This window comes from Stegostoma tigrinum, chromosome 8 (genome assembly GCF_030684315.1).
Source record: "Stegostoma tigrinum isolate sSteTig4 chromosome 8, sSteTig4.hap1, whole genome shotgun sequence".
Lineage (NCBI taxonomy): Eukaryota > Metazoa > Chordata > Chondrichthyes > Orectolobiformes > Stegostomatidae > Stegostoma > Stegostoma tigrinum.
In genome coordinates this window covers 81,026,763-81,170,941 of record NC_081361.1, presented here as the reverse complement: position 1 = coordinate 81,170,941, position 144,179 = coordinate 81,026,763, and the positions used below count along the sequence as shown (strand labels likewise).

The window sequence follows — 144,179 nt, the reverse complement described above, 5'->3', positions numbered from 1 at the left end:
CTGGGTAAGTTTGAACGGTTTTCTTTAAAGCAGAGAAGGCTGAAACAGGGGAACACAGCAGGCCAGGCAGCAGAGGAGCAGAAAAACGGACGCTATGGGTCAGGACCCTCCTTTTGAAAAAGGGTCCTGACCCAAAACGTCAGCCTTCCTGCTCCTCTGATGCTGCTGGCCTGCCGTATTCCTTGAGCTCCACACTGCGTTATCTCTTACTCCAGAAGGTGCAGTTCTTACTAATTCGAAGATTGAAATGGAACTTGATTGAGGTGTATAAGATTGAAAGGGGCTTGGGCAGGAGGACAGAAAGCCGATGTTCTCCCTAGCTGAAGGGTCATTTTGAAGGAGACATAATCCTAAAGTGAAAGGCAGGTAGATTAAAGGGGATTTGATAAAACCAAATTTACCAAAGACGGAGGTGCCTGCAGGGGTAGTTTAGTTGAGAAACCGCAACTTTTAACAAGAACTCAGTAAAGCAGTGGGAATGTCACAGCATTCAAGCCTATGGGCAAACTGCTGGAAAGTGGGACTTGTGTAGATTTCAAGTAATTTTTCTTGGTACAGACTCAAGGGGCCAAAGAGCCTCTTCTGTACCATGTGATTCCATGAGTCATTTGTATTATTCCACAGCATATCAAGAAACAGTGGAGACACTGGATACTACAAAAGCTATGGGCCCTGATAACATCCTGACAGTAGTACTGAAAAGTTGCGCTCCAGTAGTAGTGGTATGTCTAGCAAAACTGCTCCAATACAAATACAACACTGAAATCTTGGCTACAAGAAGGCAAAGTGACCACATTAAACTTATCCACAAAGCGGCAGGGTATACCATCCTACTAGTCTAGTCTCAAATCAGCAAAGTACTTGCTGATAGCGCTGAGAGGAGAATTCTTTTTTTCACAATCTATTCAGTGATGCTCAATTAAGGTTCCACAAGGGCCAAATCGCATAAAAAGATGGCCAAAGAACAGAATTCAAGAAATGAGGCGTCAAGGCAAAATTTGAATGAGTAGAGCTTCAAGGAACCTTGACAAAATTTAAATCAATAGCTAACTGCGGAGAAATCCTCTAGCTGGAGTCATACCTAGTACTAAGAAACACGGTTGAGATTGTTGGAGGCCAATCATCTCAGCTCTAGGTCATCTCTCCAGGAATTCCTCAGGGTAATGTCACAGCTCCAATCAACTTCAGCTGCTCCGTCAGATGATCTTTGATAATAACTGCAATGTTCAGCACAATGTACAACCCTTGACTGCTAAAGTAGTCTGTGTTTGCATGCGTCAAGGCCTGATCAACACCCAAGCTTGTAATAAGAGGTGGCAAGTGATATTTGCACTAATTGCCCAGTGATACCATCTCTGACAAGGCAGAATGTGACCATCTTCGCTTGACGTTAAAAAGTCATTACCTGGGAAGTTATTAACCAGAAATTGAACTTAAACCAGCCATCTAAATACTTTGGCTGCAGGAGCAGGTCGGTGATTGGGCATTCTACAATGAATAATTCACTCCCTTACTCCCCAAAACTACTATCTACAAGGCGCAAGTCAGAATATTTGCCACTTGCCTGTAGGAGTGCAGCTCCAACAACACTTAAGATTTTCAGTACTATCCAGGAGAAAAAGCATGCACCCTCGTAACCACCTTAGACATGTAAGGCCACACCACTAGAAGTACTGTGTACCATCCACAAGATACATTCCAGGATCTGGCCGAATCTTCCCAAATCTGTGATCCCTAACGCATATAATGACAAGGGCAGATGATGCTTGGAAGCAAGCTCTCCTTTAAGTTACATACCAGCGTGACTTAAAATAAAACTCTTTCAATGTCATTGGGTTAAAACCCTACAACGCCCTCCCCAACTGCACCGTGCGTGTGACTACACCACATGGAGTGCAGCAGCTGAAGGCAGTAACTCACCACCACATTAAGATTAATTAAGAACGTAGGCAATAAATGCTGGCTTTTCTCGCAAATCGTACATTTCATGCAGAAAAAAAATCAACCGACCATTTGATAAATAAATTTTGGCTTTATGAATGGGCATCCATCTGTCAAAAATTCATTTTAAAAAATTTCTCATTAGGCATACAATGCAGAAAGAAGCCATTTGGCTAAAACATGTCTGCACCATAACCGTACTTACTCAACTGTACTTTTTTATAATTCAGATCAGAATGAACAGCTAGACTGTCACTAGTGCAGCTGCAAATCCGAAGACAATATTAGTTTCAGATTACAAAAGAGTTGCAGCAGGAGAGAGATCCACTGAGTTTTTTCCAGGGGGTAACTTCTTCAGGGAAGGCATCCTTAGAAGAGGCTTTACAGTGGAGTTAAAATTTGTTTCTGAGGTAGTAGGAACTGAGAATGCTGGAAAATCTGAGATAACAAATTTTCTGAAGAAGGCTATAGGCCCGAAACATCAGCTTTCCTGCTCGGCCTTCGCAACAAACAACTGCACCTCCCAGTCGCAAACCATTTCCACTCCCCCTCCCATTCTCTAGATGACATGTCCATCATGGGCCTCCTGCACTGCCACAATGATGCCACCCGAAGGTTGCAGGAACAGCAACTCATATTCCGCCTGGGAACCCTGCAGCCATATGGTATCAATGTGGACTTCACCAGTTTCAAAATCTCCCCTTCCCCTACTGCATCCCTAAACCAGCCCAGTTCGTCCCCTCCCCCCACTGCACCACACAACCAGCCCAGCTCATCCCCCCCACCCACTGCATCCCAGAACCAGTCCAACCTGTCTCTGCCTCCCTAACCGGTTCTTCCTCTCACCCATCCCTTCCTCCCACCCCAAGCCGCACCCCCAGCTACCTACTAACCTCATCCCACCTCCTTGACCTGTCCGTCTTCCCTGGACTGACCTATCCCCTCCCTACCTCCCCACCTATACCCTCTCCACCTATCTTCTTTACTCTCCATCTTCGGTCCGCCTCCCCCTCTCTCTCTATTTATTCCAGTTCCCTCTCCCCATCCCCCTCTCTGATGAAGGGTCTAGGCCCGAAACGTCAGCTTTTGTGCTCCTGAGATGCTACTTGGCCTGCTGTGTTCATCCAGCCTCACATTTTATTATTTTATTAATTGTGTACCAAAATACAGTGAAAAGCTTTGTTTACAAGCGGTTCAAGCCGATCACAGCCAGCAAAGGACGTACAGATCAAAAAGATTTAGAGGCACACAGGTTATATCACAGATTACATTATTTGACATTAGAGTCCATTTAACAGTCTGGTGACAGTTGGAAAGAAGCTGTTCCTGAACCTGCTTGTGCATGTCTTTAAGCTTTTGTATCTTCTGCCTGACAGATGAGGTTGTAGGAGATCATTACTGGGGCACGATGGGTCTTTGATGATGTTGGCCACTTTTCTGCGGCATCAAGCTGTATAAATAGAGTCCATAGATGGAAGGTTGGCATCCGTGATGTTCTGGCTGTGCACATTACCTTCTGTAATTTCTTGTACTCCTGGGCACAGCAGTTGCCACATCAGGCCATCATTCACCTGGACAGTAAGCTTTCAGTGGTGCATCTGTAGAAGTTCGTGAGGTTCCTTATGGACATGACAAATTTCCTGAGCCACCTGAGGAAGAAGCGGGTTTGTTGTGCCTTCTTGACTGTTGCAATTATGTGGGAAGTGCAGGGCTGGTTGTCGGTTATCAAGCTCTGAGGAACTTGGTGCTCTTCACTCTCTCAATCTCGGTTCCATTTATGTAGATGGAGGTGTGTTCTCCTCCTTTCTTTCTGACGTTGATGCTCAGTTCTTTAGTTTTGCCAACATTGAGAGACAGATTGTTTTCATTGTACCACATCACCAAGCCTTCTATCTCCCTTCTGTAATGTGATTCATCGTTTTGTTGTCGCCAAGGGGTAAGTAGAAGCTGGGGCTAAAGAAGATGAAGTCCAGGATGCAGCACCACGAGAATTTTCCATCTGTTTTGTTTTCTATGGGAAATTGAGAAGCAGTTGCAGGTCTAAGAGGACAACAATTACAATGTAGAATGCAGTAGAGTCGCAAATCATGGAATAAGATCTTATTGTCACCCGATGAACTGTTCCTTCATGAAAGAAGGAAAAGGGAAAACAGCAAAAACTGGATGCCTTGTTTAAGCCAGCTCCCAAAAACAGTCAGAAGACAATGAACCGCAGCCATCCACTTCTGTATTAACTATTTTTCACCCTAACCCTGCAAACACAACTGTGCCTGAGGATGATGGTGATGATGATGATGATGATGATGATGACACCCCTCAGCCCCTGCGTTAACAAGAGAGCAACCTCAAAACCATCTCCCCCATCAAATCATCTTGACATTTTTAAAAGATAAGGAGTTAAATTTACTTTTTTAAAATTATTAGATATGAATTAAACATTTGTTAAAATTGTACTGCTCTCTGTGTTAGGCTTTAGAGTGAGTTTTGAGGGATTTTGTGTGTAATTTTTGGTGGTCTGCCCCTAACCCCACTTTTCCCAAAGGCCCTGTTATTTCTACAGCATGAATTTCTACAATGCAATGTTGTACAGGAATGCAACCATTATATTATAGCAAGTGAAAGTGCTGAAATGCATTAAAATACATTATCCATGGCTGAAGTGTTGTTTTGCATTCAACAGTTTTGAGACTCAGAATTTAATGTAACAATTGAATATTATGCTTAAACTTTACCTTGATTTACAACCAGACCACTTAAAAATACATGAACAAAGAACTGACTTATTTGTTTGACAGTCCAGCCATCTGTTGAGCTCTGGAAGCAGTAGAGTGGTTGGCCATCTGTTGCAACATTTGAAAATTTTAAATGTATTCAGCCCGAGAGATTTTGTTGATACAACCCTGTAATGTAATATCATTATGAATACTTGGCTGAGTTCCAAATGTCCAAATGGCAGGGGGTGTATGGAAGTGACATGGGAAGATATCAAAGTGCCTATGAAGGGTTATGGAGTGATGTGGGGGTTATGAAGTTGATGAAGTTGATTCCGGGGATGGCATGGCTGACTGAGCTTGTGTTCGCCGGAATTTAGAAAAAAGAGGGGAGATTTCATAGAAACATATAAAATCCATTTTTGGACTGAACAGGCTAGATGTGGGAAGAATGTTGCCAATACTTGGGGACTCCAGAACAAGTGTCATAGTCTAGGATTAAAGGATGAGCCATTTAGGAGTGAGATGAGGAAGAATTTCTTCACTCAGAGAGAATTCATTCTCACAGGATGCTGTTGGGGCATGTTTATTCAAGAGGAAACTGGATGTGGCCCTTGCAACTAAAAGGATCAAAGTGTATGGAGAGAAAGCAAGAATGAGATACTGGAATGCTGAGCCTTAATCGTATCGAGTGGTGTTATAGGTTCAAAAGGTCGAATGGCTACTCCTGCACCTATTTTCAATGTTTCTATGTTTCTAGATGAATATGAGGTGAGCATGGTGGGTGAGTTCTGTTTAATGGGGATGAGAAGTGAGTGTTAAAATGTGTGAAAAGTGGACCAATATCCCAGTGAACAAGGCAAACCTTCTAACCTGTACTTTTGACATCTGCCTGTCTCTAAACCCCACCAAGCCTGCTTTGGGAAGTATTGGTCTCAACTTTAGTCCATCCTCAGAAGCCAGCTGAAAATATAACATTAATGACTGCTGCTACTCAGGGGATGGAAATAGAATACTGGGGTATGATTCAGTTTGTGAATCCCATCGCAAATTGGAAAAACCCAGTCCAATTAGAATCAATCCCATTTTATTATGTGTTCAGTTTCTACAGAACAATAGTCAAAACACTTCGATAACAAGGTGTAGAGTTGGATGAACACAGCAGGCCAAGCAGCATTAAGATCTCAGTCAAAACACTTTTTTATGATTAGGAATTGGGAGGTTTTTCTTTGGAATTGCAACACTCAGGATGTAAATCCTGCTATTTAATCAACTGTATAGATTTTCAGGGTATGTCATGTGGGGATGTGTTCACACCAAATCATTTGGTTTGACAAAGATTGTCTTTGACATTTGAAAAGTATAAAATGGATTTTTGGGCTTAGTAAAAACTGTGGTAGCTGAAATCCACTTCAATCAAGCTTTCCAAATAAATGCAATCACTGCAGCACTGCAATAATTCCTTTAGTTTCCTTGTATTCTGTAGCACACACAGAGATTAGAGATGATGCTATTTCAAACCTTATTGAGTTCAATGTATTACAATGTGACTTTATGTATTGGATAGCATTTTTCAAACAGGAAGATATACCCTTGATTGGAAAATTTTACCTTCTGGGTCTCTAATTAAAATTAGTCTTAGATTGTTTTGTTTGAAATAAGACGAAAGGAATTAGGAGCAGGAGTAATCCATACATTCCCTCAAACCTGTTCTACCATTGAATAAGGTCATGGTAGATTGGATTTTGGTCTCAACTCTCCTATCTGTTCCCAGAACACTGACTCACCTACGTTTCAAGAATTTGAGTAGTGTTATTGATGTCACAGCTCTTCAGATAGAGAATTCTAAAGAGTGACATCCCTTTGAGAAAATAAATTCTTCAAATCTATTGTGATGTGACTTCACAAATTACCAGGAGATTTGAATATAGCTTGTGATCATTTATTCAAACGTACACAGGGAGTGCGGGTCTGAGGTTGCCTAAGACCACACGATGAAAGGCACAAGTGTTCACTCATTACAAATAACTTTAGTCATGTACATGTACCATCACTCAATTGTACAACTTACAATCTCATGCTAAACAGATATCCCTGTAAGTTAGGAACTAAAGGTCTACTGTCGCGAAATCATCCGAAGTTATCACTGAGCTTTCTGTGCTTAAATGCTGTTCTGACATTATTAACCGTGCTGCACTTCAGTCAACCATTTTCTGTACAGGAATGAGGCCATTGGCTGTCCTTCACCATTAGAACACATCACCTGAGTTATCATTCGATGTACCAAAGCTAAACACAATACGTAGGTCTGAACCAATTGTTACTCAAGCAGGCCAGTGCTGGAGATGATTAGACTGACGGGTACCAGTTTATGGCACACATTGTCATTTTGCTTTTGGCTCATTAGTCTAGGGGTATGATTCCTGCTTTGGGATGTATAACATAATTTGAGACGAATGAACCCTCACCTTCAGTTATTTGTTTTGTCCTTAGAGGACTGTTGTGGTGCAGTGATATTGTCCTTGCCTGTGGACCAGAAGGTACAGCTTTAAGTCCAACCTGCCCCAGAGGCATGTATTTCTGAACAGATTGATTCAAAATGCTTCAGGAGTGTTTGCCTAGTGTAGTGGTAGTCACATTCATCTTGCATCAAAGTATTCCCTGGTTTGAAAGTAGGCAGCAGCACTGCTAATACTCTTGTAGTGCAGTAGTAGTGTTCCTACCTTTGGGCCAAAGGGTCTGGGCTCAAGGCCCAACAATACTGAAGCTATCTCATAACACACTTGAACAGGTTAAGTAAAAATAACTATACATTATCGTTGAAATTTTATCATCCTGTACCAACATTAGTTCATTTTCTGGGCTTGGGTTTCATGCCAGACTAAATGGGTAATTTATTTTGGCCTGTGGCTCTTTGTTCCCTGTGTATAGGTTGGCAGTAATTGCAGTAACATTCCAAAATTTGCTGACCCTGTCATTCAACTACTTTGGCTTCAGTCCATTGTGGGGGTTGATGTTGAAATGCTTCTGCCCAGTTATAGATGAGTGTGGTGGAAGTGTAGAGAAATTGCATACAATCATTTGTCAATGTCACTGTTGCTTCCCTGCCCAAGGAGAAACCAAATGTTACTATGGTACACTTTGTAAACTTTAAGCATAAGATGGTGAGTTCCTTTCTCAATCCTTCTCTTTCAACTTGTACAATGTTAAAGAAACCATTGCACATCATGCGCAGCAGGGTGGTCCACAATGAGGTTAAGCTCCAGGGAGAGAGCTATTCCATTGTAAATTTGCCATTCCTAAGAGTCAAAGTGAGGCTGTTAGTATCACCATGATGCATGCCAATTCCATGGTTAACATGGTTCAATTGTTTCTGTGACATATTATTCTGGAACACATTAGTCATTTAATTAATTATGAGAAGCGCTTCCAGCATCCCTTCCCTTTCTTGCTAACATATATGCCAGTATTATAAGTCATTATTTCCTCATAAGGTCCTATCCACTAAGTTTTGGGGTTTAACCTTGCCTTATCATTACCTTATCTTCTGCGTTGGGTAACTCAGCCTGCTCCATTCCTGCCTCTACTTTCAAGTCCTGTGTCATTTACTGATCCCTACCTTATGTCTCAGTTCATCCACCTGCTTGCAAAGCTCTCTCACAACCCATTTACCTCTCTCTTTCTCTCGTGGTCCTACTTTCTCACTAACAAAGTTCCTGGCAATATGAACGCATTTCTTGATGTTAACTCATATGGACTTAATCTGGTTACTCTATTAGGTGTTTCCCTGAGCCCTATTAGGATACTCAGTAACAGATCAGCTCATCCCTACCCTGTCTCTTAAATAACTTTAGCTAATTCATTTTTACCATAGAATCCCTACACTGTGGAAACAGGTCCTTCAGTCTAGCAAATCCACACCGACCCTCAGAACATCCCACCCAGACCCATCCCTGTATAACCCTCCTAATCTATACATCCCTGGACTGTGGGAGGAACTCAGAGCACCTGGAAGACGCCCACACAGACACTGGACGAATGTACAAACTCCACACAGACAGTCACCTGAGGGTGGAATTGAACCTGGGTTCCTGGCACTGTGAAGCAACATTGCTAACCACTGAGCCACCATGCCACCCCTGAAGGACACTAGTGAACCAAATGGGTTTTGTCCCAACAATGGGCGAAGGATTCATGGTCATCATTAAATTCTTAATTCCAAATATTTATTCTACCATTTGCCATGGGGGCATTCGAACCCAGATCCCCAGGACATTACCTAGGTCAGTAGATTAACAGCCCAGTGATAATACCACTAAGCTCTGTAATGTTCTCTTCATTCATTCATTCATTCATTCATTCATACATACGTCTCTATAGGTGTTGGGGGATATGAAACTTTTATTTCCAGTAATTCACGAGCTTTCTTAATCACTCATCCTGTAAAGTGCAGCATCTGATCTTTGCATCCATATTCCCTTTCACTTTTAGATTTCTTTCTTTTACAATTTGTTTTCTTCACTGTTACGATCACTGGGATTCATTTTTCGTCACATGATGGTACTGTGGCAGTGGAGTTGAGAGGGTACCCTCACATGACAAGGCGGGTCTTTCTCATATTTAGTTATTTCTTCAATTAAACCTTCCCAATCAATTTCCTCCTTGTCAGTGGAAGGGGACAGTCCTGCCACTGATGGTTTTGTTACTTAGATGGTTGGATGCTGGCATTTACTCACCTGTGCAGTTGTAAATGTAAAATGGTAATCATCGCTGCCCGCTTTGGTTCTTTTTTTTGTGACCTAGTGATTCTTGGGGAGCTCTTTGGGTTTCACCTGTTTTTCAGCATTTTCTTAATGACCTTGCTGTGGTACTTCAATGTGATGGTGATTGCAGAAAGTAACACCCCATCTTAACCTTCAACTCTTGCCACTCATTCCCCCCACTGTGTGGCAGTGACATCCAACTAGGACAAGCAATGAATGCGATGGGTGGCTCCTACTACTCAGGCAGCTTAGAGCTTAATGTTTACCTCCCTTGCTGCATTCCTTACTGCAAACCCAAGAGATCTTGAGATAGCAATCAGGAAAAAATATGATTTTGCTCCAAGAGTTCAAGTGATCTCCTTGGAATCGCTGAATTGTTATGGCACAGAAGGAGGCATTTCAACTCTTGAGTGGACAATATCTTTCTTTATAAGGACACTTCGAGTGCAGGGACAGACCCCCAGCTGACCTATGAGTGTCTCAGGACTGTTCGCTTACTGCACATTTACTTTGTACCTACCTGAATGCTCACAGCATCACTGCCTTGCCTTCCTGTTCAGAGCTTTGTCTTTTGAGCCCCACTATAAAGGCTCACGTTATTGTCAGCATGACATTATTGCCAGATATATAGCCATTTATCATTATCAGTTTTCTGATGTGTCAGGTTTCTAGACTAGTTAAAATAAATTAATTCTAATGAGTTGTCCTTTTTATTTAAATTGCAGAAGGGCTTCTCATCTCTTGCCGGTGACATACTTAGCCTGCTATCTGAAGGGGGAGAACTTAAATCACTAAAGTTGATCTTTGACAGCAATAATCTGATTTTCTTGCACCCAACCTGATTAAATTCACCCATGCACCATTCTTGGGCACTGGAAAATCTTCAGGCCATCAGAATTATTAAGGATGTCAACAATTGGAAGAATATTGTTGGAGATGAAAGATGTGATCTACATAGTGTAAAACAGAGTTATTTCCTTAAAACACAAGATTAAGGAAAGATTCAGTAGGGATGTTTAAAATCATCAAGGTCTTACTGGAGTACGAAAGAGAAACTTCTTCCTGTGGTAGCAAGGTTGGTAACTAAAGGGCAGAGGTTTAAGATAGTTGGAAAACAAATTAGGGATGACCTGAGGTGTAAAAATGCAATGACTTGTTATGCGCTGGCATGCATTACCAGGTAAGTAATAACTCTAAAAAAGGACAACTACTTGCAGGAGGGAAAAAAATAGAATGCTAAGGGGAAAGATCAAGCCACTATTTAGATATTTCTTTAAACAACCAGAGCAGCAAAGAATGGTGAAGATCTTTTATTTTATTTGTTATCATTCCATCCATTTATGATTATGCCTTAGAAGATTTGAATAAAAATGACTTTGCCTATTGTGGTTGGTTGGCTCGCTGAGCTGGTTCGTTACTTTTCTGCAGACATTTCATTATCCTGCTGGGTAACATCATCAGTACAGCCTCTGATGAAACACCATTGTGTTTTCCCGCCTGTTACTTTAACTCTGGTGTCTATTGAGCTTGATTACCTCACTTCCGGCCTTCCTTCGCAGTGGAGTGTATATGGGTTTGAGATCTATGTGTTTATTGATGCCTTTGTTTGTGGAGTACCATGCTTCTAGGAATTTCTGTGCTTGTCTCTGCTTTGCTTGTCCCTGGATCTTGATGTTACCCCAGTTGATCTGGTGGTTCTCCTTATCCATATGAGGTAATCCAGCTCAATGGACACCAGAGTTTAAGTAACAGGCAGGGAAATACAATGGCACTTCATCAGAGGCTGCACTAATGATTTAACCTATCAGGATAATGAAACGTCTGTGGAAAAACAATGAGCCAGCTTGGCGAGCCAACCAACCACAACATCCATAACCCAACCTCCAAGTCTACTCTAAAACCTTAGTGGCTTTACTTCTGTAAAGTTAAGCCCAAGCTTTCCAAAACTGCCATTAATGTAAAATTTTCTTTTAGCTTAGAGTTTGTATCTGGTATATAGCATAGACACTATAGGCTACACTCCTGACAATAATCATGAGATGGAAATTCCATGCATTTATTATGTATGCATAAATATTTATCTGATAAATCTGGATTTCAATAATCCTTAGTCAGCATAAATAAGGAAGGACGAAGCCTAGACCTGAAATGGCATCTCAATGGAATACTTTCTTTGTGAGCAGTGAAGGCAGATCATAGTAAGCGAGGACATACAGAGCTTCGATAGAATCAGTCATGTAGGTTATACTGCACATGTGCATGAGGCAAAATCGACATTATTTGAAGTTAGAGAGTCCATTCATCAGTCTAATAATGGCAGGAAGGAAGCTGCTCTTGAACCTGTTGGTGCAATTGTTCAAGTTTCTGCTTGAAGGAAGAAGTTGTAGGAGAGCATTACCAGGGAGGGATGGTTCGTTGATGATGTTGGCCGCTTTTCCATGGCAATGGGAAGTGTAAATGGAGTCCATGGGTAGGAATTGGCATCTGTGATGAACTGAACTGTGCACACCACTTTCTGTAGTTACTTATGGTCCTGGCCGGCGCAGTTGCCATACTAGGCCATTATGCACCTGGACGGTGTATTTTCAGTGGTGCGTCTGTAGAAGTTGGTGAGGGTCCTTATGGACACGCCAAATTTCCTGAGCCACCTGAGGAAGAAGAGGCATTGTTGTGCCTTCATGACCATCGCATGACAGGTTGTCAGTTATCATCACTCCGAGGAATTTGATGCTTTCAACCTAAGCAGACTCTGGTTTGTTGATGTAGGTGGAAGCATCTTCTCCTTCTTTCTTTCTGAAATCAATGATCATTCTTTAGTTTTGCCTATATTGAGAGAGAGAGGTTGTTATCATTGCACCAAGCCCTCTGCCTCTTTTCTGTTTTCTGGCTCATCGTTGTTTGATATCCATCCAACCATGGTGGTGTCAGCAGCAAACTTGTAGTTGGTGTTCAGTCAGAATTTAGCAACACAGTTGTGGCTGTACAGGGAGTACAGTAAGGGGCTGAGAATACACCCTTTTGGGGGGAGGCGTTCGTGAGGGGGTGGGGTGTCCAGTGTTCAGTGTTATTGTGGAAGGAATATGTTTGTTTATTTTCATTGACTGCAGTCTTTGGGTCAGAAGCTGAGGATCCAGTTGCAGAGGGCTGAGTGGAGACCAAGGTCTCAGAATTTTGAGAGAGATAGTAGGAACTGCCTATGCTGGAGAATCTGAGATAACACGATGTAGAGCTGGATGAACACAGCAGGCCAAGCAGCATCAGAGGAGCAGGAAAGTTGATGTTTCAGGTCAAGACCCTTCTTCAGAAATGGGGGAAGGGAGGGGGATTCTGAAATAAACAGGGAGAGAGGGGGAGGTGGATAGAAGATGGATAAAGGAGAAGATAGAATGGGAAGAGACAGACAGGTCAAAGAGTCGGGGTTAGAGCCAATGAAGTTGAATGTAGGTGGGGGGGTTAGGGAGGGGATAGGTCGGTCCAGGGAGAACAGACAGGTCAAGGAGGGGGGAGGAGGTTAGTGGGTAAGACATGCGGTTGGGGCTTGAAGTGGGAGGAATAGTTAGGGAGGCGGGAACTAGCTGGGCTGGTTTTGGGATGCAGTAGGGAGAGGGGAGATATTGAAGCTTGTGAAATCCACATTGATACCCTTGGGCTGCAATGTTCCCAAGCGAAATATGAGATGCTGCTCCTGCATCTTTTGGGTGGCATCATCATGGCAATCATCTTCCGACATTTCCGCCATCTGCAATCTGACCCCACTAACCAAAGATATTTTTCCCTCCGCACTCTTATGCACTTCCTGGACGGGCCATTCTCTCCGTGACTCCCTTGTCCACTCCACACTCCCCTCCAGCCCCACCACCTCTGGCACTTTTCCCTGCAACCGAAGCAAGTGCTTCACCAGCCACTATGCCCCCACCATCACCTCCATCTCAGGCCCTAAGAAGACCTTCCACATCAAACAGATGCTCACCTGAACGTCTATTAACGTGTTATACTGTATCCGCTGTACCCGTTGTGGCCTCCTCTATGTTGGGGAAACCAAGCGAAGGCTTGGGGACCATTTTGCGAAACACCTACGTTCAGTTCGCAACAAACAACTTTAGGGGCGGCACAGTGGCTCAGTGGTTAGCACTGCAGCCTCACAGCACCAGGGACCCGGGTTCGATTCCCGCCTCGGACGACTGTCTGTGTGGAGTTTGCACATTTTCCCCGTTTCTGCGTGGGTTTCCTCCGGGTGCTCCGGTTTCTTCCCACAGTCCAAAGATGGGCAGGCTAGGTGGATTGGCCCCGCTAAATTGCCCATAGTGTTCAGGGGTGTGTGGGTTATAGGTCTGGGTGGGATGTTTCAAGAGGTGGTGTGGACTTGTTGGGCTAAAGGGCCTGTTTCCACACTGTAGGGAATCTAATCTTCACCACTCAGTCGCGAACCATTTCAACTCCTCCCCCAACTCCTCAGACGACATGTCCATCCTGGGCCTCCTGCAGTGCCACAATGACGCCACCTGAAAGATGCTCTTTAATGATGCACTTTGGATCGTACCAACCTCTTTCATTGTAATGCTGCCACAAGGTCACTATGTGTGCAGGAGCAGTCACCCAACCCTCTGATCGGTTCAGACTGTATCTCAGGGATCTTCACTTGCTCTTTAAGCTCACTCACTTTGTCCCTACCTGGATGTTAACAGAATCCCTGACTTCCCTTCCCTTCCCTTGAGCCCCTATAGCTCAAGCACAAAGCAAGGCAGATTTCATGCTCATCAGGTGTCATTAGCCAAGGAGTGGACAGTTTTTGATGCTGGGGTACATCAACCTCTCTGATGCATCATGTACCAGCTGTGTACACAGCAAACACACTGTGTGTGCTGTAGCCAAAAGCTTATGCCTCAAAGTATAAAGGAAGTAGTTCTCAGTCAAGTTAGGTGAAAAAGCTGTCTGGCAGGTGTGTCAAGGATTGGCTCCACTGTCAATGCAAGTTCTTAGGTTTGGTCTGTCAGTCACTTGCAGCAGTCAGGGTAAGGATCCTTTCAGTGTTGGGGTGGGGACCCAAATTGTCAGGCACGTCAGCAGCCTCTTGTCTCTTTCTGTGGGCTGTTTTCTCCTGTAATAAATGGGATGGAATTAGTGAGATGTAAGTACTGTTGTTGCATGTTGGTGAAAGGTACTGAGGCAATCTGATTGAGTGACTCGGAGGCTCAGCAACAATGAAGAGTCTAGGCCCGAAACGTCAGCTTTTGTGCTCCTGAGATGCTGCTTGGCTGCTGTGTTCATCCAGCTTCACACTTTATTATCTTGGATTCTCCAGCATCTGCAGTTCCCATTATCTCTTATGAAATGATTGGCCCTCTGTAAATGAAGATATAGCAATTAAACTATATGGAACTAAATCTGCAGAAGTTAGCAATTGGAATATTACAAAGGCTTTTTTTGAACGGCTGATGCAATTAGCATTTTTGCTCCTCTGTTAAATAATTGAAATTATTCAATACAAGCAGTGCTGAAACCGTATCGGATCCATGGGAAGTCTGTGGAGATACTTAATTGCTTCATTGCTAAAATTATTAGCAGAGCACAGCAGGAATTCAGATTCATAATAATTCAGTCTGTTTCCTTTTATTGCAGTGGAGCACTCCTTTAACCTGAGGGTGACAATGACACCTCACTTTGTTCTTGAATACAGAACAAATGATGATCTAAGTAGCAATAACAATTTAAAGTAGCAAGTGATATCGATACAGTATGAGCCGACGTGGAAGTAACTCTTGAGAAAGACAGTTGATTTTGAGTCAATTAGGATCTTTAAAGCAGATTTGTCAGATCAACTGTGAGAGGAATGAATAAAAGATTTTTTTGAATAGCTGCTTATCTAGAATTCATTGTCTGACTGCTTCTTGGAAATTTTGGGTACAAAATTCAGCTGCTTTATATCTATATTTTCAATACTGTAGGCATTGTTTTGGGTGCAAAATAGCATCCCCATTGGTAGTGCACACCTGGGTTGAATTTAGTCAGGCAGCAAGGGTCTCAACCATAGGCCAGAGACTTGTGGTGCCCATCTCCCAAACACATTTTAGACCAACCTGCCAGACATTTGCAGACACATGAATGCCTCAGATCCTGGCTGCTGTCATATTGCCTTAACTCTGCATCAGTCCCTGGCACCATCAGCCAATACATCAAATCAGAGAATGCTATCTACTGACCATCTGGCTCAAGGCTTCAATGCACAATCTAACATGTGCCAAGCATAGGTAGTGTAAGAGACAAGTTTCCACACAAAATGCCATCAACAATTATGTGCAGTGTGGATAAACCCTGCCATGCACACCTGCTGTTCAAAAAGAAAACTTTTATTCATGTCTCTTACAGTTGATCTGACAAATCTGCTTTAAGGCTCCTAATTGGCCCAAAATTAACTATTTTCCTCAAGAGTTATTATCAGGTCTGCTCATACAGCATGTGTCAGGATACATTATACTCAACTGTGCTTCAGCATCATGGGGGCACAGCATCTAACACATAATGTAAAGAAAGGAATGCTCTTATATAGTATTTTCATGACTGCAAAGTATCTTACAGCCAGTGAAGTATTTTTGAAGTATAGTCACTATTGTAATGTAGGAAGCTAGATCAGTGGTGATCAGCAGAGGAGGTGGAGGAAGGAGAGAGGGGAGACAACAATGGCAGAATCAGAAGTTACCTGACACTAGGTTGTTGTCCAACAGGTTTATTTGAAATTATAAGCTTTCGGAGCATAGACCCTTAATCAGGTGACTTCACCTGGTGAACGGGCTATGCTCCAAAAGCTTGAGGCTACAAATAAACCTGATGGTCTGTAATCTGATGTTGTGTGACTCCTGACTTTGCCTACCTCAGTCCAACACCAGTACCTCCACATAAACAGTGGTAGAGGAGGAGGAAGAGGGAGAGCATGAGTAGGGGTGAATGCAACCAACACATCTTTCCACTCAAGCTGTGTGGGATTGTCTCACCCTACTGTGTATACAATGAGCACAGCAATCTGTTAGGGGACCAAGACTGATAGCTGAATTTCTGTGAAGATGGGCATTCCCCTTTCAACTCTAGTAACCACAGCTATGATGCTTGGCTTCAGTCTGAGTGAGGTTCCAGTGCCAGGACATTGAAATCTACTACCACCAATCTGCAGGCTGTTATGCCTAAACACATGCTTTGGTTTCCAGTACAAATCTAGAGCCCAGATGAGCCAGAGAATAGGAACACTCAATGTACAAAGTTCTTAGCTCTGGTTCCACTTTCAGAAAACATTTAAGGGGAGAGTTCAATTTCTAATGTCAATTCCTGACAGTAGATTGCAACACAGACTGCTCCCTGCTTGGTCCAGTTGGCATTTTCCTAACTATCATTGATGATAGCCATAGAGGTCACAGTGTGGGGCATCAAATTCTAGAACCAGAGATCAATGCTATGAACAATGTTGGCGTGCCAATCACTGATCACCATGCGTAAACCCTTGGAGCAGCTGTGCACGTGCGTAGCCGAGAAGGAATGTTGCACCCCAACATGGCATGTTAAAACTTAGCATTCTACCAACCTGAATCTTCCCCAATGGCACCCTATCCTCTATGCACTTGTCACCCTATCCCATTTGACATCTACTTATCCAACCATATGGCACCTTGTCTTTCCAGTATCCTAATCTCACACTTACCTTACATACTTACCACTTGATAGGAGCTGTTGAAGTGACTGTGATTCTAGATGTTTACATTTCAGAATGTGGCAGCTGACTGCTTTGAAAAAGGGAATGTAGTCTGCTCTCCCCTGACAGTTTGCAGAATGAGAAAACTGTCAGAACATATGGACAGTTCTGCATTTCTAATGGTGCCCTGATTGGAATCTCTTTACAGAAATGTAGAACTTTCTCATTTCATAAAAAAGGGAAGGGTGGAGTGGCAAACAGCATGAAATTGTCACTTCCAGGAAAATCCAGCCTTACCCCTTTGACCAAGCGTATTATTATTTGAGCTAAGATGGCTTGGTGTCATAATTTTTTTTATAATGTTCCTGAGAAGCAAAGCGGGATGTTTTATTATAATAAAAGGTCTACATAAATGCAAGTTGTTGTAGCTGTGCTGCCACAAGCAATGCTATCCATTGACTTCTCCCCCACCTCTCACTTCATTTGTAAAGAGTGCACACCTACAAGCTTCAGACGCCAAAGTACTTAAATCAATTTACAATATGAAACTGGTTACTTGTTTAGAATTTTTTTAATGCTTAGCATACTTCAATGCAAAACAGTCTTATAAATTTCTTCTTGAAACATTAAACTTTCTATAAAAGAGCTCATATTGTACAGATTAGTCAGTAAATTATTATTTTTAAAGAGGAGTTACAGGATAACAAATGAAGCAAGCTTCCATCCATTCTACAATCTCCATAATGCTTGGTAAATCACATTGGCATACCAGACTCTGAAAATGTTGCTTGAAATTACAGATTTAACTTTACCAAAAAATTATAATTTCCCAAGTAATAATTAGGACTCATTGAAATAAATTTTATGAATAAGGTGACTGACATTTCCAACCTTACATTTTGGTAAAAAATAGTGTTATGCAGATCTGTTACTGAAAAATCTCAGAAACCCAAAAGACAATTGTTGAACTTTAAATTGAAAGTTTCCTTGGAGATGAATATGGATACACTCTGTGTTAAATAATTTGTGCTTTATGTTCTTCATCTGCTAATCTACTTTGCAAACTTTTGCCTTTTAGATCATGCACAGGTCAAATCTGGAGAGATATGCTTGGCTCATTATTAAACTGAATGGAATAGCAGGGAATTATTGCAAAATATTTTAAATCCTTGTCTGAAATTTACAGAGAAAAGAATTGATTTGCAGACAATTAAAAATAAAATTTTCAAATAAATAAACAATTAAAATAATGTTGAAAATTCCCAATACTCATCCCAGTAACATGCCAGAAAAGCACAATGAAGGGTTCAGTGCCATGTCAGTTACTAATCCCATGAACAGCAAGTAATCAAAAGTCACATGTGCAGAACCCATGGATAGCTGATTCAGATGATCTGTGGCATCCCTTGTTTTCATAATATGAAAAGCTGTTTGTGAGCATATGCAGAAATCATTTCTTACTGATTGCTCAACCTACCATATCACCATTGAATGATTCACGTCATTAACTGCACCATAAGGAAAGAATTAATCAGCAGATTTAGAAATTGTAGAAATGCTGGAGATGGGGTTCCCAGGACCATCAAGAGAACAGATGGTACAGGTGATGGGAGGCTGCACTCAGGGAAAATGATAAACTGTAACTATAACTTCTACTTCTGTCGTCCTATCTAGCCTCATGGAACTTTTACTTATTACCTGGAACGAAGCCACGTCTACAGAGAATGGGTGATGTGCCCCTTACTGGCATTTCTTTATTATGTTCTTCTCGACAACAAAGGTCCAGGTCATCCAAATACATTTACATCTGAATTATCCTCTTAAGCATCCAACATCCTTGGTCACATGGAACTGGGACCTCAGTGAAGAAAGTTCTAAAAAGTCCGACTGAATCATACTTCTGTACATCATGTAAATAGTTAGTTTATTAATGTAGTGTTACAAAAATGCAATGTCCAGTCTTCGTCTGTTTGAAGGTCCCAGAATCTGCTCATGATATCTATAACCAGTAACTGCAATGTTGCAGAAACTATGAGCCATTTACAAGTAATTATAGTTTGTGCCAGTGCTGGGAACATGAAAAGACTTTAGCTTGGTGGAGCACTTAAGATAAACACTGGTTGCTGTAATCATACCATTGCAGGAATGTTGTCAGAGCCCAAAGCCTTTGCTATATCCAATGCTTTTTGATATCATGTGACATGTGCAGATGTGCGCTTTTAAGAGAGATTTGTTCTGTTCTGCTTCTTTTGAAAAGGACTGTTTTAAACCTGGTGCTGAGGTGTCCTCTCCATTGAAAACAATGTAAGCAGCTTTGGGATTTTTTCATTAGACAAAAGAAGCATGAAGGGTGGAGTTAGGTTCACATAAACCAAAGGTCTTAGCTTTTGTTTTCACTGACTGAAGTTGGAGTTTTGGAGTTGAAAGCCGCTCGATACAGGTTCCTCTCTGCTGCCGTAAAAAGCTTGAGTTCTCTCTCTACTGCTCGATTCATCCTGTCGGTGTTGTTTCTCCTGGACTGGAGAAGATAACAAGAGACAGAAATCTGTTTTACTGAATTTGCCTTTGCCAAGGGTGTGTTTTGGGATGCTGCTATGTTAGAACATTTGATGAGAAGTAAGTAAATGCTTAGTCCTTAAAGCGGTGATGGTAGATAGGAAATAGCAAACAATCAAGGAACATATGGAGGAACTGCAACAATTGTTTATTCCTGTCAGTTGCAAAAGCAAAATGGGTAAGAGGGCCAATCCATGGCTTACGAAGGAAATTAGAGACAGTGTCCGATCCAAGGAAGAAGTATACAGATTGGACAAGAAAAATAATATGTCTGAAGATTAGGAGCACTTTAGAATTCAGCAAAAGAAGAACCAAGGGATTGATTAAGAAAGGTAAAATATGGGACAAAAGTAAGCTTGCAGAGAACATAAAGAGTGATATTAAGAGTTTCTATAGGTTCATGAAGAGAAAGAGATTAGTGAAGATAAATGTAGGTCCCCCATAAATGGAAACTGGGGAATGTACAATAGGGGACAAGGAAATGGCTGAGCAACTGAATACATACTTTGGTCCTATCTTCACAAGAGAGGATACACATCAGATACTAGAAATGTTGGAGAATACAAGATTTAGTGAGAAAGAAGAATTGAAAGACAGCAATATCAGTAGAGAAATAGTGCTGGGAAAATTGATGGGATTGAAGGCAAATAAATCCCCAGGCCTAATGACCTATATCCTAGAGTACATCAGGAAATGGCTTTAGAAATAGTAGATAAATTGGTGGTCATCTTCTAGGATTCTATAGACTCTAGAACAGTCCCCGCAGATTGGAGGGTAGCTAACATTTCTCTAATATTCCAAAAGAGAATTAGAGAAAAAACAGGGAATAGATTCGTAAGCCTAACATTGATAGTGGGGAAAATTCTCAAACCTATTTTCAAGGAACTTATAGCAGAGCATTTAGAAAGCATTCGCAGAATCAGACAGAGTCAGCTTGGATTTATGAAGGGGGATTCATGCTTGACAAATCTGTTGGATTCTATGAAGTTGTAACTCATAGAGTTGATAAGGGGGAGCAAGTTGATGTGGTATATTTGGACTTTCAGAAAATGTTTGACAATGTCCTGCATAAGAGATTATTGTCCAAGTTTAAAGTGTATGGGATTGGGGGAAGTGTATAGAGATGGAAAGAAAACTGGTTGGCAAAGAAGAAACAAAGAATAAGAATTACTGTGTCCTTTTCAAATTGGCAGGCAATAACTAGTATGGTGCCACAGTGATTGGTGCGGAGATATTAGCTATTCACAGTACATATTAGTGATTTAGATGAGGAAACAAAATGTAATATCTCAAAGTTTGCAAATGATAACAAGTTGAGTGGGAGGATGAACTGTGACGAGGATGATTTAGCATGATCTGGACAGATTGGGTGAATGGGAAAATCAATGGCTGGTGCAATATAATTTGGATAAATGTGAGGTTATTTACTTTGGAAACAAAAACAAGAAGGCAGATTATTACTGGAATGGCTGTAAATTGGGAGAGGGAAGTGTGCAGCTGGACCTGGGTGTCCTTGTGCACCAGTCGCTGAAGGTAGCATGAGGTGCAGCAGGCAGTAAAGAAGACAAATGATATGTTGGCCTTCTTTGTAAGAGATTTTGAGTACAGGAGCAGGGATGTGTTGTTGCAGTTATACAGGACCTCGGTGAGGCCCCATCCAGAATATTGTGTGCAGTTTTGTTCTCTTTTTCTAAGGAAGGATGCTCTTACTCTCGAAGGATTGCAGTGAAGGTTTACCAGGCTGATTCTGGGGATGGTGGGACTGACGTATGAGGAGACATTAACTTGGTTAGGATTGTTTATGCTCGAGTTCAGGCAAAATGAGGGGATATATCATAGAGAATTATAAAATACCAACAGGACGAGACAGGGTAACTGCAGGGAGGAAGTTCCCATTGGTGCTGTGTCCAGAACCCGGGTCACGACGTGAGGATTTGAGGTAGACAATTTAGGATGGAGATGAGGAGACATTTCTTCACCCAAAGAGTGGCAAACTTGTGGCAGTCATTACCACAGGAAGTAGTTGATGCCAAAATATTGAATGTATTCAAGAGGTGGCTAGATATAGCACCTAGGGTAAATGTGATCAAAGGTTACGGAGAGAAAGCAGGATTAGGCTATTGAGTTGAACGATTACAGAATCAGGATGAATAGCGGAGAAGGCTTGAAGGGCTGAATGGCCTCCTCCTGTTCCTATCTTGTATGTTTCTATATATTTTGATAGATATAATTTTTTACAATTCTTCTGTTTTTCTTTCTATTTTATCTGATGTATAAGAACAAAGTGTGTTTTTCTAAAAGCCTAGTAGTTTGATCAATGAAATCACATGAAGAACACAGAGTGTTACACTTGCCTTTACATAAAATTTAGGGTCCAGGCTATCTCCTTGATATGTTTTGGTCTGGTCCAAAACAGGAGTAAATCAAATTTGCTGCATCATAGAATCCCTGCAGTATGGAACCAGGCCATTTGGCCTATCGAGTCCACACAACCCTTCCCAAAAGCATCCCACACAAACCCACCCCATCCCTGTAACTCTGCATTTTCCATTTCCGATTGACACAGCCTGCATACTTTGGGCAATTTAGCATGGCCATTCCACCTAACCTGCACATCTTTGGACTGTGGCAGGAAACTGAAGTACCCAGAGGAACTCAACACAGACACGGTGAGAATGTGCAAGCTCCATTCAGACAATCACCTGATGTTGGAATCAAATCCTGGTCACTGGCACTGTAAGGCAGCAATGATAACCATTGAGCAAGTGTTCCACTGTAGACTGGTATCTTTCCTGCTGGGACCACTTGAGGAGGCTGAGATGGATTGTCAACTTGATGCTTGAGCCTTATCTTTTGCACATACATGTTGGACTCTTCCATCATTGAGGATGGGGATAATTTTTACAGCCTCCTCTTCCAGTGACTTGGTAAATTATCTACAAGCATTCATGATTGGATGTTGCAGAATTGCAGAGCTTAGATCTGATCCATTTGTTATGATAACTTAGCTCTGTCTGTCACTTGCTGCTAATGCTGTTTGGTATGCAAGAAGTCCTGTCTGGTAGCTTCATCAGGTTGATATCTCATTTTTAGGTATATGTGGTGCTGCTCCTGGCACTCCCTCCTGAACTCTCCATTGATCCATGGTTGATTGCAATGTTTTGAGTGGGGAATATGCCAGGCCATGCAGATTGTGTTGGAGTATAATTTTGCCACTGTGTTGGCCCATAGCATCTCATGGATGCTTAGTCTTGAATTACTAGGTCTGTTTTAAATCTGTTTTAGCACAGTAATCGTGCTACAAAAAACAATGGAGGTCATTCTCATTGTGAAGGCCGGCCTTTGTCTTCACAAGAATTGTAGTCACTCTTGCTAATACTGTTATTAACAGCTACATTTTCAGCCTGTTGATTGGTAAGGATAAGGTATGTTTTTCCCGCTTGTTGGTTCTCCATTAACCTGCCGCAAACCCAGTCCAGCAGATACGTCCTTTGGAGCCTGACGAGCTCCATCAGTAGTGCCACTGCTGAGCTACTCTTGATCGTGGATATTAAAATACCTCACCCAAAGTAATTTTGCACCATTGCCAACCTCTGTGCTTCCTCTGAGTGTTGTTCAACAGGGAGCGGTACCGATTCACCAGCTGAAGGAAGATGGCATGTAGTAATCATCAGGAGATTTCTTTACCCATGTTTACCCTGAAAACGTGGACTTTCAAGGGGTCCAGAGTCAGTGTTGAAGACTCCCAGGGGAACTCCTGTGTGTAAATCACTGTTATGCTACCTTTGCTAGGTCCATTTTACTGGTGGGATAGGACATATTGAGGGATGGTGATGGTGGTATTTTGGGGCATTGTCTGTAAGGTATGATTCTGTAAGTATGATTATATCAGGCTATTGCTTGGCTACTCTGTGCAACAGCTCTCACAGTTTTGGCACTAACCCACAGATACAGGATTGACAGGGCTTTTTCTACCATCTGCTTTTCAGTGCCTAGGTTGATGGAAAGACGTCCATCCAGATTCATTTCGTTGTTAAGACTACATAATGATTGATGCAACTGAGTATCTTGCCAGGCCATTTCAGAGAGCACTTGAGAGTCAACTATATTGCTGTGGATCTGGAATCACATGTAGGCCAGACAATATGAGGATGGTGGATTTCCTTCCCTGAAGGATATTACTTAACTAAATGGGTTTTTCCAACAATCTATTATGGTTTCATGGTCATTGGTAGATCTTAATTCCAGATGTGCTTTTGAAGGGTCACCAACTCGTCATTATCTTTGTCATCAAAAGGATTACAATCAAGTCATTTTTGAAGTTTCTTTGGCACTTTTAAGTATTACATCTCTGTAGTTCCATGTAGAAGTATATACTCCTGCAGCTATCTTGACTCTGCAGCAGGCCTTTCTAAACAAAAACATATTTAAGGGCTTCGATGCATCATTGTAACATTAGATAGGGAGAAATTAGTCTCACTCATAAAAGGATTGAGAGATAGAATGGACAGATTTAATGTGATTTCTAAACATAGCAAATGTGATGTGTAAAAAAGCTTTTCCATAGTTTGAGTGTTTCAAGTCAAAAATACACTTCTTAAAATTGTACTGGTAGCAGAGTCAATTGAAGATTTCGAAACGGCATTGTATGATTATTTGAATCGAAACAATTGGCAAGGGTATAGGAAAAAGGCAGGAGGAACTGTCTGTGTCCCATCTGTTGTAAGAAGCTGTTCTAAAGTGAGGTTCTCACTCTGTCAATGTATAGGACCTCCAAGGAGGAGATAATGGAATGCATTTATCCTGTCTATCCACCCCAGACAGCCAAGAACATTTTTGGTCCTTTATTCATTCACAGGATAAGGGTGTTGCAGGCTAGGCAACATTTATTGCCCATTTGTAATTGCCCAGAGGGCAATAAGAATCAACGACATTGCTGCAGGTCTGGAGTCACATGTAGTGCAGATAAGGATGGCAGTTTCCTTCCCCTAAAGGACATTGCTTGCACCAGGTGGGTTTTCCCAATAATGGAATCGTGGTCATTGCTAAATCCTTAAATCCAGATACCTATTGAATTAAACTTCCACCATCCGTCATGGTGATATTCAAACCTCGGTCTACAGGACATTATCCAGGTCACTTGATTAACAGTCCAGCAATAATACTACTAGACCATCACCTCCTCAGTGCTGAAGATTGTTATCTTCAGTCAAAAAGACTTGTTCTCAGAGTAAAATGAATATGGTTTCAAGGTAGATGATCAGCCATGGTCTAGAAAGTTGGAGCAGGCTTAACAGCCTCCTTCTGCTCTTATGTTCCTCTGAAATACCTGACCGGCCGAATGAAGTTGTGGGGGTTCAGGTGTAGTATGTGGGGTTAATAGCTTTTTACAAAACTGGTTCTAGTCAAGTACTGCTCAACCGTGACTCTCCGAATTGTTAAGAAATGTCCATAATAATGAAAATAGTTTACAAATATGGGATTACAAGGTGTGGAGCTGGATGAACACAGCAGGCCAGGCAGCATGAGAGGAGCAGGAAGGCTGACGCTTCCGGTCTGGGCCCTCCTTCCTTACGACACTGTAGATTTTGTGCAGATTTCATCCATCGAAAGTTCCCAGAAACTGCTCGTGCAATTTATACACTCAACAGTCTTCTGAAACAAAAGATATTCTCCAAATCAATCTAAAGATTGATTGTATGTCAACTGGCTTGTATGTCAACTATAATGCTTCAAATTAATTTTAAAGAGGCTTTTGGTAGCATCGACAGCCAATGTTGGGAACTTCGGTTCTCAGCAGGGCTCACCAGATCAAAAACGTTAACACTGATTTTACTTCACAGATGCTGCCAGACCCGTTGAGCTTTTCCAGCAACTTCTTTTTTTGGTCCCAATTTACAGCAGCCACAGTTCTTTCGGTTTTATAAGGTATATGTTGGATACTTGTTACTTGCTATGAATTGTAAATTAAAGTGCAATGTATAACTTTTTTGGATGCAGATTTTTTTTCATGATTGAGGTAACATATAATCAGAACATTTAAAAAAAAGACAACGTGCAATGTAAGACAAAACCTGATCTCCAAAAGGTCCCGACCCAAAATGTCAAACTTTGCTGCTCCTCTGATGCTGCTTGGCCTGCTGTGTTCATCCAGCTCTACACCGTGTTACCTCCCCCAAAAGTTCAATTTGTTTTCCCACAGTACACACCTGAAGAACTGGAATTGTCAAAGTGCATAAAGAGAACAGGAAATCGAAGAACATTAAGAGGAGCTGTCATTGAGGAACAGAGTGATGAACATATACAACATAACAACACCATTATCCCCACATCACAACTAAGTACAATGCCTAAGCGCATCAGCATTTGGAGACTGGCTCAGTTGACTGAATAGCTGGTTTATCACTCAGTGTGGATTCAATTCTTACATCTAAAGGTTTCCCATTGCCTGAGAGGTGGTAACCCTTCAGTGAGCAATCTGCCCTATGGAGCTTTACTTTTACATTACTACATTTAGTAGCACCTGAATTCCTATCTGCAGATATTTGCCCCTTCACCCTCTACTTAACGGCTATAAAATTATATTTCCTTCTTGTGAGCTAGGACTCATAAATTACAAAACTCCATTTTATTTCCTAATAGAAAGTGTATTTCCTCTCCCAAAGAGAACTCAACAGTGAATAATGCCATCAACAAGAAAGTGTTTGTATCATTAATGCTAAAGTTTCCATATTGTTTCCAGTAGCCTTATGGTCCAATTTCATACATGTTAATGCTGCCCAGCAAACTGCCATGAGCAATTTGTCCCTGTAAATAATTTAATAACTAAATTAGAGCGAACACTACTCTCACTAGGTAAAGTGTGTGCATATCTGAGTGATGATGGACGGGACTTCTCATTGTGCAGGGATAAGATTCCCACAGGAATGAAGTGTGTGTGTGCATTAAATAAAACTTTCTGGGCCACACTGTCTATAACCTTAGAATTCAGGCGGTTGAAAAACAGTCCGCGATATATTTGCAGGTATTTTCCAAGATATTCAAAAGAGTCAGTGCCCGGCTGTGCTAAAGGCATTCCCGAAGCATTGTGATTTACACACACACACCCATTAATGCCTTGTTTTTATATGGGGTGATGTAGGTAATTACGTCAACACGCTTTCTGAGGAAGCAATGTAAACGTTTCGGTTGGTAAATTGCTTGTTGCAAAAGTTCCTCCACACACTAAGGGAGGTGAGTTTGATTTTAGTTCAACGCATTGCGTCTTCAACGTGTGGCATTTTCCAAGGTCTAACAGCTACCTTCCATTGGTACGTGTATCCAGCATACTGGGACAACCTAAAGACACGCTGGTTCGGTCGAGATACTGGACAAAAGGAAACGTTTTGAACACGAGACATAGCGGCCAGGGTGGCCCATATGCGATGTATATGCGATTATCTTCCGCACGACTTCGTGTAGGTGGTTCGTTTAAGACAAACAGACCATTGTCTTCAACCAATCATATAGTTAGTTCCTTGCTCTAAGGACTGCTAAGAGTAGTGTTTGCTGAAAGTAGGTCAGATCTCCGCCCAAATCTAACATTGTGAGTGAACGAGCTTCGAGTTAAAATTTGGAGTACGTTTCGTTTTTATGTAATTTGCCCGAACCACAAACATTGCCAAACTTGATTGGACAATGTTGACATGAGAGGACTTGAGTGTTCTTCTTGGCGCAGTGGTAGCGTCCTTATCTCTCGGGTTTAAGTCCCACTTGCTCCAGAGGTGTGTCATAAAATAAAACACGAAACAATAAAAAGAAACCTTTTGAAGAAGGGTCACTGGTCTCGAAACGTCGACTGAGCAATTTATGTTTTGTGTGTAATAACATATCTGGACTGATGGATTGATTACAAGATGTCTATAAATGACTTTTTTGGGGCGCAATGGTAATATCCCTAACTCAGAGTCAGGCGACCTGAGTTCAAGCTCATCTGTCAAAATATATCTGAACATATCAGATCAGATGAATCGCTAAATAATGCATTCAAAGTTAATACCTATACTTTTCAGCAACTTATCTGAGCCCGATGGGACTTGTGCACGGACCCTGTAGCCCAGCGGAGCAGTGCCTCTGCGCCACACGAATAAATATATGAGCAATGTTTACCGATGGTCAACGTTGAATGTTTTCAATGGAATGACATTGGTGCTGATACAATTCAATAAAAAAAACGAAAGAACTGCCGATGCTGTCAATCAGGAATAAAAACAAAGTTGCTGGAAAAGCTCAGCCGGTCTGGCAGCATCTGTGAAGGAAAAGGAAAGCTGAGTTAACGTTTCGGGTCCGGTGACCCTCCCTCAGAACTGCTTCCTCAGAACTCAGAATTACTGGCACAATTCAGTTGCTCCTGTTTTACCTGGAGACTTTGTGTGTTGGGGGCGGGGGGGTGCGGTGACAGAGGAAAATAAAAGAATAGAAAAAGGTATTGGAATAGCCAAATGGTAAAGAAACTCCTGTGAGGCCCCATCTAGGCAACTTTCACTTCAGAATGGATGGCTAGCACAGCTACTGTACCTGCACTGCGCCCCTGAATAAAACACCATGTTGACGCCAAGATCGGAAGCTGTGCAACGGAACTATTTCAGGCGACTGCTGTGTTTTCTTTTAAATCTCACGTTTTGTTTTATTTTGTCTATCGGCCAGACTATTGAGGGCACACTGTTACGTGAGGCTGTCTCTTGGGCTCACAAAGGTAGCTGCCGATTGTTGTTCGCTCTGGTCACGTTGTTGTGAAGCTTTCTTACCGCACCCCTCTACCTTTTACGGACGGGAAAGGCGCCACATAAAGGCAAGTCGTGGTAGTTGACACAGCCAGCGGGGCGACACGGTCCTGTAGCACTGCCTGGTGTCAGCCTGTGCTTTTAAAACCAGTCACAGCGGTGATGCCGGCGCGGTTCGGAACCGTTTGGTGACGCGCCGTTCCCTGTGTGCTAACTTCTGGGATTTAATATGTGCGGTTCCATAATTGGAGCGTATTAACGCTGCAGGAGGGGCAAAGAAAGCACACACACACACACACACACACAGAGTCAGCGACAGGCAACGAAACGGGACGAGACATGGGAAGCTGGCAATGTGCGGGCGAGCTTCTTTGACTGTGGTCCTGCACAGCCTGATTTAGGGCAGTGTCTTTGCGGCGAGACTTCTGCAGGAGTAGCCGGGAATGGAAGGCAGTCAGGCCGCCTGAGGTTCTCCAGAACAGGACCTGGGCGATTGTGCCAAGCGTGTGTGTGTGTGTGATATATATATATATGTGTGTGTGTGTGTGTGCACTGGGAAAGGGCTGAAGATCCGACATGTCTTCGAAGGAGAGGCAGAAAGGGAGACTAACGAAAGACAGCGTGACTCTGCTGCCCTGTTTTTACTTCGTGGAGGTAAGTGAACGCCCAGGTAAGACCTTCCACTGCTGGAACTTCCAAATAGCGGCATTGCCAGTCCGTGTCAATCCAGTCAGGGATGCATGTTCTCCAATTGTACCCCCTTCAAATGGGCAAAGCCAAGTGCATTTCTAAACATTAAATCGTGTATGGGAATCACGTTCACAGCAACGGAGTGTGAAGTGTATTCCGCCAGCAGGCTGAAGCGGTTCATTGGGGGCGAGAAAAGGGACCCATGGTACAATATTTGCAGCTTTCTCCTTCCAATTGTCACCACAAACGTTACAATTGTCGGACTGGTGTTTGACAGTTGTGAAAAAGAAATGCGCGGTCACGACAGATTATCGTTTGCACACTCGAAGGCTGATTTGTGAACGCTGCAACGTGACACAGTGTTTTGTCCCTTTTTCTAATACCGCTCCTGGATAGGAATTTTTCTTTAAATTAAAAGCTCACCACTGAATGTCATGCTGCAATGTAGAATTAAACATGCCCCCCTTCAAAATCAATCTAGAGATAAGACAGCAAATCTCTGGGAATGATTGTGAACGTGAGACAGCTTAATACAAATTGCTTTTATTTCATGTTGTGCATAACAGAATGGGCCAGGATTAGCCGCCTTCCGCAGTATGTGATAAACCCATCACGGCCAGAAATAGGCGGGAGAGTAATGTTGGTCCATTAAAAGTCCAGCAATTTACACATAAAGTCAGATTACCACACATTGCTGGGTGCCTTGCCCTGACCCTCCATGAGGTTGTGCTTCGTGCAAATGCTGTATTTACGCCGTCAGTGCCTTGAAGCGCTGACAGTTCATGTGGTTAAGAACCGTGATGATGTATCTGATGGTCTTGCCGTTCCACGCAAACTTTGAGGCTCAAAAAGGAACAATGTTGGAACCTGATCCCTGCCGGAAGTAAATTGTTCCCAAATTTCTGTAAAATTGGACATTTAAATACGTTTTTCTCACTTTTAATTTGAAAAATGTTTTTATTGATCATTTCCTTTCTTTCCCCATCCTGACTTTGACTTTAGTCAATTTGACCTAATACACTGGATTTCCTCCTCTGTTGCATGGTCAGTTAAATTCTTCATAGTCGAGGAAATCAGCCTAATGGTCAAGCTGTCCCAGATGTCCCATTGACATCTCTGTATCGTCTCCATTTACCATTTGCAACATTTGGAGGCAACAAAGCAGTCCAATTTGAAGGCTGAAGGAAAATCCAGTTCTCAGCAGACATCCTGAGGTGTGCCCCTCAAACCCATTTCTTCGCTATCTTTGTAAAATGTGCCATGAATGTGCATCAATATTCCCAGTGTGGTGAGTAACAAGGGTACCATATGTTCAACAGGTGCATTTGTATCTTCCGTTCTTCATGTGCCTTAATTTTTGATATCTTCCCATCACAGATGAATAACTGGCAGGGATAGTACAAACAAATTGATGGTCTCATTGGGATACTTTTGTGAAAGAGCAGAAATAGCCATGTCTCCGATTATGTTAATTCTTAATAATACAATTTGCTGAACATTGGAGATATTCCAATGAAGATTTGCTGTGTGGGATTACCTCAGCTTTAATATTTGGTATCCTGGTATTCCACTTCCAATTATAAAAAGTGAAATTGCTATAGTCCTACTAAACCATACAGTAATTCTGTCATTGGAGAAAAGACAACTGGTGGTGGTTTAATCTGAGGGGAGAGGTTAGGAAAGAGAGTCCTTCATGGTAATCTCATCTAGTGTGGGAACTGAACCTATGCTGTTGACATTGCAACCAACCAGCTGAGTTAATCAATAAATTATGCAATGCAGTATGAACTAATCCATTTCGTTGCTTTTAGACATAAATTCCATCCAGCTCTTCCAATCATGTTATTCAGTTCCTTTCAATTTTCAGCTCACAACTTACATTACGTGTAGTGATGTCACAAAAAATTCAGCTTTGCGTCAGTGCCAAATTTGAGACCCATTTGAAGGGTCAAATGCATTGTACTTTTTCTAGATTTGACAGACTAAGAAATGCAAATTGGACAGTCCACAAAGAAGAGGAAATTTGCCTTGAACTTCTGGGAAAGCTGACACCCTGTACAGTGGATAGCACCTGGTACACGTTAGGACTTTACCTGCTAGTGATGGAAGTGAAATTCCATGGCGGTTCTCACAACCCAATGAGTTATTTTATTTTTCTGAAACTGGACAATGTTAACATCCTTCAGAAAATAATTATCTGGGATAAAACGACCATCAGCAGTTCATCATGGCATCACCCCATTAGGTCTTTTTAGACACTTTAAAGGCTGAGGAGTTGTCAGACCAGGCTGCTAGGTGCTTGACGTTGGGCTTCTGATGTTGTATGTGCATTGAATAAGTAGACTGTTCTCCCATCACTGCACCCATAGAATCTGATACTCATCTTTTGACTGAATGGAAGACTCCATCACTTGAGGTGGTAGAAGTCTCACGGCATCAGTTTAATACCACATAGAATATAAATTCAATGTTGTGTCAATTCACTTTATAGTGTTCAAGGACTCCAATAAACCCTTTCCCCACACACGCAGCCTCCTCCACATAGTTATGTTACATGAGTTCAGGTGTTCCTCTCCCTTTTCATAAATAGATACTTGCAAGACTGTTAAGAGTGAGCTATGCCCATATTTTATGGATAAACAGGCCCATAGCTCTCTCCTGACAAGTCTACTATATTTTCTGCCAAACAGTAGCACCAAATTATAATAACGACACTGTGCATTAAACATAATAAAACATACCAAGGCACTTCAAGGCAGATTCATAAAGTGAAGTATGACACTGAGCCACATAAGAAGGCATGAACAAGACATAAACAAAATCTTAGTCACAGAGGAAGGTTTTAGAGAGTCTGTTTAATGCAGGAAAGCAGGGTAGAGTACAGAGATGGGTAAAGAATATTACAGAACATGGGGGTTTGGCGGCTGAAGGCATGGTAATGAATGATAATGTGGCAGGTAAAGGAGGCCAAAATTAGAGGAGCACTGATATTGTTTGGGGCTGTGAAGATGGAATAGATTATGGAATTAGGGGGAGAAAGGTTGTGGAAGGATTTGAAATCAAGGAGGTGGGTTATCAAGCACAGGGCTGATGGGGAAATATGTTAGTGGCCGGTTAAAAAGTAGTAAGCAGAGTTTTAGTTGACCTCAAGTTTTGAGAGATAGATTGTGGTAGATCTGCCAGGAGTATGTTGGAAGAGTTGCGTCTACAGGTAATGAAAGCACAAGTGATGGTTTCGGTAACAGATGAGTTAAGAGTTAAGTCAGTAGGTGGTAATAGCACAAATATGGGGTTGGAAACACATTGAGGAATCAAATGTGACAAAGTTGTGAGTAGACTGCCTTAATCAAGACTGTTATGAGAGAGAGGGAGGGAGTCAGTTAGTGACAGAGATTAGAACAAGGACCAAAAATAAGTTCAAGCTCTCTCAGCAGATAGATGAAAAATGCAAGGGGCCAAAAAAGACCCTGTAGACACAGGAGGTGACAGTGCAGGAGAAAAAATAAAACTGCTACAAGTGATTGTCTGGCTATGATTGGAAGCACTGGATTAAGATGTAGTTCTCCCAAGCGAGATACAGAACTATTTCAGACCAATAGCTTCAATACATCACTAAACTCACCCCACCTCAACAAATTCTCCATTAACCTGACCTTACACAATGTAAAAGTACAATCTCAGAAGTATCATATGTGGCATAAAGTACAAAGTTTAATGTGCCCATTTTTTCTATACAAATACTATTAGAAATACAGAAGTTGCATTGGTGCAAAATGGGATTCTAATCATCATAAACTGTGTGGTGCAATTTGAGTGTGAAATCAACTTAAGTGCGTTTTGAGTTACATAACAGTTGGAAGCTGAAACCAGTATGTGGCAGCTCCTGGAGGTTCTCTGAATGATGCTGCCACTTATATGTTGATTTCTAGCTTGAAACCATTTTCAATCAGGTGTGGGCCACTTCTAGGAAGTAATTGCACATCACTTCAGCAAAACACCTGCTTTATTATAACTACAGACAGATTAATCTGGAATATTTAACAGTTTAATTTGATTGTACTTTAACAAATAACTAGGTTGAGGGGAGGTATACTTCAGATATAGTGAGTGGAAGTCTGAATGCAGAAGCATGCATACAGCGTTCCATTGTGGTCTGACCAGAAATTGATACATAACATACATATGTTGACAGCTGGCTACTGCTCTTTATCAGTAGCTGGTAGTGGTGCACAATGGCCAAAATCGATTGTAAAACAATTCCTTAGCTCACTCAAAACATTCGGGCAAGTGGTAGCAGTGTGGTAATGTCTCCGGACTAGCCATCCAGATTAGTAGGATAATGTTCTGTTGTGCTCCTAAGATGCTGCTTGGCCTGCTGTGTTCATCCAGCTCCACACTTTGTTATCTTGGATTCTCCAGCATCTGCAGTTCCCATTATCTCTACTGTTCTGGGGACATGGACTTGTCTCCCACAGTAGAATTTCATCGAAATCTGGAATAAAATGTTAGTCTAAAAGCCATTTGATGCATTAATGCCTTTTAGAAAAGGAAATTTTGTCTGGTCTGGCCTGCATGTCACTGCAGATCCACAGCAATGTAGTTGATTCTTAACTGCCTTCTGGGCAATTAGTGATGGGTAATATCCCATGATGCTCACATCCCGTGAATGAATTTTTAAAATGCAGGTTTGAAAATCGTTTGTGTCTAGATTCTAACATTTTACTTGAAGATTACAGTGGCACTATCACAGTGTCAAACTTGGAATCTTATTAATTCTTTCCAAACATTATGCGCAGTAGTATCCTTTGTAGCCATAACTTGGGAGCATTGGAGAAGGAGCAGGCAATTTAGCCCCTCAAGCATGTAGTGCCTTTCAATTTGATCATGGCTACCCTGTACCGTAGCTTCATTAACTCACCTATACTCCCAGTCGCATGACACCATAATCCCTAAAATATCTGGTGTTTTCAGTCATGACAATGTTAATACAACTTCTGGTAAAGTAAGCTTCAAATTTATCCTCTGCTTTGTGTGAAAAAATTCAACTTGATTTCACATCTGACAGGTCTAAGTCTAATGTCCTGTGTACCTGCTTGTTTTTTGGACCTCCCATCAAGAGGAAATTGAATATTTGTATCTACCTATACGATCCCTCGATATTTTAAACAAATTAACTCGATCACCCTGCAACTTCCTGAATGGTATATCTTATATATCTGCAATTCTGAATGTCATCTGAAAAATTTCAACTATATCTGAGGCAGAATGTCTTATTGTGCTTTGCCTTTCCAAGTGTCACCCAACTATCCTGGGGTCTCATGGTATATTTATACTGCCTGGCAAATACAGTGAAGGAAATACATTTAAAGAAAACTTACTGCAGACACACCATGGGCTAGAGGATTGTTAATTGACTGGAGTTGGGATTATTGCTCCTTCCTCAAGAGGAAGACTTGCCTCAGAGAGCTGCTGGCCAATCATTCCCAGCAGTGCCACTTTGAACAATGTCCACTGGTGGGATTGCAAGCAACACAACAGTCTAAGTACCAGAGCTTCAGGACTAGGTAGGTGCAAGCTTTTTCAGCAAGGTCAGAAAGGAAGACCAGGTGATGGTGGTGGGAGGGAGCTAGTCATGTGATGATCAGGCAGTCGGGTGGGTGCACCCAGCTGGGTGGGGGTTGGTTGCAGATCTAGAGTGGAAGGGCAACCAATATGGAAAAAGGGCCAGTAGTGAAATATTTCTGCGCCTTTATTCCTCACTAGGCTCGTGCAGGATAATTTTCTGGGCTCTCAGACTACATCCCCAAATTCCTCCAAGCAGCTAAAAGATCACGACCAATGGGAAGCAACCTTTAAATGGCTAATAATTGACCACTTAAGGGCCTCAGCTTGGGTGAGGGAAGGCTGACATTTTTGGGCCTCTCCCGATTCCCCCAATAAACTGCAAAGCATGGGAATTCCACCCTGAAAAACTTGTCAGCACCTCTCACTGCACTGAAAACCTGTCAGCTATGGAACATAAAATTCCTTCCTAGATACTTAAAATATAAACGTATATTTCTTTGTGTGCCTGAAATATTAAATCTTATCTTGCAATAATCTATGTGTGCTATTTCATAAATGAAATATAGCAATTTTTTAAAAATTGAGAAAACATTCTGAACAGCACATTATGTTGACATTCTGATTTTAGATTTTGAATATTTGTAAACTTTTTGCCAGTTTTTAACATGCTTTTAAAACATAGTGCAAAATTGTTTGAACTAATTTGCTTAGAATTGCACGCTGTGAAGAATATTATGAAGAATTAGCACATTGAAGGTCATGGACCTCATACCTTTTATTCAGACTAAATTTTGTTATCTTTGATAGAAACCTATAGTAGCAAAGACAACTGTTTGTCAGAGAGATAACAAGGTGTAGAGCTGGATGAACACAGCAGGCCAAGCAGCATCTTAGGAGCACAGTTTGGCCATGAGGATGAGTCATATTGTGTCTCTGTAAAGATAGAACAGTAGAAATCGTTAATATCCTACCACTTTATATGCCTGTCTCCTGCAGTTACTAAACCTTCAGAGGGCCAGCAGAATCTATAAAACCAGAGATATTGAGTTGTGTTCTGGCATTTTACAATGTGGGATATTAATGAGGAATGGGACTTGACTCTCAGCATGTCGTAACACCCCTTCCATCCCCTACCTTATTTCCCATGTTAGCTCCTTCAATCAGGCAGGGGTGGGCTGCTGCCCGACCCACAAAGGGAGCCTTTGAGTTTTCTGTATGGTCACTGCCCTGTCTACTGTCGCTTAAATACCAATATCCTTTGAGTGAACAGTAATTGCCAGCTTAAGGGTTTCAATTGACATCAGGCTGGGAAGTTGTTCATGACCTCACCTTGTCTGGACATAATGGAGGCAGCGGTGGAAAGGCAGCAGGGTTCGCATCCCGTACCCTCCTCTAAATTAAATGTTCCCCATTTCAAAACGTACCGCGAAGATGAGCATTAAATTTTGTCCACAGAGATATTTGAGCGCATGTTACTTAGTGACACAAAGAAATCTCTGGCTTCTATAGACTGAGGCTATATTTTAAGAAGAGTATAGGAACTAAACATAGAGGTGAAGATGGCACACAATTTTCCTTTTACTTTCAGTAAGTCAACACTATGCACTATTTGACTATTATCTCAAATTCTCTAAGTTAAACTTTATATGAATCAACATGAACCTGTTGTTTTCATAACTCTAAACATTCACAATGGTTAACAGTTTTCAGTTCATTTCCTATTAATTGCACCAGTCTTCCATTCTGCTTAGTACAAGTCATTGCCTTTCTTTTGTGAAGGGAAATATCTATCCTAATTTCTTAACTCAAGTCTTTTCCATTTTCTTTTATTAACTGTTTCTTCTTATTCCCCAGACATGACAATTGTCCATTGTTGTGATCTATCTGAGTTCTGAATTGCTGTGCTAAATGAGAGTAGTGAAGCTTGCACATTTATTTTTAAATTAACCTATTTTACTAATCGACCTGTTCAGAGATGCTAGTGCACAGCCCCAGAGAAGATGGGACTTGAACCCAGGTCTCTGAATCCAGGGAATGAGATGCTACCATTGCACTGCAAGAGCCCTAGCTTGCACAATAATATTGATAATGGAAAACAGGTGATCAATGAACATTGCACAGTTAATATTGATTTAAATGAGTGAACAATTTAATTTAGAAAATTACATTCGAGCTTAGAAATGATCATTTGCACCAACAGATCCACATAAGCCTTCGTCCACCCTGCTTGAATATTAGCTACAGCCTAGTTGTTTACATTCTTGCCTCTGATTGAGAGGGTTCAAATCCCACAACTTGAGTATAAGAATTAAGCCTGAAACTGCAGTAGTTTTGCAGGAATGCTGTACTGTTTAGAAGTTGTCAATTGGATGAGAAGTTAAACTGAAGCTCTGTGTGCCCTGTTACATGGTTGTAAAATATCAGATGATACTATGAGAAAAGATCGGAGAGTTAGCCTTAGTATCCTGTCAATATTTACTCCCTCAGTCAGCATTGCTGTAAGAAACAGATTACCTGGCCTATATAAAATTTGTTGCTTTTGGGCAATGATTCTGTGCAAATTGATTGCCACATTGCCTGCACTGTGGCAGTGACTACATCTCATCAGCTGTACAATGCTTTGGACATGCTGTAGTCAGGAAAGATGCTTTTATTACTATTGTATATTAATATGCCTTTTTTTCACTTCGTCAAACCAGATCAACACCCAGTCATGCTTATCTTTATTCATATTCTATAAAATTTTGCTCTGTTTCATGGATAACTCGTCAAGCCGAATTTAGTAATAGTGTAGTACTGTGTTGTGATATTCTGTAAAGGGAATCTCAATATGATAACAGCAAAGGTTTAAATTTAACTTCAATCAAAATTACAAAAGAATACATTCCTGGTGAAACTCAGCAGGTCTGGTAGCCTCTGTGGAGGGAAAACACAGTTAACATTTTGAATCCAGTGATAACTGATTCAGGAGTCACTAAATGTGGAACATTAATTCTACTTTCTTCCCATAGATGCTGCCGGACCGACTGAATTCTGGCAGCAATTTCTGCTTTGTTTCAGATCTCCGGCATTCACAGTTTGTTGTTTTATTTTATCAATCAATGTTAAATGATTTCTTTATAAATATGAGGGGGCGGCACAGTGGCTCAGTGGTCAGCACTGCAGCCTCACAGCACCAGGGACCCGGGTTCGATTCCAGCCTCGGGCGACTGTCTGTGTGGAGTTTGCATGTTCTCCCCGTGTCTGTGTGGGTTTCCTCCGGGTGCTCCAGTTTCCTCCCACAGTCCAAAGATGTGCAGGTTAGGTAGATTGGCCATGCTAAAAAATTACCCGTAGTGTTCAGGGGTGTGTGGGTTATAGGGGCATGGGTCTGGGTGGGATGCTTCAAGGGGCGGTGTGGACTTGTTGGGCCGAAGGGCCTGTTTCCACACTGTAGGGAATCCAATCTAATCTAATGAGAAAAGCATTGCACTTTTTAAACAAACAATATATATTGTCATATGTTTTATGAATGTATTTGGAATATCTAATGGATATACACAAAATGCTTTGACTATGCGAAATTTACACTCTCAAATTTAAAACAGGCCAATTATACAATGACAAATCACATCTTTAATTTTTAAATTTAGATGGAGTGAATATTCACTTCATATATTCTCCATGTTTTGAATTTTTGTCAGTATGCTTGTTGATAAAAAAAATTATGGTAAGAAGGAAAGGTGCCCAATTATAATCTTGATTTAAGTTAAAAACTATGAGAAAAAGAAAGATGTGTTTATCACTGAATTTGCAGATGTTATGTCAGTGACCTCCAGTAAATCATACAAGGGAAGAATAATGAAGATATATTAAATTAGTGCAACTTCTTTTGGATGTGCTGTCAATTATCTGTGATTTCAACACAGACTAAACTCAACTGTAGATTTCACAGCAAGTAGCAACAGTGCCCCTCCTTCCTAGTATCTGCCTCATTAATCAATGTAGCATGTAAATTACATTGTAAAATAATGGAAAATGCAATAACATTTTAAAAACAAGTGAAATCCAAATTGAAATTCAGTTTATGGCAATTATGCTAAAAGAAATCAAACAACCAGAATTATCAGACATTACATGCAAGAGTAGCATTTTACAAAGGCAATAGGGTTATTAATCAGCAGATTTGCATGATCCAGGAGAAAGCTGTGGTAATTTAAATCAAGAGACTTTGCAGAATAGCCATACTTTCATTAATGTATGCAAGAAAAATTTTGAAACAATGAGTTATAATAACCGGATTTCAAGTAATTGCACTCTGTCTCTAGTTACTGAATCACAGGGGACAATTACAGAAAATCATGATTTTGACTGTCCTTGACAATAGACCATGACCCAATTCAAAGCAGACATCAGGGACATGTGTAAAGTAGCATTTCAGTCGCATAGAGAACATTCATTAATTTATAATGGCAGGAGTCAATTCTAGACTTCAACCATATTAAAATGTCTCCCTGTAATCTATAAAGTATTCCTGCAGTATTTGTAGCACAAGTATTTTAAAATGATTGAACAAGGTGATGTAAACTTCTACATACAGAATATTTCTACAGCTAATATGAAATTAAATCATACTTTTAGGCGTGGTATTTCCAAATGATCTTAGCTGACATATCTAGTAATTACAATTTTTATGTCGACAATGAGTTTTCTGGTTCATACACTAAAGGATCTTTCAAATTCAATGCTTTCCCTGCCTTTGGTGACTCTGGTCTCCTTTCTAATTGAGTCATTTTGTGATGGAACTGTCATGTTAGGGATCATTTTTATGGCATGCATTTTTATAATAGATGTTAAGTAGATTATATATGCAAATTGCCCAGAATGGTCAACAGTGAACTCAAGTAATTTTTGTCCCAGGTTCTTATAAATAATATGGTCATGACCTGCTGACAGGACCGTTCCCCACTTGGCAGATCATTGGCCTGGAAACAAGAAGTTGGGTAATTGTGAAGCATTTGCAGCAGTACCTTTAAGGCGAGGGTCTTAGCATTAATTATAAAAGACTGTTCTTCAAAACAATATGCAGTCTGTGTACAAAACCTACAGAAGCAAATATATTACATTTGAAAGTCTTTGAGGTTCAAAATTCATGTGGCTGTCACAACCACCTAAAGCCCATTCCCACATTCTAACAGATTTCCCTGACAGAAGCTGAAGATGTTTGTAATTATGACTGGAAGTAACTACTTCCTCACTTGAGCACAAACTGGTACTAGTCTGGTAGGTTTGTATTTGTGTATTGGCTGCATGAGGCACACATGTGAGCTTCCTGCTTGGGTTCTGACAAAATCTTTAATGCCAGAATATTAGTCTTTCTGAAAATGAGGCGGTAACCTTGTGCTAAATTGACATAACTAGCCACTGCTTAAAAATGCTAACATGGTACATTTATAATGAAATAAAAGACAGTTTTACCTGACCCTTTCTACCAAGTTATTCTTGGCTGGGGTCACTTGTGTCGCTGAACCAATTACGCCTTTGCAGATAGGAAAGCCTTGTGTTTATTGGTAAATAACATTAGTTAGGTAGAACATTATTTCGTACCTAAATTTTCACTACAATTTTTACATTAATTGCACCATGCAAAAAATAAATTTATTGTTCAAAATTGACTGGCACAGAAATTTTTTGTTGCTTCACAACTCTGCATCATACACCTCTAGTACCTCCTCAGTGCTTGGCCTGATGTTGCAGTAAACCATCTGAACTGGTGCAGCAGTGCAACTGGGGAGGCAATGGCCTAGTGGTATTATCAGTGGACTGTTAATCTAGAGACCCAGGTAATGTTCCACGGACCTGGGTTTGAATACCACCATGGCAAATGGTAGAATTTAAATTCAAAACATATCTGGAATTAAGATGATCGTATATCTTTTGTCAATTGTTGGAAGAACCCATCTGGGTCGCTAATATCCTTTAGGGAAAGAAACCTGCAATCCTTACCTGGCCTGACTGACATGTGACCGTAGACCCACAGCAATATGGCTGACTCTAAATTGCTGTCTTGGCAATTAGGGATGGGCAATAAATGTATGATAACCAGCAATGCCCCTGTCCTGTAAATGAATTAATAGGCCTACTTTATATGCAGCCTGACCACAATCTTCCCCCACTCCCATCACCACCATCAGTATCAGACCATTGTCTTTAACAAGAACTTTGAACAATGAGAGATACGTTTGTTCCATTCTTAAATTAATCAAGTAAGCTGCTTGAAATGATTAATTATGCTTGATTTACTGAAGTTAAAGGGGAATGACACTCCATTGAATTTGATACACAAACGTGAATGCTTTGTGTTTCTCAGAACTTCTTTATTTCCTTGGCATTTGACCAGAAGTGGCAATTAATAAGTAACAATAACTCAAAAATTGCATTGTTTCTCTAAGCTACACCCTACTTCCTTGATTCAATAGCAGCCTTGTCACCTCTGAGTCAAAAAGATATCAGTTCACATTCCGTTCCAGAGGTTTGACCCCAAAATGTAGACTGACACGATATGCATCACGCGAGTGAATAGTTCACTGTTTCGTTTACTGTCTTACATATGAGATGTTAGACCAAGTCCCACCTGCCATCTCAGGTAGATGAAAGAAAGAACATCCATGGAGCTTTCCCCTGAGTTCTGCTCAAAATGTATCCCTCAATCAATGGTACTGATAAAATAGATAATCTTGTCTTCATCTCATTGATGTTGTGGAACCTTGGTTTGAATAACTTTGCCATGGCATTACAATGGTGACTAATCTTCAAAACTACTTGATTATCCATAAAATACTTTGAGATCTCCTGAATTCATGAAAGGAGCAATGTAAATTCAAGGGATTGCATTTCTTTATGACTGAAGATGATTGTTATATTACTGAAAAGGAGCTTCTGTTATTCAGTCATGGGATGTGGCTGTCACTGGCTGGGCAGTATTTGTTGCCTATCCCTAGTTCCCTTGAGATGATGATGGTTAACTGCCTTCTTGAACCATTGTAGTCCAAGTGCTATGGGTCAACCCACAACGCATTAGGGAGAGAATCCCAGGATTTTGAGCCAATGTCATTGGAGGAACGGTGATATTTTTCAAAGCCAGGATGGAGAGTGGCTTGGAGGATAACTTGCAGGTGGTCGTGTTCTCATGTGTCCTTTGACCTTCTAGATGAAAGTGATTGTGAGTTCTACACAGACGGTTTCCATTGCTGACTTCTACTAATGAAATAGAAGTGCACAATGTAGGGGCAAAAGACTGAATATTGCTAGTTGCCCGATTTTCATTTATATCCTTGCATTACCACACATGATAATAATAGATTATCATGTCTGCAATGTAACCAGCATTTCAAAGTTTGAGTATTGCTGATAAAGCATATATTTTTTAAAAATCATCCTTCAGGATGTTTCTAAAGAATATAAATTCAAATGGGAAAACAACATGTGAAAATTTAACATTTGAAAATTTCTGACTTTGTCAGTGGTCAAGTCTAGACAAAATTGAAGAACCTGTGAAGTTTTTCACCATTGCATTTCTTAACGTACATATATAATTCCTGTTGTGATCAATTAATTAAACCATACATTATTAGTGTTACACCTAAGGGTATAAGCATTTGCTGTAAAAATCATTACAAATTAAGGTAATTATTGTGATTTTTAATTATTATAAAAAGGCAATGTCATAAAAAAATTAAAGAAGAAACTCAAAAGCAATTTTCAGAGTATTTTACGTCAGAGTTAGGTACTGGGTGTAGCTCAAATAGTTCAGCAGTAAATGTCCTTCACAGTGTGATACAAAACTAAAGCGGAATGCAATGTTCAGACAATGTTCTACATTGTGAGAATTAATCTGCTAAGCCTGAGAATTTACTTCAACAGGGAGTCAGAATGTAAGTTTAATTTTGGCATTATTATTAGTGTTTTCTCATCAATGTTCTTACCTTCTGTTACCAACAACTTGTGGTTGCCAACTTTTACTGTGTTAGTTTGTTTAACGCAAACAGGGCTTGTTATAAACTATCATTAATTTGAATACTGTGAGAGAACTCTGTAGTAACCATGCCTTGGGTTGCTGCAGCTTTGTCTATGAATTGGGCTTCTGCCACAAATTCAGTACTTCGTGGCAGTCCTTCATGAATTCTGAATGCTCTGGGTTGTCTTGGGCAAAGGGTGTCTGTATGGTACTCTTAAAAACTGCAGTGTCTTGCTAGATTGATTCTGCTCTGAGTCCCTTGCATGGCTAGCTTGTCCTTAACTAATAGTACTTTTCCCTTACTCTTGGTAAGTTTTTTAACTCACTATTTACGCTATAAAATATATACTGAATGTAACTCTTGAGACAAGCATATGGACGTACATGGAATAGTGTAGGTTAGATGGGCTTGAGATCGGTATGACAGGTCGGCACAACATTGAGGGCCGAAGGGACTGTACTGTGCTGTAATGTTCTATGTTCTATAAAATCATAAGACATAGGAGTGAAAGTAGACCATTTGGGCCATCTAGTCTGTTCTGCCATTCAGTGAGATGATGGCTGACTTAATTATACTCAACTCCACTTTTCTGCATTTTCCCCATCATCTTTGATTCTCTCACTGATTAAATAGCTGCCTATCTCAATATACTTAATGATTCCCTTTTAGTTTCCCCATTACTTTTTCTCTAGCGATAGTTATTGCATTCAATTCATCTCCTCCTTTTGCTAGTTGATTATTTAGTAGTTTTGGAATGTTGTTAGCATCTTCTACTGTGAAAAATATTTCAAAATGTTAATTTAACTCCCTTGTGATTTCCTCGTTCCCCAGAATTATTCATTATTAATAAAAATAAAATATTTCTCTTCTGGTCCTGAGCCTCGTCAGCTATTTTTCTGTATTTCGATTATATCAAAGTAACATTATCATTAATGACACTGATTTCCCATTACACTACAAGATAGAAGGCATTTTGCTGTGCAGGAATATGCAGAAGAGCGTTAAAGTAAAATACTGCGAAAGCTGGAAATCTGCAGAATCTCTCCACAGACGCTGGCACATTCACTGAGTTTATCCTCTATTTTCTGTCTTAATGCAGAAGAATGTGTGTGGTAACCATATGATTTCTCATATTAAGCTCAGCCATAGGAACTGTGCATGCTCAGAACAGCACTGTGCTCCTGGCATTTACTGTTACTAAGGGAAACAAGGGAATCAAAATTCAATCAAGGTGGTTAGTAGAGTTTTGTTTCGAAATGTTCATATTGGCCAGCCCTAGATGTTTCTCTCTAAGGTACATTGGTACTTCCTGTAATCTGCTTTAGCTTTTTCCTCCAGCTAACTCTCCTTACCGAATGACCTCCTTACCAAATGTAGAACTCCCACATGGATCCTGCTAAAATGCGATTAACCCAGGAGATTGGTTGTTTTTAGCAGCTGAGCCAGAAGACATGTATGAAGCAGCATAAAAAATCCTGCCTTTTATTTCTATTTTAGTCCATTTTATTTCCAACTAATGACATTGCAACCTTTCTGTTGCACTATCGCTATTGTATTATAACATTGTTATCATTAATTATTCCATGCTCAGTATAGAATACTTCTGGCAGTCAGCTATAAAGAACATAAACCCTGCAGCCAGTGATGAAAAAACCAAAATGGTTATTAAAATCATATGTATGTCACCTACAGTCAGAAACAAAAGTAATAAAATGGAGAACAAATGATGGCAAACCAATTAAACGCATTAAAATTCACAAAGTAAGAAATAAGTAACATCCCAAAAGTATAGGGGAACTCAGGGTGTGATGGAAAGGTAGAATTGAAATAAATTAGTATTAGTAGGAAAAGAGTTCTTGTGGATAAAGGCAGATATATACCCAGGGCTTGATAAAATTCTTCCCAGATTACTTAAAGAATTGACCCTAGAAATAGCAGATGTGATAGCGGTCATCTTCTAAAATTCTGTAGTATCTGGAAAAGTCCCCATGGATTGAAAGTCAGCTAATATATCTCTCTATTTAAGACGGGAAGCAGAAAGAAGACAGTGAATTATGGACCATTAGGCTTGACATTGCTAGTGAAAAAGAAATGCCAGTGTCCATTATAAAAGATGTAACGGTACAACACTTGGAAGATGACAGAGGCAAAGTCAGCATGGATTTTACAAAGGGGAAACTGCTTGACAAATCTGCTGGAAATTTTTGAAGTTGTAACTAATAGAGTGGGAGCCAGTGGATTGCTTTACTTGGATTTTCAGAAGGCTTTTGGTACAAAAGAGATTAGCATGCAAAATTAAAGTGCATGGGATTGGATGTCGTGTACCGAAATGGATCAAGGACTGGCTGGCAGACAGGAAATAAACAGAATAAATGGTCCTTTTCTGTGTTGCAGACAGTGCCTGCTGGGGTACTGCAGGGATTAGTGTTCAGACCCCAGATATTCACAATATATGTTAATGATTTTCAAGTGGAAACTACGTGTTATATCTCTCAGCTTCTAAATGACACAAAGCTGAGTGGGAGAGTATGCTGTAAGGAGGATGTAGAAAAGCATCTGCACAATTTTGACAAGTTATGTAAATGTAGATATATATGGCAGATGCAGTATAATGTGGATAAATGAGGTGATCCACACTGGTACAAAAACAGGAAAGCAGGCTTGTGTCTGAATGGGGATGGATTGGGAAAGGGAGAGGTGCAGTGAGACCTTAGCATCCTTGTAGACCAATCACTGAAAGTAAGCAGGCAGGTGTAGTAGGAGGTGAAGAAGGCAAATGGTATGTTAACCTTCACAGCGAGAGGTTTGAGTAAAGGAGCAGGGAAGTCTTGTTGCAACTATATACAACACTGGTAAGATTGCATTTGAAGTATTGTGTTCATTTTTTTTCTCTTTATTTGTGGAAGAATGCTCTATTGATGGAGTGCAAAGAAGGTTTACCAGGCTAACTCATATGATGGTGGGACTGATGTACATGGAGAGATTGGTTCATTTGGGACTATATTCATTACATGGAGTTTGGGACAATATGGAGTTTAGAAGAATAAGGGGACGTCATGGAAATTCTTTAAAATTGTAACAGGATTGTACAGGGTAGCTTCAGGAAGAATATTCTCAATGATCGGTGAGCTCAAAAACAGGGATTGTAGTCTAAGCATAAGGGGTAGCCCATTTAGGACATGGATGAGGAAAAGTTTCTTCACACAGAAAATGCAGATCTTGTGGAATTCTCTCCCACAGGAAACAGTTAAGGCCAAAATATTGAAAACTTTCAATAATTATGATTAATGGATATGGGGAGAAAGTGGTAACAGATAACAGAGTTGAATGATCAGCTGTGATTAAAGAGCCAAATGGCCTACTCCTGCTCCTATAGCCTATATTTCTGTGTTCTATGCCTAAGAAAAACCTACTTGATCTCATCCTCACCAGCCTACAGTTCTAGATGTCCTTTCAGTATTGGTAGGATGACCATTACACAGCTTTTGTTAAGATGAAGTCCTGCCTTCATATTGAGGATATCCTCCAGCATGTTGGGTGGCACTATTACCATGCTAAAAGGATAAATTTAAATGATATTGCACCTTTTGGTTAGAAACCCATGAGGCTACATTGGCCATTGGCAGCAGAATTATATAATCTAGAATTTCTAACTTCAAGGCCTTCAAATTTCTCAGTCCAAAACCATCAAACTGGAAGATAAAGCCCAGTTCAATGAAGAGTGCAGGAGGGTATGTATGCAGAAGCAGCAGCCATACCTAACAATGAGATATCAACTTGGTGAAGCTACATGACAGGACTGCATGCATGCCAACCACTAAAATTAGCACAAAACAGTCAAGTGATTTGCACAAACATTGGATCAAGTCTGAAGCCTTGCAGTCCAGCTACATATGATGGTGAAGTGCGGTGGACAATTAAAAAGTAAATGGAGAAAGAGGTTCCACAAAGATTCCCATCTTCAATAAGTGTAGTACAATTGTCCAAAAGTGACAACGAAAGCATCCACGATCTTCTTCAGCCAGAAGTGCCAAGTGGATGATTTACCTCAGTCTCGTCCTGAACTTCCCAGCAGCATGGATGTCAATCTTCAGCAAATTCAATTAATTCCACATGATATCAAGCAGCAACTGAAGACATTGGATATGGAATAGCCTATATGGGCCCTGTGTTCGACTTGTGCTGCAGAACTAACCATGTCCCTGATCAATTTTAGTACAGCTACCCACACTGCCATCTGTCAATGAGGAGGAAAGGAGGGCACATCTATCCCAGTCAATTACATGCTGGCAGTATACTCTTGAAAATCAGACAGAATTTTTCTTTTCTGGAGACTAAGGATGTTAAAGCATATGAAAGAGTGCAGGAAATTGGCACTGAGGAAATGATTGGTTAATGATCTAGAATGCCAGGGAGCCTTGATGGGCTGAATTGCCTCCCCCTGTTTCTGCATTCCTACATATTATGCTTCAGTGTTGGAGGGGCAAACATTATCAGTATGGTGTCTTCTGAAACATATTGGGCCAGATGTTGCTACACCAATACATCATACAGTGTGCAACATTATTTTTCCCTGGAGACTTGAGCTCAAGTGCATGACTCACCAGCCACAATTTAGAATGCTTGTTGAAATTTACTACGCAAAGGAAAATAAACTATGGAGCAGTGATACTTTTCAGGACAAAGTTCCGCGGGCAGAAGTGAACAATGTTAGCTGTTGATCTCTCATGTGAGGAGTTCATTTCAACAGCTGGCACAGACATGATGGGCCAAATGGTCTTATTCTGCACTGTAACAATTCTGTGACTCTGTTGTCTCTTCAGTGAGCTGCTAGCAATTACAAAAAATGTGGAGTTATAGCTGCCAAGGTCTTTTGGAATGTCACATTCTCCATTCACTGAAATCCACCATACTACATCGTTTGAATTATACTGGGTACAGTAGTAAACATTAATATCATTTTTGGAGGTTGTAGTAAAGACACATTTCTCAGCATTTAGTGTATTTGATGAGGCTGGGGAAAATAATGATGACCAAAATCTTCTAAACTTCCTTACACATGAGCATCATGCCAGGGGATTGGAAACTCTTTTTCTCAGGGTAACTAGAGGGCATACGTTTGAGGTGACAGGGGAAAGACTTAAAAGGAACCCAAGGTGAAACTTGTACATGCAAAGGGTGGTGCATGTATGGAATGAGCTGTAAGTGGAGGTGGTGGATTTGGGTGCAATTACAGCACTTAAAAGGGATCTGGATGGGGACATGAATAGGGAGCCTTTAGAGGGATATGGACAAAATGCTGATAAATGGGACTAGACTAATTTAGGATATCTGGTCAGCATGGATGAGTTGGACCAAAGGGCTTGTTTCCATGCTGTACAGCTGTATGACTCTAATGGGAAATATTACCTTTTTATTCAAAATGTTTTCGAGGATAATTGCAGCAAGTACAGACCAGTCTGTTTAACCTCACTGGTGGGAAACCTTTTAGAAACAATACCTGATGGGAGCAGATTCTGTTGTGGCATTCAATAAGGAATTGCTTAAGCTTTTGGGGATTTCAAAAAAAAAAGCATTTCGGAGTAGGTTGAGCTGAGTTGCATTTGCAAGAAAGTGGTGGGGACTTGACAGACAAATTGACTTCTGTGCTTGAAGCATTCTGTGGTTTTTTTAGATATAAGCTTTACATGTTACAAATACCACTTCTGTCAACAAAGGCATTACTCTCTTACTAGAAGTACCCTAATGTTTCAAACTAAATCAACCACCTGTTTGTGCAACCAAATACAATTCCCCAGTATAGAAACTGCAAATCGGTAACTGATGATGGCTTTCATCCTTAGATTAAGCATGAGAATCCAGCACCAGTCAATTTTTCTGGACAGATTTATTGACTTGATTTTCTCAGTTAATACACCACTTTACGGCTGCTGTCTCCAATTTTGTTTTCATCACCTGCAGGTGATGGCTTACCATCAAAGTAAACAGCATCAGTTTTTAATGACGGTTGCAAGGTCATTGATGACACGAGGAACAAAGTTAACTCAATTTCCTGATTGAATCAATAAGAGCTGTTGTGATAACGTGGAAAATGTGTGTTAATCACATGGTGGTTCCCATCTGTTTGGTCACCAAATTCAGCAGGCCAGCTGTATCTATCATAAATACCATCTTTCCAGTCATATGAAAGACAATATAACTGCTTAAGTTCTCTCAAAGTGGTAATTACTCCAACTTCGTTTTGGTTTAACCTATTTTCCTAATCGACCTCTTCAGAGATGCTAATACACACCTCTGAAGCAGGTGGGACTTGAACCCAGGCCTCTCAGTTCTAAGATGATGGGAACTGCAGATGCTGGAGATTCCAAGATAATACAATGTGAGGCTGGATGAACACAGCAGGCCAAGCAGCATCTCAGGAGCACACCTCCCAGTTCTAACACAGGTACAGTACCACTGCCCCAAACAAGGGCCTTTTACTCAAGCTTTGTATCAAATAGCAGAAGAATCACTTGATTATTGAACATTGAAACTGAAACATTACAAGTTGACTAATTGACTCTGAGGTTAATTACTGATCAAATAACAGATTGTTATGTTTGGGATATTGTAACAACTTTTGTTGCCTATGTGTTCTGTGAGCTTTGAAATGAATAGAGGTGTGATTGGTGCACTCCTGTTACTGGCAAGCTAAGAGAAAACATTGTTTGCTTTAATGAGAGATTGATATTCTTTGCTCAAAAAGAAGAGGGATCGATAACTATTACAATGTTTCCTTTTAAAGGATTTGTTATCGCTTATACCTCAGGCATTGTTAAATTCATTGTGGGAGAAGTAAAAATGACCAGGTTAGAATGAGCTTATCTGCTCAGTTGAAATTAGTTCAACAGTGAAGCATTTATACAGTCAGAAAATCAAAAATCTTAAGTTTATACATTTAACTAAATGATTACATATCTGGAAAAGACTCAAAATGACCAAAACATTTCCCAATTATTATTTTTTAAACCTATCTAAACAAGCAGTTAGGTGTCTGGACTGGTGACTGGCATACTGGATCAGAAATTGGCTAGCTGTAAGAAGACAGGGGGTGGTAGTTGATGGGAAATGGTCATTGGATAAACATATGGATGATAATGGAATTGTGTAAGTTAGATGGGCTTCAGATTGGTTTCACAAGTCTGTGCAACATCGAGGGCTGAAAGGCCTGTACTGTGCTGTAATATTCTATGTTCAATCTTGTATTAATATGAATCTAGACCCAGCAAATGTTACTGACTCTTAACCACCCACAAAAATAGCTGAACAAATCACCTAAACCACTACAACAAAGGGCAACGCCAACTCCAAGAAAATGGCTCACACTACTTCCTCAAGGGGAATTAAGGATTGGCAATAAATTGTAGCACTGATATTTAAGGATGACATCAGGGTGGTGGCCAGAGATGATATAGGTTCTATGGAGCATAAGGTTGAATCTATTCGAGTGGAAATTTGAAGTTATAAAACAAAAAAGTCACTGATAGGAGCAGTCTGTAGGTCACAAAATAAGAACATCACTTTGGGGCGAGCATTAAACAAAGAAATAACAGATGCCTGTAAAAATGGTACAGTAGTTCTCATGGGGGATTTTAATCTGCATGTTGATTGGCCGAACTAGATTGGCCAAGGCACCCTTGAGGAGGAGTTCATTGAATGTATCCACGATATGTTTCTTGAACAGTATGTAATGAAACCAACAAGGGAGGAAGCTATCTGGTCCTGTGTAATGAGACAGGGTTAATTAATGATCTCATAGTTGGGGATCCTCTTGGAATGAGTGATCACAGTATGGTTGAATTCAAAATACAGATGGAAAGTGAAAAGATAAAATCCAATACCAGCATCTTGCACTTAAACAAAGGAGACTACAATAAAATGAGGGAGGAGATAGTAAGAACTGCTGATGCTGGAGTCGGAGATAATATAGTGTGGTCCCGACCCAAAACGTCAACTTTCCTGCTCCTCTGATGCTGCCTGGCCTGTGTTCCTTCAGCTCCATACTGTGTTATCTAAGATGGGAGGAGCTAGCTAAAGTAGTCTAGAAGCAAAGACTAGTAGGACAGTCGAGGACCAGTAGAGGACTTTCGAAGTAATTTTTCAAAGTGCTCGGCAAAAGTATAAACCAGTGTAAAGGAAGGGCTGTAGAAAAAGGAGTAATCAGCCATGGAAATCTAAGGAAATAAAGGGAGGCTATCATATTGAAAAATAAGGCATGCGAAGTGGCAAAGACCAGTGGGAAATTAGGAGATTGGGAAAAGTTTAGAAGTCAACAGAAAGCAGAAAAAAAAGAAGCTAGAAAGAAAAGAAAGAATATGAGAGTAAACTAACTCAGGATACAAAGACAGATAGCAAATGTTTCTGCAAACATATAAAATGAAAAAGAGAGGATGAGGTAAACATTGGTCCTTTAGAGGATGAGAAGGGGGATTCAATAATGGGAAATAAGGAAACAGCCGAGGCTTTGAGCCGATATTTCATGTCAGTCTTTACAGCAGAGAACACAAATAATATGCCAGTAATTGATGACAAAGAGACTAAGGTAAGTGAGAACCTAAAAAAAATCACTATCACGAAAGAAGTAGCATTGGGCAAGCTGATGGAGCAAAAGATAAACAAGTCTCCTGGTCCTGATGGAACACATCCTGTGGTACTAAAACAAATGGCGGGAAAAATAACAAATGCACTTATGGTTGATTTTCCAAAATTCACTGGACTCTGGGGCAGTTCCAGCAGATTAAAAAACAGTAAATGGTATGCCACTATTAAGAAAAAGAAGTAGAAAAAGATGGGGAATTATAGGCTGGTTACCTTAACTTCTGTATTGGGGGAAATGCTTGAATTTATCATCAAGTAAGAAATAGCAGGACATCCAGATAGAAACAGTGCCATTTGGTAGACAGAGCATGGGTTCATGAAGGGCAGGTCATATTCAACTAATATACTAGAATTCTATGAAGACATCATGAGTGCAGTGGACAATGGGGACACAGTAGATGTGGTGTATCAACAAGGAGCTGCACAGAAAGCTGCTGCAGAAGATAAATGTGCACAGTGTTACAGGCAATGTATCAGTATGGATACATAATTGGTTAACTAGCAGGAAGCAAAGAGCAGGGATAAATGATTGTTTTCTGTTTGGCAATCAGTGACTAGTAGTGTGCCTCAGGGGCCAGTGCTGGGACTACAATTGTTTACAATTTACAAAGATGATTTGGAGTTGGGGACCATATGTAGTGTGTCAAAGTAAGCAGGTGACACTAAGAGGACTGATAGAGCAAGGTGTGCAGAGAACTCAGAAAGTTTGCAGAGGGATATAGATAGTTTAAGTGAGTGGAAACGTTCTGGCAGGTGGAGTACAATGTTGACAAATGTGAAATCATCCATTTTGGTAGGAATAACAGTAAAAAGGATTATAAGACTATATTTGAATGGTAAAACTTTGTAGCATGCTGCTGTGCAGAGGGACCTGGGTATCCTTGTGCATGAATCACAGAAGGTTGCGGGTACAACAGATAATTAAGAAGGCAAATGGATTTTTGTCCTTCATTGCGAGACAGATTGAATTTGAAAGCGGGAGATTATGTTGCAGCTGTAGAGGGTGCTGGTGAGGCTGCACTCAGAATACTGCATGCAGTACTTTGGTCTCCTTACTTGAGAAAGGATGTACTGCATTAGAAGGGGTGCAGATGAGATTCACAAGATTGATTCCGGAATTGAGAGGGTTGTCTTACGAGGAGAGACTGAGTAGACTGGGAGTACGTTCCTTGGAATTTAGAAAAATGAGGGGGCAATTTTTTCGAAACATAAACAATTATGAAGGGAATAAATAAGATAGAAGCTGGGAGGTTGTTTCCACTGGCAGGTGAAACTAGAACAACTGGGCATTGCCTCAAAATTAGGGAGACCAGATTTAGGACTGAATTGAGGAGGAACTTCTTCACCCAAAGGGTTGTGAATCTTTGGAATTCCCTGCCCAGTGAAGTAGTTGAGGCCTCCTCATTGAATGTTTTTAAAGATAACATGGATAATTTTTGAATAGTAAAGGAATTAAGGGTTATAGGGACAGGCTGAGTAAGTGGAGCTGAGGCTATGATAAGATCAGCAATGATCTTGTTGAATGGCAGAGCGGGCTCAAAGGGCCAGATGGCCTCTTCCTGCTCCTGATTCTTATGTTCTTAAATTTTAGCCTTGCCAGTGAGATTCATCGTCTTGTGAATGAATATAAATTTATTCCAAACGTTTTTCACAGAGTCAAATAATTACACTCACTTGATTATATTTTAATACAACTTATTTCACATGTATTATGTAATCAATATCATACTTCCATTCTCACTATTACTCTTCAATATACTGCAGTTTAATTACTGTATCACATGTAAGTTCTTCAAATAGTCTTTAAACTGGCTTGTTGTTAGAAGAATAAAAATGTAAAAATTTTAGTATAATATGATGTATATTCTTCTTTATTCCTGATAGTTTCTATGAAAGTAAGAATCAAGTAAACCTTTAAAAATTGTGTGTTACATAGATTGTGTGAATAATTTAGCTTGCATTATTTAATCAGCTTCAGGTTACTTTCTGGAATCATTATTGTTTTAGTGCTAGTACCAATAAGTTGGGATGCAAGTCATAACCTTTTCTCATTTTCCCTTCTCAGCTACCTATTCTGGCCTCCTCAATTGTCAGTCTTTACTTCTTGGAGCTCACGGATGTCTTCAAACCTGTTCGCTCGGGCTTTAACTGCCATGACAGGACACTCAGCATGCCGTATATTGAACCAACTCAGGAAATCATCCCCTTCCTCATGTTGCTTAGCTTGGCATTTGCTGGACCTGCAGCCATGGTGTGTATTTTGTTTAAATGCTTTAATATTATGAGGTTCGCCTAATTAATTTAATGATATTTAATTATGTGATTGATTTTAAAATCCTGTTCTCTTTGCCCTCATATTTAAGTGTGCAACAAATCAGTAAACATCTTTTACACCATGCGTAATCTCTTATTATTCTGCAAGCTTGACTTAGAATTCCAATGCACATGACACTAAGATTTTGCTCATGAGCATTTTGAGGTTTAGTTCTTAGTTAAAATAATATTAAATAGCTGGTAGCAGAATGATAACTAGCCATGTATTTTTAGAGCTCTTTTTCAGCATAGTGCCATAGTCTTACGCACCTGAGAGAGATAAAACAAAGCCATTGGGTTCTAGGACTTGCAAGACACCTAGCTTTCACAACATCACTGTCTAATTGTCACTACCCTTCCCAAGAAAAGCCAAATTTCTGCTTCACACATTAATTCTGTGTTCTGTATTGTTGATCACAAGAGATGGAATTTAATAGGGGTCATAGCAGGGGACCAATCCCATTACTGGAAAACCAGACGCAAGATCAGAAATAGCTGAAAAAGCTCAGCAGGTCTGGCACTATCTGTGGAGAGAAAGCAGAGTTAATTTTTTGGGTCCAGTGACTCTTCTTTTGAACATTGGAAACCAATGTCTTCCCAAATAGCCACTGTTGGGAGACTCAGTGGAATTTAAGTGTCTGCTGGATAACAAAGTGCTGGATGAACACAGCAGGCCCATCAGCATCTCAGGAGCACAAAAGCTGACGTTTCAGGCCTAGACCCTTCATCAGAGAGGGGGAATGGGGTGCGCGTTCTGGAATAAATAGGGAGAGACGGGGAGGCGGACCGAAGATACAGAGAAAAGAAGATAGGTGGAGAGGAGAGTACAGGTGGGGAGGTAGGGAGGGGATAGGTCAGTCCAGGGAAGATGGACAGGTCAAGGAGGTGGGATGAGGTTAGTCGGTAGGAAATGAAGGTGCGGCTTGAGGTGGAGGAGGGGATGGGTGAGAGGAAGAACAGGTTAGGGAGGCAGAGACAGGCTGGGCTGGTTTTGGGATGCTGTGGGGAGAGGGGATGAGCTGGGCTGGTTGTGTGATGCAGTGGGGGGGAGGGGACGAACTGGGCTGGTTTTGGGATGCGGTGGGGGAAGGGGAGGTTTTGAAGCTGGTGAAGTCCACATTGATTCCATTGGACTGCAGGGTTCCCAAGCGGAATAGGAGTTGCTGTTCCTGCAACCTTTGGGTGGCACCCTTGTGGCACTGCAGAAGGCCCATGATGGACATGTCGTCGAAAGAATGGCAGGGGAACTTAAAATGGTTCGCGACTGGAAGGTGCAGTTGTTTATTACGAACCGAGCGGAAGTGTTCTGCAAAGCGGTCCCCAAACCTCTGCTTGGTTTCCACAATGTAGAGGAAGCCACACTGGGTACAATGGATACAGTATACCACATTAGCAGATGTGCGGGTGAACCTCTGCTTAATGTGGAAAGTCATCTTGGGGCCTGGGATGGGGGTGAGGCAGGAGGTATGGGGCAAGTGTAGCACTTCCTGTGGTTGCAGGGGAAGGTGCCGGGTGTGGTGGGGTTGGAGGGGAGTGTGGAGCGAACAAGGGAATCACAGAGAGAGTGGTCTCTCTGGAAAGCACACAAGGGTGGGGATGGAAAAATGTCTTGGGTGGTGGGGTCAGATTGTAGATGGTGGAAGTGTCGGAGGATGATGCGTTGTATCCGGATGTTGGTGGGGTGGTGTGTGAGAACGAGGGGGATCCTCTTGGGGCGGTTGTGGCAGGGGCGGGGTGTGAGGGATGTGTTGATGGAAATGCGGGAGACGCAGTCAAGGGTGTTCTCGACCACTGTGGGGGGAATGTTGCGGTCCTTGAAGAACTTGAACATCTGGGATGTGCGGGAGTGGAATGCCTCATCCTGGGAGCAGATGCGGCGGAGGCGGAGGAATTGGGAATAGGGGATGGAATTTTTGCAGGAGGGTGGGTGGGAGGAGGTGTATTCTAGGTAGCTGTGGGAGTCAGTGGGCTTGAAATGGACATCAGTTTCTAGCTGGTTACCTGACATGGAGACTGAGAGGTCCAGGAAGGTGAGGGATGTTTTGGAGATGGCCCAGGTGAACTTGAGGTTGGGGTGGAAGGTGTTGGTGAAGTGGATGAACTGTTCGAGCTCCTCTGGGGAGCAAGAGACGACGTCGATACAGTCATCAATGTAACGGAGGAAGAGGTGGGGTTTGGGGCCTGTGTAGGTGCAGAAGAGAGACTGTTCCACGTAACCTACAAAGAGGCAGGCATAGCTTGGGCCCATGCGGGTACCCATGGCCACCCCCTTTGTCTGTAACAAGTGGGAGGAATCGAAAGAGAAGTTGTTGAGGGTGAGGACGAGTTTGGCTAGGTGGATGAGGGTGTCGGTGGAGTGGGACTGTCGGCCCTGCGGGACAGGAAGCAGAGGGCCTTGAGGCCATCTGCATGATGAAAACAGGTGTATAGGGACTGGACATCCATGGTGAAAATGAGGTGTTGGGGGCCAGGGAATTGGAAGTTCTGGAGGAGGTGGAGGGCGTGGGGTGGTGTCATGGACGTAGGTAGGGAGTTCCTGGACCAAAGGGGTGAAAATGGAGTCTAGATAGGTGGAGATGAGTTCGGTGGGGCCGGAACAGGCTGAGACCATAGGTTGACCAGGGCAGGCAGGTTTGTGGATTTTGGGAAGGAGATTGAAACGGTACATGTCTGCTGTTGGGCTTAAATTCTAGAGCAGAACAAATGTTCTGACAGCTGCAAATGCCAGAGGCCAATGGATCAATCATCAGTGTCTCAGCATCAGCAGCAGTACTGGGAGTGGTGGCTATTGCCAATAATTCAATGTGCTCTGCACCATATAATTGTCAGAGAAGCTTTAGAAAACAGGTGAGTGGGGCAAATTCTCCAAAGAAAGAATTGGTGCAACGGGATTCAGTTTGAAAGGCAGAGGGATTTCTCACTTAGGCCATTTCCCTTCCAACCTCTGGATACCTCCATCAGGGACAGAGAGTATGAGATTTTGTGGTGAGCCTATGGAGTTCTCTGCCTCAGAAAACAGTTGAGACTAAAATATTGAATGGCTTTTAAAGAAGGAATTAGATAGATTTCTTCAGGCTACATAGATCAAATGATATGGGGAGATAGAAGAAACAGCTTACTAAGTTGGATGATTAGCCATGATATTGAATGGCCTAGCAGGTGCAAACGGCTGTTTGACCTTTGTCTGCTCTTACTTACATGTTTCCCTGAATTCCTCGCCACCCATCTCACCCAAATCAGATCTCAGTCTCCCCACCCAAGTATTGCTAATGTAATGTGATCTACAACTGTTGGTGGCTGAATTCAGTGGTGGTGGGATGAAGCCCTTCTTAGGTCATTAATTGGCCCGTGGTGGGAAGGTTGTTCACATTTCTGCCCTGAATTTAGCCAGGGAGAAATGAGGAAACAGTGGAATCATTACCCTCTATCATCAAAGAGTGCACTAAATATTTTTGAGACTAACTGAACTATACTTGTACACAAAATGTTATCACCCTAAAAATGTCTTAATGGATTTCAACCCCATACACAGAAGGGATGAAACATTGTATCCAGATAGTTACTAGCTTTTATTACCATATCTCAGATTTTTGTAATTATGTAGCTTTGAACTAGAGATTCCACATTCATTTGCAGGGCATTCATTACCTCATTGATTTTAGGCTTTTCTGGCATCCAGTTAGTTCAGAATTTCTTTATACATAGATTTAAAAATGCTTTCTTTCCTTTACATCCTCCCTGTCTGCATCCCCCTTACAACTGCCAACTCATGGCTACTTTCTTATAGCTTTGTCCTCGCTTAAACCCCACTCTTTCAAATTCTCCAACTCCCGTTGATTCTCAGGTCTAGTGCACTCTCGTCCATCCAAATCCCTTGAATCTTCATTCTTTTCCTCTACCTTTATGCAGCTTACTGATATCGCCATTGCCCTTACAGCCTGCTACTTTCCCGAATTCCCTTGCACAGTCTTCACCTCCCCCACCAGGGAGAATAGTCAAGGATGCGGTCTGTGATGAATGCCCTGATCGTCAGCAATGGCACTTCCCCAAATGCTGGCAAAAGCCATTGATCAACCTTGTGACTGAATTTGCCCAATGCCTCCCTCCCTCCCCCAATGTATTTTGAGCCTTTCTCAAATGGCCACCGTCACTGCAACTTCCCAACATGCCTTGGGTGAGTGGCGATTGTGTAATGGCATTAGATTGGGCACACAACTTAGTTACTGCATTGTTTCCTCCATGGTGAACTGTTTTGCTACATTTCCTTATTTGAGCCTAGTTGTGTGGTGTGACTGGAATATTTGTCAATCCAGGCATGTTTTTATGAGTATGTTCTATGTTTGTATTGTGGATTTCAGTCATTGAATGCCTGTAATTCTGAAGATCACAGGCAGCTTCATCAATGCAAAATGGCCATTATAACCTAATTTTGACTATCCTTTGGTTCAATTTTTTTAAAAAAACTTGGCCGTTGTGGAGATACCTTCTCTGTTTAGTAATTGAATCTGATATGTTACATTATCTGTTGATGAATTTTTTGAAGCTCCTGCTGCAATTAGTCTGGCTCAGAAGACAGTCACTTTATACTGGTTAAGAAAATTAACTTGATTAGATGGGGAATGGAATGCTTTCATGCCACAACTTAATATCATACTCAAACATTCCTACATCATTGTGTTGCTTTTCAATTTGAGAATCATGTCTACACAAGGTCGTGAGTTTCAGACATGGGTCTTCCTGAGATAGTATTCTTGGCCCACATATTTTTGAGTACCTGAGTCAGGACATCTCGTGAGACTGGTTCCAGCATGCAAGATGTACTTCCTCTCTCTTCTCAGTCACCACTCCTCTGCCATTAAAATGCTTGGGATTTGAAGCATGATACAGTTGGATGGACAATTGTAGCCAATCTAAACGTTGGTTGTCAAGTTGTTCCCATTCATCAAGACCACTGTTATATTACATCCAGGTGAACTGCCTCCCTCTCTTCAACGTCTGTTAAATGTTCTAGTTCTTTTTGAACACAAGGCTACAACTTCCTCTAATTAATCTGTACTTAATCTTTTCTTGGAGCCAGTTACAAGACTTTTCTGACGAGAAGAAAGAGCAAGTTTCTTATCTGTTAACCCCAGCAAATGTAGTAAAAACGGGACATCAAGAATAAGGCCTTAGTGCAGTCACTTGTTATGTGTAAACATACAAAGTTAAAAAGGGGATAATGTTCAAGATCAAAGAAGATAGTTTAGAGAACTTTGATTGTCTTTGAAGCATAAAGTTTAAACCTGAGGCTGAGATGGATTCACTCATTTCTTGAGTGCATTCAGCAGAAACAAACCTTGTATTTGTTTTAAAGTTCTGAACACCCTGATAAGTCTGCTCTGTTACTTCCCTAGAGACTGGGCTAGATTTTGCTTGAGAGAGAGAGAGAGATTTCTTGGAAACAAAAACAGAACTTGCTGGAAAACTTAACAGGTCTGGCATTATCTGTGGAGAGACATCAGAGTTAACATTTCAGATGCAGTGACTCTTTTTCGAAACTTCATAGTCTGTGTTCAGTTCCGTATCATTAGTACCTTTTGATCTAAAAGAAAGGTCCTTGAGATATGTGGCCAGCAGATCTGGCAGCATTCGTGTTAAGAAAGTTAATATTTTGAGTTCCAGTTAACTCTGCTTTCTCCCCACACAAGCTGCCAGGCCTGCTGAGTGTCTCCAGTGATTTCTGCTTTTGTTTCAGATCTCCAGCATTCGTCGCTGTTCTTTGTTTTGTTTGAGGTATTTACTGGTTGTAAACTCTCCATGCTGCACTTTACATTTCTTTCAAGCTTAGTTATTACAGGCAATGTATCATCTACAATATGTGAAGATTATCATAATAATCTCAATCAAATCAAATGCCTCCCAGAGGTGCCTTTCTCAGTAGTTTCATAGCTCTTGGGTCAAATCAGTGTCAGTTTCATGAATGTTAGCCAACCTGGATGATTTATCTGATCCTTATGGCCATTTACCACTTAGTGTTTTGATTTAAAGCCATTTCAATCCATGAAGTTCTCAGGTCATAAATTGGTTGATGGAATTCAAAGATCAACAGTCCATATGTTTTATCATTGGGGCAACTATTGCACTTCAAGGAGGGCATCAGAATATCTTTGAAATGTTTTCTTTGTACACCCTGGAACATGAGCCATTTGAGAGTTGAGAGAGCAGGATTGAGTGACAGTAAGAGTTTTAAGTTATCTGGACACAATGCACGGTCCAAAAACGGTGACTGTGCAGGAGTTTTATGAATGCTACTAAATCTGGCTTCAAGAATGACACTTGCATTGCCCTCCCATTGAAATTGGAGCATGTGGCAGGAGCATTGCTGACATAATTTCCTTCAGGCTCTTATGTGTTGTTGATTTACTGTCTAGGTCTCATTGCAGGAGCCCGGTGACAACAATTAATCTGTGCACTTGGGCTTTTGTTGACTTGCGGATGTCGTTGTTTTCAAACACTCATTTCCATTGTTTGTAGAAGGTTGAACCAATGCAGCTGACCCTGTGTTAGATTATGTCCTCAATGGTGGCCTTTTGAGAGAGGTGGCTATCAAGCTATGAGAAGTGTTCAACATAATTTCAGAGATTTGCTGACAACCATATATGTCAGGTAGAATATCTGGCAGACCAGATATGGATTGATGTTAACTTTGTTCTGGCAACATTCAAGGACATGTTGAGCTCTTCTATGCAGAATTGAAGAGATTGAAAGAAGCCAGCAATTCTGGTGCAGAATAGACAACAACCAGCACTTCTCTGCAAACTCTAAGTCATACATGTCTATCATAGTCAGTTTAGTTTTGACACAGAAGCAACTGAAATGTAAGCAGGATTTTCACTCAGGCAATACTTATTATTGACATCAGAGAGCACTTTACCTTTGAGGTAAGTAGACACTTTTGAGTCAATTCTATATAGTATGGGAGTGATGACATAGCCTTGCTTGACCCAGTCTAGATTTCAAATGTACCTGGTTCAGGTCTCCAAGTGAGGATGATTATGGTCACACTGTGTTGAAGTAAATGCAGGATTGGTCACAAAGTTTCCTGGAGCTCCAGATCTTTGGAGCACAATCAATTAATCCTAACAATTTACTGGCCCAATTAGCATCAAAGTATGCAGTTTTACCCAAGATGATTATGAACCGGATTAAGAACAAGTAAAACCAATTTCACATAAACTTAATTGAACCCTAGTTGTAGAAGTCAAAGACACATTTAGCTGTCCACACAGCCCATGTTCTTCCCAAACATGTAAGTTGAATAATATAGTTATGTCCTCAAAATTCCTGTACGGTAATATCTCAGTTACAGCATGCTCCAATAAAGGTTGTAGGGGAAGCGTCCATATTTAGCTCCTACATGTCCAACAATGTCAAGGATTAGGAGCTTGGGATAAGAATTCTTCATGCTGAGTGTTTGCCCTTCCCAAGCATATGAGAATCAGTGTTCTGGTGCTTCATACAGTGTCCTGTGAGTGTTATGTCAATTTCACTTTTTAATCCAGCACCCTAAATCCTTTCACCCATTGTGGAGTGGTGGGGAGTTGTGGTGGAGGATGCTAGAATGTTCAGTATTCATATTATGTCAGATCTCTATCAGATTTGGAAAATTGCAACAACCTAAATAAATTGGGAAAGACAATCAAAAGGAGCATCTTCAAAGAAAGAAATTAGTCTATCACTGCTCTCAAAACAAACAGTTCATAAAACATCTGCATTTGTACACTGTGATTTAACATAAACAGAATAACAGAAATTCTATTATTAATGTCAAATTGTGAAAAGTGAAGCCAAAAATCTCCACAGGCACTAAATCGGATTCACAACTGAGCACTTCAAAGTATTTAATTCTTTGGAAGCTGGAGTTGTTTATGCAGCTATTGACTAAATCATACTGTATTGTGGAGAGATTAAATCTACAGCCTGAAGGTGTAACTTTAAAGTCCTTAATGCAATCACAGCAGATACATTTACTACATTAGGCGCTTAGAGTTAGTTTGATACTGTTGCTTACTCACTACACATGAAAATGAACAATAGCCATTTAAATATACCTCAAAGCTGTTTTTATTAAACATGCTAATTTATTTTCAAATGAAAAGTTTGGGCTGGGATTTAGTTTGCAATTGATGAAAGATTAATAAAGATATATTTTATATCAACTGGCCATCAAATGTTGGAATTTTATGACTTTTTTTCAATTTAAAGGATGTGAGCATTATCGATAAGGCCAACATTTACTGGCTATCTGTAATTGCCCTTAAGAGGATGGTGGTGAGCATTTTCTTGAAGACAGATGAAAGGCTTTCTAAGCCATTACAGTGGGCAGTTAAGAGTCAACCACATTGCCGTGTGTCAAACTTAGATTTGACTCATACTCCATAAGGATGGATGATTTCCTTCTCTGAAGGGCATTAATTGAATCATGTGGATTTTTGCACAAGACTTGTGGTCACCATAAATGATACTGGTTTTTATTCCTAAATTTTAATTAATTAATTCAACTTAAATTCACATGCTGCCATTTTGGAATTTGAACTTGTGTTTGTAGATCACAAGTCCAATAAAAGCAACCAATGTGCTACCATGCATCTAACGAAACCTGTCACAGTTAAAGTTTAAATAATTTTGATAATTATTTATGTAGTTAATAGAGACGTTTAGACAGCATGATACAAATTGATACTGTCTATTGAAATTCTTGAGTTTCTCATCATTTGTCAGAATTACTAATAATGTTAGAAATATTTAAAATTATTTAGCTACAATACTGCAGCAAGACTTGGAACGATCCCTTCAAACAATTGCATATTTGGGTGCTAGCTAGAGATTACACAGGTCGCACCACAGGAAGGGCTGTAAAAATGCTAAATAAAATGAATGTCTGTCGAGCTAGCAATTGAAGGAACTTTGAGCAGAAGGAACAGTGGCAAAATTCATAATCAAAGGGCACGCAATTTCATTGTGCCTTATTATAGAGCTATCGTTTTCTTTGAAACATGAGAATTGTTGAAATATTTGCTCTTTAGATGTGTTTTTGCTTATTCCTCCTTACAGTATTATTGGCAGTAAAGTCTTTGTAGAGGCAGCGCTTGTACATATTTAGACTATGACTGTTTCTGATAAAACAATCTGATTTCTTTGAGTGCCTGCAACATGTCCGAGTTCATAAATAATCATAAGCATCCCTTAAATTTGACTTGCACCTGGTTTTAAGAAATACTGGAGAAATTCAGAGTTGGTTGTTGGTTACTTAAGGAACTCTGGTTCAGAGTTGATTATCTGGATTCTGAGTTTGACTACTGTGATCATATTAGAGAGGGGAGAGTTACTTGGGCATTGAATTTCAGGAAGCAGTCACACTCCTTAGATTAAGTACCTCAAATTGGATCAGTGATCAGGGACAGGAGGGTGTGACTGTGAGTGAGTCAGGTAGAAAGGGATCTAGGAGGTAGTACCGAAAGAGCCTCAGCCCTTGAACTTGTCTCACAGGTTTGACATTCTTGCTCTCTGTGTGGATGAGCGGGGGGAGAGAGGGGGTAGGAAGGATGAACCTAACTGACCATAGGATTATAGTACATGGAGCCAGAATGAGAGAGAAGAAAAGAGAAATGTAGTTGTAATTGGGGATGGTATAGTCAGGGAAATAGACACCGTTCTCTGTTTTCCTGTCTGGTGTCCAGGTTCAGGGTATCTCATCTAGGCTGCAGAGGAACTTGGAGTGGGAGTTGAAAAATCCAGTTGTCAATGTAGGTACCAAAAATATAGATAGAAAGAGGGAAGACACTGGAACAGCGATTGCAGGAGTTATAAGGTTACTTCGAGGGACACAATGGACATTCATCCCAAGGAAGTAGAAACATACCAAGGGAAAGACGAGACAACCATAGCTAATAAAGAAAGTCAGGGACAGCATAAAATCAAAAGAAACAGCAAAAATGTGGTGAAGATTAATGAGAAACTAAAGGATTGGGAAGCCTTTAAAAACCAGCAAAGGACAACTAAATAACAATAAGGGGCAAGAGAAGATGAAATGTGAGAGTAAGCTAGCCACTACTATAAAAGAAGATTGCAGGAGTTTTTAAAGATATATAAACAATAAGAGAGTGGCAAGACTGGACATTGGACTGATGGAAAATGAAGCTGGAGAAGTAATAATGGGAACAAAGAAATGGCAGAAGAACTGAATAGGTACTTTGCATCAGCCTTCATGGTGGAACACACCAGTAGCATACCATAACTTCAAGAGAGTCGGGGCAGAGATGAGTACAGTGGCCATCACTAAGGAAAAGCTGGTGGGAAAAGATGAAAGGTCCAAAGGCAGAAAAATAATCCAGATCAGATGGACAACATACCAGGGTCTGAAGGAAATAGCTGAGGAGATTATGGAGGCATTGATGATGATCTTTCAGGAATCACTGGAGCCAGGGAGACTCCCAAAGGATTAGAAAATAGAGGAGGCAGAAGACAGGAAACTATAGACCAGTCAGCTTGAACTTGGTTATTGGTAATATTTTAAAGTCCATTATTAAGGATGAAATTGCAAAGTACTTGAAAGTTCATAGTTTAAAAAAAACGTACTGAGTCAGCACAGCTTTGTTAAGGGGAGGCCATGTCTGACAAATCTGTTAGAATTCTTTCAGGTAGAAATGAGCAAGTTAGACAAAGACGAGCAAGTGGATGTGATCTAATTGGATTTCAACAAGGACTTTGACAACGTGCCTTACATGAGGCTGCAAAGTAAGATAAGAGCTCATGGTATTACAAACATAGTATAGGCACGGATAGATGATTATTTGACTGGCAGAAGGCAGAGAATGGGGCTAAAGGATGGCAGCTAGTGACTAATGGATCTGCACAGGGCTCAGTGTTGAGACCATGACTATCCACTATTCATATACATTAACAATGTATATGAAGGAACTGAGAGCATCGTTGCTAAGTTTGCAGATGACATAAAGATAGGTGGAGGGACAGATAGTTTGAGGAGGGTGAGAGGCTTCAAAAGAACTTAGACATGCAAAGAAAGTTGGAAAACATGGCAGCTGTGACAGGGAGGTGATGGCTTAATAGTATTGTCACTAGACTATTATGGAGGAATCTCACCTGATGTTCTGGGGACTTGGGTTCAAATCCTGCTATGGTAGAATTTTTTTAAAAATTTGGAATTAAGAACCTACTGATGATCATGAAAGTGTTGGAAAAACCCACCTGAATCACTAATGTCCTTCAGGGAAGGAAATCTACCATCCTCACCTGTTCTGGCCTACATGTGACTCCCAACCTACCCAATGTGTTTGACAAACAATTGCCTTCTGAAATGGGCATTTGTGCCCATTTGTACAAAGTCTCTTCACAGGCAATAAACATTGGCCAACCAGTGATGCCAACATTCCACATGTAAGTGAAAAAAAGGAATGTAAGGTGAGAAAGTGTTAGGTTTTGCACTTTGGTAGGAAGAATAGAGGCATAAACTATTTTCTGAATGGGCAAACCTTCAGAAATCTGAAGTACAAAGGGACCCAGGATTTTCTTAAGGTTAATTTGCCGGTTTACTTTGCAGTTAGGAAGGCAAATTTATTGCAAAAGGTTGTATATCTTTCCATGACTAAAAGGACCAAAATTGTTCACAGTATTCTAGGTGTGGTCTGACTATTGTCTTGTCCAGTTTTGGCAAGACTTCCCTATTCTTATTTGTTCATTCCCTTTAAAATAAAGGCCAACATGCCATTTCCCTTCCCTGTCACCTACTGGTATTGAATGCCAGATTTTTGTCATTAACTCATGAAGAATCCAAAATCTCTCTGTGCAATAGCTTTCCGCAGTTTTTCTACATTTAACCAATACTCAGCTCATCTATTCTTTCTGAGCAAGTACATTACCTCACAAATTTTGTACATTATATTCCATTTGCTAAATTTTTGCTCATTGTCATAACCTATCTGCAACATTCTGTAGACTTGTTGTGTTATCCTCATTACATACCTTTCCACTTATTTTTATGTCATTTGCAAACTTGCCAATATTACAGTCACTTTCCTTAACCGAATCATTAATGTATGTAAATTATAAATAATTTTTGCCTCAGCACTAATCACTGCGGCACTCCAAGTGCCAACTTGAAAATGCCTCCTTTATCCTAACTCCCTGTCTTCTATTAATTAGGAACTCTTCAATTTATGCTAACGTAGTACCCTCAACATCACCGACTCTTGTCTTTTTAAGTATTCTTACTCTTCTCAAATGCTTTTGAGAAACCTAAATACATTACATATACTCTATCTATCCTGCTTGGTCTTCTGCAAGTAATTCTAATAAATTTGTCAGCCATGATTTTCCCTTCATGAATCTGTGCTGATTCTGCTTGATTATATTTGGAGTTTCTAATGCTCCACCATTATATCTTTAATGATAGATTCAAACATTTTCCCAATGACAATATGAAGTAAACTAGCCTATGGTTATCATTTCTTTTTGTCTTCCTCCCAATCAAAAATGTTGCATTGGCTGTTTTCTAATCTCCTGTGATGTTTCCAGAATCTAAAGATTCTTGGAAAATTTCTTACCAGTATATCCATTATCTCTGTAGCTATTTCCTTGTCTATCCTAGAATGCAGCCTATCAAGTCCAGGTAACTTCTCAGCCTTCAACCCTATGAGTTTGACCAGCACTTTTCTCTAGTGATAGTTATTGTATTTATTTCTTTCCTTCCTTTTGCCTCTTGTTCTTTGTTTTTGGCATGTTATTAATGCCCTCTACCATGAAGTCTAATGCAACGTATTTATTCAAGTCCTTTGCTATTTCCTAGTTCCCAATTATTATTTCCACAGTCTTATTCTCGAAGGGACGTATGCTCACCTTGGCCTCAATCTTTCCTTTTATTTATTTAAAGAAACTCTTACTATTTGTTTTTATATTACTTGCTAGTTTACCCTGAGAGTTTACTTTTATTCTCTCTTATTTCTTGATCATCTTTGTTGGCTTTGGAAGTTTTAAAGCTTTCTCAATTCTCTATTTTGCCAATAATCTTTTTACACTGTATACTTTCTTTCTTCAATTTTAAATTGTACTGAACTTCCCTGGTTAACCTTGCCTTCTATCTGTGGATGGCCTTCCTGCCCTACTATCAATTTATCCAGCCACCACCTGTATTAACTAGGCAAGTAGGGGACCACATTGTCAGGAATTGTGAGGTATTGCTGTAGGCTTTTGTGGGACAGCCTTCCTTCAAAATTACTCATTGCCTAATCATGTAGCCTGGCATTGAGAGCTTAATTCAGTGGGCCTACCCTACAAATGACAACTCGGGACCCTGTCAACTCTCCAGCGGATCCTGTGGCCTCATTTAATTCCAACCCGTCAGTTGAGATATGCACCAGTTCTTGACCATTTATAATTGACTTGATCTTTTTTCTGAGAATGCCACAGGAGATAACATGTATTTTGTAAGTTGTGATATGAACATCAGCACTATTTCAAAGCTGTAGGTTTACACTTCACAGCTACAATATCTCCTAATGTAAAGCACAAATAATAGCTTTCAGATTATTTCAATTTGAACTTTAAAAGAACTCATTTTACTTGAGTGAAGTGACATGAATCGCCATTGTCCTGGTTTCTGTTTAAATAACACGGTTGGCAGATTTATCCTTTGCAAATCATAATGCATTATGGAAACATAATCAGTCATTTTTTGCATTAAGGACACTCAAGCATTTTGATTGTTTCTCAGTTTTTTAAGTCTCCTTGTTCTATGTTTTATATCTATATACTATGAATTTAATTTTTTTGTTTCGTGCAACACTGTTTCAAATTTATTATTTCTTAAACCACTCAGTGTGGAATACATTTCAACTTTGGTAACAAACAACTTCAAGCACTTCCAAATCTGAACAGCATAGATCTCACTGCAATCTGTCTGATCCTTCCCCAAGAATGTACCTTTTGCCCCGTTCGGAAAAAAATGCTCGCTTACCTGCCATTTTAAACTTTTCCATTTAAACATATTCAGCAGCATTATGCCCTTGCTGATTAAGATTGCCAAGTGTGCTGCTAGGCAATGAACGGTGTTTGATGCTTTGGAGCTGCCAGAATGAGGATGTTTTCCTTTACATTTGTATGGATTGGATTGAAATCTAGGGTCCACAGAGTAGCAACGTTATCTTCGGCTCATACCTAGGGAGGAATATTGTTCATTCACCTCAGCGATTTTAACCATGAAGATATTTAATTAAATGGTGGGGTAATATGTGAGAACCTTGTCACCTTCCTGTCTCTATCCTGATTAAGTCCATGCAACCCATTAAGTAAGCAGTTAATGCTCTTGAATAGGCAATTAATGTTCACATAAGGTCTCTCATGTCACCACCATGGCGGAGGTGGGGGGGTGGGGAGCGCAGTGGGAGGGCAGGGGAGCTTGCTTTCTTGGAAGCAAGACTAGCATAAAATTGGATGCAGTGAGGTGAAATGTGGTGGGGTGGTCTGAGTGAATGAGTCGAAAGGATAGTGGGGATGGTTGGGACCTTGTGGTAAGTGACTGAGGAAAGTGTTTCATGCAATGATAAGCATGGCTGAGCATTAGACGGTCGGATTTGGGTGCAACAGAGATGGAGTGAATGTGAGATAGCAGAAAGATAGTGGTGTCACTCACTCTGACATTGCTGTGTGTTCCTTCAAATGGTTGAGATTACACTGACCTGTGTGACAACCTAGGGTAGCAGGGTAACCTCCTCTAGTGATCCTGGAGGAAGAGGAAGGCACCACTCCAACATGCCATGACCTCCAGGTCTCTGGATGTAAAGTAGCATGCCAATTTCCCCCCCTCTGCCATGTCCAGGACAAATCTCATGATCCGTGCTGGGCAGCTTCAGTCTGCCAGCACTTGACCTGGTGCACAGCAGCCTTTTAAAGATGGCACCAGTGCCAATGATGAATACTTCCGATTTGGTGAGTGGTTGGATTGGGCCAGCATTGGATACCAGAAGCACCATGGAGCTTAGTAGATAATTAATGATATGTGTTTGGGGCAATTGCATAAGAAAATGCCTGAGGCCTCACACAGAGGAACCTTCCACAAAACTCAACAAATCTGACGCTTAGCAAAAAAAAATGGGAATCTCTGAATCGATCAGTGAAGTTTTACAATAAGTTGCTAATTAATGCAGCTAAAGAAGATCCCAAGGATGATAGGTTTTAGGTAAGGTGGAAAAAAAAATCACAAAAGATTCATACCCTTAACCAGTTTCCAATGATCATTGATTGTATGTGAACATCAGGGAAGGATGAATTGAAGCATTTCTTGATTTTGACTCATCTGCCAATGTTGACAATCCTGACTCATACGTGATTAATGGCTTTTTAAGTGATGTTTCATAGAATTCCTAATATCTATGCAATTATAGCCAATTTCTTCAGGTGAGAAGAGGTGAAAATGTTGATGAGTAATTTTAGTTTCATTTGTAACAAAAAGTTGACAACACATTGTTTTGAACACTGATATGATTATTTCTAATGAAATTACAATACATTTTCAGTTCTGGTATGCTATCCTATGCAAAACCATCTTTTTTGTCATTTCAGATTATGATAGGCGAAGGCATTCTTTACTGCTGTCTGACTAAGAGAAGAAATGGAATAGGATCGGAGGCCAACATCAACGCTGGTGGCTGTAACTTCAACTCATTCCTCAGACGAGCTGTCAGATTTATTGGTGGGTTCAAATGCTGTTTATGACATTTGGGTTGCTATATTACTAAATAGAGAAATATTGGAAATTCATAAAATCATAGTCACTTGTGAATTTCCTTTAAAGTTTTTGCTGAGATGACAATGCTTTTAGACTTTGAAATGATTACCATTTTATGGGTCCCATGTTGTTCACCATGCGAGCCGTACATGTTTGGCTCTGGTTGACTATTAAATGAAACAAGTTTTCAAACCAAGATATAGGAACATGATTTGGTGCCTTTGAGGAATGAAGCTTATGAATCTGCTCTTCAATGAAAAACTTTTAAAAGGGGTTTTGATTCACATTTACATTTCAAAGGCTGTAGCCATTATGGGGTGAAGTTTCTTTCGGAGCAGTTTCCAGTGACTGTCTGGAAGAATGTGCCTGCTGTCTGTCATAGAGGTCTGGTCTGTTCTGTTGACTGCACCTTATTTAGACTGGGCCAGAAGACTGTGGCTCGCAACAAAGTAATTTAGGAATAATCCACCATCTGAAGGAAGGTAGGGCCTTAGGTTAGGTGGCCCCAATTGACTGAAGATTGTAGGTGGGAAGCCAGACCAGCAGCTGGCCTTGTGGAACTGGTGAATGCATTCGTGTTCATCCCTATCCCACTGAAGTAAAGAGGAATTGACCTTTTACATGTTCTTCAGTTGAACTACCAGCTGATACTTTTTTGATTGCACAAGGCCCACACTGTGCAAAGCCAAAACTGGTATTGGGCCCTACAAATATCTCTTCTTGATCCATGTTCTTTTTCTTAAATTGTGAACAATTGTACTCAAAAGATGTTTCACTTAAAAAGAACGGTATTAATTGCATAAGATGGCATTGCTGCCATTGCATTCCAATGAACTATATGGAAATTTTCACAAATTACAAGACAATTAGCGCATGAATTTTCCATTTAAATCTTGGGTATGCACAAAAGATCTTTGTGTTTTAAAAATTTTAAAAGTCTAATTTCACTGCAGAAAATCCATCATTAGCCAACAAGTGAAATCAATACATTATAAATTGCAAAATGAATCAATTTTAAAATGGCTATTTATTACACCTTAGTGATGATGTTATAAATGTACAGGCTTCTGTGTCTCACCTGTGATCTGCTTCCCAAACTGTTTGGTAAAAGTTTTGGGAATTCTAAATGAGGGTTTAAAAAGCATTGCTTCATCAATAATGGCAGCAAGATTTGACAGCTAATGGGATATAGAAAATATTTAATTTTACTATTTGTTAGCATTTAATGTTTGGAAATATTGCCTTTCAAATTAAGATGCAGAGTTTTCTCTAAAGTACAAGTTTACCCACATTTAGAAATTCTACTGAATGTAACAGCAAAATTTTACATTTTTAAATTTACATTCCTATTACAAAAGCAATGTGTAACCGTACCTGGTTCATATGTGACATCAAGGTGATTTACAGCCATTACAGTATTTAAAAATGCTACCTGAATATCACAAGTAAATGTTTCACAATTTCTTTCAGTTTACTGTGTTCAATTATAAGCATCACCCAAGCCTCATAGGTGCATTATGACATTTCAATTTGAAAAGTGAACAAATATCGTAACATAACTATATACAATCAGCAATGCACTAATTACTAGTTCTGTACTAACACTGACAGAATTGACTTTATTTGTTCAATCTTGTTAGAAAAAATCCAATTTAATTTTGCTTCTTGCATTTAGGAAACAAAGTCTTTATAATACATTTGTGGTGTAGAAAAGGAGTCTCCTTCCTCTTTTAGTGTGTAAATGGAAAACCTGTTTGATTGTATCAAACTGCATAGCTTACAGATTCATGCTTCTGTCCCTTAGGACAAGAAATTCATCTTGGACAGTGGTGTAAGACGGACACTATTAGATCGGCTGACCATTTCACACAGCTCCTCATATTGACTTTCACTGCACTCAAAGGAATTAAATATCAAGGGCTGCTTGGAAGAGGCAGCTGATTTGATATCCTGTGTTTTGCACCACCACCCAAGGTGAATTTCTACCCCTCGACTTTGTTTGAACCAGTGTTAAAAGAAAATGTTAGCTGCATGCCATTTAAAATACATAGATCAAAATGGATTTTTGACGGTTGAGTTTATACATAGCACTACAACACTACAATTTCAGTTGTTACCGTCAGTAATAATCATATGGAACAGTTTGCTGGCAGTGTTAATATTCTTTGAAAATATATTGATGGAAACTGTATGTTCTACTTAACACAGTTCATCAACATGTCCAAAACCCTCAAATTCTCTCTGGTATACTGATGGTTAATTATGTTCCTTTAATGGTCCGTGTATTCTCTAGCAGCTTTGATATTTTTGGCATTAATTTGTGACTATTTGGGATTAACAGACTTGTACCAGATGATTTTGAACTAGCAGCTGGAGGTAAATTTTGTCATGCTAATTATTTTTGATTTCTCTTGAGTGTTTTAGGAGTTCATGTGTTTGGCCTTTGTGCCACCGCTCTCATCACTGACATTATTCAGCTGTCAACAGGGTACCATGCCCCATATTTTCTTACAGTGTGTAAGCCCAATTATACGTCGTTAAATGTCTCCTGTGAAGAAAATCCATATGTTGTGGAGGATATCTGCACAGGATCCGATCCTGCTCTCATTAACGCTGGCAGGTTAGACTTTACCTTTCACTTTATGTATATAACAAAGAGCAGCTTGTTTATTATTTGCTCCGTTTGGGAGCCTATTTGATTAATGCATTCATTCATTGCAGCATTTTAGATAATGGCAGACAAGAACAGGGTATTTTTCAATTTGTGCTTAGCAAAGACAGAAAGCAAGGATGGATTAATTGCAGACTTCTCATCACCATAAAAAACTGACTTCGACCTTCATCTCAGAACAATGTTTTTCACGTAGCATCCTTCCCTTCCAACAGAACTTGATTATTTAAATTCAAATCAAAATCAATTCTGTACTGTGAGCGCACATGGTCACCATTAGATAGGAGCATTGTTTCAAATTGCTTTCAAACAAGTAGGATGAATGGGCTTTGAGAAAAGCTGTAAACTCTGGTAATCCTGATTTGTTTTCATTCATCTCCTCATCTCATTTCGTGAGAACAAATCAATTTCATTTCAGATTCCGCTGGCAAATTCTAACTGTCTGTGTTGCTGAAAACCATTGCACTGGCTTTATTATTAGGTTGCAGTATTAGAAAGGAGTATGTATGGATTTATTGAGATGTATCCTAAGTTACACACATGACATAAATATCTGGTATTCTGAGGGCATCCCATGTCATTGCAGCTAAAAAAAAACTAAAATTAAAGTTGATTCAAATAGGGCTTGAATTTTGTCCATGCACAGGTGATAAGTTTATATACAGTTTTCCAAAGGTTTCTACCAAATTTCCTTTTAACACTTGCAATATCAACCAGCACCAAAGAAACATTGACAATTTTGTTGTCCCTCAGGTTGCTAGAAATCTTTCTGCAAATGTTTCACATGTAATTAAATAATAATCAAAATTGAAAATAAACACTGACATATTGCTGATAATAAAATGTGAGGCTGGATGAACACAGCAGGCCAAGCAGCATCTCAGGTGCACAAAAGCTGACGTTTCGGGCCTAGACCCTTCATCAGAGAGGGGGATGGGGTGAGGGCTCTGGAATAAATAGGGAGAGAGGGGGAGGCGGACCGAAGATGGAGAGAAAAGAAGATAGGTGGAGAGAGTATAGGTGTGGAGGTAGGGAGGGGATACGTCAGTCCAGGGAAGACGGACAGGTCAAGGAGGTGGGATGAGGTTAGTAGGTAGATGGGGGTGCGGCTTGGGGTGGGAGGAAGGGATGGGTGAGAGGAAGAACAGGTTAGGGAGGCAGAGACAGGTTGGACTGGTTTTGGGATGCAGTGGGTGGAGGGGAAGAGCTGGGCTGGTTGTGTGGTGCAGTGGAGGGAGGGGACGAACTGGGCTGGTTTAGGGATGCGGTGGGGGAAGGGGAGGTTTTGAAACTGGTGAAGTCCACATTGATACCATTAGGCTGCAGGGTTCCCAGGCGGAATATGAGTTGCTGTTCCTGCAACCTTCGGGTGGCATCATTGTGGCACTGCAGGAGGCCCATGATGGACATGTCATCTAAAGAATGGGAGGGGGAGTGGAAATGGTTTGCAACTGGGAGGTGCAGATGTTGTCACCAACACCTTCCACCCCAACCTTCAGTTCACCTGGGCCATCTCCAGCACATCCCTCACCTTCTTGGACCTCTCAGTCTCCATCTCAGGCAACCAGCTTGTAACTGATGTCCATTTCAACCGACTCCCACAGCTACCTAGAATAACCTCCTCCCACCCACCCACCTGCAAAAATTCCATCCCCTATTCCCAATTCCTCCGCCTCCGCCGCATCTGCTCCCACGACAAGACATTCCACTCCCGCACATCCCAGATGTCCAAGTTCTTCAAGGACCGCAACTTTCCCCCCACGGTGATCGAGAACGCCCTTGACTGCGTCTCCCGTATTTCCCGCAACACATCCCTCACACCCCGCCCCCGTCACAACCGCCCAAAGAGGATCCCCCTCGTTCTCACACACCACCCCACCAACCTCCGGATACAACGCATCATCCTCCGACACTTCCGCCATCTACAATCTGACCCCACCACCCAAGACGTTTTTCCATCCCCACCCCTGTCTGCTTTCCGGAGAGACCACTCTCTCCGTGACTCCCTTGTTCGCTCCACACTGCCCTCCAACCCCACCACATCCGGCACCTTCCCCTGCAACCACAGGAAATGCTACACTTGCCCCCACACCTCCTCCCTCACCCCTATCCCAGGCCCCAAGATGACATTCCACATTAAGCAGAGGTTCACCTGCACATCTGCCAATGTGGTATACTGCATCCACTGTACCCGGTGTGGCTTCCTCTACGTTGGGAAAACCAAGTGGAGGCTTGGGGACCGCTTTGCAGAACACCTCCGCTCAGTTCGCAACAAACAACTGCACCTCCCAGTCGCAAACCATTTCCACTCCCCCTCCCATTCTTTAGATGACATGTCCATCATGGGCCTCCTGCAGTGCCACAATGATGCCACCCGAAGGTTGCAGGAACAGCAACTCATAATCCGCCTGGGAACCCTGCAGCCTAATGGTATCAATGTGGACTTCACCAGTTTCAAAATCTCCCCTTCCCCCACCGCATCCCTAAACCAGCCCAGTTCGTCCCCTCCCCCCACTGCACCACACAACCAGCCCAGCTCTTCCCCTCCACCCACTGCATCCCAAAACCAGTCCAACCTGTCTCTGCCTCCCTAACCTGTTCTTCCTCTCACCCATCCCTTCCTCCCACCCCAAGCCGCACCCCCATCTACCTACTAACCTCATCCCACCTCCTTGACCTATCCGTCTTCCCTGGACTGACCTATCCCCTCCCTACCTCCCCACCTATACTCTCTCCACCTATCTTCTTTTCTCTCCATTTTCGGTCCGCCTCCCCCTCTCTCCCTATTTATTCCAGAACCCTCACCCCATCCCCCTGTCTGATGAAGGGCCCAGGCCCAAAACATCAGCTTTTGTGCTCCTGAGATGCTGCTGGGCCTGCTGTGTTCATCCAGCCTCACATTTTATTATCTTGGATTCTCCAGCATCTGCAATTCCCATTATCACTGACATATTGCTTGTCTGTTGTTATTAAATCTGAACCCTAGGAGTTTAATGATATGAACAATTACACACAACTATTTGAAGTAAATTATTATATATTACAGCAACATTCTTTCATTTATAAATCTTAATCTGTGATTGTTACAATGCAGTTAGTGTTCTTAGTATGTAATCAAATATAAATTGTACGATATCTGCCAGTTATAAGCGGAATTAAATTATACCTGCATTGCCTTTCTGAAGGCACTTGTTGAACAAGTCTTGCTTCTGTGCATCTCTGCTCACTATGTTCAGGAAGCTTTGGTGGTCTGAATTCTTCCTCAGAATCTAAAACAAGGCATCTGCTTTCCTATAAATCACTTTGGGAGCTTGAGCTGAGCAAGTCGATGAGCGGTATTTGGTCTGCCAGTTGATGAAGGCTGATTCTACTGCTCACTGCTGGTATCTCTTATACAATTTCTACCACTTTCATTGATAAATGTATCTGCATATATTCTGACTTCATCTTTAAATGTGAAAGGGGAAGATAATGATATCAGGATGAAATCAATTTCCGCAATTGAATACCTACAGTGCAGATAGGGATCATTCGGACCAACCCTCCAAAAAAATCCTATCAAGATCCAGCTGCGTAACCCTACGTTTACCACGGCACAAGTTAACATGGCCAATCCACCTAACCTGCACCTGGGAGGAAACTGGAGCAACTGGCAGAAACCCATGCGGACAAAGGAAAATGTACAAACTTCACACAGACATTCGCCTGACACTCAAATCAAACCTGGGTCCCTAGCAGTGTGAGGCAGCAGTGCTAACCACTGATCCACCATGCCATCTGTAACTAGTGTTAAAAACTGTGGGGTAAAACAATTCACAGATTTTTTTGATCCATCAGCTGGTGTCACTTTACACTGAGTAGACATAAATACCAGAGGCAATTGATGCAATTAATGTGAGTGAGTTCATCCAATAAGTTTCTCATTCTACCTCCAGTCACTAGTGATTTTAACTAATATGCCATATCTCCATGCCTCCAGTTTAGAATGAGAAAAATCAAAAAATCAGGCTTACTTCCAGCTATCATAAGGCTGGAATCTCTCAGCTGACCCAACATAATGTTGCCCAATGACATACTAGTACCAACTGAGGAAACAATGCAGGAAATGGTCCATACCTCTGGCTTGGCATTGTTTTCCAAAAACATTTGCCTGCCAATAGGCAGATCCTAAAATCCCGAAATTGGAGAGAATTTTCCAACCAAATTTCCATGATGCTGGTCTTCCATGGTTTTAAATTTGTGACAGTAATTTACCAGGATGTTGCCTGGAATGGAGGGAAGGTCTTATAAGGAAACATTGAGAGAGCTGGGGCTTTTATCTGCAGAACGACGAAGGATGAGAGGTGACTTTATAGAGGTGTACAAAATGACCAGAGGTATCTATAGAGTGGACAGCCAGAGATTTTTTCCCTCGGGTAGAGGTAGCTATTACGAGGGGGCATAGTTTTGAAATGAGTGGAGGTAGATATAGGGGAGAAGTCAGAGGTCGGTTCTTTACTCAGAGTGGTAGGGGCGTGGAATGCGTTGCTGGAGAGGGCAGTGGAGTTGGCCTCATTACAGGCATTTAAGCAGCTATTAGATAGGCATATGGATGATAGTATAATATAGGGCTGGATGTTAGATAGACATTAGGATTAGGATAAAATATCAGCACAACATCATGGGCCGAACGGCCTGTGCTGTGCTGTTCTATGTTCTATGTTCTAGTAATTGAGCCCTTAATTTATTTTAATCCCACAATAAAGAAAATATTACCTAACCAAGCTAAATCTAATCAGAAAAAAAACTGACCTGAAATCTATTTTAATTTATGGCATACAAACCAAAAACCTGGAATATATTTTGTACACTTTTTGACTCTAGTCTTTCTCTAATTGCAAGTAAAATAATGGACACCATGCTGTGTATATGGCTAAGAAATAGCAAAATATGAGAGATTCTGGAAATCTGGAGCAAAAACTCAGAATCCTGGAAATACAGTAAATCAGTGAGGAATTGTGGAGAATACAAACATATTAATGTTTCAGGCATGGACTCTTCAGCACAGAGGTGACTGTTAGTGTTTCTTCCTGTTCGGTCTCTGATTTATAGAATTGGATTAATGTTTCTTCAAATTTCTAATCCTCCTTTCCTTAATGTGGTCCATCTTTGAATCTCTCCTTCCCTACCTAACCATCTCTATCTCCTGGGAGGAAAAAATATTTTAATGAATGGATCCACTTCCAAAATATCAACTGCTTACAAGTACTACGTAATCTGTAGCATTGTCTGCTTTGTTTTCCATTTTATGAATTTACCTTTTATTTTGTTGTGTTGTTTTTTTCAATTAGTAACTACTACCAGTAAAATACCCATGTAGCCAATTGAATATTTACACACAATGCCCATATCCATCTAATTATTATATTTCTGGCCGATTTTATACTTCTTGAATAGAATATCACTTCAAGGCCAGGTTTCTAAAGCCCAAGAAATGTTTGAAGTTTATTGCACTCTTCAGAACATCCTGCTTACCCATTTCAGAAAGCAAAGAATGGTAAGCTATTCTTTTTGTAATGCCAGCATCATAAAAAATAGGGCACAATTTTCCACTCTCTGTGGGTGTCAGGAAAGATAGCCAAACAACTGGATGATTTGGCCCAATACAGATTCTCATCTTTCTGTAATCTCAGCAATGAGATTTTGGGTGAGAAGGTCCATGTTGACCTTCTCATTACTTTGTCTTTAATCAACCTGCTCAAATATACTATAACACACTTACAGGGTAGATGGGACTCGGACCAGGATCAACTGGCCAGGAGGCAGGGACATAAGGTCCCCTGGGTGATCTTCTTAACCCACCACTAATTAAGGTCCTTAACTGGTCAACTAAAACCATTTCAAGACCATAGTTAGTCCTGTAACTGCCGTCAATTCAATTTACCTGCCTTCTTGGAAGGTTATTTGCCTAACAGGGCAACCTGCTTTCTGGGTTAGAGAGTTGGTATTGAATCTATGGCTATTGGGTGCAGGCGAGCTGGCACTAAAAGCCACAGCCTGTCCTTGTGTCCAGTCCCTCGAGGCTCCTGTCCTCTCCCGATGACCGCCACTCCACAATTCCCTACAAATGCGTACGTGCACACACACTCACACTCACATACACACACACAAAACTCTTCCCACCCCACCATCTTCTGCTCCACTTAACAAAACCTGCTCACTAGTGTAGCTAGTCATGGCTGTGTGTCTAGGGATTGTGTAGCTTCTGATTGGCCACAAAGGGTGGCATTTTTGTGGCTAGTTCCTGATTCGATGAGATATCAATTACACAGCCCTTAAGTAACTATGTGGTGATTGTTCCAATAAGCTTTTTTGTTGGCTGGAAGGTGGCAGCTTTATTGCCCCTCAAGTTGCTTGCGCCAACACTTAGAGCAGTAAAACTTGACAATTAACAATTACCAAAAAGAACAATAATCATAATACCAGCCTTTGAGAAATACCACTTACCCTCTAGTATGAAGGATTGCTCACCATTACCCTCTGCTTTCCACCCCATATTCAATTCTGTGTCCAGACTAATACTGCCATTTCAATCCCATGTGTTATTATTTTGCCAAAGTCTGTTATACAGTGTTACGTAAAATGCCATTCAACAGTCCAATTCGCAGAATGAACTATCTGTACACAAGCCTCTCAACCTTCAAAGAACACAGTCAAATTAACCAAACATGATTTGCTTTTAATGCATATTGATTGCTAACCTAAAATTTTCCAATTGCCAATTAATTTTGTCTTAAGTTGTAGTCCCTACATGTTTTCCCACTGCACCTATAAGCCTGCTAGGCCTGTCATTGTCAGATTTATTCCTTTCTTCCTCTTTGATAAAAGGCATAACATTTGCAGTACTCCTTCTTTCTGGCACTATATTGGAAGTGTGGCAAAATCCTTCACAACTTCCACCCTTGTAACCTTCTACAAACTAACATATTACTTAGCTGGATGAAGAAAAATAGGTGGGATAGCAAATAATGAGGATGACTCAGAGTCTGCAAAAGGTCATTGACAAGTTATGCAAGTGGCAAAAACTTGGCAGATGGAATAAAATGTGGAAAATCTGAGTTATGTACTTTGGCAGGAGAAATGGAGAAAGCCTGTAAAAGGTTTCAGCACAGGGGAATTTAGGAATCCTTGTGTCTAAATCACAAAAGCTAGCATACAAGTTCAACAGGTAATTTGAGCAGGCAAATTGAATGGCGGCCTGTATCTCAAAAAGAACAGAGTATAAAAATAGAGAGGTCTTGCTAAAACTATACAAGGCAATAGTCAGACCACAGCTGGAATATTGTGAACATTTAATTCCACTTATCTAAGGAAAGATATACTGGCATTTGAAGCAATCCAGAGAAGTTTTATTGGGCTGATCCTGGGTATGGAGGGGCTATCTCATAAGGTGAAGTTGTGTAGGTTGGGACTGTGTTTATTGGAGTTCAGAAGAATGAAAGCCAATCTCATTGAAATATACAAGATTCTTAGGTGACTTGACAGGGTAGATGTGGGAAAAGTTATTTATCTTGTGGGAGTATCTGGGACCAGAGAGCATAATCCCAAAACAAAGAGTTGCCCATTTAAGGCGGAAATGAGGAGGAATTTCTTCCATCAGAAGGTTCTGAATCTGTGGAATTCTTTGCGTCAGAGGGCTGTAGTAGCTGGTCTTTAATTAGTCAATGATGATATCGACAGATCAGCAAGGGAATCAAAGGTTTTGGGAGAAAAGGCAGGAAGTTTGAGTTGGCAAATCTCTATTAGCCATTATCTCATTATTGGCTAGTACTAATGCCTCACAGTGCAAGGGAGGCAGGTTCAATTCCATCCTTGGGCAACTGTTCGTGCGGACTTTGCACATTCTCCCTGTGTCCTCTGTTATTTGTAGTATATGTAAATGATTTGGACGAAAATGTCTGTGGTCATTTGGTAAGTTTGCAGGCGACATGAAGATTGTTGAAGTTGCTGACAGTGCAGATGATTGTGAAAGGATACAACAGGATATAGATAGATTGGTTACTTGGGCATAGAAATGGCAGGTGGAGTTTAATCCAGACAAATGCAGGGTGATGCATTTTGGAGGATCAAATTTAGGTGTGATGTAGGTGTGGAGATGCCAGTGTTGGACTAGGGTGGAAATCTCAAAAATCACACAGCACCCAGGTTATAGTCCAACAGGTTTATTTGAAAATACAAGCTTTCGGGGTCTTGCCCTTTCTTCTGGTGTTAGTGAGGATTTAGGTGTGAATTTTACTGTAAATAGCAGAACCCTCAGGAATATCAATGTACAGACGATCTGGGCATGCAAGTCTAAAGTTCCCAGAAGTGGCAACACAGGTGGCCAAAGTGATTAAGAAGGCAGATGGCAATGCTTGCCTTCATTGGCACAGGCACAGAGTACAACAGTTGGCAAACCATGTTACATCTATATAAAACACTTTTTAGGCCGCATTCGGAGTATTGAGTGCAGTTTTGGTAGCTGCATTACCAGAAAGATGTGGAAGATTTGGAGAGGAGTACAGATATGTTGACCAGGATATTGCCTGGTCTCAAGGGCATTGGCTATGAGGGAAAGTTTGAAAAAAACGAGGATTACTTTCACTTGAAAGACGTCACTGAGAGGAGACCTGATAGATGTCTACAAAATTATGAAAGGCACAGATAGGCTGGATAGTTGGAGGCTTTTTCCCAAGGTTGAAGTTTCAATTATAAGGGGGCACAGGCTCAAGGTGAGAGGGGGAAGCTGCAAGGGAGATGTATGAGGGAATATTTTACGCAGAAAGTATTAGCAACCTGGAATGCACTGACAAAAAAGAGGTGGTGGAAGCAGGTACATTAGCAACATTTAAGAGGCATCTGGATGCTTTCATGAATAGGGAGGGAATAAAGGGATACAGGCTGAATAAGGGTAGAAGGTTTTATTTGGTTTAGATAGGGCATGATGAAATGCACAGCTTGAACAGCCGAAGGGCCTGTTTCTGTACTGTACTTCCCTTTTGTTCTTTTTGTTTTTCTTTGTCTGCATGGGTTTCTTCTGAGTGCTGCAATTCCCTGCCGCAGCCGAAAGATGTGCAGGCAAGGTGCTTTGGCCATGCTAAATTGCCCATAGTGTTCAGGGATATGTAGAATGGGTGAATTGGCCATGGGAAATGTACAATTACAGCTGGATCTGGGTGGTCTGCTCTTTGAAAGCTCAGTGTGGACTCGATGGGCTGAATGACCTGCTTCCACACTGATGGGATTCTGTGATGATAGTGGTGGAGCAGACACAAGGGACTGAATGGCTTCCTTCTGCTTTGACATCTTAAAGATCAGAAGTTTTTTTTTAATCACTACCAACCATTTAAGTGGCTCCTGTTGGTGTGTTTTTATCATATTCATTAGTAGTACTACTTTCTCCTTTATCATGATATTATGAACAATAATAGTCCTGGGAACAATCCCTGGCACCAGTTTAAGACCAAGATGAGAAGGAATTACTTCTCTCAGATGGATGAGAGTCTTTGGAATTCCTTGCAACAGAACTGTGGGGACATAGTTTTGTGTATATTTGAGGCTAAGATAGATAGGTTTTGATTATGGGGGAATGAAGGGCTATGAGGAAAATGCAGGAATGTGGGTGTGAGGAATGTTGGAGCAACATGATCTTATTGAATGGCAGAGCAAGCTCAAGGGACTGAACGGCCTATTCCTGTTCATATTTCTTATGATCTTAACTCCCTGGCCTGGATTTTCGCTCTTGGGTTGGGTATGCAGAAATGGGAGAATTCCCAGTTCCGACCATTAAAACGTCTACTTAAGGGTTGTATATTTAGTGGAAGGTTGTAGGAACTGGATTAGATTTGGGAGCAGTGACAGCAGAGGTCCTGAGAAATCTGCTGGGTGCTGAAGTGGGCTGCTGGAAGGCTTGCCTCAGACATCCAGTGCTGTGTCCAAAATGGGTAATAAAGAATAATGCATGAACATCCCTCCAGTCAGCACACCTCAATTGTCCATATACTATCCCCATACATGCCAAACCATGTCCTCATACTCTAAAACCGATCTGTATCCTCATGCCCACCTTCATGGACCATCATAGCCTCATGTCAACCTGTGCATCTTCCCATCCTATTATGAATCTTTATTTCTTCCATGTCAACCAATACCACTCTACTGAGCCCTCATAACTTTTTATTGTCCCTCTGTCAATTTAAAACCAATTCAAATCTATACCATCACCTACCACATTTCCCACTTATGCATCCAATGAGCTTAACACTAATAAGTTTATAGACATTTTAGAGCATTTCCACTGCTCTGGAAGAATTACAATGCAAGCAGCAAGAGACAGCCTGTGATAATCCTGGAGTAGACGTAATTGTTGACGTTCTGCTAATCTAGGGATATGGATGTTCAATGAAAGAAGGCATCATGGGCTATAATGAGAATCTAGTACAATTACTCGAAAGAGTTTGTCAGATGAGCCTGAAACTAAAGAAGGAAGAAGTGCAATTAAAGATGCCTGAAGTCAAGTACTGACAGCCAAAGCATGTTCCCTAGATCATGACGTGTTGGAGCTGTAGCAGCAATGCAATGACCAACAGGCCCAAAAACAATGCAATGAGTCTGACTACTTAGCAACGTCCTTGCCTAATTTGTCATCAGAGTCAGAGCATCTACACAAGCTCACCACTGAGGACATGCAGTGATAATAGGACATAGACCAAAAAGCTTTCACTGGAACCAAACAATGGGTGATGCCAGTGTCACTGGGGAGGTACCACAATGCTGATGATGAAGCCGCCTTGCAGTGTGATATCATTGGGACTGTTCTTTAAGATACTTTTAGCAGTAAGGATAAAAACTTGTATTTGCATTCAGAGCAAAATGAAAGACAAGACATTACACTTAAGAGTTCAATCATCCCCTCAATTGTTTTCAATGAACGTGAATGCTCCAGATTTATCATAGTAACTACAGACATATACATAGAATGAGAGCAGCCATTTCTTCACAAGCAGCAGATCAGGAAGCAGTAATCTCATCATCTAAACAGAGTACAGAATGACCATAAGTACCAGAGGTTTGCTGTGCCCCAGGAACAGAAATGAATTGACAAGTTAACAATTAATAGCATTCTCCACAGAAATGACTTCCCCCAGAAAAAGAACATCATCCTCAAACAAGCAGATATCAGAGCAATGTCCAATGAAAACATGCATGTGTACTATTAGGAAACCTGCACCATTGAAAAACGAAATGCAATGCATATGCCGAGACTGACAAAAGAGGAAAAGAAAGGGGAAATACACTGGTTTGTTCAGGAATGAATTTCTTTATTGCCATATATAGCATGACCTGCAACCACAAAAGGATAGTGCATATTTCTGTTTTGAAAAGAGAAATATTTAGGAAATATAGAAATATACCTTGTGTACTGGTTGGCTTGCCATACTTACTACCTCTGCTGTAGATGCATTTGTGTGCAGTATGTAGCAAATATTAAGACACATTATTTAAAACAGAGATGGTGGTATCCAGTGCCCCCTCCTGGATAAATTTTCAGATTGTGCCCGCACCCTTTCTCATCTGCAACAGCAATTGGAATTCCAGTCACATGAGTCAGCAAATGAGGTGTATGGGGATAAAAAGCCGCTCTGATTAGATTACAGAATTACAAGCAGTAAAATGGCAAATATTCTCTGCTGCGTTCAGATTATGCTGAACAATTCAATGTATTTCAAAATTATAACATCCAATTGCATATCTGTTTTTAATGCAATGAATATATGCTGAGGCACTTCTTATAGGTAATAAAGGCACTGAACAGTGTCAAAAAAAAAGAGTTGACTGAATTCAGAATTGATAAAAATAGATCTTCAAGAGGCTTTTCTAAGAGGTATATGTCAAAGGTAGGAGCCTGGGTACAGATGTGGTTCTGGAGAATTGCAGCTCTGTGAGGAATACTAGGAGAAACGATGGCCACTGGTTTAAGAATCCTAGGCTATGATCTAGGGGATAGAAGAAATTAAAGAGACAGGGTGAAATAAATAAGATTTTAGAAAGGGTACAGATTTTTTGAATTTGATACATCATTGGAAGGAGTCAACGGAGGGCAACAAAGTGATGAGCAAGTACGACTTAGCAGAGGAGAAGAGAGAATTAAAACAAGGTTGAATTTCAGTCAGTTGGAACCAGAAGAAGGTATATGGGACACAGAATTCCTACAGTGTGGAAGCAGGCCATTCAGCCCATACCAACCCTCCAAAGAGCATCCTACCCACACCCATCTCACCCCTACATTTTCCATTTGTAATCAACCTAGCCTGCACGTCCTTGGACACTATGGCAATTTAGCACATCCAATCCACTTAACCTGCACATCTTTTGACTGTGGGAGAAAACCCACATAGACACGAGGAGAATGTGCAAACTCCACACAGACACTCACCCAACAATGGAATTCAACATAGGCCCCTGGTGCTGGTGAGACAGCAGTGCTAACCACCAAACAACTATGCCACGTTAATAAAAAAAATGTTGATATGGAGAAAGGTGAGAGTATACAGCCTTGATCAATCACAGCTGCATTTTAATACTCTCACGTGAGTCAAAAGGTTGTGGAATTTAGTCTCATTCCAAAAATGTGACAGTGATATGATATTGAAGGAGCATACAGCCAGAAATACTATGCTACAGAGAAAATGTTTACCTGAAGCTCCATTTGCTCACTTAGGTAGATATAAAAAAAACTTCAGCACGATTTGAAATAGAGCAATGGAGCTCCGATGTGCTGAACAGTGTTTATGCTCTAGCCAACATCACCGAGTAGATCATCTCTGTCTTTTACTTTATTGCTGTTTGCCAACCTTTGCTGAGCAGAAATTGGCTGCTGGATTTCCCTATTGCTCAATGATGTCTGCACTTCAAAAATACCTCATTCACTATCAAATGCTTTGGGCTGTTCTGAGCTCAAGTGCAAAATCTATTTTCATTCAAAGATCAGATATAGGATTTACCTGCTACCAATTCAGTGCAAATCTTGACTCTCCTGCAAAATTGGAACACTTTCACCATTTTAAAACCAGTGTAATCTAATGAGTGCTTAATTATGGGGCTGTATGGAGGTCCAAACACTACTTATCAACTTAGACATTTCCTATTACATTGGTTATACACATTGTGAAACCTCAGATAAGCCCAAACCACATATATTCTGCCAATCCACTATGTTCAATTCCTAAGTGGACAAATTCATCACTAAATGATGCTCATGAATTCACAAGGCTATTTTCAGTTTAAAAAATTTCGGTAACTAAATCTGAAATAACATGATAACCAGGCTGCTCATTTCTTCTGTCGGTATAAATTTGAGGCTTATGTTGTATTGAAGCTACGCCAATTAGATAAGTCGCCAGATAGCATTAGCTTCAAATCATTTTAGTCTAAGCTTATTAAAATAACTGAATCGATGCAATAACACAATCGAATTTGGTGCTCGCTTATGTGTAAGAACACTATTTTAATACAGCTGAAGAAGGAATGATAATGACCATCATACAGTGTGAAAGAATTCCCCTAACTCCAAGAGTCGAGAAAAGGTTCATTTCTCAGTAGTGGTAACCCTTTATTTGGCTCACAAGAATACAAAGATTTCTTTATTTTGGGCTTTTTAAATTAATTTATTGGGCCTGGCTATCACTGGCTGTGCCAGCATTATTTCCCATCCCTAACTGCCCTTGCAAATATGAGCTCTGTTCCTGAACCACTGCAGTCCATTTGCTTTAGGTTAACCCACAATGTTGTTAGAAATTGAGTTTCAGAATTTTGATTGAAGGAACACCGATATATTTCCAAGTCAGAATTAACAGTTGCTTGGAGGGGAGCGTGCTAGTATTGCTAAGAGCATGGACCCAATCTCTTTGTCTTCTAGATGGAAGTAGTCATGGGTTTGGAAAGTTTTGTCTAAGGAGCTGTGGTGATTTTGTGCAGGGCATCTTGTTGATTATACCCACAGCTGCCACTGAGTAAATGTTTTTAGATGTGGCACCAATCAAGCTGACTATTAACCCAGATAGTGTCAAGCATCTTGAATTTTGCTCAGGAAGTTGGGGAGTATTCCATGACACTCCTGACTTGTATTTTGTAGGTAGTATTTAGATCTTGGAGAATCAGGAACTGAGCTACTTTCTGCCGGATTCCTAACTTCTGACCTGTTCTCATAGCCACAGTATTTATATGGCTAGTACAATTCAACTTCTTGTCAATGGTAAACCTTAGGATGTTCACATTGGGAAATTCAGATATAGTAATGCCATCAAATGTCAAGAGGCAATGGTTGGATCCTGTCTAGTTGGAGATGATCATTGCCTTGACCCTGCATGGAATATTTTCCACGTCATTTTCAGCCCAAGTCATTATATTGTCCAGGTCTTGCTGCATTTGAAAATAGATAGCTTCAGTGTGTAAGGATACATAGATAATGCTGCACATTGTTCGCTGATGATTGCACAATCCCACTTCTGACCTTATAATGGAGAGAAGGTTAGAGATTGGCTGGCCCTAGGACACTGTCCTGAGGAATGGTAGCAATGATGTCCTGCAGCTGAGATGACTGACCTCCAATACCCATGACATTCTTCTTAAATGCCAGGTATGATTCCAACCAGTAGAGAACAAGCTTTCTGATATCCAATGATTCCAGTTTTGCTCCAGCTTCTTGACTCCACACTTTCTTTGATGTCAATGGCTGTCACTCTCATCTCACCTCTGAAATTCAGCTCTTTTGTCCATGTTTGAACCAAGTCTGTATTGAGGTCAGGAGCTGAGTGGCCCTCGCAGAACCCAAACTTGTTAGCAGCATTGGTAATCACTTCCGTCACTTTGCTGATGATGAGAGTAGACTAATGGGGCAGTAATTGGTTGAACTGTGTTTGTCCTTTCTGTCTCCAGATTTTTGTGTACAGAACGTTGCCAAGGCAATTATCTCAATTATCAGATAGACAGACACCAGTACTGCAACCGTATTGGAACAGCGTGGACGTGTTGGGGTGAGGGTGCCATTTGGCAAAAAAAATTACAGAGGAGCTTCTAGATCTTAAAAATAAGAGTGAAATTTTCAATGCTTCTGTATCTGAGGTTTTTGATTTTCAAAGGCTGTGGAGAGATGAGCAATAGCCTAGCACCTATGAAAGTCATAGCAATCAGCTGACTCTGTTCCATTCGCATTGGAAGTATAAATTTTAATATTCTGTAATGTGACATGATAAATTCATGGCTGATTACCCTAAGAGGTTTGTCTGAGTCACTGAAACTGTTTTTAAGAAAACTATATCTAAATCACCGTTTAAAACCAGATAACAGAGCTGCTTTCTAAAAAAGGGTCTAGACCTGAAACCCGAATGCCACCCGAAGGTTGCAGGAACAGCAACTCATATTCCGCCTGGGAACCCTGCAGCCATATGGTATCAATGTGGACTTCACCAGTTTCAAAATCTCCCCTTCCCCTACTGCATCCCTAAACCAGTCCAGTTCGTCCCCTCCCCCCACTGCACCACACAACCAGCCCAGCTCTTCACCCCCACCCACTGCATCCCAAAACCAGTCCAACCTGTCTCTGCCTCCCTAACCGGTTCTTCCTCTCACCCATCCCTTCCTCCCACCCCAAGCCGCACCCCCATCTACCTACTAACCTCATCCCACCTCCTTGACCTGTCCGTCTTCCCTGGACTGACCTATCCCCTCCCTACCTCCCCACCTATACTCTCTCCACCTATCTTCTTTACTCTCCATCTTCGGTCCGCCTCCCCCTCTCTCCCTATTTATTCCAGTTCCCTCTCCCCATCCTCCTCTCTGATGAAGGGTCTAGGCCCGAAACGTCAGCTTTTGTGCTCCTGAGATGCTGCTTGGCCTGCTGTGTTCATCCAGCCTCACATTTTATTATCTTGGAATTCTCCAGCATCTGCAGTTCCCATTATCTCTAGACCTGAAACGTCAGCTTTCCTGCTCCTCTGATGCTGCTTAGCCTGCTGTGTTCATAGCTCTACACTATGTTACCCCTGCTTTCTAAATTGATTGCTTGCTCACATTTAGACCTGCCATGTGGCCATGCCTTTCAAAATAATATGGTGATACATTTTAACACTAACATTTTACAATATTACATGTGGAAAATATTGGTGGTTACTCAAAATGCTATGTTTAATAAAAGGAGACAGAGTGTTCAATAGCGTGAAAATGACTGTAATATCTGATGTAAATAATTCCACAGACATGCAGAAAACCAATAGGTCATTGAACAAAAACTATTTGAGATGACAGCAAGAAACAATGTTTGCTTATTCACATCTCTGTAAGATGGAGGAGACTGAGAAATTCAATAGGAAAGGAGTGACTGCAAATGTTTTATTATCAAATTGCTACAACTTATTTCTTGGCATAGATTTATTCAATGTCATTTTCACTACTTAAAAATATTTCACGTTGCCTTGAAACTGTCTATCTGCTAAGAAAAATCTTAACAGCACTTTTTGTAGATTAAAGCATTTCTCAATTTTGCAAAAAGTTAATTTACTATTACGTAACAAAAATAGATGATTATTACTGTTTGTAAAATGTACTTTGGATAATTCATTTTTCTTGGAAGCAGAAATTCTTTGAACTGACAATTTATCGTGTATGTTTTATCACAAAGAGTCTCCTTGAGGTGTAGTTTGTGTCTGTAGTGAGAATATTTTTCAGTGTATTTCATGTAAAATATAGTATATAAAATGCATAAATTTATTACAAAGAAAAATGCTGTAAAAAGATGAACTTATTATGTTCACAAATGTTGTTCTTGCAGATTGAACATTTAATTGTCCAGTTTTATTAGGTAACATGTTCAGTATTTAATTGTCCAGTCATACTACTGTTTATAGCAGAGAAAAGTGCTTGAGCAAATCAGTAAATTTGACAGCAGCTACAGGACAGGGCTCTGTGGGAGGTATAACTCTGGTTGATTATACTCATCTCTTGGATTTAAATTATCCTGCACTACAGTAAAGCCTTAATTAATGAGTAAAATGTCAACAGAATAATTAAATTCTTGTTGTTCTCTTTGCAGAAAATCCTTTCCATCCCAGCATGCTACACTTGCAGCCTTCGCAGCTGTGTATGTTTCTGTAAGTAATCAGGGCTGCCTTGTATAATCCACTGTGTCATAGCTAGTACAGAGTCAAATCTGTCAATTAATTATTAACTGTGAGGAAGATCTTGGTCTGTTATGTTAATTAGCTGCAACCCTTATTAGTGGGTGAAAATGATCAGTGTGAAAATTAGAACGAATTTAATATGAACATATGAAATTGATGAGCAGGAAAGGACCAGCTGGTCCATTGTGCTGAACTATCATGATTAAACACGTGTCCTTCCCCCAAGACCACAGCCATGTTTCCTCCCGGGAAAGGTGGAAATAAAACAGGTCCAATAGGGAAAGGTGTCAGTGGCTATCACAACAGCCAGCAGTGTTTTCTAGGACTCACTGCTCGCTGGCAAAAGGAGAGAACGGCCTAACATTATTCGCACAGTTTAAACATGTCCCTTGATCCTCCCCAAAGATAGTACTTTTGCAGTTTGTTGTAGAATCATAGAACAGCACAGAGACCAGTCAACCCAGCATGGCAATGTTTGAAAGGTCTCCCTAGTTAGTCAGTTTGCTCTTACAGCTCCGAGATTCTTCCCCATAAGAAAAAAACTATCTGGTCATTATCACATTGTTGTTTGTGGGAATTTTTGAGCCCATATTTACTGTTGCATTTTTAAATAGCGATTAAACTTCAAAAGTAGTTCAGTGCTATCAGGCCTTTTAACACATTCACCTAACCTGAAAAATGATGCATGAACTGCAAGTCTTTTTTTTCTTTTTCTATACATCCAATTGTCTTTTGCAAATTATTGTTGTATTTACTTCCATCCCCTTCTCAGAGTATTCCAGCTAAACAAAAGATAGGACATTAAACAAATCATTGGGTCTGCTCCTCATCTCATCTTTGGTTTTTCTATCAGTTAGCTTAGCTGCTGAGTATTATTTCTCTCAATTTATTCTGTCGGAACCCTTTATGATTTTGAACATCTCTCAAATCTCCTCTTAACATTTCCTGAAGGGTAGAAAAGTTATCCTGATTTAGAGTATTTTTTGTGACCAGCTTCAATTTATGAAGCTGAGCACTCTTTATACACCCTATGTGCCTTTCTAGTCTTCTTACCTTGCCCTGCAACTTGTAAATTGCATGTACAACCCCATTCAGTTCTCTTTACTATTGGACTCGTTTTAAAATTGCGTCATTTGAGAGAGCAAACTTTGAACTAATACTTTATACTGAGAGATAATTCGAAACATGCAACAAAACTACACCATCTAAGCATAAAAGCAATTTTATCATCCTGACATATTTTGCCAACTACATTTATATAATTGTTTATTTAATTCCAAGTTGCATAATACTTTATTTAACAAGAACAATTTGCTGTTCTGCACTGTTTGAGTAGTAGATTTTAGGTTATGCCCAAGTCCAGAAAACATGTAGATACTGAAATTAGTATTGAGAGGAATTTCAGATAAACCTATGATCAAGAAAACTAGTATTACATAAATGCCAAAAACGTTTCTGGTGGAACTTATTGAGCTGAGGGATCACAATGTCTATGTTGTAGGTCAATCTGCACTTCACAATGACTAGGTATTTTAATAATGTTTAACATCAGTATTTAGAAAGAGAGATGAAACTTGGGTAGTGGGCGTGCTACTCCAACACAGTCAGAAAAATGTATTAGAAGTTAATTAAAATTTAGTTGCAGTTGAAGTCACACATTGAGATAGTATCTATCCCAGAAGGGTAACAGAGATAATAAAGGCACTAACCAGAAATTTCCAAAAAAAGAGTTTGAAAATGGGAATTGTGTCAAATTGCTTGCAACAACTATTATGCAATTGTTGAAAGAAATTAAGCATACAAGCCTAAGAGGAATGTAGCCATACGGCTAGGAGGATTAATGGAATTTTTCCAATGGACAATATAAAAATTTGAGAGAAATGTACTGGGACTACATTTCTACTTACTTGGATTATTCTCATGTAGGTACTAGATGAAAGAAATCAAAGTTTTCCAATGATAGCAAACTAGGGGAAATGGTAAAGACAATGCAGAAGTTCGAGAGAAACCAGGTTAGCAGAGTGGCTACAAATTAAATCAGAGAACTATAAAATGAGCCAAGGAGTTAGATTCTAAATGGTAACAGTGGAGGAACAGAGAGGTCAAGGAGTACAGATATGTCGCTAAATGTTAGCATGCAGTTTGATAATGTGTCATAAACAAGGCAGAATAAGGATTCCTGATTATTGGAATAGCATGCATTCTGGGATCTGTTTCAGCTTGTACAAGGGAGCATAGCTACAAATTGAGGGGTGATAGATTTAAGACAGATGTCAGAGGCAGGCTGTTTACATAGAGAGTGGTAAGGGCGTGGAATGCCCTGCCTGCCAATGTAGTTATCTCAGCCACATTAGGGGCATTTAAACAGTTCTTGGATAAGCATATGGATAATGATGGAATAGTGTAGGGGGAAGGGATTAGATTAGTTCACAGTTTGGCACAACATCGAGGGCCGAAGGGCCTGTTCTGTGCTGTGTTGTTCTATGTTCTATCTGAATTATCAAACGAATATAGAGCAACAGAAAGAACACAGGACAGATTCATCAGCATGATATCAGGAACGCAATTATTCTTGAGATGGAAGTTTCACATTTTAAAGCGGAATTGAGAGGCTTAAATACTATTCCTTTCAAAGTTATGAAAGTTTTGAAAGAGCGAATAGTGAAAGACAAGTTGATCATGGTTGGTAAATTGGGAATGAATATACATGATTTAAGCACCATCATTACAGGAATATGGAATATATTGGAAGAAATTATTCTTGCACCGAGGAGCATTTACAACAAAGATTGTTTTACCACATACCAGCAGTTGAGAAAGAGACTAAACATCATTTACAATGGGATTAGATACACATTTGAAAAGAATGGACAGGATATGGAGAAGGCGCAGGGCACTGCACAGCTGAACATGGAAATGTAGCACCAATACAATTATCTGAATTTGCTGCGCATTCTGTAACCAGTATTTTGTCAATTAATTCCAGCATATGTTTAAACAAAATACAATGATTTTTACAAATGTTTGAATGAAAAATGGTGATATAAGATAATATACTTCATTCATTTCAAAACAGATTTATTTTGTATCATCTAGATGTATTTCAATGCAACCTTAACAGACTCCTCCAAGCTCCTGAAGCCATTGCTCGTCTTCACTTTTATCATTTGTGCTGTGATCTCTGGTTTAACACGCATTATCCAGTACAAGAATCATCCGATTGATGTATACTGTGGATTTATGATTGGAGGAGGAATTGCTATCTATTTGGTAAGTTTCGTACTGTTGAGTTCATTACACAAATGTTATTTCTGATGTTGTATATTCATTACTTTCAGAAAGAGCCTTACTTTTGCTCTTTATGCTGTTGTCTGGTGGTCTGTAATTTTCAGGTAAAGTTATGGTAGTAAATTGGATGACATCTGTGCAGAAAATCCATATGGATACATTGTTCCATTCAGCTGTATCTGCTCGGGGGATCAAGGCTCAAACCGTTGTCACTGATGAATTATTGATTGATCTCTGATTGATGATGGAGAAAGACCATAAAACAGGCACCAATCTTCAGGCTTATGGAACTGAGGCAATTGCCCAGGATTCCTAATTGTGTCTGTGTTTTGCTTTAATAATAGTTTCAAAATCCCAACCATCTATTTAAATGAATGGAAAAGCATGAGTGCCATGTGGCCCAATTTCAGATACACACATTTATCTGAGACTGGGAGGGCAAAGTTGTAATAATTGTTCCTCTAAATGCAGGAGTCGAATCTTGTTATATCGACTGAAGTTAACTGAACCGCATTAATGTTAATATCTAATAAAGTCATGCAGTCACCCAGCATGGAAATAGATCCTTCAGTCCAACTCATCCATGCCAAGTTTCCCAAACTAAACTAATCCCACCTGTCTGTGTATGGCCTATAGCTATCTAAACCTTTCCTATTTGTGTTTCTGTCTAAGTATCTGCTAAAATGTTCCAACTTTACCTGCGTCCACCACTTCCTCTGACAGTACATTCCACATACGAACCACCATCTGTGTGAAGAAGTTGCCATGCAGCTTCCTTTTAAATTTCCCCGCCCCCCACCTTAAAAAAACTCCCCGTACTTTTGAACTTACCTACTCTCAGGAAAATATTTTCATCATCTATGCCCCTCATGATTTTATAAACCTCTATAAGGTCACCCCTCAACCATCCACATTCCAGTGAGAAAAGTCCCAGCCTATCCAGCCTCTCCTTATAACTCAAACCCACCAATCTTGGCAACATCCTGTGTTAAATGCATCAAAATTAACATATTTTGATGTCCAACTGAACTCATGACACTCTGTCAATATTGTGGCAGCATCTTAACTCACACAGTTGTGGTCACCATTTTATTTGTTAAACTTTTGTTCTAACCAACTGACACACAAACAAACTAATAAATCAAGTGTAATTTGTTGGAGTGACTCATTAATGCTGTAGCAAGGAATTTGACACTGCTGTCTAATAATCTGCTTTGTGCTATGGCATCCTACCCCAGGATAATTTGATTATTGCTTAGTTGTTGGTCCAGCTAGAGTGCACTTAATTTTGAAGACAGAGATCTGCCATTTTTGCGCAGTTGCTGCTGTTAGAAATGCTGCAGCAAAACCTGTCATGCTTTCTGCCCTACATCCAACAAGAGATTTAAAATAAAGGTAACAGAATGTCAGGAAGTCCAAAAGAAGTTGAAGCAGTTTTTAGTTCTGTACCTAACTGTCCAATTGTAGCTCGCTGGGTAGCACCCACTCTCTAAATCAAAAGATCCTACTCAAAGAGGTTGTACATAAAAATCTAGGTTGACACTCCAGCACAGTGTTGACGGAATGCTGCACTGTTGAAGGGCTGCCTTTCATATGAGGTACTAGAAGCTAAGGGTCTGACTCTGCTTTTGGAGGTGATCTAAAGAATCCCATGAACTCTTTCAAAGGAAAGCAATCAAGATCTTGCTGATGTCCTTCTAAATATTTACCCCTCGATCCAAGCCAATGAGCTAATTGCTAGATCATTAAGAGAATATATTTCTGCTGTGTTATCTCCAGTACAACAGTGATTACTCGTCAAAAGTACGTCATTAGTTGATGAGTCTTTTGGAACATTCTGAGGTTGTAAAAGATGCTAAATGTTATAGTACCATAGACTGACAATTTGTGGTTAGGGTAAAATGCTGACCCCAATTCTATTTCTTTAAATCAACCTGTTCAGACATGTTATAATGCAGCTCTAGCATAGTCAGGATTGGAACATGGAACTTGAAACTTTCTGGAGATGGGACAGTTCCTCTGCAGCACAAATCCTCTGTTCCAAATAATTTTAAGTCAATCTGTTCAGGTATGTTATGGCACAGGCCTGGGACAGGTAGGACGTGAACCTGGACTTTCTGATCCAGAATTGTTTTGTCAACATAGGTCTTCTGGCTCAGAGGTAGGGGCACCAGCTCTGCACCACAAGAGCTCCTATGCTCTATTCTAGATATTTTTCAACGAGTCATGACTGGAGCAGGTGTGAATGGAACCCGTGTCACCTAGCTTAGAGGGAGAGACACAGCCACTGGACCACAAGAACTCTCATTCCCCACTTTGGTCTTTTTGAAATAACTCTAAAATCATGTTAAATAGTGTCTGATGGGACACCATAACAAAAATACACACTAACAGTTATTGGAAGCTTATAAATGTGAATGAAAACTGACTTAACTAAAATGAGGTTGCCCAGGATAATGATGCATTCCAGTCCTTCCAGTGCCCATCAGTCTCTATGATTTTTATCAAGACAGAGATACTGCACTTTCCCTCTCAATGACACCCAAGCACGCACATTACTACAAAAGAGGGCAGACAGTCAGGCATTATACCCTCTCCGTTGCCCGTCCCCATTCTGTGCTGAGTCTAAAGGCCTATCTAATTTACATTGGTAAAGGATAAATCCCTATTGAATCTTAATAAAATGGGCCCTTGTATATATAACAAGATGTAATTAATCACATAGCAACAGTAAGTACAATTTACATTGTGCAGCTAGGCATAATTACAAAGGCACTGAGGAACAGATACATATTTGTCTCCATCAGGACTTCATTCTCGACTTCTACTTCTCTATCCAAAGACAATGACAGGATGTGTGGAACTTAATGCAATTTCAATATTCATTTTTTCAGAACCACTTATTTATACGGCATCCTCCCACAAACATTTTTCCCATTATTAAAACTTAAATATATCAGGGATATAACTAAAAAACTTGCATTTTCTACCCCAACCCATCCCACAACCTTAAAATTCTTCTTACTATGTCCTGCCATTAGTGTTTCTGTTCAGAATCTTTTGAGTTGACCTTCTGTTGCCTGAAATAGACTCTGACATTTCTGATATTGCATTCTCAGTATAAATTAATATTTTGATCCTTGCTGTGACTGCCATTAATGTATCTCACAAATACTACTTATGATGATTGAGATGCTCATAGCACTCCTTTTCACTTTCTATCCATCCCAACTTGGTCCTTTGTTCCACTATTGAACAATTATTTTTCTCCCCAAACTAGTAGCGATTCTTAGCTTTACACTTGGATTTTCAACTTGGTCCCACAGATCTTTCTTCTGTAAAGACTCTGTCACTTCCCAGTATGATCTGTTTTATTGTCTCTATAGACTTCACTGTCTCACCTGTGCCTTTTACCAGTCCCTGTGGTAAAGGTTTTCTTCTGGAGCGCTGCTTTTGCCCTGCTGCTGCACCATGAGTGCTGGTGACTGGCTACAGCATCCTGAAGTGGTGATGTTCCTAACATGATAAATTCACTTGTCTTCTGAATTTTCTTCCCCCTGGAGTAAATGGGTTCTTTTACACAAGTGTTACTTATGTCACAATTACACCACTGAGCACCATGTTACATACTTAATGGCTTCTGGTTGGGGTACAATGCTTTCATTAGTCCTCATTTCTGGGCTAAATCTGCAGTCCTATCTAATTAGCAACCATCGAGAGTAAATCACTATTGATGAGAAGGGGCACTTGTCTTACAAGACAAAATGTCATTTAATGCATGGCAGTAAAAGGTGTGAATTACATTGATTGGTTTGACATAATTACAAAGTCTGTCAAGAGCTAGAGATTATATATAGAGATTGGGTGGCACCTAATGCAGATTTAACATAACCTCTTTCAAAACCAGTATCTTATATGCGAAAAGGTGCCAATTAATTGCTAATTTAGCTTTCCTTAATACTTTCAAAGTGACTTACAATGTTAATGCTTTAAAATCTGAGATTTGTAAAATGCAGTTGGTGGTATGTCCCCAGGTACTTCAATTTGCAAATATTTCTGTCTGTAATTTTCTAATGTCCCTGAATATTACTTGATCAGAAATAGAGAAAATCTTCTTAGCACATGAACTTCAGTCTTAGGAAATATTTAAGATGCAAATCCAGAGAAAGGCAGAAGTACACATTAAATTTCACTGAAGATGTGATGAGCAACATGTAGCTCACTAATTCCTGTAAACAGAGAGACTGACCTAATTTCTTTTGCACCGTGTTGTTTTCTGAAAGAAGGCAGGATCCCAATTGTCCTCCAACTCATCTGGCCCCAAAGAGAAGAGTGATGCATTGACAGGGACATCAATCTTAAAACTGAAAATATCATTTTCTTTCTTTAAATAAAAACACATTAAATTTAAATTGAAAACAAATGCAATTAAGAAGAAACCTGCAAGTAAGTTTTAAGTTGAAAATGTTTGTAAGACTAAAACAATTATGTAATGAGTTGTTATGATCCAGAACACAAATAGCATGAGGAAAGCAGATTACATTGTAATTTTCAAAAGAGAATTGCCTATCTCCTTATACAGGGAAAATTTGCAGGGTTGTGGGGACAGAATAAATGAGTGCGTTGAGTTGGCTGGAAAGAAATGAGGAAATTACATTTATACAGTGCTTTTTAGAACCTCAGGATGTCACAAGCAACTTTACAGCCAAATAGCACTTTTGAAGCAAAATTGATGTTACCTAGCAGAGGCAAATGGTCCGAACGGTCTCTTTTAGTGCTGTATGATTCCACAGAATGCATGATTCTTGACAAGTGTTTTAATTTCATGTTATTTTGTGTTTCCCGTATAGGGTCTTTACGCTGTGAGTAATTTCCAGCCTAGTGATGATGGCATCACGCACCAGACCCATCACAGAGAGCCTTTGAGGTCATTGACAGACCTCAGCCAGGAAAGCAGTAGGCAACTTCAAGGGAAAACTGGTAGTAGCATAGATGGCATTTCATCCCACCATTCTGAAAGCATTCTGAACCGAAACCACAGAGAATCTGGCTCCCTCACAAACTTAAAACGAACAAGTGCAGACGTTGAAATCATTACTCCCCGCAGTCCAATGGCAAAGGAGAACATGGTGACCTTCAGCAACACCTTGCCACGTGTCAACACATCATCGATGGATGAGGCAGCCAGAAGGAATGCAACGATTCATGCTTCTATGGACTCTGCACGTTCTAAACAGCTCTTGTCACAATGGAAGTCCAAGAATGAAAGTCGGAAGCTGTCGCTACAAGTAATAGAGACAGAAACTGGACACTCACCTCCAAAGTCCATGGAGATGAGATCCAGTTCAGAACCTGTGGGAGTAGGTGTAAACGGAGACCAACAAGCACAACTCAACCAATACCTAAAAATCCAAGCTAGTACTATTCCTGTAACCAATAATACCAGTAACATTGGTGGAGGAGCAAGAGTTTCCATGCAGTCGCGCCCAGGCTCATCACAGCTGGTCCATATACCTGAAGAAACCCAAGAGAACATAAGTACTTCTCCAAAAGCCAGTTCAGCCAGATCAAAGTGGCTTAAAGTAGCTGAGAAGAGTGGTGTTGGCAGGGCAAACACCCAACCAAGAATCATGCAGGTAATTGCTATGTCGAAGCAGCAAGGTATGTTACAGAGCAGCCCAAAAAGTACCGATGGGAGCACAGTATCCTGCACAGGTTCTATAAGGTATAAAGCTCTAACAGATCATGAGCCTAGTAACATTGTCAGAGTAGAAGCTCATCCAGAAAACAACAGACCTCTCGTACAAGTACCATCAGGCAGTGAAAGCAGTGGATCATGGAAATGGAAATCCCATGAGAAGGGAAGCATTCGCCAAGCATTCGAGTTAAACGATCTTAACAGGGACTCTGAAAGCAGTGAATCAGCAAAAGATAGCTATGCTATATCTGAAAGAAAGAAAACCAATCCAGACAGTAGTGAACACCATCACCATGGAATTACCACCATAAGAGTCACACCAGTGGATGGAAGTGAAGCTGCTTCTGAGACCCACTCGGTTTCATCTAGTCGAGATTCAACCCTCAGGCGGAAAGCAAACATCATTTTAATACCGGAAAGAGGAAACAGCCCAGAAAGTACAAGAAATATCTTCTACAAGGGAACATCACCCACTAGAGCTTACAAAGAATGAATCCTTATCATGGAAGCCTGCTGAAGGACAATCTATTGTAAACAGATGCTGAGTATATACTGATAATAGATTGCGACATCTTAAATGTGCCATTCCATTGTTTATTAATTGAGAAGTTACTGATATTTAAACATGGTTGCATGAATATGATATTTTTGCATACTAATCAAAAGCACACAGGCAAAGCCTGAGCCTTGTGAAATATGTATTTGCTACATTGCTATATCAATAAACTGTGAATGCATTTGCTCCCATTTTGAACATGTCACTCATGCATTGAGTGATTTATTTATTTATTTTCAAAAAGCTTTGGCTGTATTGCTGTGTTCTGTAACAACCAATTTAGAATTTCTTTCGCAATTAAAGCTCTAAATAGTGCTCATATATCCAACTATAATGAGGGGTTATGTGTAATTTTAATTGTGAAGCATTATCTGGGGTTGCAATGATTGCTGGGTTAACTATCAGTCAAAGTTTTAGTTAGTTACAAAGCTTTCTTCGAAGGGGATCACATAGACGAAAAAAAATCATGTAGCTTTTATAGAAACTACACGCAAACTATATTGAAATACATACAAATGTGCACACGTACATTAAAAATAATAGAACTTTTTCTCACAGAATGTAAAATGAACAGTAATTGATTACTGATCACTATTTATATCATAGATTTTTATACCTATTGTAGCCTTAGCACATTGATATCATGCCTTTAAAGAAAGTTTTTTAAGTGATATAGACAGCATTTTTTTGTAAGCTTACGACGCTGTATTTCAAACCAATTAAAAATATAAAATATGCCTTTAATCATGAGTTACAGACTTTGTACCAAGCTGTTTCTACATTGTTAATAAGGAAAGTGTCCAATACAATTCTGCTACCATTTCTACAGTGCCCTCTCTTCCTGCTCTCCATCTCTGACTTTTTCCAACCCTAGTGGCATACCAAATATAACCCTGTACTGACATTTCAAGTTACTAAAATAAATTGTTTGGGCATTTATTCCTACATCCATATGATAGGAAAAAAACTATGTAGTTTTTATTTGTTTATACTCGTGTTTTTGAATACAGCTTATACCTAGGTACACAACAGCCAGGAACCTCTGAGGGAATCATTTAATTTCAAAGAGCTATTGGTTTGAATGATTCTGGTGGTTCAATTAAGAACCTTTACTTCACATTACAGCCTAATTATGTTGTAATATGGTGGATAGATAAAGCTGTAGTGTTCCTGCTACATAAGAGTGGCTGTACTGCTTTGGACTGTGGAAGAAAATCCAAACACCTGCATGTATTTTTTATACAGTATCTCTGGTAAAATTAAACTTTATTTTCATTGCAACCAATACCTTCATTAAATATTTATTAGGGAATTATTTAGCAGGTGACATCATTTTTGTAATTGTAAATAATTACTAATTGGTACAAACTGTGATATCTTATTGAAGGTTTATTTATTTGCCCTGTAAGATTATATATGGGTGATTTGTATGTAAAAGGGAAGAACATTTAACTAAGGTATGCACAGATGTGTATAGTGTTTAAAATGTGTTTAAAGTGTTCTGTTAACTATCTCTTCAAGAAGTGTTTTAAAAATGAGCACTGGTTCAGTAAGTGTGTGCAAAACATTATTGTGTATGAGTTCTTAAATTGTGGTATACAAAAGTCCCGTGAAAAGTAACCAAGGGAAAATACTGGAATTAATTTCCATTCAAAAGCATTTGTTGGCTGTATTGTCATATTTGAAAGATATCATCTACACTGTACCTTTCCCAAGTGTGTTGGTTATTTGCCAAATAAATGTTTCTTAATTGCAGTGAATACAGGTAAATCATGTTTTTATTTAATTATAACACCAAACTAGAAACAAACGTGTATTCTTTTTCCAATGCAGCAACAATAATTCCAACAAAATCCAAGATCCTTGAAGTATAATTTTATTCTCTACCTCTCCTCTAGTCAATTATTTTGCACTTTTTAGATGATTATACCTTATCTTGTCATAATTTTATCAGCAAAACTCAAAATCAGCAAGAAAAAAATACGTCTAAATCATTTGCAGCACATTATAGGGTGCAGTAACACATCATAACTGTGCTTGGTCATTGTCACAAGTCTAAATTAATCCCATTGTCACATTCCACTCACTTGAATCGTGTACATTTGTATCTTTTAAAATTGAACATAGAACATAAAACGTTACAGCACAGTACAGGCCCTTCGGCCCTCAATGTTGTGCCGACCTTTCATACCTATCTCAAGCCCATCTAACCTACAAATTGGATTTGGAACAATGTTTTTTGCTTCAACTACACTTTTCAGCAAAGCGTTCTATGTTCCAATCTCTGAATAAAGATCTTTCTGCCAATCTTTTTCCTCATTATCCGTTATTTTAAATTTTCAATAACTGTGTCACCTGACTGATGATTTGTATAAGCCCAACTGAACTGTCTGTACCTATTTATGGAACTGAAAATGTCACTGGCTTTTTCAAAGGTTTTACCTACTCTTACTTGCAGAGAACACCAGCGCATAGACTGTGATAGTTCAATGATGCTGCCCACTGTCTCATTCCCAGGACAGCTACGGTCAGTCAGTACCATACAGATATTGTTTGAAAATGACCAGAGAAAGTAATGCGATACATAAATTGTGCAAGATGAGAAAAGGCTATTTGACCTACTGGGCCCATTCAGGCAGAAATAGTACTCTTATTAGAATTTAGTTGCCCTAAATCAAGACTTTCTTTCCTCTTCAACTACCCTGTGATTCTCTATCACTGTACAAGTCTCATTGGTGGATATCATTTGGTATGTGCACTGATATATACTGGTCATCTAGATCAAACCCAAGCTGTTTGATGATGACTTGTTTTATTCCATTAACAATAGACAAGTAGCAATGTGGACTGTATTACATCTTTGGGGAAGGGGAGCTGGTAATTCTGCCAAGTTTGCATGGTTTCAGACAGTGGGGATGAAAACTCAAACAGTTACCATTATCATTATCATAGAATCCCTACAGTGTGGAAACAGGACATTTGGCCCAACAAGTCCATACCGCTCTTCTGAAGACCATTCCACCCAGACCCATCCCCCTACCCTTTCTTTAACTTACTGGAGGTCCAATTATAATTATTTTTCTGCCAGACTTACAAGTTCCCCTCACTAATGGCTGGCTCGTGCTATACTCTGCTGTGTTGATCTATTTCCAACACCTGCCCCAGTTAGTTGTTACACAAGATTAGGTGCATCCCACTATAATGAAAACCCTGGGAGATACGAGGTCAGGTATCACCAATGAATGGGAAGTCCCGTTTCACCATAGGAGCGAAAGAATAATCTAGAATTTTGTTTCTTGCTTTTTAAGTGGAATACAGCATTTGCATCTCTTTTAGACATTCCCAGATGAGCAGGTTTAGACACAATTATGTTAAGGCCATAATTTTAGCTGTATAGGTCTTTTTACTTGCAACAGCAAAGAGGCCTTTGGTGTATACATCCCATAATTTCTTGTCTTCTTTGATATACTGAACTTTGGTGTTTGCAAAAACCCTTCCTTCTCAAATTTATCATTCCAGTGTAATTTACTGTATGTTTATGTCTTAGAGCACAGAAGGCATTATACACAACAGGGTCAATCAAGTTCATTGTTAACCTGTACACCCTTCCAATATACCCAATGACAGGTGGTAAGAGTGGGGGAGTATTTTGCTGAAACTCCCTAAAGAAGACAAAAGCAAACCACTACAGTGAACCTGGGCCAATTTATTGGAAATCCATGGTCCAAACTTTAGAAACAAAAATGGGAGAACAGGCAGATATATTTCAATGATCTTTGATGGTGCTAAGCTTCACCCTTCCTGTATTACTGACAATCACAGCTTCCACATAGTTGCATTGCAAGAGTAAAAGCCAATACAAAATAAGCATTCTAAACCATATTTATGCGTCAAACTGTGCAATGTTTTATATAAATGTCAACTAATCATTGTTGTAATTAAGCAATCATTTGAAACCAGTGTTTCTCAGTTGTGCCACCCCACAGCTAAGCAGTGACTACAACATGACTGGTGGCAAAATGCTGTTATTTAGTGGAAGAGGCAGTAGACAGCCTTGGAGGAAATCTATGAGCCAACCTGTGCCGAGCAGGCTCAGCTTCAAATTGCACTGGTTGATCGGCCTGCACAGTGGCTTTCTGGAATTACAAACCAAAGCAAGGATTTTCTTAAGGTTAACATGCAAGTTTAGTTAGGAAGGCAAATGCAATGTCGACAATCATTTCAAGATGGCTGGATTACAAGAGCAGTGATGTACTTCTGAAATCGTATAAAGATCTACAAGTAGGAATATTTGGAATATTGTGAGCAGTTTTGGGCCCTAAAGCTAAGGAATGCTGGAGGGGGTCAAGAGAGGTTTACAAGAATGATCCAGGGAATGAAGAACTTGCCATATGGAAGTGTGTGAGGACTCTGAGCCTGTATCAATGGAATTTAGAAGGATGAGAGGGGTCTGATTGATACAGAATACAGGGAGGCCTGGGTAGAGTGGACATGGAATAAGTATTCCCACCAGTTGGAAAGACTAGGACCCTAAGGCGCAGACTCAGAGTTGAAGAGATGATCCTTTAGAACTGAGATGAGGAGAATTTTTTTTTAGCCAGAGCATGCTCAATCTTTGGAACTCATTGCCATAGAAGGTTTGGAGGCCAAGTTATTGAGTGCAGGAGACTGGGGTTGAGAAACACAACAGCCATGAACAGCAGAACAGACTTGATGGGTTCCTGTATCTTATGTTCTTAAGGGCACTTTGGTAAAATTGCAGTTATTCCGAGAATGTACAACATGGTTGCGTTTAACAGTACAAATTCCATCAAACAAGGACAGAGCTGTCACAATATTGGCAATGTGTTGGAGGTCAAATTTTTGCAAGAACATTACAGCATCAGAAAAAGTAGATATCACAGAATTACTACAGTGCAGAAGGAGGCCATTTAGCCTACCATGCCTATACTCTACCCCAGCTTCCTCTGCATTCAACAAAAACATGGCTGATCTGGTTTTTACTTTAACCTGATGAGCTTGATTTTACATCCCTCACCAGCATATTTGAAGGTGGAGGGTTAGTTTAAAATGTAGCCTATGGCTTGTCCGCAGTTTTCTCAATTGTTCCATCCTGCCTCCCATTTCACAATGGCGGGGGTGGGGGGGGGGGGGAGGGTACGCTGGAATACCTGTCCTCATACTTGTTAAGAGCCTATGCATCTCATACCACCTCTACTGCTATTTTGTCAATGTGAGAGGAGCCCACACCAGTGCGTAGCCCACCAGTCTTTACTGCGCAGGCTGATATCAGGAAAAGGAGGAATGCAAACTCTTGTGGAGATCACCTGTAAACGTCAAAGGCACCCCCACCATTATTTTATTTATAATTTTAAGCTGATTGGAGGAAGGTATGGGGAGATGTCAGAGGCAGGTTCTTTACACAAAGAGTGGAATGCACTGCCAGCTCTGATAACAGAGTTAGATACATTAAGGACATTTAAGCAACTCTTGGATTGGCACGTGAATGATAGAAAAATGAAGAGTATACAGGTTAGATTTGATCTTAGAGTAGGATAATAGGTTGGCACAACATTGTGGGTTGAAGAGCCTGTACTATGCTGTACTGTTCTATGTTCTATTAAACCCCGTTGACCCTCCATCCCTGTCCCTTCAAAGCCAGACCCCACCTCTCTCACAAGGAACTGAAACACAGGCCATGCCCAAACCTTGGATTTAACTTGAAGTTGGGCTCCATATATTTTTAATTGTTCCCCCCCACACCCCAATCTTTGACTCATTTGATCATCAAACATCTGTCTCATTAAGTTTGAATGTTTTCGACATTCACAACTTATGAAAGAATAACAAAAAATGAGTGGGGAGCACTGCATTGCCAACCTGGCGACTCACAGTGACCTAAAGACGCAATGAGTGCACAGCGCCGAAATGGTGCTTCAACGCTGCTATAATCAGAGCCTGCAAATTGATGCTCAGCCGTTCAACCAGGAAACACCAAGACTGGTTTGCAGAGAATGGCCAGGACATCCAGAAATTGCTAGCCACAGCACAAGGCATTCCAGAACTTGAAAATAAAGCCCAAGTTGAGCATTAGAAAACATGGGTGAAGCGTGATCTCTGACAAAAATATCTGGAATGTATACAGCAGAAGATGGATGAAAGAGTAGGGCCGATCAGGGATAGCATAGGGAACTTGTGTGTGGAGTCTGAGGAGGTAGGGGAAGCCCTAAATGAGTTTTTTGCTTCTGTCTTTACGAAAGAAACGAACTTTGTAGTGAATGAAACCTTTGAAGGGCAGGTGTGAATGCTGGAATGGATAGAGATAGAGGAAGCTGATGTCCTGAAAATTTTGTCAAATATTAAGATTGACAAGTCGCCAGGCCCGGACCAGATTTGTCCTCGGCTGCTTTGGGAAGCGAGAAATACAATTGCTTCGCCACTTGCGAAGATCTTTGCATCCTCGCTCTCCACTGGAGTCGTACTTGAGGACTGGAGGGAGGCAAATGTAACTCCTCTCTTCAAGAAAGGAAATAGGGAAATCCCCGGCAATTACAGACCAGTAAGTCTCACGTCTGTCGTCTGCAAGGTGTTAGAAAGGATTCTGAGGGATAGGATTTATGACCATTTGGAAGAGCATGGCTTGATCAAATGCAGTCAACACGGCTTTGTGAGGGGCAGGTCATGCCTCACAAACCTTATCGGGTTCTTTGAGGATGTGACTAGAAAAGTTGATGAGGGGCAAGCTGTGGATGTGGTGTATATGGACTTCAGTAAGGCATTTGATAAGGTTCCCCATGGTAGGCTCATTCAGAAGGTCAGGAGGAATGGGATACAGGGGAACTTAGCTGCTTGGATACAGAACTGGCTGGCCAACAGAAGGCAGCGAGTGGTAGTAGAAGGAAAATATTCTGCCTGGAAGTCAGTGGTGAGTGGTGTTCCACAGGGCTCTGTCCTTGGGCCTCTACTGTTTGTAATTTTTATTAATGACTTGGATGAGGGGATTGAAGGATGGGTCAGCAAGTTTGCAGACGACACAAAGGTCGGAGGTGTCGTTGACAGTATAGAGGGCTGTTGTAGGCTGCAGCGGGACATTGACAGGATGCAGAGATGGGCTGAGAGGTGGCAGATGGAGTTCAACCTGGATAAATGCAAGGTGATGCATTTTGGAAGATCGAATTTGAAAGCTGAGCACAGGATTAAGGATAGGATTCTTGGCAGTGTGGAGGAACAGAGGGATCTTGGCGTGCAGATACATAGAACCCTTAAAATGGCCACCCAAGTGGACAGGGTTGTTAAGAAAGCATATGGTGTTTTGGCTTTCATTAACAGGGGGATTGAGTTTAAGAGTCATGAGATCTTGTTGCAGCTCTATAAAACTTTGGTTAGACCGCACTTGGAATACTGCGTCCAGTTCTGGTCGCCCTGTTATAGGAAAGATGTGAATGCTTTGGAGAGGGTTCAGAGGAGGTTTACCGGGATGCTGCCTGGACTGGAGGGCTTATCTTATGAAGAGAGGTTGACTGAGCTCGGTCTGTTTTCATTGGAGAAAAGGAGGAGGAGAGGGGACCTAATTGAGGTATACAAGATAATGAGAGGCATAGATAGAGTTGATAGCCAGAGACTATTTCCCAGGGCAGAAAAGGTTAACACGAGGGGTCATAGTTTTAAGCTGGTTGGAGGAAAGTATAGAGGGGATGTCAGAGGCGGGTTCTTTACACAGAGAGTTGTGAGAGCATGGAATGCGTTGCCAGCAGCAGTTGTGGAAGCAAGGTCATTGGGGTCATTTAAGAGACTGTTGGACATGCATATGGTCACAGAAATTTGAGGGGGCATACATGAGGATCAATGGTCGGCACAACATTGTGGGCTGAAGAGCCTGTTCTGTGCTGTACTGTTCTATGTTCTATGTTCTATAACACAGTCAACCCAGCAGTTAGCTGACAATCATGATGTGCATGGTTCTTTCATTCACAGAATATTCTTATGGTCCATTCATCAAAGGCCCCATTGCACTGCTGGCCAAGAATAGTGAAGTGCTCAGAAAGAACAGAAAAACAGTCAGAACCCAATGGAAAGAGCAGCATCATATATATGCTCAGCCTCAATCTATCTCTTCTCAGCCTCAACCAAGGAGTTGTGAACAGAGTCATCAATCATAGTAAGCATCCTTGTAAGACACCCAGACCTTGACAGTTTAGAATATTATTTTGTACAGTCAGACATTGAGAACTTCAACCAGTAGAGCCATGCAATAACTCTACACAAAGATTTGGCACAGGTATATTATTCCAATATTTGCAGCAGAAGCCAAGTCATGCAGATTACAGATTACAGTAGCAGATTCTAAATGCTGCAAGATTACTTGTCTCTTCCAGCATGTTACCTAAGAAAGGCAGAACTGCATATCGGCAAATACTTATAGTTCAAAGTGAGAAGAATTAGTCTTATGCCCAATACAGCCTATGAAATATCAGATAGTCTTTGTGAATGGTAGCCTTCACATGCCACTTTTAAGGTTTCCCATGGTTACTTTACTTCATAGAGGTTTAATCTAATTCCCTACAGTGTGGAAACAGGCCCTTTGGCCCAACAAGTCCACATTGCCCCTTGAAGCATCCCACCCAGACCCATCCCCCTATAACCCACACACCTCTTTACACTACGGGCAATTTAGCATGGCCAATCCACCTAGCCCACACATCTTTGGACCTTGGGAGGAAACCACAGCACCCGGAGGAAACCCAAACAGACACGAGGAGAACGTACAAACTCCACACAGACAGTTGCCTGAGGCTGGAATCGAACCCGGGCCCCTGGCGCTGTGAGGCTGCATTGCTAACCACTGAGTCACCGTACTGCCCCAAGATGTCTTTGGTCAATTGGTAGCCATATGGTCAAGATTTATGCATACAGATGTCTTCACGCTGCACTGTTCCAAGTACCTGATTAATGCATTTGCTCCTTGAAGCTCCTCGCATTTCTCACAAGGTAGAGCTTGTTTGATCAGACAAAAACAAAACTAAATTCTCCGGGTGTCATAGCAGTTATTTTCCATTTCCCTTGCACATACATGACCATGTGAGTATGGAAGACAATGCAGGTTCACTTGGTTCAGTGAGTTGCAGGCACAGCCTGGAAATCAAAGACCACACAGTGAACCTCCAAACTCCTTTTTTTCTTGCCACTCCCTGTACTGCCCATCATTACACATTTGTATACACCACTTTGAATTAAGACTTCATTTCACAGCATTACCCCTGAGCCCTGGTCAGCATTACCCCTGAACCCTGGCCTATTGCTTAATGATTCCAACAATTGTGCTACATTTTACCCCCTTGAAGCCAGGGCGGTGGTGACCATTGATGTTGCCCCCACAATCACTGTGCTATCATCCCCTACCCTCATCTTCCACAATGACTGTTCCCTCTACATCCCAGCATGTTGCCTCCAATCCTTAGAATTGATATCCCAAGTACTCCTACCACACACACCCCTTGAATTTCATTGAGCTAATGTCTAGATATGATCACAGCCCACATCCCTGACGGACTTGGATGTACAGTCCCAAATGATGATTGACAAAACTGCTGACTGATTACGGTAATTCTACCACTATAACTGACTCATTGTGACTCCCCACATTGGCTGCACTTGACCCACAGAGTTGACTGTATTTCTTCCAATAGACTGTGTTCCTTAGTTGATTGAAGGTTACATTCCTTAGATGTCGAGACATGTCTTTTGATCGATGCAAATAGTTTGTGTTTGCCACACAGACTGTGAGTTGACATGGCATTGGCGCCACACAGAAGGAGCCCACCCCTTTAACTGGTCACTGCTGACAACCATGGAAAACATCTTGCCTTTGTGTCTGCACTAAACAGCAAGGCAAGACAGAAGTACTGTAAGCGTGTCAGCTCTGATTGGGCAAATGGCTAGACAAAGCAAGGCCAGACAGAAATGCTGTGTGCGTCCGAGTCAACATAAACTGAGTGAGTGCTAAGACAGCAAGTGAAGACCTGTGAGTTCCAGCCTGGTCCAGTCCATGACATGCTCCTGCTTGCAACATTACAATGTAAGGTGCTGGTGTGCACCATGGTGCAGCAACGAGGGGCAGAACCAAATTGTAATTGGAAAATGTGCCATAAGGAAGCTGGAGGCTTTTACAAGCACAATGCCAAGATCTGTGGACAGGAGATGTGGCCAGTTGCTGCCCACTGAGGATGCCTTGAAATATTAGGGACTGGAGTCCATAGTAGATGTCTGGAGGAATGAGTGACAAGCGGGAGTCTCCTATGATGCTACTTGGTCTGCTGTGTTAATCCAGCTCTACACCTTGTTATCTTGGAGTCTACAGGTACCCACTCTGACTATCATGCTGTGGACTGGCTCCTACCCAGCAGGTTGGGGCCTTAAGAAATGGTTTATAAATCAGGAGACATTCAGTAATAATGCATAAGCTAATGTGTGCAAATACACCTCTCACTGCTGTCTAGTGAAATCCTCATCTTACTATTCAAAATACAGTGAGAGAATTGGATTTCTTTCTCTTGACATCGAGAATTTTGCCTTAGCCAATCCCATCATATTTTGCCAACTGACTTGCTAATGCCGATGTTATTTAGGGGCTGGGAAGATTCTGCCCTCTATCTTCAACCTGTGACACAGTCTGTAGATATTGGATTGGACTCTGAAGAAAACCATTCTCAACCAGCAGGGACAGCCTAAGAAGAGGAAGAAGCATGCCTTATCATTAAATGTAAAATGATTTAAATGTTCTGCTGGAAAACATGACAATATTGTAATCATTAACTGTAATCAGTTGGTAGATTAAAAAGATTAATTCATTGTACAGTCAGCAAGCTGTTATTCATAATTTGCTAAGTACCTTAACTAGTGTTAACTTTCAATAACCATTAGTGTAATTACATCCAGAAGACTGTATGAAGCTCTGCTCCTGGACCTACATTAGTATAACAAAAAAGATATTGCTGCTATTGAAAGGATGCAGATGAGGGCAACTGGAATTATTGAAGAGGTATGTGTATATTGATGAAAGATTGCATAAATCAAATGTGGAAAAGAGAAAGGTGAAACACGATATGATTGCTGTTTTAGGATTTTAAAAATCAAGCTAATGTAGGTACAGTTATGAGGCTCCTAAAGTTATAGTTTGGGAAAATAGCTTTAATTATAGGGCAAATGAAGGGAGACATACCACTTATTTTTGGTTTTGGTTGTTGGAAGTCAATCATCTCAACTCCAGGACATCACTACAGAAATTCCTTGGGATAGTGTCCAAGGCCCAACAAGCTTCAGCTATTTCATCAATGATCTCCATGCCATCGTTAGGTCAGAGGCAAGGATGTCCCCTGATGTTTGCATAATATTCAGCACCATTTTTAATCTTCAGGCACTGAAGCAGTCTGTATCTAAATGCTGCAAGACCTGGATACCATGCTGACTTGGGTTGACAGATATTGAGAAACATTTATGCCACAGATGTATGATCATCACCAAAAAGAGGGAATTCAATTATCAATCTTTGACATTCAATCATATTACTATTGCTGAACCCCCTCAATATCAACACTCTGGGGGTTACCACTGACCAGAAACTGAACTGGAACAGCCATATAAATATTGCAGTGAAATGAACAGGTCAAGAGCTGAGAGTTATGCAGCAGGTCCCTCACCTCCTGACTGGCTAAATACATCTCCAAAACATTCATGAATCTTAACAACCCACTTGGCTGGCACTCCATCAAACATCTTCAACATTCACTCCCTCTACAACTAATGCACAGTGATAACAGTGCATGCATTTACAAGAAGCGCTACAGCAACTCACCAAGGCTTCTTCAATAGCACCTACTAAACCTGGGACATCCAGTGCCTCAAAGGTCAAGGGCAGCAGATGCATATGAACAACATCTTATGCAAATGATCCTCCAAGTTAAGGACCATCTTGATTTGGACTTATATATTATCATTCCTTCACTTTTCGTTGCGCCAAAATCCTAGAAATTTGCCTCTGACAGTATAGCATGTGTGCTTACATTATACAGAAATACAGATATTTGTTCACCACTACTTTCCCAAGGGCAACTGGAAGGGGCATTCTTCAGTCAAAGAAACGCATCCTGCAGCCATGTAAGGATTCTGGGCGATTTCTCCTGGCATGGACTGTGGGAAGGAGAACAATCAAAAGAGACTTTTTTTTGATGGTGGTTTTAAGAAAATGCTGACAAAAATGCATAATATTTAAGCTTTTCATCTTGAATTCATCATAACAGACATAAGAATGCCAATTTTAAATGAAGCAATCATGTGGTCGAATGTTGCCTTGTCTTGGATGGTGTTGAACTTCTTGAGCATTGTTGGAATTTCACTCATTCAGTGAAATGAATAGGGGGTTGGGTCTGGGTGGGATGCTCCTTAAAAGTGTCTCCAGTATTCCATCACTCTCCAGACTTGTGCTTTGTAGATGGTGGTCAGAATTTGGACAGTGAAAAAGTGATTTATGCACAAAGTTTGGATAAAGGGTAAGATTTCTTGTTATTTACTCCATGAGATTCTCCAAATGAATCTGATGGATTTAGCCAATTCAAATTAGTTTGTGGTCATGACATTACAGGTCTATTTAAATTGATTAGGGAGGTATTTTTGAGCCAGAAAGATGAATTGGCAATGTTGGATTATGTGCTCATGTTTCAAGAAAGGCACACAACAGTGTGTGTGGTATTACAAGAACATTCAAACATTTCATAGGTGAAAGTGAAAGAATGAGTCAATAAACAGTCAGAAACTAGAATGTTGCAGGAGATAAAGTACTGGTGTTGGGCGTAGAGCTGGATGAACACAACAGGCCAAGCAGCATCAGAGGAGCAAGAATGCGGATGTTTCGGGCCTAGACACTTCTTCAGAAATGGGGGAGGGAAAAGGAGTTCTGAAATAAATAAGGAGGGGGGGAGGCGGATAGAAGAGGGAAAGTGGAGAAGATAGGTGGACAGGTCAAAGAGGTGGGGATGGAGCTAGTAAAGGTGGGTGTAGGTGGGGAAGTAGGGAGGAAATAGGTCAGTCCAGGGAGAATGGACAGGTCAAGGTGGTATGATGAGGTTAGGAAGTAGGAGATGGGGTGGGGCTTGAGGTGGGAGGAAGGGATAGGTGGGAGGAAGGACAGCTTAGGGAAAGGGGGCAAGCCAGACTGGTTTTGGATGCGGTAGGGGGAGGGGAAATTTTGAAGCTTGTGAAGTCCACATTGATACTATTGGGCTGCAGGGTTCCCAAGCAGAATATGAGTTGCCGTTCCTGCAACCTTCAGGTGGCATCATTGTGGCACTGCAGGAGGCCCATGATGGAAATGTCATCTAACGAATGGGAGGGGGAGTTGAAATGGTTCGCGACTGGGAAGTGCAGTTGTTTAGTGCGAACCGAGCATAGGCGTTCTGCAAAGTGATCCCCAAGCCTTCACTTGGTCTCCCCGATGTAGAGGAGGCCACAACAGGAACAGTGGATGGAGTATACCAATTTGGCAGATGTGCAGGTGAACATCTACTTGATGTGGAAAGGCTTCTTGGGGCCTTGGATGGGGGTGAGGGGGGAGGTGTAGGGGCAGGTGTAGCACTTCCTGCGGATGTAGGGAAAAGTGCCAAGTGTGGTGGGGCTGGAGGGAAGTGTGGAGCGGACAAGGGAGTCCTGGAGAGAGTGGTCCCTCCAGAAAGCAGATAAGTGTGGGGAGGGAAAAATGTCTTTAGTGGTGGGGTTGGATTACAGACGGCAGAAGTGTCAGAGGAATCTGGAAGTTGGATCTGGAAGTTGGTGGGGTGGTACGTGAGGCTGAGGGGGATTCTGTTTTAGTTGTTATTGTGGGGACAGGATGTGAGGGATGAGTTGCTAGAAAGGCAGGAGACACGGTCAAGGGCTTTCTCAACCACTGGGGGGTGGGGGGAGGGAGTTGCGGTCCTTGAAAACGAGAACATCTGAGATGTAGCCCACCAATTCCCACAGCTATCTAGAATACAACACCTCCCACCCACCTTCCTGCAAAAATGCCATGACCTATTGCTAATTCCTTCGCCTCTGCACATCTGCTCCCAGGATGAAGCATTCCACTCTTGTACCTCTCAGATGTCTCGTCACCCCAGATGATTGCAATGTGGGACATTATAGGAAGGGGTACTGGCAAGTACCTTTAACATCAAGGACGATAGTCAAGGTTTCATTATAGGAAGTATATAGAAGCTTTAGTGAGGGTGCAGAGGAGATTTACCAGGATGCTGCCTGGACTGGAGGGCAGGTCTTATGAAGAAAGCTTGAGGGAGCTAGGGCTTTTCTCATTGGTGTCATGAAAGATGAGAGGCGACTTGATAGAGGTGTACAAGATGATGAGAGGCATGGATAGAGTGGATAACCAGAGACTTCTTTTTCCCCAGGGCAAAAATAAGGAGGCTTAATTTTAAGGTGATTGGAGGAAGGTATGAGGAGATATCAGAGATAGATTCTACTCAGAGAGAGAGGTGGGCATGTGGAATTAGCTGCCAGCTTTGGTAGTGGAATCAGATGCGAGTGACATTTAAGAAACTCTTGGATAGGCACATGGATGGTAGTAAAATGTAGGTTATGCAGGATAGTTTTTGATCTTATAGTAGGATAATAGTTCGGCACAACATTGTGGGCCAAAGATCCTATACTGTTCTGTACTGTTCGATGTTCTATGTAAGTCAGATCCAAGATTGAAATCTGGCTTCACAGACCATTTGCTCTGATGAAAAGCCATCTTGATTTGAAATCTTAGCTTGATCTCTCTCCATGGATGGTGCCTGACCCACAGTGATTTCCAGCCTTTTTTTTGTTTTCATCACAGATCAGAAGTTATCTCTTTGCAATTTCTTTACCATGGTGATCACACGCTGAACGTATTAACAAAGAGCAGTCAATGTGCTTCTAACAAAAATAAACTCAAACATTTAATACACACAAAAGGAAAAACAAAATTATAACTATATTTCAATATGCACAGGCTAGTTGAAACAGACGTCAAAAATAAACATTTAACCATTTACCCTCAGCAACAACCAAAAGTCAGCCAAGACTCCACACAGAACCAATTTCCACTTTGAGGTTCCTTGTTCAATGTGTTATGGATCAGACCAAACTCCTTCAAAGTACATCAAGAAAATAGCTTAGACTCCAACATTTTCTTACTTTAAAGGTAAGTGGAAGCATTGCGTTTCAGATGAACTCAAAACATGCTTTATTTCTACACTACATTTAAAATAGAGACAAAGTAAAAATGAAAGAAATGAATTGACTTAACTAACTCTATCACAGTCCTTGCCAAAATAATACACATAACTACAACTAATCAGTTGTTCCAGTATAGTAATATCTCATAAAAACACCCTTGGCAAAGGCAAAGTCAGGAAAAGAGTTTGTCTCCCCTTCAAATCTAGCAGCAAGAAGAGAACTCCAGATTTTAGCTGTAACAGGGAAAGGAATAAAAATTCTCTCATCCAGCCTCAAGGCCCCAGCAACTGCAGGAAGCTAATTCTTAAATGCTGGTTCTGTGGGAGTTTGACCTCACCCACTCACACTGCTTCTATTGTTCCAACTTTTTAAAAAAATCACGGCCTCACAAGCTGTTTACATTTTCGGATTAATGCAGACTTTTCACTATCTCTGTCTCACCCTTTCCGCAAGAAAAAAAAACAAGACAAAATACACTTCTCAAAGCCATAGTATCATCAAAAATAGGCACCGTTGTAACTGGTTTCATTATAACAAACTTCAGCATTCACTCAATGCTTTCTTTTAGTCAGTAGTGCTTCCCAAAATCTTTAAACAAAACTGCTAACACAGCTCACTTATTTCTTAACATAGGTTCCTTAAACCCATTTTCCACAGCCTCTTGTTTTTCAAGCTTTTCTCTTATTGACCACTCAGAATTTCTTTTCTTTTTCTTTTTTTTTTCTTTTCTTCTGCCCTGACCACTTTGGAGACTACTTTGAATGCACTGCTGCAGTTTCAGGCCTTTTGCTTAACTCTGAATGAATCTTCTCTTCTCTCTCTGAAAGAAACTTGCACACTCTCTGACCTGGATGCCCTCTCATTTTGAAAGAAATTGTTTTTGTTTTCCTGTGTCATAGGACACATTATTTCTAAGCCACAGACCATTTATTTTTTTCTCTCTTCTACCCTTGTTTCTAAGGCACTGAACTATTCACATCAAAAGTTTAAAAGATTAAAGTTAATGCATGTAAAAAAATTTACAAACTACCCAATACCACTTACAGGGCTCAACAGTGAACTAAAACTGTGTTTCTCCTTCTTATCACAAAACAAAAATATAAATTATATCAAAAGTCGTATATGGTCCTGTCCAAATTAGAACCCAAGACTCTAAATAATAATAATGTGTCATGAACTTGGACCACACTATTCTTAAATTTAACATGAAAAGAGGTAAACCATTAGACTCAATGTTCAGGTGATCTCAGATGCTCTTTTGAGCTTCATCAATTGATATTTGCAGCAATTGAAGGAAAAGAAGAACTATTATCTGAAGAACTACATAAATTCCCGATCGATGGAGCTCACCATGAGGTGCATTACTCCTACAATTTCCAAGTCTGTGCAATGTATACTTTAATAGCTAAGGAGAATTTCCTTGATGAATAATATCATTATAAATGCCATGAGTACAATTTCTTCTGTTTATTATTTGAAATGAAACTGTAGACAAATGTATATTTAAAAACACATTCTTGACTTCAGTGCTAGCAGTAAACAATAAAATCATGCCTATGGGAGGCATGGATGGGATGTGAAAGACATTATAGCAGCAGATTTTGCAAACTGCAGCATCTGTTTCTTCTTTATCGATTGTTGTTCGGCAAGATGATTTGGATAATTAATGTAATTGGAATCAAATTTAAATCAAAATAAAGAATTCTAAGCAAAATTCTTATTTCTCTTGTAACTTTTAACCAATTTTCCAAAATAAACTAATATGATGAGAAGCCTCCAATTTGAATATGGTATCTTATAATTTCTGTTTGTCTCATTTGTAATGGCTATGCTCCTTATTTAAAAGGCTGGTGGGTGCAGGTACCACTTCAGGAATGTTATGAAGGCTGACAGTTGCATATTGGAGGTATGTCTTTGGATGAGAAATTAAGCTGATGTATTTGAAGTGGGAAAAATCCATAACTAGTTTAACTTTGCCTAACATGTGAGCTTGAGACTCATCAGCTTTTCTTTCAAATTCCTTTTCTCGTATATTTTTCTCTTTTCTTTTACTTAGCTCTTGTTGAAAAGCTCAATCACAGTGACAACACTGACAGCAGTGAGAGGGCCCAGTGCTAACTCAAGTGGGTCCAAACCCAACTTGAGCATGCCCAGCTGTGCGGACTTGTGGATCAGAGGTGAGTTTAAGTTCCTGATGGCTTTTCCATCAATGAGACAGTCTTGGCCCTGGCACTTACTCATGGCTGCTGCTGTGAATTCGGGTTCCCGGCATCTACATCCGGAGCAGATTCATGGAGGCAATGGCAGAGGTGGGTTTCGGCCCAGTACTAGACCATGGTGGCACTGGCTACATCAGCAAGTTGGACCTGAAGCAGACTCATGGCTGCAGTGGAGTCCTGTTTGGGCCAGTGTAGTACTCAGCAGCATTGGTGGCATCACATTGGCGAGGTCCAGCGAGGACTGATAGTGGCATGGGCATCGATGGAGGCGAGATGGCACCAAAGAATGGTGACTTTCATTACAGTGGCATCAGCACAATTAAGGGGACTCATGCCTGGCCACCAGCCCATGGCCCATGGCAGAGCATTTAATAAGAAAGACTGTAAAGTTGAACACTCTATCTTTATTTTTCCACCTTTATAATCTATGTTTTGGTTTATTTTTCTGTGTATTAAGATGACGCCGGAGAGTTGTGACACTATGCAACACTTTTCATTATATTTTGTAACAAAATGCATGTAACAATACATAAATCAAATCAAATCAAACTAAACTGTGGTACTGTGCAATGTGTTGTTCATAAGTAAGAATAGCAAAGTTCTTATCTGTACATATTTATTATGTGTTTATATTGTCTGAGAAGCCTCTTCCTGGTCCCATTGTTGTGCCAGTAATGATATAAATCATGCAGCGTGTGATCGCAGTTTGAAAATTAATTGTAACAGGAGCACTGGTTCTATGACATTTATGTTATTAATCTACCATTTGCCTAGAAATTAAGCACACCCAACATGGAAGAATAACTTTAAAAATGCCAACAAATGCACCTCTAAAAAGAAGGTGCAGTACTTGCCCAACTAGGTATAAACACCAACTATTAAAAATTATGCCTTGGGTCTTTTGCATTTTTAATTTGATTTTGCTACAGCAATAATTACATTTCAAGGTATCATACATTAAAGCTGACAGTAAGCCATAAAATAAATCTTCTAATAACTGGCAGAGATTTATTAATGCTGTTGAATATTATACTTTCTACGGGGGGGGGGGCGTGGTTTCTCTACAGATATTATAAGACATAGATCAATGGCATATGACGATGAGAATGATGTGACTGAATTTTAAATAATAGGAAATTTTGTTTTACATGACATACTCAAACTGAGAGGAAGTTTCACAGTTTGGCATGCTTTGGGATGAATGAACCCTAGGTAGATTATGGAACAGTGTAATCCTCCCAATGTACACTTTACGTTCTTGTATTACTAAACCTGACATAGACTCATGAAGAGATAATGGGAACTGCAGATGCTGGAGATTCCAAGATAATAAAATGTGAGGCTGGATGAACACAGCAGGCCAAGCAGCATCTCAGGAGCACAAAAGCTGACGTTTCGGGCCTAGACCCTTCATCAGAGAGGGGGATGGGGGGAGGGAACTGGAATAAATAGGGAGAGAGGGGGAGGCGGACCGAAGATGGAGAGTAAAGAAAGTTGCAATGGGAGAGAGAGCTATGCCTGCCTCTTTGTAGGTTACGTGGAACAGTCCATCTTCCGCACCTACACAGGCCCCAAACCCCACCTCTTCCTCCGGTACATTGATGACTGTATCGGCGCCGCCTCTTGCTCCCCAGAGGAGCTCGAACAGTTCATCCACTTCACCAACACCTTCCACCCCAACCTTCAGTTCACCTGGGCCATCTCCAGCACATCCCTCACCTTCCTGGACCTCTCAGTCTCCATCTCAGGCAACCAGCTTGTAACTGATGTCCATTTCAAGCCCACCGACTCCCACAGCTACCTAGAATACACCTCCTCCCACCCACCCTCCTGCAAAAATTCCATCCCCTATTCCCAATTCCTCCGCCTCCGCCGCATCTGCTCCCACGATAAGACATTTCACTCCCGCACATCCCAGATGTCCAAGTTCTTTAAGGACCGCAACTTTCCCCCCACGGTGATTGAGAACGCCCTTGACCGCGTCTCCCGCATCTCCCGCGACGCATCCCTCACACCCCGCCCCCGCCACAACCGCCCCAAGAGGATCCCCCTCGTTCTCACACACCACCCTACCAACCTCCGGATACAACGCATTATCCTCCGACACTTCCGCCATTTACAATCCGACCCCACCACCCAAGACATTTTTCCATCCCCTCCCCTGTCTGCTTTCCGGAGAGACCACTCTCTCCGTGACTCCCTTGTTCGCTCCACACTGCCCTCCAACCCCACCATACCCGGCACCTTCCCCTGCAACCGCAGGAAATGCTACACTTGTCCCCACACCTCCTCCCTCACCCCCATCCCAGGCCCCAAGATGACATTCCACATTAAGCAGAGGTTCACCTGCACATCTGCCAATGTGGTATACTGCATCCACTGTACCCGGTGCGGCTTCCTCTACATTGGGGAAACCAAGCGGAGGCTTGGGGACCGCTTTGCAGAACACCTCCGCTCAGTTCGTAACAAACAACTGCACCTCCCAGTTGCAAACCATTTCCACTCCCCCTCCCATTCTCTTGATGACATGTCCATCATGGGCCTCCTGCACTGCCACAATGATGCCACCCGAAGGTTGCAGGAACAGCAACTCATATTCCGCCTGGGAACCCTGCAGCCATATGGTATCAATGTGGACTTCACCAGTTTCAAAATCTCCCCTTCCCCCACTGCATCCCTAAACCAGCCCAGTTCATCCCCTCCCCCCACTGCACCACACAACCAGCCCAGCTCTTCCCCCCCACCCACTGCATCCCAAAACCAGTCCAACCTGTCTCTGCCTCCCTAACCGGTTCTTCCTCTCACCCATCCCTTCCTCCCACCCCAAGCCGCACCCCCAGCTACCTACTAACCTCATCCCACCTCCTTGACCTGTCCGTCTTCCCTGGACTGACCTATCCCCTCCCTACCTCCCCACCTACACCCTCTCCACCTATCTTCTTTACTCTCCATCTTCGGTCCGCCTCCTCCTCTCTCCCTATTTATTCCAGTTCCCTCCCCCCATCCCCCTCTCTGATGAAGGGTCTAGGCCCGAAACGTCAGCTTTTGTGCTCCTGAGATGCTGCTTGGCCTGCTGTGTTCATCCAGCCTCACATTTTATTATCATAGACTCATGAATTTCTTTTTCAATAATCTATATAGTTTGCACTAGGGAGAATTGTTTGGAAAACTAGACTTGTTCAAAATACAATTGTATGCATTTTTTATGCATTGCTTAATTCATTTTAGTCATATTTCACTCCGTTTTAATGCCACCTTTAAATTCTAATTTCAGTGTATGTATATGAAAAGAATAAAGTTGAATACAACAATATCTCTTATATATACCAAAGCATTTAATGAATTGGATAAATAATGCTCACAGAACTAAAATAGAACTGTATTTATGTCATATTTTATCATGGGCAGATGGTGACTCGGTGACTCAGTGACCAGAATGCTTGGCCTGCCCTTGTGATAGGTTTTATTGCAGTGTATTTATGAGGTAGGAACACACCAAAAACAAAATCCAAGGTTTTGGCTTAGTTCGAGTTGTGCTGAGTTTATTGGAAGGTTTGTCACCCCGAGGCCTAGTCAGTTTTCATTACTTAACTCACCTCATTAATTACCTACAACAACCCTATGGCATCTCTCACATCCAATTTCCACACACCTTGCCTCATGCCATTCCCAGAACAACTCACCACTCAACAGATAGCTCAGAATTCACCAGTGTCCCTTTTGCCTGCCAATTCTTGAAAGACAATTACGCATGCAGAAAAGTATTACCAGCCCAGAGCTGACCTGCACAGTTGTTGACATTTTGTCCTAGACATGGCAGAGAAGGTGAAATTGTGGGAAGGATTCTGACGGCCCTGCTGGGCAGGCTGGTGCCAGTAGGGTCTTCCTCCTTCCCCAGGACCGGCAGTGCAGACCACGACACCGGACCAAACCAGCGTGGCCTGCGGTTAAAGCGGTCAGCCATCTGGAGGAATGGCCAGCAACATAGTTTGTTCTTTTTATTCATTCGTGGGATGAGGGTGTCGCTGGCTAGGCAGGATTTATTGTCCATCCCTAATTGGTCAGAAGACAGTTAAGAGCCAACCACATTGCTGACGGTCTGTAGTCACATGTAGGCCAGACCAGGTAATGATGGCAGATTCCTTCCCTAAAGGATATTAGTAAACCAGATAAGTTTTTCCAATAATCAACTATGGATTCACAGTCATTATTAGACTTTTAGTAAGAAGGTCAATGTCCTTTTCCATTCTGACCTTGTTAGTGTGAGTGTCTTCTCTCTGATACCTCATCTCTGCTATTCTATCTCTGCTACCATACCCATCTCCCAACAAGACCCATGCACAGTGGCTCAGTGGTTAGCACTGCCGCCTCACAGCACCAGGGACCTAGGCTCGATTTCATCCTCAGGCAACTGTCTGTGTGGCATGCGCATATTCTCCTCATGTCTGTGTGGATTTCCTCCAGGTGCTCCAGTTTCCTCCCACAGTTCAAAGATGTGCAGTTTAGGAGGATTAGACATGGGAAATGCAGGGTTACGGGGATAGAGTAGGAGAATGGATCTGGGTGAGTTGCACTTCAGATGTTTGGTGTGAATTCAATGGGCCGAATGACCTGTTTCCAACCTGCAAGGATTCTATGATTCTGTTCTAACCACTCTAATTATTGCCTGCAACATTTTTCCCACTCACTCTCACCCACCCTAATGCCCAATGTCACTTACCCTCCATGTCCTCTGCATTGCTTTCTCATTAGCCCAAACACACCTGCACCAACAGTAAAACTATGCCACCCACCTTCATCTCCTGTACTGTCTGGCTGCTGCACATTCAGTGAGGGAAACAGCCTATGGAAAGAGACAAGCTGGATGGTGTGCTAACTGTCATTCATCTCCTTAACCCTCAAGAGGAAAGGATCATGACTCTGACTCTGATCATGAGTCTGAGCAGTGACTCGACCAGTATTTGAGTTTGCCCTTAACTTACAATGTCAGGAACTCCTGAGCAAAGGCTATCCCAACTATGACAAGCTTCTTAGCTTTCTGCCTGTGTTAAAAAACATGAAAAAAATAGCAGAAATATGAGCCTGGTATCTCTGCTGAGAAGCAAAGTTCATAAAGACAAGGCAGGCCAATGTAGGGCAGGGCTGCTATGAGTATCCAGGTAGGGACTGAGTGAGTGAGCACTAAGAGAGCAAGTCAAGAGCTGGGTGCATACTTCTGAACAAGCGTCATTGCTGAAGCATTATAGTGATTGTTGCCTCTGCCACATGAGGTCCAACATTGAAAGACAGAAGCATTCTGTAAGTGGATTAGAGATATACCATGAGGGTTCTTAGAGGCTGGCACATGTCAGATGTAAATGTCCCTGGACATGGTATATGTCTGACTAGTGCCTATGAAGTGTTCCCTGAGATGTTGGTAACAATTCTACTTTACGCATACCAGTCTTGGGTTGGCTTCTGAAATGAAACAACATAGTTTGAAATGCAACAGTATCTGGTCACTACATTCCTGCTATCCACCTCTATTTCACCTAACTTGTTATCACCTTAAAGAACATTGTTTTAAATTATGCTTGTGTCCTCCAGATAAAACCCGTCACTGCAGAAACCCGCATGGGTCCCAATTATCACTTTCTCTTTGTAGGAGGTGTTGATCATTGCCTGTTCCCACCTCTCCCTGCCTTCATCTTCTGCCAGATTCCAAATTACACATCTTTATACCCATGTTCTGTTTTGGTTAATTTCATTCACTATCTTTTCAATTTCCATTAGCTGAATTCTTCAATTCCTTCCTTGTTTTTTCTCACTCTGTCCCTCTTGTTCTGACTTATCCATAGCTATCAATTGAAACTCCATTAGCTCTCACAGATGGGGCTTTCCATAATAGTCTTAACTGTGCATTCTCTTCCCACAACTGACACATCAGTTGCACCTTTCTGACTTTTTGTGTTTTGATTTCAAATCTGCTGCATTTATAACTTGTGTCTTTTGTAGGAAGAATAGACGCTTGGAGCATTTTCAAAGTGGGAAGAAAATTTAGAAATCTGAAGTGCAAAGGGACTTGCCTGTCCTAGTCCAGGATTCTCAGAAGGTTAACCTCCAGGTTGGCTTAATAGTTAGGAAGGCAAACAGAACACTGGCATTTATTTCGAGAGGACTAGAATATAAAACAAGGATATATTTCTGAGATTTTATAAGGCTTTGGTCAGACCACATTTAGAATATTGTGTGCAATTTTGGGCCCCATACCTAACGAAGGATGGAATGGGTCCAGAGGAGTTTCACAAAAATGATCCCATGAATGGAAGACTTAATATATGAGGAAAATTTGAGGACTCTGTGTCTATACCCAATGACGTTTAGAAGGATGAGGGAGGATCTAATTGAACCTTGTACAATACTGAAGTGCCTGGATAAAGTGGATGTTGAGAAGGTGGTTCCATCAGCAAGACAGACTGTGACCTGAGGGCACAACTTTAGAGTAAAGGGAAGACATTTGTAGAATTGAGATGTGGCGAAATTTGTTCAGCCAGAGTGTGGTGAATCTATGGAATTCATTGCCACAGAAGTCTGCGGAGGCCAGGCCGTTGAGTATTTTTAAGACAGAGATAGATAAATTCTTGACTGTTAAGGGGTCAAATGTTATAGGGAGAAAGCAGGAAAATGGGGTTGAGAAACTTATCAGCCATGATTGAATGGTTTGGCAGATTTAATGGGCTGAATGGCTTAATTTCTGCTCTGATATTTTACGGTCTTATGGTTTTTTTTCCCACTCAATTCTCACTATTTTCTATCTTGCAACCTCTGTCAAAAGATAAGAGGTTCAAAATGTCAAGTAACATTTACATGGATGCTGAGGTATTTTAGCTGAGGCATGAAAATTTGAATGCCATTCAAATATATTAAGCATTTGGTGACTATTATCACCAAATAGTGGTCACAGTCTTATTCACTACAAACATGGGAATTTCTATATAACCTGTCAAACTACGTAGGAAGAAGTTCATTTCAGTTGATATCTAATGGCTTCACATAGGAACATTCAAATTTTCCAAGGAAAGTTGCTGATTCCTTCTCTCTGCCTCAGTTTCTCACCCTATAAATGTTTAAGCCTTCCATATTGGAATGGAAACAGGAACAAACCTGACCTTTTCTTTCGTGTAAGGGTTCTTTAGGACATCAACTAATTACCAAAAAATGCCTTTTGAAGCTAAGGCTTCAAGCTAATCCATGATTTTTTAATTAGAAATAAACAGATATTTGAAAAGTGGAATATTCTTCCAGGTATTTGGAGTAAGGACAATGGAATGGGATTATTTACTCATTCAGAGAAGTGTAGGATCAGTGAATCAAATAGTCTCCCTTTGCATTGCTAGATTGTCTGAATCTTCAATGATACATGGGCACTTTTTAATACATCCTGGCCTGGTTTTTAACTGTCAGTCACCAGTATTTATATATATAAAAAATGAGCTTAGAAATTAGGAGCAGGAACAGATAATTTAGCCCTTCAGACTGCTCCACCACTCAATAAGATCACTGCTACTCTGATTGATGCCTCAGCCCCACATTCCCACCTGCACTTGATACACTAAACCCCTTTGTTAGGCAAGAATCATCTACCTCAGCCGCAAAAATATTCAGATACTGAGCTTCCACCACTCTCTATGGAATAGAGTTCCAAAGACTGCTAGTCTTCTGAGAGAAATAAGTTCATGTCATTGTCATCTTAAAAGGAAAGCTCTTATTTTTCAACTGGAAGGCAGTTGAAAGTACCAGACTCATGCATGCTCAAAGACATTTTGATAAGAATGTCAGACAGGCTTATGAATCACACCTACCAGTCTTGCTATGAAAAGTTGCTTACACGTGGAAAATGGACATTGTGCTTCTGTTGTAGGATGCTGTATATAATTTTCAAGAACAAATGGATGCGGTACAGGCTCTGTCCATTTGTATTAGTCATGAGCAGCCTGACATGTATGCCCTTCAGGGACCCCTGGAGACAGCTTCAAATTAGGTCTATGCCATTTTTGGGGGAAAATTTTGCGAAGGCTCATTCTGACTACACACACTAATTGTACCATCATTGTAGGGATCATCCCTTCTTGGACTGAGATAAAGACGATGGGAGAGAGGAATATTCTCCATGATTAACTCTGTCGGTAATTCATTTGCAAAGCAGTGCAGCTTTTGGAGACAGATTTAAAATTTATTACACAATACCATCAGTTATCTGGCAGTTAATTTCAAATAGATATTGTCACACCTTATTTTGTCAATTTTCAAAAGGATGGAAGGTAGAAAGTGAGCATTTAATCTTGCGGTCCAGATAATATCCATAAATCATTTCAGACTCACTTTCGTGGCTGATACCACTTCAAGAAATCAATTAAATTACAGCCTTATTGCTCACTCACAATCATTCACAATTCTGTTTATTGCCAGATTTCAAGTAAATAAAAATATCACTTCCACTTATGCATTTAATAAATACATTTATGTCTTGTTTATGATCCTTCCAAATAACAGCCATCATGTTTCTGAAGTGATTCCATAGAAATGACAAACATTCATGAGGGATAACACAATGTTAGATTCAAAATCCTGGAACACCCTACCCACTCCAAAAGTACCTTCCCTACAGATCGCTGTTGACCACCTGTACAAAGTAACCAGGGGCTGATACAAATACAAATATTATGAATGTGTTCCCACATTGTGATTCATAAAAATAAATTAGCAGCATTAGTAACCAAGCGAGTAGAATTGTTTCACAAACAGTAGAAACTGCCGATGATGGAGAATCTAAGATTACAAGGTGTAGAGCTGGATGAACACAGCAGGCCAAGCAGCATCAGAGGAGCAGGAAAGCTGGCATTTCAGGTCTGGGCCCTTCTGCAGAAATATTTTTGCACCATTAAGACTGAGAATAGAGCCTTAGAGATGTACAGCACAGGAACAGACCCTTTGGTTAAACTCAGCCATGCCAACCAACCAGATATCCTAAATCAATCTAGTCCCATTCACCAGCATTTGGCCAATATCCCTCTAAACCCTTCCTATTCATATATTCATCCAGTTGCCTTTTAAATGTTGTGATTGTACCAGCCTCCACCAGTTCCTCTGGCAGCTCATTCCATACATGGACCAGGCACTGAGTGAAAAAGCTGCCACTTAGGTCCTTTTTAAATCTTACCCCTCACCATAAATCTATGCCCTCTTGTTTGGAATCCTCCATCCTTTCGGGAGAAAGAGAGAGAATCATCTAAAATCTACTTTTGTTAGTAAACCCACATTTCGCACTGTGATTTAGTGACAGATGATAAGCATTACTACAAAGATAGATGTAATCCATGGGTTAAATCAACGGTTAAGGGCTAAACAGATAAATATAAGAGCGAAAATGATGGAATCATTTTGTATGCAAATATTTCATATTGTCATTAATTTGAATTAGAGTTTTTAATCTTACTCCCCACAAGAAAAACACACAGGCACAAATCTCTCAAGTATATTCTCCAGAGTGAAAGACTCATGGCTCAAGGCCACCGTGCACAGAATCTTGAGATTCTATTTTGGAATGGAATTCATTTTTCACATGCTGATGAAGAAATATCACAATACAAAATCTGCACAAGAATGAGATACCTTATCTAGTAACGTGGATGTTGACTGATAAATCTTATCTTTTCTATAGATTTCAATCCAACTTGGTGTAAGACTTCAAAACAATATTGCTCACTTCGATATTAAAGTACTTATGATAGCCTATGGGATCAGTACTTTATACGAAAGGATCCTGACCATAAAACAAAATAAAGAGTGAGCTTTGAGGCAATTGATTTAATTCTAGGACATGGATGCTCGCAGGGCATAAATTATTAGCTGATTACGTGATCATACATTTTACTGCCGATTCTATTCACCCCATCTCAACTGTGCTTGCTGTGTGAGAGTGTTGATCATTCACAGCCATTATCCATCCCTGTAAGGCATTCATCTCTTTCCAATTGTTTCCTACTTATGAAAATGATTATGTTGTGTTACTAACATTGCTTCAGCTGCTTAAGCTGCTGAACTCCTTGTTCTCCTTATCTCACCCTTTATCCTTTTGAGGGGGCTGCTATATCATGTCCTCTAGTTGCTGTTTTACCAAGCAGTGGGATTTCTTTTCCCCTTGATTGCTTTTAGCAAAATTGTTCATAGGTTTAAACACTTCTGACTCACTTCTCTCCAGCTTCTTGGTTTAATGCAAAGACCCTCAACTTCCCAAGTGTCTGCTATGTGCTCCCAGCTGAACTGGCTCCATATAGGAACATCTACATTGCCCATACTTCTATAACCAACATGTTTCAATGGAGAGCCCACTGGATACAAGATGCTCATCGATTCCAGTATGAACACATACCCATCCCATTAATCCCTGCCAATCTGGAAGTGGTTGTTGCTTCCCATTTCAAATATGAACAGGTGTTGCAAACAACCCACTGGTTTTATGATCAATTTGTGAAAAAGCTGAAAATTACCGTTCATTTGTCAACTTCAAATCACTATGAGAATTAATAATTCATGTCACAATGGATTTTCCCAATTGCAGGACATTGGAGGAAATTTGTGAAGAGGCGGCCAAACAACAGTCCATTTCTAGGATCTTAGTCCAATTAAAGATGTGAGTAGGCTCTGGAGGTTGGAGGGTCAATGGATGGAGCCTAAGGCACCGTGCAGCTAATAGTCCCACTAGTAGTTGTGGATGAGCGACTGTGAGGATGATGCAACTTGGAAGCACCTTCTCAAGAGTCATATTGCAAATGATTTAAAATATACCTTAAGCACAACAGCCAGATCGCTTGTTGTGGAGAGATAATCCCTTCACAGGATGTTCTGGATCCCCAGCTGTGGTAAAGCAGACTAGCAAATCCTGAAAATTACACCGAAATTCTTGTCCTTACTCATGACAAAATAACTAATGCTGCTGAGACCCCCAAAGTGGTCTTTTTCTACCTCAGTGCTTGATATTTCAGCCAAACTGCTAGCTTCCATAAATTTGAGCTTATTCCAACCTCTGTTGCCCAATTTCTAGAACAAGTTCCATCCCATATTAATTCTGTATGTGCTAATTGTCATTGGCTCCTGCTTCAATATCTTTTGAGTTTGAAATTCATATCCTTATTTTCAAATCTCTCCATGGCTCTGGTATGCACCTTCTCTGTAACCTTCTTCAGCTTTCACATTCTGATTTTTTTCCTTTCCTTCAATTCCTGCCTCTTATCTTCTATGTAAGCACTGCACTATCAATGGGTACTTTCAGGTGGTGAGGCAGCAAACTCTGGAATGCCCTCCAAATACTCTTCTAACTCCCCTACATTTCTCTCTTCTTTTCACGATGGACATCTGTCTTAATACATCTTCTATAGCTTAGCATCATATTTTGTTTGATGATGTTCCTTCAAAGTGCATTGGGATGTTTTACTATACAAATGCAACTTGTTTCTGTTGCTGAAAGTGACAGGGTTCTGCAACAACGCTTGCAGCTCGTGAATCCATATGTCAGCTTGTGAAATAACCTCTTATATATGGCCCCTAAGGTTTCATAGGACATATCACCATAACCTATGACAACAAAACCAAGGACTCTATTTTGCAAAGTATCATAAAGAATAAAAGGCCAAAATGCCAATAAATAAGAATTACAATAACAACCAAACATATGGCTCATTGGTATTCTTGGAATTATTTCCAGTTATGAATTTTGAAATGCTACAAAATGCACACAATCTGTTATTTTATTTCAAGTGTGAAGATCTTTCATTTTCTGATTCTTTACATTATGTAACTATTGGATTTATCATCCATTCAAAAGAACTGGATTGTTGCCTTAAATCATAGTAATAACTGCTAGACCATCAATAAATAATGCTGTTAGCATTTGAAATAAGCATCATATCACAATATACTGTTTTCCCTTGCAGCTTTCTAGCTATTTATAGTTATTAAAAGGCATAGAACTGAAATTTATAACCATGGGATTGTTAGATAGTGCCCTTTTAACTAATAGGATACAGAATATTAGTTTAATTAATCAATATAAAGGGGCATTAAGCTGCTTTACATTTCTATTTGAGTTTCTGTGACTTTCAATTCTGGAATTCTTTTAGTGATAGGACACAAAATCGGATTTTTCCTGATCTCCATGTTTAAACTACAAGAGAGATAAATTTATTCCAAAATTTCATTATGTAGTCATTTCAGATTTATTAGGTTTTCAAAGGATTAGCATTAATGAAAGTAGAAATAATTGTAGATCAAATTTACATAATATGGAAAGATTATTTTTCAGTCATGTGAAAGATACAAATAATACTGATTTAACAATGGACAGAGTAATTGATTGAGACTCCTGTTGAACCAGTACAAGAGCTTCAGTTGTTAAGGTGCACTAGTTAAACGTGAAACCAATCCTCAGTAGAAACATAAGACTCCACGAGTCACAACATTTATCTGATATAGGTAGATGGCTTGTTTTACACTAGGAATGTGAGGGTAGGAATCATAACATTTGTGGATACATTGAATGTAAAGTCACTAGATTATGAAAAAATTCCATTAGATTGTAAAAGTGCATTGTGCGATCTCTATTAAAGAAAAAGACAGCAGTCAACCATCAGCCAGTTATCCTAACAATTTTCATTTGAAAAATGCTAGATTCTATTATCAAAGAGTTATTTAACTACACATTTGGAAAATTAAAATACAATCGTGTAAAGTCGATATGATTCTACAAAAAGGAAATAGCGTTTGACAAATTTAGTAGAGTTATTTGAGGATGTTATAATCAGATGAATAAAAAGATTCCAGTAGATGTAGCATATTTGCCAGAACTGCTGAGCTTTTCCAGCAACTTTGCTTTTGTTCCTGATTTGCAGCATCCACAGTTCTTTTGGTTTTTATGTAGCATGTTTGGACTTCCAAGCGGCATTTGATAAGCGTTTCAGAGGTCCCTGTCAGAGTTGGCATCATCAGAACAGATAGAACAAATACAGAGGAACTGGAAGAATGGAATTGAGCTTTTACAGGAAACAGGATGTGAGGTTGTATAGTCAAGTTAACTGCGGGAGTCCGTGGGTTTGCAGTGGATATTAGTGGCTAACCTATCCCCAGAAATGAAATCAGATGTCAAAGAAAGGAAGAGAGAAATCAGAGGTGAACCAGATAAAGGTGAAACTGGAAATTGGAGTGAAATAAATACATTTTTCTAATTCCAGACAAGAGAGGGAAGCAGCACCAATGATGTCATTGATATTAGATTAGATTCCCTACAGTGTAGAAACAGGCCCTTCAGCCCAACAAGTCCACACTGCCCCTCAAAGCATCCCACTCAGACCCCTCCCCCTATAACCCACACATCCCTGAACACTACGGGCAATTTAGCATGGCCGATCCACCTAGCCTGCACATCTTTGGACTGTGGGAGGAACCCAGAGCACTTGGAGGAAACCCATGCAGACTCAGGGAGAATGTGCAAACTCCACACAGACAGTTGCCTGAGGCTGGAATCGAACCCAGGTCCCTGGTGCTGTGAGGCTGCAGTACTAACTGCTGAGCCACCAGAGCAAGAGATGTGCCTGGGGGCTAGAGTAGGACTGGCACAAAGAATGTTCCACACACTCCACAAAGAGACAGGCATAATTGGATCCCATGCTGTTATCCATGGCCAGACCATTGGCCTGAAGAAAGTGTGAAGATTTAAACGAGAAATTGTTCAGAGTGAGGATGAGCTCAGCCAGGTGGGGGAGGGTGCTGGTGACTGGGGACAGTTCAGGCCTTTTTTCCAGGAAGCAGCAGAGGCCTCTGAGGCTATCCCAATGGAGGTTGGACCTGTAAAGGGATTGCACGCCCATAGTTAAGAGGAGGCAGTTGGAGCCCACAAACTGAAAATTTTGAAAGTAATCTAAAGCATCAGAGGAATCATAGGTGTAAGTGGGAAGGGACTAGACTAGGGGAGAAAAAAAAATCCTTGAACATTGACAATAGTGAGTCTAAAATTCAATTTTGGTGCAGGTTCAACCACCCTTTTTGCATCCTGTCTGATTTTCTTCTTCAGTGATTTGATTGCCTGTATGTCAATCTCACCAGTCTCACAACCCAAGGATCCTCCTTCAGCCAGTAACTTTACATATGAATTCCATAGTCCTGTTCTTTCTGTGGAAAGAAATTACTTTTGTTCACTGTCACATTTTGTCACATTATTTCATCCTGTAATATACACACCAATTTTTATGCTTTTCTTTTATGTTTAGATTCATTTACACTAAGCAGCATCATGGATCATGGATCTAATTAAGTTTTAACTTCAGACCCTCATTAACTCTTGGTTTTATATTCTATACATTTTGGTTAATCAGATAAACACATTAATAATTTGATAGCATTCAATACTCAGTTAATTAATTACTGGGGAGCCAAAAGCACCTTCTCTTGAAATAATTTATGAACGTTGAATACATAATTTATTTATTTGTAAATGGACACAACACCAATTCACTATTTTACTACATACAATCAGAATAAAAGTTTTGTTGTAATCTATTATAAAGAACTTACAATGAAATATGTTGTGTGAATTGGCAAAACACTTCTGAAAGCGTTATAATGTTCAACAACTTAATTGTTTGAAATTAATGCACAGAATCCCAGATATTTACAGCACAGAAGCCTCGTTGTGTCTGTGCCAGCCAAAAGAAGGTGTTTTCAGACCAATCCTGCATCCCAGGTTTTGGCCTGCTGCCTTGTAGCACATTAAGCACGTATCTTTTTTTAAAAAAGTAATGAGGTTCTGACTCTACCACCATTGTTGAAGCATAGAATTCCAAATTCCTTACTCTTCAACTTCACTCTCATTCTTCAATATATTACATGAAATCCATGCTCCTGGCTTGTAGTTTCAGAGATAGTAGGAACTGCAGATGCTGGAGAATCTGAAACAACAAGGTGTGGAGCTGGATGAACGCAGCAGGCCAAGCAGCATCAGAGGAGAAGAAAAGCTGACATTTTGGGCCTAGACCTCTCTTCAGAAAATGAAGAAGGATGTTTCTCTCTGAAGAAGGGTCTAGGCCCAAAACGCCAGCTTTCCTGCTCCTCTGATGCTGTTTGGCCTGCTGTGTTCATCCAGCTCTACACCTTGTTATCTCAGTTACCCCTGACCTATTGACCATTTGGCTAAGTATATGCCTGACTAGTCATTTCATCTAGGCAGTGATAGTAGAAACTGCAGATGCTGGAGAATCTGAGATACTAAGGTGTAGAGCTGGATGAACACAGCAGGCCAAGCAGCATCAGAGGAGCAGGAAGGCTGACGTTTCGGGCCTAGACCCTTCTTCAGACCCTTCTTTATCCATCTTCTCTCGCCTCACCTTCTCTCCCTATTTATTTCAGAGTCCCCTTCCCCTCCTCCATTTCTGAAGAAGAGTCTAGGCCCAAAATGACAACCCTCCTGCTCCTCTGATGCTGCTTCACCTGCTGTGCTCATCCAGCTCTACACCTTGGTATTTCATCTAGGCATTTTATTGTTTCATACACCTCAGACTAATTGCCTTGACTGTGTTTCCAGAGAGGGTTGTAGAGGCAGGAAACCTCACAACCTTTAGAAAGTAGTTGGCTGAGCAATTGATGTGTCATAACATTCGAGACAATGGGCCTAATGCAGCAAAGTGGGAGTAATGTGAATAGTAGCATATTTTTTGTGTTACAGACTCAATGCATCAAAGGGTTTCTTCTGTGCCGTCTGATTCTATGATTTTACCCTCTCTCATGTGATCACATGCCATTTATTTTCACTGTTTTCTTTACTTCAAGCTATGACCAATAGATACATATACAATGAAAAGTGTGCCTGTTTGTTGTCACTGAGAAATAAGGGAAAGCTTCAACTTTTAGAGACAATGCAAGGAACAACAACCCCTATCATCAAGGATCTGAGTCATGAGAACACAGCACAGATGAGTAAACAGACAAGCCTAGAAAATTAATGTTTGAAAAATCAACTTACAAAGGTAAGATGCATTGTTAGTTGAACAGAAAAATCTTCGTCCTGTTTGTCAGTTAAATTCAAATTTATGAGAATGGATTGAAAAATTTATGTTCAAACTCATGATAAACAACACATAATACTGATATTCAGAAATCACTCTTCACAGAGAGAGTGCTCAACACATGGAATTATTTAAAGGCCTCATCAGTGTATGTAAGTTAGTTATTGGTTTGCCCTTTTAGGCAACTGGTTTTCTGAACTTCATTCTGGTGTTTGATATGATATTTCCATTGATATTGCACTTCTTTTGGTTACCTTCAGAACAGTTTTACTGCGGTGTGGATGCTCATTCAATCATATGTAATACCTACTGATGCATATAGAAGAGAACAGATAGTCATTACTAACCAGGTCATGATACAATTACATACAACAGCCTCCTTCAGCTTTAAGAAAGATAGTCGAATATGACGCTTAGGAGGCTCTCACTCAATCATGTTCATTGAAAGGTTGGATTTGAACAACTTTGAATCAAACAGAGTTTCAATTCTAGCAGAACACAATGCATGTTTGAGGGGAATCCAGCAGTGGGTGATGGACAGTCCATTTGTAGGGCAGAGAACAAAAGAAATTAAATAAATATATTCAACAAAATAACTAAAGCAAAGACAGAAAGAGGAATGACACTCATTATAGCGACTAATATAAATGATTTAGGTGTGCCCTGTTCCTCCACTATTAATATCAAAGGGCAGAGTTAAGAGCCTTCCATTATGACAAGTTTGGTGGTGGGCTATTGAAGGTGGGAGGTATGTATCCTACCATCGCCACCTTCCCACCAATCTCAATTAAGTTCCTGTTGGAAATTCCCTCAATATCTTTCATGGCATGATGCCAACTAAGGACCTTAAGTGGCTGATTACAATCATCCAGGGCCTTGTGCGTTGCTGCTGGTATCCAAGTAGAAGGGTTCATGACATAGAGAGCATGACAAACAAGCTCAGATGTGTTTGTTTGAGGACACTGAGGGGAATCATGCTCAAAGGTGCTCAGTGCCCGAATGTGGAACTTGACATCAAAAAGAGGGTCCCATTGGGAACAACTCTTCTTGGCCTCACTGCCCAATCTTTCCCCATGATCCCCAGTCCTTTACCCTGTACTCATAATCTGTCACTTGTGTCTGGGTTTCTCCTCAATCCGAAACTTTGGGCAAGCGTAGGACTGTCTGAAGAAGGGCATAGGCCCAAAACATCAGCTTTCCTGCTCCTCTGATACTGCTTGGCCTGCTGTGTTCGTCCAGCTCTACACCTTGTTATCTCAGATTCTCCAACAGGATGCCACCCGAAAGCTGCAGTACCACAATGATGCCACCCGAAAGTTACAGGAACAGCAACTCATATTTCGCTTGGGAGCTTTGCAGCCCAATGTATTGATGTGGATTTCACATGCTTCAAAATCTCCCCTCCCCCCACCGCATTCCAAAACCAGCCCAGCTCGTCCTCGCCTCACTAACCTGTTCTTACTCTCAACTATCCCCTCCTCCCACCTCAAACCTCACCTCCATTCCCTACCTACAAACATCATCCTGCCCCCTTGACCTGTCCATCCTCCCTGGTCTGACCTATCCCCTCCCTACCTCCCCACCTACACTCACCTCTACTTGCTCCATCCCCACCCCTTTAACCTGTCTGTGTCCTCTCCACCTATCTTCTCCTCTATCCATCTTTGATCCGCCTCCCCGTCTCTCCCTATTTATTTTAGAACCCTCTCCCCATCCCCCTTTTCTCATGAAGGGTCTAGGCCCGAAACGTCAGCTTTTGTGCTCCTAAGATGCTGCTTGGCCGGCTGTGTTCATCCAGCTCCACACTTTGTTATCTCGGATTCTCCAGCATCTGCGGTTCCCATTATCTCTGACACAGCTTTTATACTCTGCTGGGTTTTCCTTCCATGTGGTTAACAGAGAGTATTCCAATATTACATGTTCCATACCCTACCAAAGTGGCAGGGTATCCTATCTCACATTAGTGACTATGATCCTGGGAATAAGCAAAATTAGGAAGTGTCTACCCATCTGCAGTTGTGTTTTTTTTAAATTTCAGGAGATAGTATCGCTATTTTATAACGCTCGAAGCTACCAATATTTCCTTTCAACAAACAAAAACAATGTTATAGAAAGTAATTTCATCTCAGTCATCTTTCAGAATGTGCAAGAACTGTCTCATTTCACCTTAGATGATTCACGGACCTGACAGAAACTTTCCAAAATCAAACCCAAGGCATTGGTTTATTGTGCAAACAGATGCTGAAATAGGGCACATCAAAGCTATCCTGAAAACTAATTGATCTCCTGATCAGATATTCGCTGACTCCATATCACATAAACCTATGATCAAACCTAAGGAACCCACTTTTGATCCTGAAAAATAACCAGTTTACCTCAGATTACCCTAGAATGGTAAAATGCCCCAAACATTTGAACAGTTGATGCAAGGCATTTCGCTCTGATACCATGCAATGGCATTATGTCTCCAACAAGATGCTGACATGAGTCAAAACGATATCCTTCCGATCACAAAAATGAGAAATGTGTTTATGAATTTCAGTGCCAGTGTGATACCCAGAAAGTATACCTTAAGTCTCAACAAGTGGCAGGCCCTATTAAACATCATTTTTCTTTGGCTGTTCACAACAGGCAGCGCACTGACCATACCCTCAAGACTCTGCTTATAAAACACATAATATCGGCCTCAACCATTGTATGCAATTCCAGATTGCGAATTAGACAACACTTGTTAAACAATTCGAACTTGTCTGGTTGGAATTTAAACAAAACCATAAACAAAAGTTAACTGCTCCCAGATGCATTCTCCATGGCAATGCCTCTATCAACAAGAGTTCACTTGCCAATCAATCTATACACCCATCTAATGTCACATAAATTGTTAGACTGTTTGAGATTTGTTACGCCTGTGATTCCACACTGATGAGTACAAGTCCAAAGTCTTAAACAGTATCTTTCTTTTTTCAGGATTACGGTAGCAATGCAATGACATGGTCATAATGTCATTGAACTAGTAATCCAGGCACCCAGCTGATGCCTGGGTACATGGATTCAAATCCCACCATTGGTAGATTGTGAAGTTCAAATTAAAGAAATAATTCTAGAATTAAAAGCTAATGGCAACCATGTAGCCCTTGTCAATTATTGTAAAAACCCATCTGGGTCACTATTGTCCTATAGGGAAGGAAATCTGCTGTCCTTACCTGGTATTGCCTATATACGACTTCAGATCCAGAGCGATGTGGACGATTCTTAATAGCCCTCTGAAATAGGTTAGATACACATTCAGGTCAAGGGAGGCTAGAAATGAATGTAAAATACCAACTTGCCAGTGATGCCCATATTTTTAATAATATTTAATTATATTTAACAACTTGAATGTGAACTCCCATATGAGAGGGAAGTCAACTGTAGAGGGCCCTGACAGTCAAAGAATCATCTATTACATTGCATTGGGCATGGGGATCGCAAATCACAGACTTCCTGCGCAGCCCTGTTATAGGTGAGCAGCACAGAAATGTGACACTCCCACCTCATGACCATGTAGTGTAGGAATGAGCAAGGTCCTCAAAGTCAGCTTCCTTTGCATTGCTGATGGTTGCCTCTGTGCTCAGCAGGGGACTCAATACTGTCCTATGAATGTGTGAAGCAACCTTTGAGTTGCTCTTAATGCTGGTAATAGAGTCATACAGCCATACGGCATGGAAACAAAACCCTCACTCCAACTCGTCCATGCCAACCAAGTTTCCTGAAACTTCCCTAGCCCCACTTGCCTGCATTTGACCCATTTCCTTCTAAGGCTTTCCTATTCATGTATCAGTCCAAACGTCTTTTAAATGTTGTAACTGTACCTGCTTCTACCACTTCTTCTGACATTTCATTTTATATACGAACCACTCTCTCTGAGAAAGTTGCCACGCGGGTCCCTTTTAAATCTTTCTTTTTCTCCTTTCACCTTAAAATTATACCCTCTAGTTTTGAACTCCTCTACCTGGAGAAAAGACCTTTGCTGTTCACCTTAACTATGCCTCTCATAATGTTTTGAAGTCACCCCTCAATCTCCTAGGCTCCAGGGGAAAAAAAAATCCCAGTCTACAAGCAAAGACAGGACTTACACAGTCTACCTAGCCTCCTTATAACTCGAACCTTCACGTCCCAGTCAATCTTTGTAAATCTTTTCTGCACCCTTTCTAATTTAATAATAACCTACTGATAACAGGGGGTCCAGAACTGTACACAGTACTCCAAAAGTGGCCGCACCAACATCCTGTACTGCCACAACATGACACCCCAACACCAATGTTCTGACCAATAAAGGTAAGTGTGCCAAATGCCTTCTTCACTACTCTGTCTACCTGTGACTTTCAAGGAACTACCCACTTTCAAGGAACTATATACATGAACTCCTAGATGTCTCTGTTCAACAAAATTCGCTAGTGCCCTACCATTAACTGTGTAAGTAAAAAACGAAAGAACTGCGGATGTTGTGAATCCGGAACAAAAACAAAGTTGCTGGAAAAGCTCAACAGGCTTGGCAGCATCTATGAAGGAGAAAACAGAGTTAACGTTACAGGTCCGGTGACCCTTCCTCAGAACTCAGTTCTTTGGAAGTGTCACCGGGCCCAAAACGCTAACTCTGTTTTTCCCTTCACAGATGCTGCCAGAGCTGCTGAGCTTTTCTGACAACTTTGTTTTTGTATTAACTGTGTAAGTCCTGCCTTTGCTTGCCTTACCAAAATGCAACTCCCTGCATTTATCCAAAATAAACACCATCTGCCCCTCATAGGTCCACTGGCCCAGTTGATCAAGATTTCATACTTTTAGATAACTTTCCTCACTGCCCACTGCACAACCAATTTTGGTGACATCCACAAACTTACTAACAGTGCTTCCTATATTCTCATCCAAATCATTTATATAAAATGTTACTGAAATGTAGCATAGCAAAAATAGTGCACCACACAACAGGGTGAACATTTCCAGGATGACAGAAAATGGATTGAAGTCATTCAAGCGTTACATTCTACAGATGACCAGGAGGGCCTTGGACCACCATCCAATAACACTATGCAACTAGTCAAGTTCAACAAATACATCTTCTCATTACATCCTCCACCCAATACGACACCACTTTCTCACATTGCTGAACGCATTGATTCCCCTTCACTCACCCAGTAACAGTGCCTGGTATTCAGCATTCATGTCTAACATCCAAGTGCTCCATCTCTCTCTCACACAACCTTTCAAAGCTGCCACCCTCCTACAATTTTCTCACTGTCTCTGCACACTTCCATCTCATCAGCTCTTTCAGATGCATTATCCAATATCAGAGCTATACAATCACTGAAATTCTGCCCTTCATCTGGCAGATCACAGTGGCACACAATAGAATGGAGCACGGCAGAACTGGGGAGAGAGTGGGGAATCAAGGACATATGCATTTTCTGTGTGTTAAGAAGAAAATGGTTTTGAAAATCATGAGTCTGGATGCAGCAAAGCCGATGGCATCCAACACCACTGGGAATCTTGAGCAGGAGGAAATAATTCTGTCTTAGCTCCCAGCATGCCCTAACCTTTTGAGCATGATGACTAAACTGCTACATGTGAACATGAAAATTTTGCTTCCAATTGTATTCCCACACGTTAACAGAGTAATGCACAAACCCATTGACCTCTGAGGTCTAAATTGCATATCTTGTTTTTACATCAGCTGGTTGGGTTGTGTCAAACAGCCACAGAGATATACAACACAGTGAAAGGCCCTTCAGCCCATTGCCTCCAGTCATAACAATCACCTAACTATTCTATTCCCATTTTCCAGCACTTGGCCCATAGCCTTTTATACCTTCACGTCACAAATACACAACTATGTGCTTCTTAAAATTTCTGAGAGTTTTTGCCTCTACCACACTGAAAGGCAGTGAATTTCAGCTTCCTTGGGTGAAAATGTTATCCTCACATCTCCTCTAAATCTCCAGCCTCATACCTTGTATTTTGTGCCCCCTACCAATGATCTCTCCCTCCATCAAGGGGAAATGTTTCTTTCTGTCTACCCTGTCTATGCCCCTCATATTTTTATACATCTTAATCATGTCCCCTCTCAATGTCCTGTACTCTAAAGAAAACAACCCTAGTGTATCCAAGAGATAATGGGAACTGCAGATGCTGGAGATTCCAAGATAATAAAATGTGAGGCTGGATGAACACAGCAGGCCAAGCAGCATCTCAGGAGCACAAAAGCTGACGTTTCGGGCCTAGACCCTTCATCAGAGAGGGGGATGGGGGGAGGGAACTGGAATAAATAGGGAGAGAGGGGGAGGCGGACCGAAGATGGAGAGTAAAGAAGATAGGTGGAGAAGGTGTAGGTGGGGAGGTAGGGAGGGGATAGGTCAGTCCAGGGAAGACGGACAGGTCAAGGAGGTGGGATGAGGTTAGTAGGTAGCTGGGGGTGCGGCTTGGGGTGGGAGGAAGGGATGGGTGAGAGGAAGAACTGGTTAGGGAGGCAGAGACAGGTTGGACTGGTTTTGGGATGCAGTGGGTGGGGGGGAAGAGCTGGGCTGGTTGTGTGGTGCAGTGGGGGGAGGGGATGAACTGGGCTGGTTTAGGGATGCAGTGGGGGAAGGGGAGATTTTGAAACTGGTGAAGTCCACATTGATACCATATGGCTGCAGGGTTCCCAGGCGGAATATGAGTTGCTGTTCCTGCAACCTTCGGGTGGCATCATTGTGGCAGTGCAGGAGGCCCATGATGGACATGTCATCAAGAGAATGGGAGGGGGAGTGGAAATGGTTTGCGACTGGAAGGTGCAGTTGTTTGTTGCGAACTGAGCGGAGGTGTTCTGCAAAGCGGTCCCCAAGCCTCCGCTTGGTTTCCCCAATGTAGAGAAAGCCGCACCGGGTACAGTGGATGCAGTATACCACATTGGCAGATGTGCAGGTGAACCTCTGCTTAATGTGGAATGTCATCTTGGGGCCTGGGATGGGGGTGAGGGAGGAGGTGTGGGGACAAGTGTAGCATTTCCTGCGGTTGCAGGGGAAGGTGCCGGGTGTGGTGGGGTTGGAGGGCAGTGTGGAGCGAACAAGGGAGTCACGGAGAGAGTGGTCTCTCCGGAAAGCAGACAGGGGTGGGGATGGAAAAATGTCTTGGGTGGTGGGGTCGGATTGTAAATGGCGGAAGTGTCGGAGGATAATGCGTTGTATCCGGAGGTTGGTAGGGTGGTGTGTGAGAACGAGGGGGATCCTCTTGGGGCGGTTGTGGCGGGGGCGGGGTGTGAGGGATGTGTCGCGGGAAATGCGGGAGACGCGGTCAAGGGCGTTCTCAATCACCGTGGGGGGGAAGTTGCGGTCCTTAAAGAACTTGGACATCTGGGATGTGCGGGAGTGGAATGTCTTATCGTGGGAGCAGATGCAGCGGAGGCGGAGGAATTGGGAATAGGGGATGGAATTTTTGCAGGAGGGTGGGTGGGAGGAGGTGTATTCTAGGTAGCTGTGGGAGTCGGTGTCCAATCTTTCTTTATAACTGGTGTCATGCTGACATTTCTTTGCAGCCTACATACTGGGGACACTTACAAAAGATGTCTGAATTCAGGAAACATTGGAAGTGGTTGGCAGCGCAGTGTGTCCTAGTAAATGTCACCATGCCTGCAGCAGCTGTACAGCAATGAAATGTATACCAGTAAAGTCTAGAAAACCCAAGAAACAGTAAACTGACATGCCTTCCTTGCCCTTCTCCAAAACCTTCCCTGCTGGCTACCTGGTTTCAGTGTTGCGTCCAGTATTGTGAACAACTTGTCATTGCACCCTAATTATATCACAGGTATCTTTTTTACAGGCCTGAGAAAGAGCTCACATACCTCTGAATGAATGAATAAATGAGCGATGACTTAATGTCACTTGTGCTCTGCAATGAACAACAAAAGTAAAATACGGTGAAAAGCTCCAGCTGTCGCCACAACTCAGTGCCATTTTGAATTGTTTAAGAACAAAAGGATAGAACTGAAAGAGATTCCGTCTTTGTTCTGCTGCCTCCATCCTGAGCCCTGAGCCGGCTGAACAATGACACATAGGACGCCATCCTGTTGCATGCACCAGACCCACCGTCAGAGTAACCGTTCTTCCCGTGCCATCACATTGTTGCTGGGCCCACCTCACCAATGGGCCGCTGACACTATGTTGGACCCTCACTCGTCCCACAACTAGGAGACCACAGCTCGGCTGCCGCTACTGCCGCCTGGCCGATAACCAGGTGTCCCAGCTCCGGGCCTACTGCCGCCAGGAGACCCTGGATCTACAGCCACTGCCACCTCACTAACATCTGGAGACCTGTTATGGGCCTACCATAATTAGAATGGATGATTTCTCATTTAAAATGGCAGCACTTTTGATCAGCATTTTATCTAATGGCATGTTTTAAATTGGTCTGCAAGTCATTGCAGTTCAAACCAATTTGGGGTTTTACATTTGAGCCAGATTGCATGCAATTAATTGCTCACATTTATTGTGGGAAATCCAACAATTCTGTGCTATTTGGTAGCCCTCTCTGCAGCTCTCTCTCTCTCTACAACTTTGCTGTTGCATTTCAAATAGAAATGTTGTTTGGCCGTCGAATGTGTAAAAGAGTAACCGTATAAAAGCGGTTCAGCACTCGCTGTGGTTGTTCCTGGCTGGATCAGCAATAAATCATGGTCATATTAGGAGACAATGGCATTTCACAGATTTCTCCTGAGGGCCACATAGCAAGTGAAACCAACTGATCAATAAATATAGATGGATGGGAGTTGAGTATCATTATATAACTGCTCTGCCATTTCATGTGTTTAGTTGATTTATGAGTTGTTTTTGAGAGAGTTCAGGCAAACTGTAAAAGTGTTCAAGCAACAAATGAACCATGGTTCATTTTGTGGTGGGATTTTTGGCAATGGGTTATTAAGTAGGTCAGGCTTACTCTATGTATGACAATGCCGGAAGCCACTAATTCTTTCATAAAGCACTTGTACAACATATCAATATTTTTTACTGCTGCAAATGTGTGACATCATCCAGAATTGTTTCTTTAGTCATTTTTATCAGGCTTGATATGAACAAGACAGACAGCCATTTTCTCCCCCTAGATAATAACAGGAACCGTGAATGTCTCTATCTACAGAACCATCTGGAGGAAGCCCGTTTATTTCTCACCAACGTGATGAGTAGATTGACCTGAGAGCACTTTTGCTCCATCAAATGCTCCCAGCAGAATTGCAAAATGTAATCCAGTCTTTCCATGTCAGTGAATTACATCTTAAAAGTAGACACTGTCAATGGTTTTCTTTGGAAGATTCAGACTTTCAACCATGAAGAAGCATATCAGGCACCATAGCAATATATAGTCAATCATGTCTCTAATCCATCAGCATTGCATCTTTCATGCATTATACAGCTGCATTTTATTTGTATGTGTGTGCTTCTACTAGTATAAAGCATCTGCAGCACTCTGCCTCCCTTTCAACTGTGTATATATTCTCCATTAGAACACTGCATAGTCTCAGAGAGTACCCACTGTATTTAGCCATTAGACCATAAGTATCTCTGCAGACAGTGATAAAGCTCTTAGGGGAACAGAATTCACTGTTATTTTAAATCTTATTACAAAGAAATGTCATCCTGTTTGCTTATACTCATAACAAAGAATTTTATGAAGATCTAAACAGCAAATAGAACTTTTATTTCAGGGCCTGGAACAAGCGAATGAGTTTAAGCCAATTTTTTTTATTTTCATGCTGTGAAGCAACTCTGCCTTAGGGACAAGAGCTCTAAGATATAATTTGTTTGAACTAATTTTTCTACTCCTGGTGCAGTGGGAGGACAGTAATAACTGGTGAAGTCCCTGATTCTTGTGAGTGATCTGAATGTGTTTAGAATTCCTACAAAGATGATCAAATTACCAAGCATAGCATAAAATTAGCATGAAAAAATACTTATATTAACTAAACTCTGCCACCATTACTGAATGATTTACAAAGCTTTGGTGGAGATGTCATGGTAACATCTGTAGGAGGAACTTTCTCTTCCCTGATGAGAATATTGTAGGGTTTCACGGCAAGAATGAAGGACTCAATTTCTAGACTTTGAGAAAAAATTGCAAGTATCTCCCCTCAAGACTTAAATGGAATTTTCAAAGTCTCCCCCTTTTGTGACAACAGCCTTATTTCAATGTATTTGCATCTCATCAAAGCCTTAACATGCTCTATCTAAATTACACTTCCAATTCACCTCTACTCCACCATAAAATTAAGGCGGTAGAGATTGTACAAATATATTAAGGGCAAAAGAGTACCTTGGAAGAGGATAGGGCCCCTCAAAGATCAACGAAGCCATCTATGTGTGGAACCACAGGAGGTGGATGAGACACTAAACAAATATTTTGCATCAGAACTTACTATGGAGAAGGACATGGAAGCTGGGGAACTTGGGGCAATAAATAGTGAAGTCTTGCAAAAATGCCCATATTACAGAAGAGGAGGTGTTTAGAAACAAGGGAAGAGATTGCTGAGCCCCTGGCTGAGATATTTACAGCATCAACAGACCAGGTAAGATGCTGGAAGACTGGATGATATCTAATGTTGTGCAATTATTTAAGAAAGCTGATAAGGGAAAATCAGGGAGCTATAGTCCAGTGAGCCTGACATTACTGGTGGATAAGTTTTTGGAGGGGATTCTGAGGGACAGAATTTACATGTATTTTGAAAGACAAGGACTGATTAGAGATAGTCAACTTGGTTTTGTGCATGTGAAATCGTATTTCACTAACTTGATTGAGTTCTTTGAAGAGGTGACAAAGATGATTGATAGTGGTAAAGAGTGGTAGACATTGTCTATGTTGACTTCAGCAAGGCATTCGACATGGTAGACTGGTTATCAGGGTTGGATCAGAAGGATTTCAGGGAGATCTAGCCAATTGGATCCAAAATTGGCTTCAAGGTAGGAGACAGAGAGTGGTGCTGAAATGTTGTTTTTTCAACTGGAGGCCTGTGACCAGCGGTGTGCCACATGAATTGGCCCTGAGTCCATTGCTTTTCAACATTTACGTAATGAGTATGAAAATAGGAGCTATGGATAATAATTTGCAGCTGACACCAAAATTGTTGGTGTAGTGGACAATGAAGAAGATTATCTCAAGATACAATGGGACCTTGATCTGGTGGTCCAAGGGCTGAGGAGTGGCAGATGGAGTTTAATTTAGAAATGTGTGAAGTGTTGCAATTTGGTAAGAAAAACCAGGGGAAGACTTATACAGTTAATGGGAGACTCCTGGGGAGTGTTGATAAACAAAGAGATCTTGGAGTGCAGGTGCATGGTCCCTTGAAAGTGAAGTTACAGGTAGACAGGGAGGTGAAGGTAGTTTTTGATATATTTGCCTTTATTGGTCAGTGCATTGAGTATAGGAGTTGGAGTGTCATGCTGAGACTATACAGGATATTGGTCTTCCTGCTACAGGAAAGATGTTGTTGAACTTGAAAAGGTTCAGAAAAGATTTACAAGGATGTTACCAGGATTAAACAGTTTGAACAATAGGGAGAGGCTGAATATGTTGGGGCTTTTCTCCCTGGAGCATTAGAGGCTGAGGGGTGACCTGATAGGAGTTCATTTAATAATGAGGAGCGTGGACAGGGTGAATAGCTAAGATCTTTTTTCCAGGGTGGGGGAGTCAACATCTGGAGGGCAGAAGTTTAAGGTGAGAGGGGAAAGATTTAAAAAGGATCTGAGGGGCAACTGTTCCACGCAGAGGGTGATGCATATATGGAATGAGCTACCAGAGGAGGTGGTGGAGGCTGGTACAA

The 144,179-nt window shown here is 41.0% G+C and overlaps 1 protein-coding gene across 3 annotated transcripts; it reads left to right on the top strand.

Annotated features, from left to right (window-relative positions):
• The first annotated feature begins 28,500 nt into the window (after positions 1-28,500).
• Positions 28,501-100,562, top strand: LOC125456593 (phospholipid phosphatase-related protein type 4). Of its 3 annotated transcripts, none has more exons than XM_048539843.2 (7): positions 28,501-29,065; positions 53,366-53,551; positions 69,229-69,358; positions 71,909-72,014; positions 89,173-89,230; positions 92,357-92,530; positions 97,399-100,562. In XM_048539843.2, exons 1-7 carry the CDS (start codon positions 28,988-28,990, stop codon positions 98,737-98,739), a joined length of 2,073 nt encoding a protein of 690 aa, XP_048395800.1. In that variant the 5' UTR covers positions 28,501-28,987; the 3' UTR covers positions 98,740-100,562. The 3 variants fall into 3 exon arrangements, with proteins under 3 accessions (XP_048395800.1, XP_048395799.1, XP_048395801.1); XM_048539842.2 differs by having other exon boundaries at positions 28,502-29,065; positions 71,819-72,014; XM_048539844.2 differs by having other exon boundaries at positions 28,502-29,081; positions 71,819-72,014.
• The last annotated feature ends 43,617 nt before the right edge of the window (positions 100,563-144,179 follow it).

What these genes read in the sequence shown, in the direction of transcription:
- LOC125456593 (XM_048539842.2), top strand. Translation starts at nt 28,988, where the DNA reads ATGTCTTCGAAGGAGAGGCAGAAAGGGAGACTAACGAAAGACAGCGTG. An exon ending in ACGAGCTGTCAGATTTATTG is followed by an intron (nt 69,359 to 71,818) that starts GTGGGTTCAAAT and finishes TGAGTGTTTTAG; the next exon opens with GAGTTCATGTGTTTGGCCTT. An exon ending in GCTCTCATTAACGCTGGCAG is followed by an intron (nt 72,015 to 89,172) that starts GTTAGACTTTAC and finishes TTCTCTTTGCAG; the next exon opens with AAAATCCTTTCCATCCCAGC.